The sequence below is a fragment of the Aythya fuligula genome, chromosome 1, assembly GCF_009819795.1.
Source record: "Aythya fuligula isolate bAytFul2 chromosome 1, bAytFul2.pri, whole genome shotgun sequence".
Taxonomy (NCBI): domain Eukaryota; kingdom Metazoa; phylum Chordata; class Aves; order Anseriformes; family Anatidae; genus Aythya; species Aythya fuligula.
The window spans coordinates 97076243-97217971 of NC_045559.1; the positions used below are offsets into that span (position 1 = coordinate 97076243).

Here is a 141729-nt window from a genome sequence, read left to right on the forward strand (position 1 = left end):
CTGTGAGTTAAAAATGAACCTGAAAATCAGACGTTGGGATTTCACTGGCTTTCCCTGTTTTTTAATAAAAAAACTCTCTTCATCTCATCTCCACCCGCCCCACTCCAGGGTGGGAAGAGCCCCCAGAGCACCCTGCTGGGTCATTCTGTGGGCTGTCCTCTACTCCTTGGGGCACAGCGACCGTGCCAGCTAATAGCGTGCCTCTTCCCTGCTTCCAGGCTCTCATTCCTACAGAGTGCACCCAGATTGTCAGAAGGGGTCATGATCATCAACCCCAGCCTAATCTCCTAATTAACTCCCGCTAATGTAAGTGCACTCAGGAAGATTCTTTTAGCCACTCTGCTCAAGAAATTAGAAGTCCTCTCTTGACGAGATAGCGTTTCTTGCTTCGTGGCTCGGTGTAGTGACAACGCTGTCTTGCTGCATGAGAAGGATTTGCCTCATCCTGTGGTGTTCATTTCTCATCCCTGGATTATAGATTATTTAAAATCAACTCAGGATTATAGGTGACAGCTCAGTGTATGTTATCTGCAGCATTTCAGCCTTGCATAGGCGGAGGCCTCCTGGCTTCTTGCTTCTGTAATTTCTGTGCCTCAGAAAAGTAAAGAAGTACAGAGTGGGGTATGCACCTTGTAGTGACATGTGAGGCTCTGGGACCTCCCTGAGAAATGTGCTTTCGCAGCTTCTGATTTAATTTGCCACATTGCATGGATGTCCTGCTCATTGTAGGCAAGGTTAGAAAAGGATTTAAGCCTGTTTCTGATGTGGAAAGAGAGTAGTCCCACAGGTAGTAACACAAAAAAGAGCTAAGCTCAGACTGACCCCAGGAAAAAAAGCAAAGCAAGCTCCCAAAATGGAGCATAACTGGACTGCATCGAGAGAGTGAATCTGGAGCAGGATGAGAATTGTACCTGCTTGCCTTACAAGCAGAGACTCTCCCCACCTTCCCAACTTCAATTTTGCCTCGGAGGATCCATATGAAAACAAACAAACGCCAACTGAAATGCTTCTATTGTTTTCTTTCTCTGTTTGTAATGAAAGCTGTTCCTTTAAAACAGAGCAATATCCTCCCCTATGATTTTTGCAGTCACAACACAGAAATGGAGAAAACCTGAAAGCACAATTGACTCCTTTTGATTTTTCCTAGACATGCCAGTGGGAAAGAGAACAAAAATCATGCCGAGTAAATCTAGATTTTTAACTGTCTCCAATGATCAACAGAAAACAACCAAATGTGTATTCTGGTTTTATAGTTTGTGTTTAAGCTGATCAGCAGATCTTCAATTTGATATTCAGTCATCATTACATAAAAATATCTTTTAGATCATTTCTTTATTAATTAATCACTTCTACTGAGTTTAGACAGCAAGTTTTTGGGTGATAATTTAGTCACATACTGCCTTGGCAGGCAGATTCTGTTCACAAATTCTTTGGTTGGTGATGCTCAGCTTGGTACTGGAGGTCAAATCCCCTTTGTACTGAACTTGACAAGAAAATGTCCAATAGTATGAGCGGTGTGTTGATTTTATCTGTACTGTATGTGCCATGGCAGGAGCTGCCATAACATCTAATGCCAAACCCTTCACACCCATATACTGCTCTGAAAGTACAGCTCCTCGTATCGGGTACCGAGCAGTCACAATTCTGAGCAAAAATCAAGGGAGGGGCTGCAGCCCTGCTACTGGAGATGTAAAAGAGAGGCATCAAGGAGAAAGATGTCTCGTTTATTGCCTAGCAGGTTGGATTACTCTTCTGTGTGTGGTTTGCTTGTGAGGCACCAGTGACATGGGTGTGCAAGCTGCAGCCACTCGCAGATCTCTGCAACCTGCCTGCTTCCTGGTTATTATCTTCCTCCTAGACCATCATAAACATTTCTGCAGGCAAGCATCTAAGGTCATGCTGCTAAATCTGTATGCGTGCACCGAAATATCATGATACATGGTTTTCTCCTCATGTGTTTAATGCTGAAAAATTCCATCAAATTCAACAAGAGCTCAGCATGTAATATAAAGCAGCTGTTTATGAGTGCTCAAGTACAGAATTAAGAACCAAACGTCAGGCAGCCAGATTTGAAAAATGTAGTCAGCCTGTAACTGATGTGCCCTGCTGAAAGGAGTCTAGTCTAAAAATGCTCACGAAGTGTGATAGTTTATGATGTAAAGGAACCTGTAGCTAGCAGTGTGTGCTTCCTACTTGTTCTGGGTTTCATTATGCCTTCCTGCCTCACAGAACAGCTGTAACATTAAACCCATTGAAATTTGTAAAGTGCTTAGAGATCCGCTGAAGGGAGGCAGGAGGGAAGTAAAAGGTACTCAATTTTCATTGCTATTTTATCAGGCAAGATAGTTTCCAGAATGTCTTCATAATAAATAAGAATAAATAGCTGCAAACGTAGAATCTATCCTGCGCTCGCTAATAGGTGAATAAGGAGAAGGCGAGTGCAGATTTGAAGATTTGAATTCATATTTCATACCTTTCTTGGGACCATGGCTTGAAGCACCATGGTGCACTTCACTTCTGCTAACATTTGAATAACAGTGGCAAACAGTTTGTTTGACCATTTTCTCCTGTCAAATTTCAACTAGATTTTCAAATAAATCATTCACCAATATTTTTTCCTCATGACTTGGTTACCTCAATAGCCATCTGAACAATATTCATCAAATAAATTACCCGCTTTTTTTTTCCATCAATCTGCAAATAATTTATTCACAAATACTTTTTACAGAAGGCAGCCAGCTCTAGCCAGGACAAATCAAGGTAATTTCCTGCCCTTTTGATCAAATGCCAGTAGGACTTTATCTTGGACAGCTCAATAGAGACAGGTTTTAATGCATAATACATAATGGGTAAGCTGAGTTTTTCACAGTTCTTTGTGAGCTCTCTGCTGTTGCCCATATTTCTGTTCAGCTACCGAGAGAGGAATGACAGGGGGCATGTATTTTATATCCAGGTACGTTTGGAAGCATTTCACCAAACTGACTGTGCATCTTAGAGGCTGTCGGGCTCATGCCAGCTACAGCTGTGCTGGGGCAGCTCCTTGGCTGGTTAGTAGGGCAAGGCAAGATTGAACAGGAGCTGAGGATGAATATTGTGCCCGCTCCAAAATCCAAAGCGAACCTCAAAGCAGAAGGAAATCGAGACTTTGGCCAGCACACTGGGATAATGTCCCTAGCTCTTGAGAAAAGGATCTTTAATGAGTACCCACGGCACCAGACGGCACATCTAGGTGTAGGTGTCTGCAGGACAGCTTTGCGCTGTGGTTCCCTTTGCCCAGGGCAGTTTGGGAGCTGCTGACGGTCTCCTTCCTGCCCTTAGTGTCTGCCCTGTTGCTGACAGAGCAGATGAGCATGGACTTACCTGTCTGCCTAGCCCTCTCTTTGTTGTGGAGAGCTTATGGCTGCCACACACCAGCAGCAAGGGCCCTCACTTACAGCAGGCAGTGGCACCAAAATATTGTTCCAGTGCTTAGGGTTCGCAGCCAGTGATCTGCGCTGCATGGGAGCTGTGCTTCTGCAGCCCCTGCCCCTGAACAGGGTGCTGCGTCCTTGCCTGGCTGGGCCCTTCCACTGCCAAAGATGCATAGGACTTCTGAACGCTGCACTCTGTGCTCCCAGTGGGCACTCGGCTCACATTTGTTCTCTGCTGCTCAGGCAACAAGGTGGGGAGCGCAGCAGCTTGTTTGTCAAGAGGGAAACTGCAAAGCCTGGCAAGTAAGTGTTGGAGGAGTGGTGCGAGTAGAGAGGGTTTGCATGTGGCTTTCTTGAGGATCAGTGTGTGTTCATGTTTATGCACGTGTGCGTGCATGTTGTTGAATATAACCCTTCAATGGTGATCCTTCTCCGAGAGACTGCTGGCTAATCTAGTTACCCCAGAATGAGAGGTGCCTTCAGCCAATGCATTATGCAGCAATCTAGGTATGAAGAAATGCAGGCAAACATTTCTGCAGTGTCATCAATAAATGAAATAGATGTGGTATCTACGCAACGACAACAATGCCAAATGCTGAAAGTCAAACTGGATGCCTTCCTAAGAAACAAACAACTGACCACATATTTACCCTGCACGTCGTAAATAAACATGGAGAAAGCACAAAAACAGAGGAAGATATTTGTCTTGACTTTATACTCAGAGAAAGCTTTTAACTCAGTCTGGCTCCTGTAGCTGAACTATACAAAATGGAATTGGCAAGGGCTAAAAATGACATAATCACATACATGTAACAATCCATTGAAAGTAGGACACGCAACAAAAAAAAAAAGAAGAAAACAGGCTTTGAAGGAGAAGGTAGACTAACTCAGTGGTCAGCTTCAGCCCTGTTCTTTTTGGCATCTATGCTGGTGACTTATCAGCCTCAGAGAAATGGTTTTAAAATCGAATGAGGGATCTCAAACATCTGCTTAAATTGTCACAGCATTTCAAAACATTGTTTAACACAGCCTGCTGCAAGGCCACGGCGTGAGAAAGGAAGAACATCAGTAATGAATGGCTGTCTTGGAAAACAGATGCAAAAAGAGACTTGAGGATTCAGCATGGGTGATGGACTCCACAAGCTGTTTGTGTAGGGTAGGCAGTTAATGGTGTAATTCTGTTTTCATGTATGTGGGAAGGGGAAAACCAAATAATGATAAAGAAATAGTTTTTCCTCCGTGTGCAGCATGTGTACAGACCACGATGATATTGTATCCAGGGTGGGTGCCTGCATGTCAACAAGCACGTAGAAATGTGGGAGAATCCGAAAGATGCTGCAGGGGCTGGGAAGTGAATCCTTTAATGCGAGGCGTCGGCGAAAACAATCCATTCTGTTTAGCAGTGAGCAGTGATAGGAGCACTGTGTATAGTTACTTATCCATGAAAATGGGTTGTGAGTGCAGGTTTGTAGACAAAAGCATAACAAGTTCTGATGTTTCGAAGTCAAAGTCGGACAAATTCAACCTTGAAAGAAGCAATTTTCTAGCAGCAAGAGTAATGAGACGTTGGAGTAAATTAGCGGATGGAACAAGGCACTCTCCATTCCTTGGAGCCTTTAAGACAAGATGTGTTTTCTTTCAAATAAAACTGCCTTGATCCAGCTGCTGGGAAAAAATTCATGGCTTGTGTACACATGTCAGATTAAGGGGTTATGGTGGCCCCTCCTATCTAGAAGTCTGACCGTGTATATGGGAAGGAAATTGGTTCCTACTAAATGTGAAGTAAAAGGGTGAGGTGCCACTTGTTGGGAATACCACACACCACAACTCTAGGATCATAGGCGTTTATGTTTTCTTTTCACCAGTACAATTCCAGTGCCAAGCCATAGTGAAGTAGACACCTGCACCTGGCAGCTACAGTAAATGCAATGGGGCCTTCCAAATTGGACAGTCAGAAGGCAAAGCTTTCCACGGGTACAAAGAAAATCCTCAAGACCATCTCTTGGAGAAAGCTACTGCTGCAACCATTCAGTAATTCAGGTCCTAGCTCGCTGATCCTAACCCAGCAGCAGAACACAGGAAACATGAAGCACAGAGCAAACAGAGTGGGGCTTCTGCAGAGCCAGTGGATTGTGCATGCAGTGAACTTCGCAACCGTGACTACATCCATATGTACCTGTTAGGATTGCTGCTGCGAGGCTTAAGGGGTACAAGGGGACATGTTTTCAGGACTAGAGTTTGGTGAAGGATCAGTAGTTTAACCAGCATGACAGAAGTAGACTGGTAAAGCAGAGAGAGCTAATCAGTTTTCTGAATTTGACGTTAAGAAACATGTTTTGGTATACAGAAGAGATGCTTTTCAGTTAAGGAAAAGAATTTCAGAAAAAATGTATTTGAGTGCTGGCCAGAGGAGGAGGTAGAACAGAATGATCACAAACAGGTGGCAAGAACAAACGGGCATAGAGGGTATTGTAAACACAAAAAAGTCCTGTTTTGTTTGGGCAGCCGCTGCTCAGTCATGTTTGTGGCTGCAGCCTCACTTGCAATTTGGAAGACAGGATAACTTCAGCATGGCTGGGACCAAGTGTCCCCCAGGCACCTCGCAGCTGCAGCTCTGCAAAGGTATCTCACTTGTACCAGAGCTCAGGTAATTGCAGTTGAAGCATAAACGTTCTCACCAAGCCTCACCAGGTGGCTCCTGTCTCATTCCTATCAGGCAACACCCTCCCTCCTGTGAAGCATTACGGAATTAATGGCAAAGTCCAACCCCAAATCCCATCTGGTAATCATTCCCAGGCGCGAACACAGTGCGCACTTCCTGCTGGTGGGAGCAAACAACCTCACCCAACCCAAGGCGTGCTCCAGGCTGAGGTGTCCTGGGGACACCGGAATAAAGCCTACGCCAGCCATTTGCTGCTGGAGGAGCTGCTCAAAACCATGCACGGGCTCTGGAGGCTCCCTGCACAGCAACTGTAATGCGGGCCTAGCTCTGCCAAAGCACGGCAAACCAGGTGGCCTGAAGGGAGCCTGGGAAGACAACAGCAGGACACACACATGGAGGGTGACGATTTTGCAGCTAATAACCATCCTGGCTTGTATCAGGAGTAGTGTAACCAACAAGACCAGGGAGGTGATTGTCCTCCTGTACTCAGCTCTGGTGAGGCTGCACCTTGAGTGCTGTGTTCAGCTTTGGGCCCCTCACTACAAGAAGGACATTGAGGCCCTGGAGTGTGTCCAGAGAAGGGCTACGAAGCTGGTGAAGGGCCTGGAACACAAGTCCTGTGAGGAGTGGCTGAGGGCACTGGGGTTGTTTGGTCTGGAGGAGGCTCAGGGGAGACCTTATTGCTCTCTACAGCTACCTTCTTGCATATAACTAGTGACAGGACTAGAGGAAATGGCCTCAAGTTGTGCCAGGGGAGGTTCAGGTTGGAAATGAGGAGACATTTCTACTCAGAAAGAGCAGTCAGGCGTTCGGACGGGTTGCCCAGGGAGGTGGTGGAGTCACCGTCCCTAGGGGTGTTCCAGGAGAGGCTGGACGTGGTGCTTAGGGACATGGGTTAGCGGGTGATGCTGGTGGCAGGGGATGGTTGGACCAGGTGACCTTGGAGGGCTTTTCCAGCCTTATTGATCCTATGATTCTACAATATGGCAAGGAGATTGAAACTCCCCAAGTTTCCTGAGCCTTTTGCTTTCACGGGCGATCAGGAACTCAACCCCACCGGACAAACCAACACGGGAAGGCTGCGGTGCTGCGGCAGGGGCGGGCAGGGGGCACCTCCTGCCCTGCCCACACCTCTCGCGGTGCAGGCAGCGGGCACTGCCTGCGGGGACGGGGCGGGCTGGGCGCCATGTCGGCCGGGCCAGGCCCAGCGGCCGGGGGGGCGGCGGGGCTCGGCGGCGGCTCTGCCGGGCCCCGCGTGCTCGGAGGCCGGGCGGCGGCGGCCGGGCCGGGCCGGGCGGGAGGCTCCGGCTCCGCCCCGCTCGGGGCTCCGGGGGCCGTCCCCGCTCCGCCGCCCCCCCGCTACCTGCGGGCAGGGGCGGGCGCTGGGGAAAGTTTGTCTCCGTGGTTGGCTGCGCGGCGCGGCGCGGCCGGTTCGGGGCGGGCGGGCGGCTCCGTGCGCTCGGCGGGGCAGCGGGCGGCGAGCCGGGCGGCGGGGAGCGCTGCCGCCGGTCCCCGGGCCAGGGAGGCGAGCAGGAGGCGTGCGGCATGGGGCAGCGCGGGGACAGGGCGCCCTGCCTCCCCCTCCTCCTCCTGCTGCTGCTGCTGCTGCTCGGTGAGCGCGGGGGGCCGCAGGTAGCGGGGGAGGGCAGGGCCCGCGGACCCCCTGCGCCGGGGCCGTGCCCCAAACTTTGGGGCGGGGGCTCCCCGGGGACCCCCCCGGGGCATGGGGGGGGGGGCCGGGACCCGCTGGCGCAGGTGCTGGGCGCTGGCTCCTTCCCGCGGGGTGGGCGATGGCTGGCTGGCTGGCTGGTTGGTGGCTTTTTTATGATTTTTTTTTAATTCATCGTCTTAACATTTTGGGGTCCCGGTGAGTTGGGGCGGGCAGGGGAGGTGGGAGCCGGGCTCCCCAGGTCCGGGGGCAAGGAGCGGGGTGCCCCCCGCCCCGCCCGGCACCGCCTGCCTTCAGACAAAACGCTGCCCGCCCGCCTGGGCTGCGCTCCTGCTTGGGACACGGCAGCGCCCGTGACGCCTTGTCTCAACTCCGCCAGGGCGCCGTCCTCGCCGGGTCTGCAGAGCGGGCAGCCGCGGCTGGCAGTCGGGCCTCCCAAATCTGGGCTCGCCCCCGGCTGGGTCCCGGGGCGGTCAGGCTGGGCGAGAGGTGCCCGCTCTGCTTTCCCCGACTTGCAGCCGGGGCTGGCTGCCTCGTTTCTCTTCGGGTGTCGGCACCGTGCCGGCTGGGGAAGCGGCGGAGAACCGCCGAGGACACCTTTAGCCTCTTTGGTTAGGAAACAGAGAGGGAATAAACATTTTTTTCGAGAGAGTGGTTTAGTAGGACAAGCAGAAAACCAGGACTCTCGGATAAAGTGCTCGGGATCACCCAGCAAAAAGTAAATTTATTAAGGGTGGTGTGCAACAGGGAAGTTTTTCTTTGTTTTTCCTCCTTAATTCCAGACAAAATAATTCCCATAACTTAAAACGTGCATGCACAGGTATCGATCCACCATTTGCAACGTGTTTTGTCTGTATGGTCTGTCCTTTTTTTTAATTGCAGTCGTGCTGTTAAAATTGAAAGTGCTTTTGTGTGCAGGAAAAAAATACCCTGAACTTTTCGGAATGACTTGTCTGGTGTGTTGCGGTGTGACAGTCTCCTGATACAATTTGTAGCTTCTCTGAGCTATTCCAAATGTTGCGAGAAGGCTGTGTGAGAGGTTGGGGAGGTGCTGCTCCTCTCACTCTGGGTGGGAAAAGTGTGCTTCTGCAAACGTGTGTTTTCCAGGAGCTCTTTAATAGAGGAGACGGGCTGTTGTTTCTTTCTTTTAATTAATGTGCTGCAAGTGTTGATGAATTTCTGTATAACCAAGGTGAAGGGAAGGAGTTGAAGCATGAAAAAGTTCATCCCTTGCGTGTACTTAGGCTTGATTGTTTCGTTCAGATCTTTATGGAATAACCCAGCAAATGGCTGAAGTATCTGGCCATGACAAATAGGAATGTTTTCTCATCCTTTCTCCTGGATCCAGTACCACTGTTGTTATCTGTTAGTGCCAGTGTTGGTAAGGAGATGGTGGATCCTGAATTAAAGGCTTGATCTAGTCTGTCTGCTTCCCTCTGGTGTGGTTAGATTCTGAGGACAGAGGGCAGCACGAGGGAGTTTTGCACTGCCATTCCCTCTTTTATGTGTGATTTCATTCTGCAGTCAGCCTGCCTAATCAACCTGTGAAACACTCTGGAAACCAAAACATCCTTCCTAGGACAACACTTTAAAAAAAACCAAACCCACAGGTATCTAGCAGTTACTAGGCCTCAGACTGTAGCGTCTGAGAGTGAGCCATGCAGCCTCTGGGTTTTATTTTTTTTCCTGTTCTTGTTTGAGATTTAAGGTAAGGTTTTCAGTGTAACTGATCAAAAGCTCATTTTTGTGTACATGCTGTGGGACAGGAGGAGAGCAGGCGCTCACTAGATCCTGAGGGAATACCACTGATGCTGGGTTTCCCAGGGGTGACCTTTTTCTTACTGTCACTTAGACCTGGGTGACACACGCTGTCTGCTGTGATGGTAGCCAGTGCCAGCATGCCAGATCCCCAGAAGCCTTGTGTGCACATAAATATGTTATTTCCTACAACTTGCACCTGGAATTCTGTAGTGTTTGTTTTTCTTTTCCTCAGGAGCTACAGCAGCAAGTCATTTGAATCAAGCTTTAGCTCAGGCTCTGTGTTAGAAAGCTTATGGCAATTAGTGTAAGTTATTGCGATCATGAACTTAAAGGAAAAGCACGCTTTAATCTTTTCCTGGGTTTGCACCTAAAGCATGAGAAAATGGGTGAGCCATAAGGTTTAGGGCGGGGAAGTGGTGCATGGACGAGCGCCCACGCACCTTTCAAGGTGTGTTGCAGGGAATTTGCTTCCTTTCCCTGCTGGTGTCTGCTCACCTGCTGGCAAGCTCAGCGCTGGTGGCCTTTGCTCTCCTTCTGCTGGAAGGAGGTGGACTCGTGCCCACACTACTACTCAGAGGGGGAGCAGGCGGTGAGGCCTGCATACCTCTGCTGTAGCTTTAGCGGTGGTTAAAAAGCATATGCTGAACACTGGAGCTGGGTTGGTGGGGCACTGGAAGGCAGGTGTTGTTTCTGAGGAGGAAGCATTTCCCATGTGTTTTTGCCATGCTGATGTATTTTCTTAGAGTGTAGGCTGTGGGAGTACGTGGAAATCAGAGGAAAAGCAGTACAGCAAGTGTTTTTACCCTTGCACCCTGTGCTCCTTCAGGTCAGCAGATGATAGCTTGGTCACCTCTTTCTGGCTCTTGTGCATCTTTTGAGGTCCAGAACTACTTTTCAGTAGCACAGGTGCTTTTTCTGAAATTTCTTCATCCCTGTTTTCCAGATTTCTCAATTGCTACGTTTCAACACTGCAACAGCTTGCTCTCTTTAGGTAGCCTCTGTTGTATTTGGCTCTAATCCCTGAATCGAAGTGTAAGCCTGCCCGAACAAGATTTGAACTAAGCAGTAGGGGTCACTTAAAAATGCAGCCACATGCTCGATTAGGGGGGATTGTAGGTTTAAAAAAAAAATAAAATACATATATGTAGATAAATCCACCTCTATATACAAACAAACATTTGGGGACATCTGAGATTTCAGCTTTCATGTTTGATAAACTGATGGGTTTTATGTGGTGGTGGTGTGTTTTGTTTTTTTTTTCCTAGTTGCCACAGTCCTTTTCAAACACCTGCAAAACTGATCTGTGTGTCTTCTTAATGGAGAAAAAGTTGCATATCTAAGTGAGATACTTTTCGAAACTAAATGTTACGATTGTCTCTTTTAGATGCCTTTCACTGATACATTTTTGTGTGAAGTCCTGTGTTTTAGGAGGAAGAGTAATGGACACCTTATCTGAAGGTGTGAAGCCTTCCTGATATGTATAGAAATTAATCACGTATAGAATTATATTAATTATTTATAATATAATTAATTAATATAATTACATTAATTATATTAATCATGTATAGAATTTCACTAGGAAAGTTAAATTGTAAAGGACTTGAGGAAAACATTACTAATATCAATTGGGTCAAAGTAAGGGTTATGTCGGTGTCTGTCAAGGTCTCTGAGTTTTGAAGGCAGGACATTAGATGAATTATGAAGTGAGGGTGTCTGTTATAACATGAAAAAGGTATTTTTCTTTGCATTTTGCTTTTGACTTTTCCTGGAGAGGTTACCTACAAGGCCTAGCAGTCCTGCTTTTTTAGAAGATCTGCAGTAGTAAATAATAAAGCCTGATGTGTAAGATACCTGTAATGTTTGTTATGGATACTGATGTTTCACTCTGTGCCCAAGAATAATAACTCAGGCTGAGGGAGTTGGCGTTGTTCGGGGTGGAGAAGAGAAGTCTCTGGGGAGACCTTACAGTGGCCTGCCAGTACCTCAAGGTGGCCCACAGGAAAGCTGGGGAGGGACTCCCTGTCAGGGGGTGTGGTGACAGGACAAGGGGGAATGGCTTTAATGAAAACAAGTAGATTTAGATTAGATACAAGGTAGAAATTCTTTATTCTGAGGATGGAGAGGCACTGTCACAGGTTGCCCCAGAGAAGCTGTGGGTGCCCCATCCCTGGAGGCGCTCAAGGCCAGGCTGGATGGGGCTTTGGGCAGCCTGGGCTGGTGGGAGGTGTCCCTGCCCATGGCAGCGGGACAGGAACTAGATGGTCCTTAAGGTCCCTTCCAACCCAAGCCATTCTGTGATTCTACAAGTAAGCCATTTCCTGCACAACCCTCATTCCTAACCCAAAGAAGGTGTACACCAAAACTGAATTAAAGAAGAAAGGGAGAGACTGTCACTCCCTTTCTTGTTTGGGTGTTGATATTTCTTGCCTTAAAGAAGGAATGAGTTTGTTTCAAGATACCGAGTTCTCCAATTGTCCTTTTTTTTTTTTTTTTTTTTGTAAGTTGATTGTTAAGAAAATCTCAAATTGTAGCTTTCTTCCAAGGCTTGAATACCTGCTGAAAAGTGCTCTAAAATAATTAGATGAATGTTTAAAACATCTTATGCATTAGGTTTTATAGGGGGCAAAGGTATAAAAATAGATAATCAGTTTCAAAAAAATTGTGTTTGAGATAGGATGATCTGAAAAATAGCTTTTCAGATGCCAAAAGCCGTGAATCTTATCTTTCTAGATCATCCGTGTATCTAAAACAGGATTCAAGAACTTAACTTGAACTTACAGAACTTAACTCAAAATACTGAGATACTTCTTTTTTTATCAGAATCTGGCTTATTTGTAGACATGAGAGTTTGCAGATTTGAAAAACAGCTGATTTCATCTAACTAAAGTCCGAGACAAAAAAAGGGATGGTCTGTTTTTTTCCTCTGTAGTTGGAAGAGGTTTCAGAACTGGGTTACCACTGGAAACGGTCACAAACTTTAGCTACGGCATTACAGCTAGGCTTATGAGTGAGCTTAGAAGGTAGGACTAGTCCTGCTAAATATCTTGACCGAGTCTTCTAATGTTATAAAGCTGTATGGGAATGCTAGGAAATGTGAATTGATGTAATTGTCCTGGGGACTGCTCGAAACTTGTGCAAGTGTTGCAGTAGGTGCTTTTCATTATGCTGTTGGGTGAGGCACATTGGAGGGAAAGCCTTATATGACTGGGTCTCAAGGAACAGCCCTGAGAACGATGTGTTGGTGCTTTTTTTTTTTTTTTTTGTATGCAGCGATGGCAAAATTGCGCTGCAGAAATATGAAGAAGAGCTGAAGCAAGCTGAAATAGCGAACTGCTGATAATCTCTACGGCCAGATGGCATTTGCATGGATGCTGTAAAGGAACTGAACTGTTAGCCAAGCTATGGGAAGAATAAGTCAGTAAATAAATAAGAGACCAAGTTGTGAGCAGTGTTTTACTCCTTTAAAAAAGGATTTGAGGATGGTTTTTGGAATTAATTGACTTGTGAACTTCAGGAATGAGAACTAATTAAAGACTGGAGCTCACAGGCAAGCTGTCACAGCTGCTGATAGACAGGGCTGCCAGCAATGCCTGTAGTACGTCTGCTTGCTACTTTTTGTTACAAGGGCCATCTCTTAAATTGTTTATTACTCTGCATGGCTTCATGCATTCAAGCTGAAATTTTTAGGGTTGGGTGTATACCCCACATTGGCTTTCCCCCCCCCGCCCAAAAAACAAACAAACAAACAAAAAAGCTCAAACGTTTCCAAGCATTACACTTTGGGAGTGGGGAAGGCAGGAAGAAGCAGCTTTGTTATTATTATTATTTTTTTTTTCCCACATGTTCTAGCCAATTCCCTCTCCTCAGTCTCGAGCAAATAATAATATTGCAGCTGCTAAGCTGAGAACTTGTAGCACCTCAGTGCTTTAGAGCAAGGGCTGGAAATTTGGCTGGAGTTAAATTTGCACCAAGAATGTGGCTTTTGCTGTTCTTATGAAAAATGTCCAAATTTGGCCACATTATAAGGCTTGGAAAAGTATCCATTTCTAAAGGCTCGTTAGGGAATTAGTCTCAGGTCCCTCGAGGAAGCACTCTGTCATTTTTTTTTTTGAGGTGTCAGAGGATTACAGCTGGAATTGGGGGCAGGGAAGTGGAAGCTGCCTTTTTATTCCGGTTTCAGAGTTCTGTAAATGTGTTGTGAAGGTTTTTTCTTTTTTTTTTTTTTCTTTTTCTTTTTTTTTTCCTCCTTCTGCCAAATTGGCCAGTATTGGAACAACGTGCTGCTGGTCTGTGTGGATCACTGATCATATCTGCTTGTGAGAGCCTGCTGCTTACGGCAGACACAGTATATATCATCTTTCTTATATATGGCCTTAAAAAAAAAAATCAATGTAAACTTTATGTGTGGTTTTCAACTTCTGTTCTCTGGCTTCAGTTCTTCTCTCAGGCTTTTTCCCAGGTGTCCCCCTTTGTCCTTTACTTCATGCTGGCTGTAAACCAGTTCCTGCTGCTGCTATAGTTTCTCTCGAAAAAGTAAAGAACTTATAGTACTCTTCCTGTTTAATAAGCTTGATCCGTCTGGGCTTGCCTCTCTGCCGACTTTCCTATAGATGTGGTTCAGCTATGCTGCTTAATGCTTGCTTCGTGATTGTGATTTGCATGCTTTCATGCTTTTTGGGTCACTCTTTTCTTGCCATATCAGTATCTATTAAAAAGAGGTTGGTGGAACCATTGCTGGGGTCGGGATGGTTAGCAAGAGTCTGCTTCTGACAAAAGCTAGCTCTGCTTAGGTTTGTCAGCCTTAAGAAGAATAATTGCCAATGTAAAGGACTTTGTTTCCGTGCGTGTTCCACTGTTAGCTCCAACTGCAGAGATTTAGCGTCGTGTTTCAGTCTTTGATGCAATGTGGCTGTGGGGAATCTTTGAGCGGGCTGTAACAGCATTGTTCTCCTACACGCATTAAAATGATTGTTGCAAGAGAGGCATCCGCAGGGACCTCTGCCAGCTTCTTATTGATGTGTTCGGTTTCATCTATTGACACACTACCCTTCATTATTACACAGTGAATCCTGTGGTAGTGGAATTTGCTATTAAATCTGCCCTGCAAAAGAGAATTGGCAGTAGCTGCTTTAAAAGCAGCGTGACCCCTGTGTTTGCAAAGAATAGCTTCTAAATATGAAACAGATGCTGAACTAACACAGGATGCTTCCTAAATTTTCAGGGTACCAAACATAATCGTTGAGAGAAAAAGTCAGAATTGACACAATGGGTGAATAAATCATTAGGTTCCAGTACTTTTTTTTTTTATATTTTTTCTCACAGTAATGTATGTTTAATCAGTACATGCATTTTTTTGCTCTTGAACATAGTGAGTAATACTGAGGTAGAAAATAGGCAATTACTTGTTAGTGGAAACTGTTGGAATACACGGTGAGGTGTTGGTCTTCTGTGCTAGATGGTGGGAAAGGTGGTGGTGTCTTCCCTTGTCTTTTACCATAGCCACTACCTATTTTGTGCATTCAGAGCACTGCCCATAAGATGCACCCAGAAGTTACAGCCTCCGCCTTTTCCCAAAAGAAGTGGCATGTTCTTCAGAAGCCCGGTGGCATCCTGTGTTTCGGGAGGTGCTGTCAGTGGATGAAGTTTGTGCCTATGTAAAGAGCCTGTGTGTTGTGTGTAGAGTGTGCTTGTTTATATTCAGTTCGTATGGAGATCTAAATGAATGCAGAGTAATAAGCCTATTGCATCAACCTCGTTTCCCTTTGATCTCATGGCTGGGTTCTAGGCAAGGCCTGCTGTGCCTTTTGGCTTAGAGAGCCTGAATGCCTGGAGCAGGCTTCATCAGTGAGAAAACAAAAAGCGTGACAGCTTATCGCAGGCAAAATCACCCTGCGGTCCTCTGCAGCGGGGAGGTGGCAAGGTAAGCCTGGGTCCTGCATTTCTGTCACAAAGCAGGGTTGAATGGGCATTAAAGCTATTGACTGAGCTCTGTATTGATAGGCACCTGTCAATAGCTGCCAAACTGCTGACAGCCCTGGGTTTGTTAGGTCATTCATTTAAAAAAAAAAAAAAAAAAAGAGAGAGAGAGAGTAAATAACAGCACTCAATTGGCATAGAACACAGAACTGTGTCTGTTGTCAGGAGTTGGAGTAAGGAAGGCTAGGAGAGAGTACTGGAGTAGGACATGCTCCAGAGAGAACGAGCAGTGGGAGAATGGCTTGCTTAACATGGGAGAATGAGTTAAAGGTGTGTCTGCTGCCTGGGGCGGTGCTGCTGGGGCAGTTATCCACAGAAAACAGCCTTGGTAGAAGTCAACAAGTTTCTCAAAGCTCTGCAAATAAATCTTGAAATACCCTAGCTGTCTGAGCAAAGTTTTCTGCTGACCGCTGGCAGGTAAATGGCATAGCTAATTTTCAGCTCCTGCAGAACTTAAAACAAGGAGTGAAGTGGGATGGGTGCAACTGCAGGGTGTGTGGTGGTGTCTGGACTGATTTTTGGTGCCCACCTTTTGAGTCCGAAAGGGAGGCTTGAGGGGGAGGCTGTGGTACTGTGAGCAGAGTCACTGGGTGGGGGTGTCTTTCCAAAGCAGCAGGACAAAGGGGACTTCTGAGGGTCCCCTTGTTCCCACTCATGGCCAGAGGGCACAGGGAATGTGCCTGTCACAGAACTTGTCTTCCTGGTAAACCCATAGGGATCAACTAGATAAGCCAAAGCTACTTGGAAAGAAGCTATTAAGGGTCATTTAAAAGATATTTTTGCAACCTTTTTGGTGTGAGCTGGCAGTTTTTGCTTTGTATGCATTTAGAGAGATTGTTCTCCCTGCCTGAAGCCATAGAGAGACACTTTGTTTTTCATGCTAAGTCTGGTAACCTACAGACCAATGCAGGGCACTCTCCTGGACAAGGTATTTCCATACCCGGGCTTTGTAAGGTGGGTCCTTCCCTTGCATTAATGATTCCTATCTAGAACGAGAAACCAGTCCCTGTACAAGGCTTTCCTGGAACAAGTATATGCCATCAGAGTAATTTGCTGGCTTCTCTTTCTTCTGTATTTTCTTCTTGCATCACACTTCTGGTATTGGTGCATTGGGGTGGGAACTTGCTTTGCATCTGTGTGCTTGGCCAAAGTCCAGCGTGAGTTCTGTTCTCGTACAAGTGACAATCTGGGGGCAGAGTTGCCTTGTTGCTGTAGGATCTCGCTTGCAGTCGAAAGCAGGACTTTGGTCAAGTGCCTGTCATAAGTAAACAGCCAGTCCTTGGGATTAAAGCCCCGCGACCGAGGTTTCCTCCTCAGAGGGAGCCTCTCACGTAAGACCTTCTGTGCCTGGCACTTGGCCTGAAATGCGTTCAGAGAAGCAGTTTGTGAGGGAAATGATCAGTAATCGAGTCACAGGGTGTGCTTTGAAGAAGAGCAGGTTGTGCACGGGGGTGGGAACCTATCTGGAGGTTTTGGTAGGTGTAGGAGGCAGTGGCCCAAGCTGCAGGTTCTGTGAGTGGCATAGTGATGAAAAGCTTTGCTACCACTTCATGATTTTTTAATTTTATTTTATAATCTTGGTCTGATGGCTTAAGGTCTCTTTTGAGCTTGTTTGCATGGGAGGGCAGGTAAAGGGAAAAACAGCAGCTGAGGTACTTGAGTGTGAGAAGGGAACATGGGCTTCTAGAAGGTCTAGCAATGAGACCTGCTGGACCTCCTTTGGACCTTCTCCTTAGGACTTGTGTGTGTTAAAAGCTGCTTGTAGGTTACTATTTCTTCCTACCTCCTTACTCAGGTGTCAGACTCTTATGTTGACGGGGATAATGTGGTGGACATCTTTAGGCTCGAAGCCTCGTGTTGATTGTCAGAGGACAAAGAAAACTACTATAGTACTCTGTGCCATGAATTAATGGTGGGGGACAACGAGTCTCGGGGAGTTTGGTAACATGAGGACAGCTTTCTGCTTTCACGTGTGTTGGTATGAACCTAGCCCAGTGGCTGCCCTGTGGTGGGCCTGTGTAAAATGGGGTTCTGGGTGAATGCATGTCTGCTGCCCTGAGTGAAATGGTGGCAGGTCCTGGGTGACACGCTAGTCAGCAAATTTGCTCCCTCACCAGCTCGGTACCCAGTTTCTGATGCCAAACAGCCAGATGTGTTGGCTGACACTTGCACACGGAGGCTGCTGAGGGGACATTTGCCCTGCTCTTGCCTCTTTTGTCTGAGTGGGCAAGAGAAGACCTTTGGCCTGAAAGTTACTGAGTGCTTCTCATTGCTATTTAACATCGCTGCTTCCCTCTGCACCTCTCCGTAAATGGCTGTTTTTATATGTGTTATAAATATGAAAGGCTCATATATTGACAACTGTTTTGTGTACATATAGCCAAGGAGATTTTTTTAACTCATGGTAATTAATGCCCTATCTTTAAGACCTTCCTGGAGTCCCGGGTTCACGCCACCAGATTATGACAGAAAATGACCTGATAATTGCTCTGGTCTGTTCAACAAGACCCCTAAATCCCTCACAAGCTGTTTCATCTACCATTTTTGTAGTAATTTAATATAAAATTTGGTCCTGAGAGTTAAATTTACCCTTATGCTACTTAAAAACAGAGGTCTGTAGTACTTTTTGAGAGGCAGCAGTGTGTATGGTAAGTTGTGCTGAGCATAGCCCAATTCCACTTTGTCTGTAATGTATTCAGTTGATTTAAACTTGCTTGTTTTGGACACTTTAAAGACGTACAAGATGGAGCAAATATGGCTACCTGTGCTTTTGTTCTGCATCCTTTGTTGCACCTTTTGGAGGTGCTGGTTCATACATTCGGAGTAGTTTGGATGGGTGATGGGAGCTTGAAGCAGGAGCCTGAGAGCATCTCCTAGCTAGCGTGTCTGTGCAGAGGTTATTCTCCTTTCTGTCCGAAAAGATGGCATGCCTGCTTTGTATTGGAATAGATAAAAGGCGGTGAATGCCCACTGAGAAACTCGAACAGAACTCATTTAGTGAGAGCTGTGCTTATCTGGCGGTACGTACTGCTGGCATTTTCAGGAGAATGGAATCTCTCTTGCCCTCTTTCAGAACATCTATTTCTGCACATGAAGTCATCTTTTGCTTGCCTTTTCTTTCCTCCATTCAAATCTATTATTTCTGCCTAAGCAGTCTTCTCAGCAGCATCAGAAGCATGAATGCCAGCAAGGATTTTGTCAGGTCATTTTGGGTACTTTGTTCTGCGGGAGGATCGCTATGGGTAAAAGCACTGGAGTGTATACTTGTGGCAGGGACAGCCACGGGAGGCCGGGGGACTTTGCAGAGCCCGTTGATGGGGGATGATGGCAAATATATAACTGTGCATGTGAAATTATATGGAAGGTCCTCACTGTGTCCGTGTCAGAACGGGGACTGGTGTGCCATCCCTTCCAGCTCTACCAGCTGGCCTAATGAAGGGTTTCTAAAGAACATTGCCTTAGACTGCTGTGGTTACATAAATACTGCTACTAGATTATACAGTTTCTCTGTGACTCGAAGTTATAATTCTGATTATGATTTCTGCCACACGCATGCTGAATTATGCATTGCATGGAAGCTGTCACAAGTTTCAAGTAATAATAAAACTGCAGTTTAAAACCAAGTAAGCTCTAAAAATGAAATAGTTGGATGAACACTCTTTGAATTTATGGTGCTAGTCATTTGGAAGCTCTGGTGTCCATTTCTGGATTTTTTCCCCCATGCTTAGCATATTTTAATTCTCAGTTTGCTCAGGTTTTTAATTTTTTATTTTTAGTATGTTGAGATAGAAGCTAATTGGAATCAATTAGTGTTTTCTTTCCTCTGTCCTTTCAGATTTCTGGCATTTAAGGAGGAAATGGGGACAAATATTTAACTGAGTGACATCCAGCCTTAGCAGCAGCTTGTGAAGTTAGGCTGAGAAAGCCTGTACTGTGCTTCTCCCCCTTTACAGGCAGAAATTAAAGAGCATCAAGTAAAACTTTTCCTGCAAGAAGTTTCCCATAAATACAGCCCTGACCCATGGTATTAGCCTGTCTTTGGTATCTGTAATGCCTGTACTTCGACAATATTCAGCAGTTGCATATTTCCACAAATATACATAAATGATGAAACTGCCCACAATAACGATGCTGTTTTTGTTACTGGCTTCCGGTATTGGTGTTCAGGGTTGGAGCTTTCACCTCCGCTATTGTTTCAGGCTCTCTACAGTTGATTTAGAGCCTTGGCTTACAATAGATCTGTTTTGGGTGGATTTCACTCCCAAGTTCAAGCTAAAACCTGTGTAAATGTGTCTTCCATGTAGAAAATAGGGTTCTGATTATAATCTCAGTTGAGTTCTGCTTACAAGATGATTTTTTTTCAGTGATAATCAGTTGCCTGCCCATGCCTGTGACTTTTCCCTAGCAGTCAACTATGTACAAACCCTTTCTTAAAGAGCTTATCAGCGAGGAATAAGAAGTGTTTTTGATGATTTACAGCACCATGCCCAAGAGCTTTCTTTTTTCCAGAGATTTTGTAATGTGAATAATGTGATGTGAGTACAGCTTTATTAGAATTGTAAACTCCCATAATGATCAGAAGGGAAGAATACATCTGCCAGGCGGATTAATGAAGATGGTTCTTTTCATCAGTACAGAGATTTTTTTTTCAATAGGATCTCAGAGAATTCTGGGAGATCTTAGTGATTGTGCTAAGCAACTATAGATGATATATAGGAAGTGAATTTCCTGCATTGACCTGCTAAAAGATGAAAGTACAGTAGTGTGAACAGGGCAGGCAGAAAATACAAATACCTTAAAGCTACCTAGGGAACATAATTACGAAAGTGTTAAACTGATTTTTTTTTTAAACATCTATTCTCTTCAGCAACGTGGATCTCCTTTTATGATAAAAGCAGAGCGCTGCTTTTCAGCCTAGGGATGAACTGGACGTCTGGTCTGTACTTTCTGTTAAGACTTTGTAGCTGTCCCTTGTCCGAGGCTTGCTTATGCCTTGTGAAAGGGACAAAGATCTTGAAATGATCTGTGTTTTGTCTGAGGAAAGGCGAAAGCTGAACTAGTAGCGTGCTTTGCACCCCACGTTTGGACTCTTGGTAGGGCTTAGGCTATAAAACTGCGAACAGTGGAAGCATTTGTGGGCTGCTCTTGCATTGCATTATGGCTGGCGCTCTTCTGCCTGGATTCTCTGAAACATCTTAATTTGATGTTGTGTGTTTTAACTGGCTGAAGCTCCTGGGAAATGCTCTTCAGATCGTTAATCTCTAAAAACCTGTTCTTATTTCTGAAAAATTTAGTGGGGAGGCAGGGAGTGAGGTGAGGCGGAAGTCGCGCGGTTAACTGGAGCTCTCTAAGTGCTGCTGTGCAGCTCTCCGCTAGCAGCAGGAGTGCCTGCTAGGAGCTTTGCTGGTTTCCTGCAACAGTAATAATTCTGGCTGCTGCCTAATAACAAACAAAATTTGTTATAGGGTAGTGCTGTTAACATGATCTATGGCTGCCATGCCAGCGAGAAAGCTAAAAGCAGTTCGTTTTGGGATGCTTTAAACTCAAGAGAGCAGGGTGTGGAAGTAGTATTTGACACTTTAAAGTACAAATTACGAACAGAGTAGAAATTAAAAGAGAAATACTTTTGGTGTATTTACATGCCAGTCTTTGTTATGGTCTTTTTAAATTGTTGTCTTGTTGATGCTAGACCTGGCAGAGCTGCAGAGCTGGGAGGAGGAGGATCCTTTGTTTCAAACCATAGGTTGAGAAGTCTGGCTGCATTAACACTTGGAAAGAGACACAGGATGTGTGAAGACGTAACTCCTTTTCTTTTGCCCGCTGGGGCTTAGATGCAACACTTTGACTTTCTCAAGTGATGCTATCCTTTTGAACACTATCATGAGGTATGAGAGCAAGGGGAATTTCCTGATATTGCACAGCGTTCAAGTGCTTTTCTTGCTTATTCCTTTTTTTGCTAATGTTTGTGAGAACAGGCAGATTGCTTGCAGCCTAAGTGACAAAAGAACACCTCTTGGGTATAGGTTGGTGTTGTACAGCTGCAGTTCACATTTCTGGTTTTCTTATGTATGGGTCAGTGTTCTGCGTTTGCATCCTGGAAGATATGTCAGTTCATATTGTCCTTGGTGCTAAGGCTGGGTGAACAGTTTGCCTTAACCTCACGTGGCTTCCAGGACATGTTCTGAAAAAGGATCAGGACTTGCTCAGCCCATTGGACAGTGGTGCTTCATGATCCCATTTACTGGGCTTAATCAAAGGTACTTCTGGGGAATGTTAGCCCTCCCTGTGTCTTGAGTACAGCTCTGTTACCAGAATGCCACTGGGGAGCCAGAGGGGCAGGTCAGAGAGATGAACGTTAGCTAAAATCTTGAAGATGCTTAAAAGATGCTACTGAGAATCTTTTCTCGCTGTTTAAAAGTGTGGGCTGCTAATTCTAGTGTTTGTGGACACGTCTGCAGTTTTCCCGATGAATTTTAACACCCTTCAATTTCTAAATGGGTGTTGTACTTTCCACTTTCTGTTTGTATGCTGCTCTATATTGTATGCTGTTAGACAGCTGCTGTGCTTGCACCAGACATCATTTCTTTTCAGTCAATGTTAAAATTACTCCTTTGTGTTAATACAGTGGCTGGTGTAAGACTTCTGAGACTTAGACCGCAATGTGCTGCTGCTGATGCAATGGTAATTTGGAACTTGCAATGTTGTCTTTAGTTCTTATGCCCTATACGTGTACTGGTTCAGGAGCCTGAAAATGTCTGGCATGCTCTCTGTTGGGGTGAAGCATGGCTGTGGAGTCTTTTGTGCTGCTGTAAAAGGCACTCTGGGTCATACCTGTTCTTCCCAGTGCAGCAAATGTGAGGATGCCCAGGGTGAAAGCAATCTGCTGTCTGTTGCCGCGTAAGCTGATTATAAGTGTTAGTTACTGAATAATTTCAGGACATCCAAGTTTCACCCAAATATTAGGAGCTACTTAATTTGTATGTAGGTTGTCTTATTAGGTAGTGTAACCCTGGAACAGCTCTGCAAGGAGACTGGAGCAGAAAAGAAACAAGCGGTTTCCCTCTGGGCTTCTCTCAAAAACTGTATTTTCTTCCTCCTGCTGCTTTAACATTGTGCTGGTTCTCTGCCCTTTCTCTCCCGTGTCATGCCCCAAAGGGTTCCCTCTCTTTTCATTTTCAGACTTACTTGAAAAAGCTGTGTTTGTTCTTTGTTTCTTTTTCTTGCCTTTCTTCTCACTCCTGGGCACAGTGGAACCACCAGTTTGGCTGCCACTGAGAAGCAAGCAGTGGAAAATGGCACTTCCTCCAATCCTCCAGAAGCTGGAGAGAGAGAAGGGTGACCACAAATGTCCATTTAGCCTCATATCTTGCTTCTGACAGTGGCCAAGACTGGATGCCTAGGGAAGAGTGAGCACATCCTCCCCATTACCATCTTCTCATGACCATCTCTAGCTTGGAGACCTTCTAAGTTAGAGGTGGTATCCTCACATTTAGCCTCGTATTTTTCCTCCAAAAGTCTGCTGACTCACAGGCATTGCATTTGACCTCTTGAGGTTTCATTTTCTGAAGTGTGCTGGGTGAGGGTGCATATCAGCTGCTCTTTGTGTGTTAACTTTCCTCTTCTCTTTTATCACCTGTGATGTTGACCTTTCCTGTACGCAGCATGGCAGCGACAGCAGCAAAGTAAATACTTGTGAGATAAATTTCTTAATATGCTTCCTGTTATTCCAACTTTTAAGATGTGTATTTAGGCATGCTTATCTGAAAATTAGTGGCTTGTGGCTGAATGCCAACTGCTAAGACTTGAAGAAACAATATTTTGCAATGCAGTCTTTCATTATGTGGCTGCATGTGGATTTTCTCAAATGTCTCATGGTATAAAATTGTCCCTAAGCTTAAACGTGTGTGACATTCTGTAGTGGTATGTGCTACTGTGTATACAAGGGAGGCTATTCAGCATTGATTGCAGAGGAGAGTAGATACTATGGCAAATGCTGCAAGTTAGTCGAAGAAATAGCAGTGAAAACTCTCTGGCCTATAATCTAAAGGGAGAAGAGACTTTCAGTTTGTGATGGGGAACAGGGGACAACTGCTTGATTTCTTCAGGCAGGTACTGAATTGATGAACCTTGCTATTTTATTCCGCTCCTGGAGATAACAAAATACCTGTGCTGAATGCAGGGCAAGTTTTTCAGAGGTGAGAGGAGGTGGAGAGCTTCAGGCTGTGAGCTTGGAAACATTATGAAGAGACTTGGAAGGTTAATGTTAGGGTTAATGTTCAGGGTTTTTTGAAAACTGAGCCTTTGGATTTTTTGAACTAGCTAACATTGATCATCACAGTGGAGTGTTTTTTTTTTTTTTTCTAGAAGGGGCAAATACGAAGAGGTTGCTTCTCTCCAGGATGGGGTAAATGGGAGCAGAGTTGTACCAGGAGTAAGCCTTGCACAGGGTGGTTCATTTCTCTGCAGGTTTCTGAATCCCTCACACACTGCCCGCATGCCTGTACCTGCCCACCCATTCCAGCAAGCCTCTTCTCTTTGGCCGGCCTGGTTAGGATAAACAGCAGCCTCATACAATGTCATTTCCTTTCACTTGCGAGAACAGCTTTCTAGAGGTAGAGTACAGTTAAAAGACAGCTAATTACACAGCTAATTTGCCTTCAAGCTCTGGGAGGCAGTGAATGCCAGCAAATTTTCAACTCTTGCACACTTTTTTGGAGACTTTGGCCTTGGAATTTGTTGAGCAGGGATAAGGAGCGCTGCAGAGAGTGGGTGGATTCCATATCCCAGACATGTGTTGATGGCTTAACTCACATTTGTGATTTTGGGAAGAGTTCCCATCTCCACATTCAAGTTCTCAAAAGTTTAATATGAACAGTACCCTTTAGAAGGAGCCCTCAGGCTGCATCCTTGTTACCATTTTACATGGGATAAGGACTGAATTGCTGATGTGAATCTCCTCATAGCACATCTGCTGTGCTTCAGTTGCTCTTTTGGCTTATGGCACCAAATGCAGAGTGGTGCAAACCCCAAGCAGATGTGTAGTGTAGTTCTTGGGACCTCACCACTAACCTTCTACAGCCTTTTCTCCTTTGGGACCGGCTGCTGAAGCAGTTGTGCTGGTCTTGTGAGTTTAAAAATGATGCTTGCTTTTTAGATGTTATTGAAGTAAATAGACTGTTGTGTGTTCCATCTACTGATCTAAATACATTATTTTCAGTTTTCAGGAGTCTTAATGCAAGCAACCTGATTGATTGGATGTTGTTTGTGAAGGCTTTTCCCATGTCTTTGGAACTGTATATGCTGGTATTTAAGAGTCTCTTTCAAATAATGAAGAGTGCTGTGGCATGTCTGTTTTAAAGCCAGCTGTTCTGCAGACCCATCTGGGGGTAATTTTATTTAATGTTCTGTGTGGGGTTACACATACCCTCTTAAAGACCTTGACCTGAATCCTTGCATGTCTTCTAGGTGTTGTTTATGCCTCTGGCCTCTTGTATTTTTTTTTTTTATCTTGACCTCTTCCTTTCTCTTACCCCCTTCTAGACCCCTTGCGGTCTTATACTTTGCAAGATGGAGTCAATACCGTAATGAGAAATGTTTCTTCCTGAGGTGGGGTAACTTAATGTGTAATATTTTTAATGCTGGAGACCAGGCTAGCTGCCTTTTTTGGGACAAGGGAGTTTCTCATAGTCCCATAGCAAATAATAAAAGCTCAGCTGCAACAAGTACTGTAAATACCTTGCACTCCTGTTCTCAGTTACAGAATTAGTTATGCAAATCTTATATTAAAGAAGGAAGAGCCCTGGTGTGTCTTAAATCATACTTCGGATGTGTACGCATGCGTACGAGTGCCCCTTGTCTAGAAGGAAAATATCTGTGCTCCTAACGTGCAGGCTCCGTAGAGATTAGCATACTAAACAGTAGTGCTCCTCATGACCTGAAATTGGCTTTTGAGTGCTAATTGGATCTAGGAGTTGAGAGGAGGGGTTGGAAAACATTGCCCTCTGTTTTTTCCAGGTTACAGCCAAAAGTATAGATGCGATGGTGGTGCAGGTGACCACATGAAGGCCTCAGGGCCTCCCGAGCTATGGGGGCACCAATAGTTAGAGCTGTCCCCTATACATTTGCTCTTGTCTTCTTTGTCTAGTTCAACAGATCTCCCTGTCTTCATCTTTACGTGAAGAAACAGTGTGCTACAGTGAAATGGGTGCTGAGCTTGAACCCAGGAGTGCCTGATCTATTTCTAATGGCTCCTGTTGTACCACATGAGCGTGGTCTCGTTGGTTGGTCTGTCCAGGTGTATCTTCTGCAGCAAGACAGCTGGCCCATTCGGTGTGCATCTGCTGTGGGCATTTTTAATGTGGCTCTTGCTCGGAGGTTATTTATGTTGAAGACGGACTGTTAGGTAATTAAATTACAGATGAAGAGGATTACTCAGACACTGAGCTCCGTCTCTCCACTGGCTCCTGTGGCTGCAAATCAGCTACAAGTCAAGCGCGGAGCCAAGGCAGGCTGGTGCCATATGCTGCTGTGGCCAGCAGTTCCTGCTGCCCCGTCACCTCCTTGAATCTCTCACCACAGCAGATGCAAAGAGAGCAAAGCTGCCCTTGGGGATCCCAAAGCAATTGGAGACTTCAGGAGCCTGTCGTGGTGTTGGGATGTTCGGTGTTGTGGCTGCCGCCTCCTGTAGCCAGGCCTGGCTCCGGTTTTGCTGAGGTCTGCGTCTTGGCTTCTCTCATCCCATGGAATGCTTGCTGGGAAATTAGCTCTGTGTGCTGAGATGTGAAATGATCCTCAGCAAGGAGTTTTGGGGAAATAGCAGGTAAAATCAGTGTCTGGATTATGAGAGTGTGTGTGGCTCCTTAATCTCCTCTGTCAATCCACGTTAGACTTTGGTATAGGTGAAGTGCAGGGTTGAATTGAAGTGGACAAAGAGTGCCAACTTTGAGCAGGTAAAAAAGACAAACAGCTATTCTGTGGTAGTTTTTCTGTTTTTTGTTCTTAATAGAAATGAAAGGTAGAAGGCTTCATACTGGATTCAGCATTTCCTAGCATTTTGAGTGCTTTTGTGTATTGCCTAACATTAAAGGTAACTTTGAAAACAAATGATCACTCCATGCCAATAAAAATCTATACCTGCTGCTCTGGGAAGAAAAAGGAGTGATAATCATGGAAATTGTTTTGAGGAGAGAGGGAAGTTGGGAGCGTTCTACGGTCGCCTTTTTAAAATTAATATTTTGTGAAATTATAGATTTATGAAGCACGTGGCTATTGCTGTATGTGCATCTCTTAAAAAGTCTTTTGACAAAATGTCCTGGTTTCAGTTAGCACAGAATTAATTTTCTTCCTAGTAGCTGGTGGAATGCTGTGTTTTGGCTTAGAATGAGAAGAGTGCTGATAACACCCCGATGCTTTAATTGTTGCAGAGCAGTGCTTATACTAAGCCAAGGACATCTCAGCCTTTGCTCTGTCCTGCCAACGGGCAGGCTGGGGGGTGCAGTAAGAGCTGGGAGGGGACAGACCCAGGACAGGTGACCCAAACTAGCCAAAGGGGTATTCCATACCATCTGACGTCATGCTAAACAATATATAGGGGTGGCTAGCCGGGGGGAGGGGGCCGGACTGCTCGGGGTTAGGCTGGGCATCGGTCAGCGGGTGGTGAGCAATTGCATTGTGCATCACTTGTTTGTACATACTATTATTACTTTCGTATTATCACCATTGTATCATCATTATTATTATTATTATTATTATTTTCCTGTCTTATTAAACTGTCTTTATCTCAACTCACGGGCTTCACTTTCCATTTCTCTCCCCCGTCCCAGAGAGGGAGGGGGGAGGGTGAGCGAACGGCTGCGTGGTGTTTAGCTGCCAGCCGGGTTAAACCACGACAGTCTTTTTGGCGCCCAACGTGGGGCACGAAAGGTTGAGATAACGGCAGATCTGACCAGAGTGTGTTAAACTAAAATTGGTATAAGTATTAGACCTGCTTAATAGTCACTTGTCATAATGCTGATTGCTTTAATCTCAACTGTGCTGCGCCTGTTTTCCAAATTGAGTATTATAGCACGTTATTTTCCGTATGTGCTCTCTGTCATGTTGTTTATCCTCTCCGGGCCCTGGTTTCAGACCATTATGGTACTGTGTGTTGTATCAGTGGCTTATGAGATGATGAAATATCTGGCCATGACTCTAACCTGGTATTTGTACTCAGTAACATCTTCGATTCTATACTTTGGAAACTGTATTTTGGAAACTATTAGCAATTGTATCTGTTGCCTTTTTTCATTAGGGAGTCAATCTGTGGAGGGGAAAGGGGAAGATAATTTTTCTTACTTGATCACTCTCCCTTTCTCCTTCACCACCCCTGTACCCTCCTTGATCACTCTCCCTTCCTCCTTCACCACCCTCTTATCCTCCGAGTTTATTACAATAGCTCTCCAAGATATTGAATATCCTTGGGATACTCAGACCAGCATAGTCCTGTTGTTCTGCCTCCTGAATGCACTTCAGGTTCTGCTTAAAGTTAAACAACTACTTAGGAAGCTCATCCGGAGATCTGCCCGGAGGCAGTATAGTTGTGGGTGGCAGGGAGTATGGGAGGATATGGGCAGGCATCTAGACCAGTTGGCACCCCCAGTGTTTTGGAAATTCACCCCTGAACAAGTGCAAAATCCTCAAAAACTGGCAGAATGCTTGAATAAAAGGTGTCGCGATTCGGGAAGTTCCAAAGTAACACAAATCATTGTAACATGCTGGGGCCTGGCTTACGCCTATCGAGCTGCCATGGATACTGCTATCAACTTAGTGACAGACCCTGCGGCCACTCCAAGTCCCGTGACAGATCCAACGGCCACTGTGACCCCTACGGTGGACTCTGCAGCCGCTCCAGTCCCAGCTCCTGCAGCCACTCCAGTCCCAGCTCCTGCAGCCGCCCCAGTCCCAGCTCCTGCAGCCGCCCCAGTCCCAGCTCCTGCAGCCGCCCCAGTCCCAGCTCCTGCAGCCGCCCCAGTCCCAGCTCCTGCAGCCGCCCCAGTCCCAGCTCCTGCAGCCGCCCCAGTCCCAGCTCCTGCAGCCGCCCCAGTCCCAGTTCCTGCAGTCGCTCCAGTTCCAGCTCCGGCCGCTACTCCAGTCCCAGTTCCTGCAACTGCTCCAGTCCCAGCTCCTGAAGTCGCTCCAGCTCCAGCTCCTGAAGCTGCTCCAGCTCCAGCTCCTACTGCTGCTCCAGTCCCAGCTCCTGCAACTGCTCCAGCTCCAACTCCAGCTCCTGTAGCCGCTACAGCTCCGGTTCCTGCAACTGCTCCAGCTCCTGTAGCCGCTCCAGCTCCTGTGGCCGTGTCAGAGAAACGAGCTGTAGCAGTGCAAGTTGACCCTGCAGAGGGCATTCCAACCCCTGTGGCAGACCCTGTAACAAAGTCAGAGAAACGAGCAGTAGCAGTGCAAGCTGCCCCTGTAGAGAAGGTGAAAATATGGTATAGAAATTCAAGTCGTTTAGAACGCAGAGAGTCTTCTGCCAATCCAGGTAAGGCTTCTGCCAAAACTAAGTATAGAGATGACGAAGATGATGACGACGCTGGGCCGTCAAGGATTCAGGAGGAGGAAGATGAGGATGCCGAAAGAGCAACAGTAACTACCCGAAGCCTAAACGAGCGCGAGCTACGAGATGTGCGAAAAGATTTTGGTCGCTGTATAGGTGAGCAGCTTGTCACCTGGCTGCTCCGGTGCTGGGACTCTGGAGCCAATTGTGTGGAATTAGACGGCAGGGAAGCCAAGCGGCTGGGATCCTTTGCTCGAGACGCCGGCATTGACAAAGCAATTGCAGATGGAGCACGACCCACCAGCCTCTGGAGGCGTCTCCTCTCAGCTGTGAGGGAAAGGTATCCCTTCAAGGAAGATATTTTATGTCTACCAGGCAAGTGGACCACTATGGAGAAGGGAATCCAGTACCTGAGGGAATTAGCCGTACGGGAAGTGATTTATGAGGATCCAGACCTCAAACAAACATCCACAGATCCAGATGAAGTCAAGTGTACACGACCCATGTGGCGGAAGTTTGTACGGAGTGCACCATCATCATATGCCAGCTCATTGGCAATAATGGCCTGGAAAGAGGATGAGGAACCCACAGTGGGTGAAGCGGCTAAACAACTCCGGCAGTACGAAGAAAGTCTCTCCTCTTCCTTACAGGCCTGCGTCTCAGCTGTGGAGAAACTTTCTGAAAAGGTTCACCAACTTGAAGAGAATCTATTGTCCTCCCCACCTGAACCAACCAGTGCCCACCGACCAAAGGAGAACACTTGGGAGAAACTTTCTGAAAAGGTTCACCAACTTGAAGAGAGATTATTCTCCTTCGCACCTGTACAAAGCAGTGTCTCAGCTGTCAGGGGTAGGCGTTCACCCACACAAGGAAGACGATATGGTGGGTACTCACCCCGTGCCACCCTGTGGTTTTACTTACGAGACCATGGAGAGGACATGAGAAAGTGGGATGGAAAATCTACCGTGACCCTAGAGGCACGGGTACGTGAGTTGCAAAAGAAAACAATCAGGAAAAAGGGATTCTCCGAAAAGTTTGCTGCTCCAACTTCCAGCAGACAGTCCTTCAAACACAGAAACGAGGAAGATTCTGACCAGGATTAGGGGGGCCCTGCCTCCAGCCAGGGGGAGGAAAGGGACAATCGAGTTTATTGGACTGTGTGGATTCGATGGCCTGGCACATCACGCGCACAGAAGTATAAGGCTTTAGTAGACACCGGTGCACAATGTACTATAATGCCATCGAGCTATAAAGGACCAGAGCCCATCTATATTTGTGGAGTGACAGGGGGATCTCAGCAGTTGACTGTATTGGAGGCTGAAGTGAGTCTGACTGGGAATGAGTGGGAAAAGCACCGCATTGTGACTGGTCCGGATGCTCCATGTATCCTTGGCATAGACTATCTTAGAAGAGGATACTGCAAGGACCCAAAAGGGTTCCGGTGGGCTTTTGGTATTGCTGCCTCAGAGACAGAGGGCATTAAACAATTATCTACCTTGCCTGGTCTCTCAGAGGACCCTTCTGTTGTGGGGTTGCTGAGGGTCGAAGAACAGCAAGTGCCAATTGCTACCACAACTGTGCACCGGCGGCAATATCGCACCAACCGAGACTCCCTGATTCCCATCCATAAGCTAATTCGTCAATTGGAGAGCCAAGGAGTGATCAGCAAGACTCATTCACCTTTCAATAGTCCCATATGGCCAGTGCGAAAGTCTAATGGCGAGTGGAGACTAACAGTGGACTATCGCGGCCTGAACGAAGTCACGCCACCACTGAGTGCTGCAGTGCCGGACATGCTGGAACTTCAGTATGAACTTGAATCGAAGGCAGCCAAGTGGTACGCCACAATTGATATCGCTAATGCATTTTTCTCCATCCCTCTAGCAGCAGAGTGCAGGCCACAATTTGCCTTCACTTGGAGGGGAGTCCAATATACCTGGAATAGGCTGCCCCAGGGGTGGAAACACAGCCCTACCATTTGCCATGGGCTGATCCAGTCTGCACTAGAGCAGGGGGAAGCTCCTGAACACCTGCAGTACATCGATGACATTATTGTGTGGGGTGACACAGCAGAGGAAGTTTTCGAGAAAGGGAAGAAAATAGTCCAAATCCTTCTGAAAGCCGGTTTTGCCATAAAACAAAATAAAGTCAAAGGACCTGCACGGGAGATCCAGTTTTTAGGAATAAAATGGCAAGATGGACGTCGTCAAATCCCAATGGATGTGATCAACAAAATAACAGCTATGTCTCCACCAACTAACAAAAAAGAAACACAGACTTTCCTAGGTGTTGTGGGGTTTTGGAGAATGCACATCCCAAATTACAGTCTGATTGTAAACCCACTCTACCAAGTAACTCGTAAGAAGAATGAGTTTGAATGGGGCCCTGAACAACGACAAGCCTTTGAACAAATCAAGCAGGAAATAGTCCATGCAGTAGCCCTTGGGCCAGTTCGAACAGGACCAGATGTAAAGAATGTGCTCTACACTGCAGCCGGGGAGAACGGCCCCACCTGGAGCCTCTGGCAGAAAGAACCTGGGGAAACTCGAGGTCGGCCTCTGGGGTTTTGGAGTCGGGGATACAGAGGATCTGAGGCCCGCTATACTCCAACTGAAAAGGAGATATTGGCAGCATATGAAGGAGTTCGATCTGCTTCGGAGGTGGTCGGTACTGAAGCGCAGCTCCTCCTAGCACCCCGATTACCGGTACTAGGCTGGATGTTCAAGGGAAGGGTCCCCTCTACGCATCATGCAACTGATGCTACATGGAGAAGACTAAAAGAAAATTAATTCTGTGCTAACTGAAACCAGGACACAAAAATACTTTTTCTTGGCTTTAAAGCTTTCCCATCACTGCTAGGTGCTATGCTCAGTTTAAAATGATGCTGCTTGAAAAATTTATTAGGTTCTACAGTTTAACACGAGCTTGCCTTGGATTTAGATTTTTTCTGTCTTATTTTGGGTTTTCACACTCTGTGTGATTTTACTTAATGCAGACTTAGGAACGATCTATTCTAGTCTAATTGTTTTCTCAAGTTAAATCCAAAGAAGGCTCAGTTCAATGCTAGAGGTGTGCTGCATTCCACACAGAGCAAAGAAAATGGCTGGTCTCTGCCTGGAGGAAATTACAGTGTAGAGCAAATGGATTTAGACTGCTCTGCTCCCTTCCAACTGCTTTGGAAGAGATCTGAGATAACAGATAAGTGCAAGTTAATGATGTTGCAGAACAGCACTGACTTTAATTCTGTATATTCCAGTTTGAGGAGTTTTTTTTACCTTTGATAAATGTATGTTTTTCTCTTGAGTTGGGATTAATATTGCATTTTTTCCTATGACCTTTCTCCCCACACACACAAAAAAAAGTGGAGATATTTTTAAAATGGCATTTGTACAAATTGTCGCAGCCCAGCTTCCAACTGTGCCAACTCCTCAGCTTTGAGTCATGGGCTTTATTGCTTTGTCAACTTTTTTTCTTAAAATGTGACATGTTGAACCTGTCCTCTTGCAATACAAATTGCTTTGAGGTAGAACAAAAGAAAATCGCCTGTCTGGTGAGGCAGTCTAAATGTCAGTTTTTAGAGTCCCTGGATGTTTTGGATGTCACCAGGTAACCTAAATGGGGTGCTCTGTCAGGGTAAGGTAAAAAATAAGTTCTGCGAGAGAATTTGGAGGAAAGTAAATGAAGATCATTAACAGGGGCAGGTCTTTCAGGTAAGAGCCAGGAAGCAGCATGTTGACTCTTGCATTTCATTGCTTTTTCTCTTTCCGTCCCACTTCGCCCCTAGCAGCATTTTGGAGACTTATCAAAAGTAGTTCTTTACATGTAGCCTTTTATCTTCAACTGTCAGTCAGTGGTAGAGAAAGGAAATAGAGATCATATGTGGTAGTTGTTTGACATCCAGAGGAATCTAAAACACAATCTTCAGTATTATCTCTGCCTGTTAGACATTTCTTCTGTTTGGACTGGAGGTGCCGCAGTTTTCTGCCCACCAAAGGGTACGCAGTTTAACAAGCTAGGCTTTTGTTTTGCATAGCTGGGGAAGGTTTATGTGGCTCCTTATTTCCCCTTTTTGTGGTTACCCAAAGTAACATCATGTTGAGCAGAAGGGATCAGGCCTGATTCCCTGTGTGTTCATCTGGCCTACTGTGATGGTGTGTCTTGCATTTCTGGAGTGTATTTAAAAAAAGAAAAAGGGGGAAAAAAACTGTTTTTGTTTTCTGCTGATCTCAGGTGGTTCTCGCTAGGCTCTGGCCGTAAGCAGTGATGGGAGAGAAATTTATTGGAGTGCTTTTCTCCACTGATGACAGGTAGAGCCTAGCTAGCTAGCTAAGGTGACAGGCATCTAACACAGCTGTGCTAAAGGACTTTTGGAAATGGGGAGATGCACCATAGGATAACTGGGAGCTGAGCCCTAGTGAAAGCCTTGTGATTCACTCAGGGGCATTTGAAATCCCTTTTCTTGGGGGAGATGTGTGTGGGATGAATAGAGGAGACAGCAGTTCGTTACTGTGCTGCAAAAGATGTTGTTTAATCCTTTCATGTGAATCCCAGTCCACGTGGTATAGATGGAGTCCAACTGTGAAGGTACTTGCTTTTTCACCCAGGGCTGGAGATGTGGCTTTTCGGAGATATCTCAGATGGCACAGAGATTAGAGCAATCCAGCAGCCTTGCAGTTTGATAGCGTTTCTGAGGCTTCACTTAAGATGCAGTATGCGTTTCTTCATCCTGATAGAGATAATGGGTTTTAAGCAATTACACCCAGGCTAATTCCTTTTGATAAGAGCTCTGCATTATCTAAAAAAAGAATCCCAGCCGCCTGGGAAAGAACAATGTAAATGTCTCTCTCATGGACTCTTTCATTCGCTCTTCTCTGATAACTTCAGATGATGCACTGCACAGCTTTCAAGCCATAAAAACCTACCAGTCATTTTTTAGGTAGAGTATATCAGGCAGGGAGGTAGAGCAGTACCGTTGCTTTGCAAGGGACAGAGCCCAGGCTGCTTCGAGTAATTCCAGGCTAGTATATGGCAATTACCCCTTACATGTAAGGGATCGGCTTTGGTCTCTTTTAAAGGAGCCCCTTGTGATTCAGGCTGCCTGGTTGTAAGGGACAGGTTGCTTCTGCTGATTAGGATGATATAAATTTTGTAATTTTGAAGGAGTAGCAAGAGAGCTTTGCCTAGGGTAGGTCCCAACCCCTGTGTGTCTCTTTTGCACTGGAAAGAAGAGTGTGATTTTGGTGCACGTTATGCAGGGATGGTAAGAGATCTCGCTTATTTCTTTTTAAGACCAGTAAAGAAATTTCAATAATTAGCTGGATTTCTGGTGCTATAAAAAATAAAAATCCTTTTATTCTCCTTAATCTCTTTCTGTCTTTCTCTCTTCTACATAGGCAACGTAGGATAGAAAATTGAATTGATTGCATTTAAAAAAGGGCGCGGGGAAATTCCAAAGCAATGTGCTGTTTGTGTTAAGGTGCAACTTCTAGGAAAACAGTGTTATATATTAAAAAAGAATATGTATGTATGTAAAGGCATTGAAAGGTTTTCAGACATTGTAGACTTGCTTGTTAAAGCTCCTTTCTCTCTCCCCGATAGTCACACATGTCATTCTTGATGTGGAGCTGTCTGATAATTGAAGCTGGGAGGAGAGGCGGGGGGGAAGACTGGAGATAAGGATTGTAATCTCTCCTGCTGATATACTTTGGTTCTCCTTCCCTAGAAAAGAGCCTGTGACTGTGTGGCATGCTGCCTGTCTCTTTACCTGTCTGCTGGCTAGGAAAAGTTGCTCAGTGCCTTGGGGCAGGGGCCTGAACAGCTCTTTTCAGAGCAGAGGAAGAGGATTTGTGTGGACATGTCTCAGCAGTAGGAAAAAAAAAATGATGCCAAAATCAAATCCCTTTTTTCTTCCATGTTGTAAAATGCTTTCATGCGTCACAAACACTGTAGTTGAGCAGGGTGCTACAGAATTGGGAGATCAGGTGTTTTGCTCCAAATTGGAGGCGGAGAGCACAGCTTTTCGTGCTGAGGAATCTACTGCATGTCCTCTGGTGTGTCACAGGAATGGTTGTCCCTGCTCAACCCCCTCATTTGTATAGGGTTGCAGCAGAGTTGTACCTGGATTGAAAATAAATGGAGGAGTTGAGAGAGGGAAAATCGTTACCCCCGTTTGCATAGTTGGGTGCTGTATGTTTCCTGTCATAAACCGTTGTGAATTTGGAAGGGCTGCTCTATCTCCTTCCCAGACATGCTAACGGTTAGTTGGCAAACGAAACAACCTTTTGTTTGGAAAGCTCTTCTGAGATGCTTTGGGGATGAAAGGCATCAGCAAAGTTGTCGTTACATCTCCCCAGCTGCCTTGGGTGAGGAGCTGGACAGCATGTCCTTTCAGATGCAGAGCGCTCAGTCTGAGCCAATTTAGTCAGTCGTCAGTTCTCACTTTTTGGGCTTTAATTGACTTCCTACTGCATGTCACATTGCGTTTTCCTTTGGAGGGTGGATGTAGAGAGTTGACCTCCTTCTCCCGGCTGCTAAGAGAACATGGTTTTGTATTAGGTGGAGCTGTCTCATGTGGGCTGGGGGAAGCACCTCATGTAAGACAGTGCTGAAGCAGAAGTGTGTTCTTTGCAATAATAATACCCTCTCAGCCTTGTGGGTGACTTATCAGATTACTTCTCATCGTGTTCTTTCCCAAATGATATGTAGATACACAACCTGTGTGAAGATGAAGTTCCCAGGAGGCTTTCCTTATCTATGGTAATGTCCTTAATGCAAGAGGAAATCCTCACCAGCTCCTTTCTTGAGGAGTTGCTGCTGGTTAAGAGTTTAAACAGACCACTTGTTATGTAGGTCCTTCTTGATCTTGCTGCCTTGTTTTCTTGGTTATCCTAAAAATGACAGGTTGCTATTTAATGTACTTGGATTGACTTCACAACCGATCTACTCAGTCATCTGCTTCCTGTGCGCTCTCTTTGGAAATATTTCCTGTCATGACAGCAATGAGATGGTGCATCTAAGTGATGGGGCAAATTAAACTAAGTACTTCATGCAGCGTCAGTAGGGAACAAACACTAGCTCAAAACTAACTCGGCTGAGTCTGGGATATCTTGCCTCTATGTTGTTGACATGGCAGTCCCCAGATTATTATTCTACCTTTAGACATACTTTGCCTGCGTTTCTGGTTGAGTATTTCATGTATTTCCGAGGGAGAATTCTCTAAACAAGCACTTGATGAACAGCCATAAAATCCCTGTGGTTGCCCTCCTACTTGGGTGTTTCTGGCCCAAAAGCACTGGTGTTGTCAGGTGGTCCTGTCACCTGCCTAGTGAGCCCAAGCAACAAGTCCCATCCTTTGTGTTTGCCTGCTGGCCTCCTTACAACCACTCCATTACCTTTTGCCTTGAAAAGTAGTTTCTTGCAATTTCATCTAGTGCTTGGGAGCTCTATAAATACAGTTTTGCATTGAAGCAGTTCATCTTGTACTTGGATTTGATGTCCAGCATTGCAGTTTATGATACAGAGCCAATTACAGAGTCCTTACTAAGTACCCATCAATTTTTTTTCAGTATCACAGAGAGCACCAACCTAAACTGCTTATGTTCTGCTGAGTTTTGTCACTAGCATGTACTCTGTTCTGTCCCGATCCATCTGTTTCTACAGTTAAATAGTATTCAAGTGAATTCATTAAGAACATGTCACCTTATATTAACATTAAAACATATTAGGTGCCATGAAAAATCAATGTTCCCAATAAATTCACTGAGTGCGAATTTGAACTTTGATTGCTCTGGGAAGATGGAGGGAGGCGTATGTGAGTCTAACACAGGGCACTGCAAGAACAAAATATTTGCAGAAGCTCCCATTTATCTGCCAGAGCAACATGGATCTTGCTGTTGGCAAGATTGGTGTCTGCAGCTTGGTGCCTTCTGCTGCAGTTACATGAGACGTTAATCCCTAATGCACAGCGAAGAACACAACACCTTTTTGAGCAGCTAGGAATATCCTTGCTGCTGACTGCTACGGGACAAAAAGCAGAACCCTGAATTCATGGGTTGCTAGACACTGAGCCTCCTGGGTCACCTAGAATAGCAACTCACCCTCGAGTATCAGCCCTGTGCTCTCTCTTCCCTACCTGCAGGCAGTTAGGGCGCAGCAGGTGCTCTGCAGTAAGTACACATCCTCTTACCTCGTGATGCTGTCTCTGTGCTCCTGCCTCATGAGAACCCTCCTTTCTTTTAGCAGTAACAAATGTTGTTTGCGAAGCAGGAAATCATAAGAAAATGTTACAGGGTGTCCCTTTTCTCTCCTGCAGCTGTTCCACTGCCTGCCTTCCACCTTCCTGTAAAACCGAAATTGTTGCCTGCTTCTGGGACTGTTGTGAAGAGGGTATAGGCAGTGCTTTGCAGCAGCAGGGTACCGACTGAACAGATTCACAGAGGAATCCCTATTCCCCTTTCTCTTTCCTTTTGTCTGCCTTCTCTTACAAAGATGCTAATCACCACTACCTTCATTAAATGTCAGAGAGTCTTTAGCAACCTCGGAAGGAAGAAAAACTGAGCTGTCAGTGCTAATCCAAAGCACAAACGTGTAGCCCTTGCCACATCAGTGTGCCTTTGTCACCTCTAGATTGGATTAGTGCAGTGCACGGTATGTGGGTCTACAGCTGAAGACACATGCAGAACAGTGTTGTCCGCTTGTTTTAGCATCACGGGAGAGCGTTTTCTAGAGAGAAGACAGCGTTTAAAAAGAATGCCCTCAGTTGGGATCCTGAGCTGACTTCTCACTCTGGTCTGTTCAAAGCTGTTTTGGCAGTCAGGCAGTGCTTTAAAGCTTACCTGCTGCTGTTCCTGCTTTCTGTAAGAGGATCAGCTGAAGGATTGAATGGGGCTGAATCTTAAGGCATGGTGAGAATATATTGGCTGGAGCCCCTCAGCTATCTTTTCTTTTTTTTTTTTTTTTTTGGTTGTTTTTCCATATTCTGGATTTTAATATATGGTGCTTGTGGTTAGAGAGATCCCCTTAAACAAGGGGACAAGACATAGTCAAGGTTTTTCTCTCCTGCTCACAGGTGAAAGACGCAGAGAAGTTTGGCCTTCTTATTAGGACTAGGCAATCACTTGATCAGGTACATTACAGCAGTCTTCTGAGAGGGGTGTAAGAGGGTAAGAGACATATTTTGATTGCAGACTGGGGTTAGTGTGATAAAATACTAATGTCAATTATACAAAGTCATGGCAATCAGGAAACTGGGCTGTTAGGAACGAGCCTGTGCACATGAACAGCCTGCAAGGCAAAGAACATGCTGGGGACTACCTCTTCTTACCAGCTGCAGAGGTAAAGACAGCGTCAGTCCTTGGTTCAACTGGTGAATTAGAGCAGTTGTGAGTTATTGGGCTTCATGCATATGTGGGCTATTTGGTTAAATTTGACATTGCCTGAGTGATATTCTAGATCAACCTTTTGGTCCAGCTGCTCCTGCTATAGTTATGGTGGTCTACTTGATTTTTGCAATATCTACCCTTTAGCATTTTGGCTTCTCTTGTTCTGCTGTTCTCCTGCTCTGCCATTTTGCTGTGGATGTGGAGCTGTGGTACCCATGTCCACAGCCAAATATTGGTAAGCATTTTGTTGCTACTGTTTGGAGACTGAACTTTGGTAGTACATCTCTTTTGCTGAACAAGTTTCTCTGGTTGGAACCAGAGTGAAAGCCGTTTGCTTTTCTTGAAGTGAGAATCTGCCAAGATCCATGTGCAGACACTGTGGTTGTTCTTTGAGCTACAGAGCCAAATCAACCAGAAAAGTCTCTTTCTATATCTGCCAGGTCCTCTGGCTACTTTAAGTGGTTTGTGCTTTTGCCTGAAGCATAACACGTTGCTGTGCCAGCCTTCAGCAGAGAACTGCTGTTGTTTTTCTGTCCTTCGAGTTAGATGGTCCCAGAAAACACAGTCTGAACACTGTTTTCCCGTGCTTTTGGAGGGAGTGTGCTCTGCTCCTGCTCTCATGTTCTGGGACTTCCATTAAAGGTGAATTGTGTGCTGGAAGCAGGTGTGGTTGCAGAAACCCATTCAAGCACTGTCTGTGGAAATCAGTAATTCCTTTAAAGTCACTTAGAAAGGCAGGGAAGCTCATCTGCATTAGAGAAGCCCTGATCCTGTAGGGAAGAGGTGACTTCATGCTTGGAGTATGTCAACTTGCTATTCTTATGGCTGTCAAGCTGAAGGAGAGTTAGAACTTCTTCTTTGAACCCTCTACTGATGTCAGCGGAAGACTTATAAAAATGCCCAATTAGATTATGCCATCACTGTAGTAATGAAAACCACTACTTAATGCTGTTTAAGTGTATTTCTCTCAGCCTCTGGTGGAAACATGGCACTTGGAGGCTTACCACTTTGTCTCTGGTGGAAACTGTTAACCACTGGACCTGTGGCTAAATAGTGTTCTCTTTTTTTTTTTTTCTCTTTAAATTCTTCTCTCCTCGTCTCTGTGTTTCATTACCTAACACATTACTAAATAAGCAGTGAACCAAAGATTGCCCATGCTGTTCCAATGAGATTAAACGTTAATGGGAAAGATTGCTCTTACTAGTTATAGCTTTCTGCAGGGTGGGTGCCCAACCTTACCGTATTTCACATGATTTTGGTCAAAGGCTATCCTGGTGATTTCCTTTATTAACTGCCTGCTTTCTTTCTCCTTATTCCCCAACCTAGCTTTCTGCAGGGGACGCATTGTGAGGGTACCCAAAGGTCCTCTGATTCGAGTCTTGGGCACGGAGGTGGCGATCCCTTGCAGCGTGAGTGACTACGACGGACCCAGCGAGCAGAACTTTGACTGGGAGTTCGCCCGAGAGACTGACTTCGTGCGGATAGTGAGTACCTGGGATTCTACCTTCACCTCTGAGGAGTACCAAAAACGCGTGGGCCACGGGGATATCAAACTGAGACGGAGCAGCAACGATGCTGTGGAACTCGTGATTAAAAACATCCAGCCAACTGACCAAGGGAGATACAAATGCTCCACGCCCAGCACTGATGCCACCGTTCAGGGAAATTATGATGCTGAGGTCCAAGTGAAAGGTATTTCTGAAGAGTGAGGTGTGCTCTAAGTTTGTTTTTGATATTGATTATAGATGTACCCTTAATGATGTTGAATTTCTGTTGCTTATGAGCATTGTGATCTTTTTTTTCCTATTTGATTCTACTGAAGCCAAAATTGGGAGGCATGATAGGAGCAAGGGCAAGCCAGGCAAAGAAGCAAAGGGGACCTGTTACTCTGAACACCACTTTTGCTTTTCTATCTAGGAAATATGTAAATAAATATGGGAAAACTAAGCAGTGTGTTTTCCTAAGATGTCTGCAAATGCTTAATGTCACTAAGCCTCTGGGGAGAGGGGCTAACTTCAGGTAAAAACATCGCCTGCGTTCCTTCTTATTTAGTGTCATTTAGAGATCTTTCTGTGAGGGAAGTAGTCTTCCCTTTCATCTTTAGCATGTTGTTCCTGCAGTTATGTCCTAGCCTTGCTCTCTCATTTAGGGTTCTTCAGTAATAATTTGGGAGACTGTTTTTTCTCTTTGTGTTGTCTCTTTTTCTCGTGAAAATCAAGATGGTTCTGGATCGGAATAGTCTGAATGATATTACTTGGATAAGAAATTGAAGTGAGGGTAGGGTAAATGAAGTTGAATGCTTGTTATGGCATGTTTAAAGGGGGTGACGAATGAATTTTCAGCCAAGTTTCCTTGTTCCTGGAATGTATTTGTGTGGAAGAAGGAACAATTGGAGAGGTGGTAGTTTTAGTGCTTTATATCCAAACAGGTCATTGTGGGTGTTTTCTCCTTTCTTCGCTTTTATGATATTTGTGTATTTTGGTCTTTTTTAAATAGTAATTTCTGATGGCTTATGGGTGAGCGGTTCAAAAGCACGTTCTTCAACATCTCTCAAGCTCTCTGAGGGTGACTCCTTCAAACTGCGCTGCTCAGCAATCACCACCTCACCGGAGCACACTCACCTGCACGTGACTTGGCAGATCAAAAGTGGATTGTCTTGGCAGGACATCCTATCTTTGACTCACGAAGGCAAATTCCAGCCTGGCCCTGGCTATGAGGAGCGCTACCGTGATGGAGATATCCGCTTGGACACAGGAGCGAATGATACGTATCGACTATCTGTGTCCCAGGCCTCATCGGTGGATGCAGGCACCTACAGGTGTCTTGTGAGCGAGTGGGTGAGAGGGGCAGATAGCTCATGGCAGAAGATTCAGGAGAAGAGCGTGGAGATAGCAAGCGTGTCGATCCAGCGGACTGGTGAGTGTTACAGCTGGGCTGGGGCCATGGCTTGTAGCTACTGCAGTGCTGTGCCCAGGAGGCGATGCTTCTTGAGAGCAGAAATTGGATAAGCTGAACTAAATAAGGACACCTTTCCAGGAGAGCTTAGAGTGCTGTTTGGATAGCTGGCCTGTTTACATCTGGGTTAACAGCATATGCTTGGCATGAGTTTGCTAGCTTTTATTCTGGGGGCAATGGGGATGATGGCATGGAAGGACTGACTGGAATCTCTGATGTGCCTAGACTGAGATTTTTATCTCATCCTTAGTTCACTTCCTCGGGTTACACTATTTCTTAAATCGTGTTGTGTTTAACCCCGAGCATCCTAAACCTGCCCTCTGTGCTATCATTAACATAGGTTATCTGAGAGTACTAAACTGCTGTGCTTCCCCTGTGAAAGTGGACTGTGATTCATGACAGATGTGAATGTTGTGTATTAAAATGGCATAGAAAGATTGGCAGAAAAGAGAAAGGCAGGGATAATTTCAAAGGACAAATTATCCTCTGATTTCTATCGCTACCACTGGATCACTGGGCTGATGGCTCCGCTGTGTTGGCGGGCACTGCTAAATGCATCATTGCATGCTTGACTAAGGAGACAGAAATACACATAGTGCTGTGCTGAGGATATCCAGATATCCCTGTCTGTGTAGGTTTCAGGAGCAGATGCACTAAGCGCTTAATTGCATTAGCATTGCCACTGCTAGTTGGAGGGGGGAAGCAGGGGGTGATGCTACTTGTCACTCAATAGGTGGTAAAACAAGCAATGATGGTCTCAGAAATGTGAGATTATGGCAGTATTTTTTCAAAGTATTCAGACAATAAGGGTATCTTTTCATTTTTGTCATCTTCTGATTGATATAGGGAAAAGTCAGAACTGCTGGGTTTTGGCTAGCTCCCTTGGACGTAGTTTTAGTATCCTGATGGTGTTTAGCCTGTGAGATTTGACAGGATCAATCTGCCCCTTTTTCAGGGTATCTGTTACACAGTAAAGCTTGCAGGTACTCTCTGTTGAGACAGGGGCAGCTGATTAAGAGCTGTAGCTGTAGTCCTCTATTTTGTTGCACATATGGAGAATTTGGCTGAAGTTGGTGGGCAGAAAACAGGATGAGGATGGCCAGGACCAGTAGCAGTGCCTAATGGGGCAATTTTTTAATGTTCCCTCTGTCTGTCTGTGTCTCTTTTCTCCTGTTTGGTTTGTAAAGTTTTTTTTGGCCTTCATTTTCAGCTCAGTCATTGGCAGCAGTGGCACTTTGTCAGGAGCAAGAAAGCTTTCTAGCCTCCCCCTCCCTTCTTACCTGCTGTAAACTGTAGGGTTGAATTTGTAGAAATAAAATAAAAATAATAACAGAAATTATTATCTAACATAAAAAAAAAAATAGTCATGTGCAAAGCTACTTGTGTAACTACTTGCATAAGTAGCACAGATTACTTGCAAAAAGGAATTACTCTTCCATCTACTTTGGTGTCCTTAAATCATGAACTCTTTCGGCCTGACTTTGTTCCTGTATGTCTTTTTTAATAGCGCCTTGCACTAGAGGAATATAATCCTAAGTGAGGCCTTCAGGCACTTCTGCAACCAAAAAAGGAGCCTTGAGAAGGCACATACAAGTAAACTCTCTTAGAGTCCCTCTCCGTGATTATCCTGCCAGGTTCTGAATGCCGGTCACTAGTGCATGATCAGAGGTGCTCCTTGGAGAAACACTGCTCTTAACTTTTCAGAGGGCTCTTGATTTGTATTCTGGCATTTAAATTAACTAGTCTCTTAAATTAACTAGGCTTTCCTACTGTTTCCAGTCCCGGTGAGGCATTCATCAGATAGGGGACTTGGCTTTACCTCTCAGGAGAGGCTCGATTCAGTCTGTTCTGTGCTATTGAGTGGTGAGCAGTGAGATGAGTACTGCTTGGTTTTATTGGCAATAGTTGTGGCCACTCAGAAAAACAGTTTGGCATTTCTATACTGTCTCTAGTTTCTGGTGATAGTCCTAGAAAGCTTTTACAGATGGGTATGTATTAAGTACTAGAACATGGCTTTACATAGAAATCACTGATCTGCTCTTAGCTGCCTGTTTAAGGCAGGACTAGTGGAACTACTGAGAAGAGCTGCTACAGTTCTGGTGTAGGGCCTTGTGGTTTCAGTGGACATTTTCCATTCTGGGAGAGTCCCCAAATACCTTGACTCTCCTGTGAGAATAAATATCCTTCATTTTTTCCTGTGTGAGGGTGGTGTACAGTCTGTGGTTAGGACAAAGCCTTCGCAGACCAGTTGTTGTTGAGGTATAGAAACACTGTTCTCTTCTCCTTCTTTCTCCCACCCTTATCAAAGATCCCTTGCTTGCTTGATAATGTGTGCTTGTCTTATAATAAATGATGCAGCACAACAGTCGAGGGGTGCTTGAAAGTGGGGCTACTGAGCTACTTGAGAAAATTCTGTAATAGAAAGTGAAGGTCTGCATAATTTACAGTGAGTGGGCTCTTTAAAATATTAATAAAAGCAATGTTTTATTTTTTGTTTGAATTTTTCTCTCTTCATTTCCAAGTTCTAGATGTGCTCATCTCAACAAGCAATCTGTCCGTGACTGAAAGAGACTCCCTGGATCTTACCTGCAACATCACAACAGACAGGAGTGGTATTTTCCAGGCCGAGGTGACGTGGTATTTCTCTGGGTCACCCGACGACACCTTGTCAGATGCTCAGGTTTTGCTGAGCATGGACCATGACTCTGTTGTCAGTGATTCAACTCTAATCAGCCTGAGCCATGTCGATAGGAATTCCTATCGCCTCTTGGTGCGTGATGTGGGTGTGGAGGACTCTGGGTATTACTTCTGCCAAGCAGCTGTCTGGGTACCACTGCACAACGGGAGCTGGCATAAAGTGGTGGAGAGGACATCTGCGCCAGTCAGTGTGGTGGTGACTGCATTAGGTGAGTGATTCTGCTCGCAAACTTCATGGATATTGTACCATGCATTCCTTCTTCCTATCAGAAAAGGGAAAGGACCTTGCAGGATCTCATCTCTTCCACATTTGCATGTATCATCTCTCTCTCTGGGCTTGTATGTTTTGGGACTTTAGAGTATCACTGAACTGTCTGTAACTGGGAAACAGAACTTAAAAGTCCACCTTATTTTCCAGGGGCTGAAGCTACCTCGGTATCATATTGTCCCCTTTCATTTCCCGTGTACTGTCAGCAGGGCTTTGATACTGCAGCAGGTGTTCTTTCTGAGCTCCAAACGCAGTGATACCACATGGTTCCCATCATTTTTGAGTCATTTGCCATATAGTTATTTATGATGCAAACTTCATAATGAACTGCAATATCTTTCAAATTGTTTCTTTGTTTTAATCGCTAAAGACACACCACATCCTACCGATAGATTTAGGATGGGATGGGATTTTATACTGCTTTATTCTCTTCCCTCGACAGGCAAGTCTATTTTAGGAGACCACACTATTGAATAGTATGACTGAACAAGAGAGACCTGGCTAAGAGCTTAATTCTGGAAGTGTTGTTTAGCACAGTAACCACTAAAGTAGGTCTTCCCGCAGTACTTAATATCCCACTCTGGTGCATTTTTGATCATTCAGTTCTAGACATGAGTGGGTTTTTGTCCTTTTGAGGACACAAAGGATTATTTGTGCACCTGAATGTATGGGTTTCTTAAGTTACTGCAACATTTTTGCAGCAAGTTCTTTTAAGTCACTAGTGGGAAAAAAAGATCTACTTAAACAGCGATTTGATGATCTCTTTATCCTCTCCTTCTTTCATTCCCCAGCTGTTCATAGTTATTTTCCCTTCTTATTTCCCTTCTTGTACCTCTAATACCATCATTTTTTTATATATATTTTTTTTTCTTCACAAGGGGGCTGTGCTTAGGAAGAGTTGTGTTTAGCAGTTGTTCATTCTAAACAGAACAGAAGCTGAAGTGGAGGTCAGAGGTTCAACAGGCTTGTCTAATCTACCTGGCCTACAAGAGCAGGCTGACAATATCTTTCCCTACACCCCCGCCCTGAAAAAAAATGTGTTTTGGAGATCTACTGGATCATACACATGCTGAAGACTGTAGATATTTTACTTTGCATTATCCTTTCTGAACATTAAGCTTTGGCTGTCTCTCTTTATGCAAATATGCTTAGAAACAAAGTTGCTTCGGAGAAATGCTAAAAATGAAACTCCAGCAAAACTTCTAAAAAGTCTGGCTTTTTAAGGGTATGTTAGCCTTCCTATGTTATCTTCTAGTTTAATCATGAGAGAAGAGTAACTTCAATTCATAAGCAATGTAACTCAGGATGGTGTTGCAGGATGCTGTAGGTAAGGCGTTTCCACCTTTTTCCTGCTGAAATTCACAAAGGATTGTTTGTGTTGGAAGCATGGATGAACCTAGATGTGAACTGGAGAACTGGCAGAGCTGTCGTACTTGATGTTTGTTCCCAGCTTTTATTGGATGCAAGCATCTGTGCCTAAACGTTCTCCATGTACTCATTTGGAGCCTCTTGTAATCAGTCTGATGGTACTGCCCAGTTACAAAGGCAGAGTTCCTCCAACACAAAAGGACAGAATGGGTTCAGCATATAGAGAGTCTGTTTATCAGAAATAAATAGCTGTAGCCACAAGGTTAAATTCCAGTGATAAACATTGTAATTTTGCAATTTGGCATTGTACAGAGCAGTTGAGCTGTGGCTCTTTCTTGCATACTTGCAATGTGTGCTAGAGGTAAGTGCACAAGTGATAAGTCTTTGTTTTCATTCTTCAGCCATTTGATTACACATTCAGCTTCTGCGAGCTCGCCCCTTTCCCCATGTACGTGCATGTGCACACACGTGTTCATGCACATACAGGTGCACCATGTGCTCACATATTCTTTTACATTGCCAGTGCCTGTAGAACTATTCCTTGCTTTTTCCATTCCAATTGGGTATTATCTGGGGAAAGGAGAGAATAAAATCTACTCCTCGGCAGACGCTTGGTTGCTAAGGACAAAGGAAAGTAGAATAATTTTTCAGCATTTGAGGTTTTCAGCTGCATCCAGAATTCACCAACTCCTCCTTCTTAATGGAAGTTAAGAGCTGCTGGGGTATTAAGTCATTGAACTGTCAGTGAGGCTGTTCTTTGACAGCTGACAGAGTGGAGGAATGAGGTTTATCCAGCCAGCCTTTTATTCTTTCTAAATCCTCTGTCTGAATGTCTGTCAGGGTGAAGCGCCTATCTGGAGTGGTGCTGTCAAAGCCAAGACTCTCTTCTTAGCGGTCCTTTCCCTCCCCGCAAATAAAACAACCTGAAGTGATTATTGAAGAACTTGACTTTCTTGCAGCTTTTTCCTTTCTGTGTTCCTATCCTGAGAAGAGTTTCGGCTCTTTTAGTCTTTGTTGCTGTGAAAATATTAATTGGTCTTGACTGCCGCCTGTTTTGGTGGTGAAGATGAGTCAAGGGGGAATAAGAAAACTGCAGAGTGTGTGCAATATATCATGAGGCCCTGGAGAAGACTGGTCTTTTGTGAATGAGACAGGAAGGGTAGAGTAGCTGTAGGATCTGTGGGGATTTGCTTGCACCAAAAATGGGTTTTGGCCACCATTAATAATCTATGAGTTGGTTGCAGCAGAGGAATTGAGTGAATTCTTATTTTGTATTACTCATACCGAGAGTCTGCAAAAATCTATGCTTATGTTCACTATGTAGTGCATAGTGAGCTAGTGTACAGTAAATTTCAGCAGGCATCATAATAAACACAAAGTAGGTTAACAGTCAGAGATGCATATATCAGGAGAGCTTTGCAGAATAAAGAAGCACAGTGCTATACAGCTGTGCGGTACTGCTGCCAACAGTAGGTACTTTGGACTTAGGTGAGCAATACCTTTACGTTTGTTACCTAGCACTGCAGAAACTCAGTGATTTAGATCTTCCGGCGTCTGGTCTGTTTGTATGCCCTTGTTCTGGCTAGATGCAAGGACACTGCATGCCTGCATGCAGAACGCTTAGTGGCGAGAGATCCTTTCTCCAAGCTGGCGTGGCAGCAGCCAGGTTGCTTGAATAGAATTGTTTCCTTCATTTGCATCCCAAGTCCAAAAGTGCATGTGCACACACATTAGCGCAGCAGCTCTATTAAGATGTTTTATTATCTTGGCTCACTGGTGAGCTAAGTCTAAGTTTTAGCCTTGGATTGCCTTCTCTGTCCCAATTATAGCTTCAGTTAATTGTTTCTGGGAGGGCAAAATGCCAAATACAACATAAAGCAAGAAATAAATATAGAGCACTGAATACGCTTATAATACAAAATCCATGTGATGAGTATTGGCTGAACAGTTGGAAGGCTAGTATTTTTTCTGAATAATAGTAGGCAGCAAGAGAGAAAAATATTCTAATGCTAGTAAATAAACATGTATCTCCTTTGTGGTGAGAGGTCCTTGCTGTAATCTTTTTCCTTTACTATCTCCATAGTCCAAGAGAAAATAGTCATGTGGCTGCCTTATCTCTTTTAGGCTTTGGACAGCCAGCTATTTTAGATTTAAATACAGCAGCCCCAATCTTAACCCGTGCATTTCAGGCGATCCTTTTCAAGCCTCAGGGTTTCTAGCCTCACAGCTGTACAGCATCTACTTCTTTGTTCTGTGGAGCTCTTCTGATATCTTTTGATATACACATTGTTGGCTTAACCTACTTGTTATTTATTATGATGCCTGCTGAAATTTACTGCACGCTGCTGTTTGTGCTGCCCGTGGCCAGTGGCACTGATGCCCCCTGATTTGGGTGGACGGGTGGGTGAGATGTTTAACATTCATTGCATGCTGTAGAGAGATGATGGGATGTTAAGTGCAGAGAAGGTGGCATTTCAGGATGGGAAATGGACTCTTATCCTGGAGACAAACTGGGGAGATGGCATGGCTCTGGACAGTGCAAAGACAGAGTGTAACAGGTCTTCTGGCTGCTGGAGGCCTTCAGACAGGTGCAAAAGTGGCGGGATATCTGAAACAACTGTGGGTTCTTGGGGCCAGGCCTAAGGAAGGGAATGATTTTGCTCAATAAAATCACTTTGTCCTGATTTTTCTGAAATGGTCTGACAAGACACACAAGTCCTGTTTGGAAATTCAGGCCTAGGGTGGCTCACTTCACACCAGTACAAGTCTGAGAGCTAGAGTCCAAGTTCCCAATCACCAGCTCTTGTAAGAAAAATAGATGTTCTGGCACTTGGCTTTGGGACCATGTGCTTTCACAAACTGGATGTTAGCAGTTAGCAGTATCTTATTTAACATTAAGCTTTGCCACTTGCTCCTTTCTGCTTGTATCTTCTCACTTCTTTATTGTGGGTTTTCTCTCCCACAGAGCCAGATTATGAGGTGTTCCTGAATGCATCTAAAACACCCAAGTTTTCAGATGACCCCACCGAGCTGGAGTGCAGGATCACAAACGCCCAGGACACCGAAGCAAACATCCGTTTCACAGTTTCATGGTACTACAAGGAGCACCTGCCCGGTGACGATGTTGCGACAGAAGAACTGCTGGCCACCATGGATGCAGACTGGACTCTACTTCTCGGGGACAGGAGCAGAGAGCGGACTCAGAACGGGGAAATAATCTTCTCTAAAAAGGCTGTTGACACCTTCAGTTTACGGATCCAGTGGACTTCAGAAAGTGACAGAGGGGATTATTTCTGTGTCATCTCTGCATGGAGCAGGCACCGCAACAACAGCTGGGTAAAAAGCAAAGACGTGACTTCTGCACCTGTCAGCATTTTATGGGCTACACAAGGTAGGAACCTTGCACCTATTCACTGGAAGTCCTGGAAAGCTAAGATAGTTTTCTCTTGAGTAGATCCATCATGCAGAAGGCCTACAAAAGGCTTTTGGAAATGTGTCTCTGTGTTATGAAGAAGAAAAATTACTTTGTGTAAAGACCTATATTTTTGCAGTTAAATAATTAGTAAACAGCACTGACCAGTTTTGTGCAACAGCTTGGAGTGGAAGTGCGAAACAGATCCTTTGCTCAAACTGCGCTGAGACTTAGAGGAACCAGGCTGTCATTGTGACAGGGTGTATCCAGCAGTAATGCTGGGGTCACTGCTCGCTTTCATGACCCAGAGTATTTCAGTATCTCTAGGATGCATCTTGTTGCTTGCAACGAGGCTGTCTTGGGTTAAAAAAGGAATGTCACTCACTTTGTCATCTCTTACTGTCAGTTTGATAGCATTTTTTTTTGATTGTTTGTTTTTTTCTATACCAACTTGTAATTATAAGCATGTGTTTAAAGGGCACTTTTGAGTATGTTCATGAGCATAGTAGTACCAGAGCATCAAAAAAAAAAAAAAAAAAAAAGCATGTGACAGCAAAGTCATTCAGTGCTTTGCTTGGACCTAGGCCTCTTTTTGACAGAAGTGAACTGCCCTTTGGTCAGTATTTCAACAGTCCTTGGGAGCATTTCTTAGGAGCTAAATAAAGGTACCTGAATCACTTGGTATAAAGCGGGTGCCTGTAGCCTGATTGTCCTGTAGAGTGATATCCTTTTGGCTTACGTGTGAAGCCATGTAAGAGGGGACTGCTGAATGGGGGAAGAAGGAATGGGGTAGCCTAGGATGTAACATCTTTGTCAAAAACAAAAAAAACCAAACAAACAAGCAAAACAACAACAACAACAAAAACAGCAATTAGCTAAGCTGTCCTTGCACCTCACAGATTTGTTGAGCGGTGTAGCTCAAGTAGCTATAGACAGATGACCGTTTCAAAGACATGTAGTCTTAAATGAATTTAAATCTGTTCAGGCATTATCTTTATATGAACTGGAGAACTTCTGTGATTTTGTTCCAGTGGAGACAGAAAATGGCAGGCTGCTTGTTCAGACTTTCTTCAACCCCAGACCAAGTCTGGTCCACAGAAAGGGTATTTCCTTTTTTGTTAGGAGCTGGCTTCTCTAGCAGGAATGAGATCCCTCAATAATGGCGAATGCCGGTCACAATCAGTTCAGTTATGCCATAGCTGTGTGTGTGTGCATGCACGCGTAATGGATCACCGCCTTCAGAGCAGCTAGAGAAACCAGCTGGAGTTGAAAAGTCTCAGCCTGTGTTGACATTTCTGAGGGAAAACAAACCGTGACAGGTGTGAACGTTCCCTTGTTTCTGGTTTTGTTCCAAAAACTCTGCTAATTTTGCCACACAAATGTAAATGTTACAGTCCCCATGCTGAAAAGTACGTTTGTTGGCAAAACTCAGAGCTGGGGTATTTACGACGTGAAAGCAAACTCTCCTACAAACATTCTTCTCCTGAAAAAAAAAACACACACATATGTATGTATGGAGGGGGAAATATTTAGGCTTGATTTCCCCCTTCTTCCCTTCCACTCCCTGCCATGCTCTTCCAGCAATCTGGCCCCAGATGCCGTTCCCTGCACGCCCTGACCCCAGTCACAGCTGGTTCCTGCAGGCTCCAAACGGGGCTGTGAGCCTGGTGGTGCAGCACCAACTATGAAGGAGTTAATGTGCTGCTGCCTCTGCTCTCTGACTGTTGTTTTGACAAGTATCTCTGGTGATTTGAGTCCCGAATTGCTCCCAATGCTTATAAAAGCAAGCAGCCAGGCTCCCACGTGTTTGCCTAAGGAGAGAACCGAAATTTGCCTGTTCCTTGGGTAGCTTATGCCTACATAGAGGCTTTTCTTCCAACTATTTCACTATTTGCATTGTCTGTGTTAACTTTAGAGCAGTGCTGGGGGTGGAGAGGACTTCAGAGAGATCTGACTTTGAAAAATCTCACTCTGAGTATCAGAGAAAGGCGAAATGATTTTGTTGCATCCGTGGGGCAGTCAGTAGAGGGGTGTTGAGGATAACAGGCCTTGGCTTGAAATGTAAACATCACACGAGGATGTCAAAGCCCTTTTTCCTTGTGTTTTATAATAAATTGTATGCTTGCCCATTTTCACTTGAGGCTTTTTATCCTTTTTTTTTTTCTTCTGTTCTGTCCGTTGGGAGTAATAAAGCTCATGTGTCATTCTGCTTATTCAGCTCTGCAAGTGCTGATTGCACATCACCATTGCTTTTGACATGGTCTGCCTGATTTCTGTTTCTTTGCTTTTTTATTTTGTTACCCAATGCCCCCATCAATGGCAACAAAGCATCTTTGTCCCAAATATGAAAGCATCAAATGTGTTGTTGTATTCAGATTATTTACTTCCTGGGATTTGTACTTTATAAAGGGGTAAGGGAAGGCAGGGAAACTTTTTTTTTTGACTGGTTCTGTAGATTATTTTGAACACAGAAGTTTGATAGTTTGAAAAGATTATTTTATATATCAGTTGGAGTGTGAGTGCTACCTACATTTAAAACAAAGGTGCTGTTAGCAGTGGAATGCAGAATCAGTGCTCGTTTCCTAAACCAGTGTTGTCAGCTTTAGATCTGCATGAAAGCCTTAGCAAAAGAGAGCATTATCTTTTAATTGAAACTCCATATCCCAAAGATACTATTATTTGGGGTTTTGTTAATACTTCTGTCTTTAATTTGCAAAGTAATTGTATTTAACAGAATGTTACTGGTCCTAAACGTTTGCTCAGGACCTTCCATTAAGTTTAATGGGGAGCAAGGGCATCTTCATCTTGCAGAAAGTCCTGCGAGCAGGGAGCAGGTGATATTTCTTCTACCCACTTGTCTTTGCAATTGCTGGTGTGTAACACACTGCTCAGTACAGACATGCAGAGAAATCCCCATCCCTGTGGCACCACTCCGTCACGCTACGTGCCAATTTGGGCCTGAGAACAAGCTAGTGCATTACAGTAGGTACACGAGCCAGGAGCCCCTGGGCTCCTCTTCCCCTGGCTGCACGAGGACCAAGTGGTTGTACTCATTGCTTAGGAGCTGAGCAGGGCAGTGAAGGCGACATAGGGGGGGGTGTGTGCAGCAGTGAGAGCAGTTGCCTCGTGTATACATGTGTCAGGCCGTGGTGTAGGCCGCAGCGTGCCGGCTGTGCTTTCAGTGCTCGTGGTATCCAAGCTTCTGGGCCTACGATTGTACCGTGGGGTGCCATATAGCCGCCGCCTCCTGCGAAGGCAAAACTGTCATTACCTTAATGTCTGCTGCATTCCCTCCACTTCCAATCTTGTTCAGTGCACTGGGGGATGAAGCAGCTTTTACGAATATTGGGATGGTGTTACTTGGCGCTGCTGACAAGGCATTAGGCTCTGAGATTAGTTACTTGTGGCTGCTGCTTCTTTTCAGACTGGAATTGGTGGAGCACAGGGAACATGTTTGTTGTTTCCTTGCCCTTTAGCTGCTAGGCTTCTCTAGCAATTGGACTGACAGATTAGGTGAAAACTGTTTTCAGTCATTTCCCAGGAAGCATCCTTGAAGCTGAGCACACGCTTAGTCGAAGGGAGCAGCAAGAGAATTAGTGTGGGTTAGCCACTTGGAGTGGCCCGGGATGGAAGGCAGCAGCACATGCTGCCAAGCTCCAAAGTACAGTTTGGTCAATTTTTATCTAAATAATTTGGCCAGGATTTCTTATTCTGCTAGCCCTCTGTCTTGTAATAGGACCCAAACTGGTTATGAGCTTTGGGTATGGTTTATATAGGTTCTCTTCCCCTAGTGTTTTCCAACAAACTCTGCAGATTGCAGCCTCCTGTGTGCGATGGACAGGGGTATGTTTTGTCCTGCTTTTCTTACACAGAGCTTTTTGAGAAGGAGGTGAGACTCTGCACAGGACAGAGAGGCTCTTGCCTGTGTGTGTGTGCCTGCATGGAGGGGCAAGTGTACACAGTAGTGGTCAAGACACAGACATTGCTTTCTTGTCAATTCTCAGAAGATTAGAAAAGAGGTATCAAGCTGTAGTTCTTGGAAAGAAAATGTTCTTTGACCTCTCTGGCCTATATTTTGCTTTCTAGCAAACAACAAACACTTCAGCACCTCTGGGTGTTGTTTATCATGCCCCCTTCTCCATTCTGGTTTGCATTTCTTATGTTCTCACATAAGAGAATGTGCCTCTGCCTTCTGTGGTATTCATCCAACGTAAAGGATGAAGGGGCTTTGGGTTTTTTCTAAAGGTAGAAAAATCCTATGCAAGGACTTCTAGAAGGATGTTTCCCAGTCCTTTGTTCAGCATCCTAATTTCTAACCCTTTTGTATTCAACCACTGTTATCCAGCTGCACTGCAGGTCTTCAGATGTTCTCTTCCACAAACTCTACAGACAACATTGCTGCGTTTTCATGCTACCATTACTACTTTTATTTAACAAAAATAATTGGTCAAAGCAGCATTTTCTGTTGCCCTCAAATAGGAAGCCAAGAAAACAACAACTGGGAACAAAGCTGGGTTGGTCCTTGCTGGGGACAAGACACAGTTCCCTATGTGCTGCTTCCTGACCTGTGTCTCAGAGAATAGTTAAAGTATTCCATTTGCAGCCCAGATGGTAGGGAGGGTTGCAGCTTCTCAGCTACATCTGTACTGTTCTTGTCACATTAAGGTATTTTCCTTATGTACATGTATGAGAGACCAAGTGCAAGATTTCTTTTTCAGTGTCCAGGACTCAGCTCTCTGACATGGAGATCAGAAGCACAATGGACATTTGCATCAGGAAACTTTTTGCCCATAGCCTTCTCACAAGGTCTAGTGAGCAGCAGTAAGGCAGAGAAGTATGGTTAGCTGTTTGTGCTTCTGCTTTTGGGGCAAAAGTATGATTGTAGGCTATATTCCTAAGATATGAGGCAAGTTGATTTGTGCTGGGATCCCAAAAGCTACCATCTTATAAAGAGGGTGTTATCAGAGTCTCAGGGCACAGAATGAGAAAAACAGATCTGAAGTCTGGAATCAGATGTGAGATGAGCTCTCACCCAGGAGAAGCAGGGGATGCATGCACACAAAACTTCAATTGTGATTGTACCCTCAGTGCTTAAATGTGCAACCCTTACATTCCCACTTGCTTAGTGGGTGGAAGTACAAGGGGGGCTGGTGTGGAGTATCAAATAATTCTGTGCTCAGCGAGACCACTTGATGCTGCCCCTGCTGTTTCTTTATATAGCTTTGTACTGTGATCTGCTTTATACAGTACCGATTTAAAGTTGTCATACCAGGTTTCTCATCTTGCGGGCCGTGTTTACTCATTGTGAAAACTGCTGCTTGAAGGCAAAACACTGCAAAATGTAATCTTGACAAGTATCTCATTGCTCTTATGGGGAGGGCATAAATATTACTTCATTTAGTTCACTCTGGGGAAAGCGTTGCAATCTTACCATCGCTTATTTTCCTTATCCTGAGAAGTTTCACCTTGCGTAAGGGTGATGTGTGGAGATTTTGTTTGATGCGTCTGGACCCATTTTTCATAAGGAGGGGAAAGGAGAATATGCTGTAGTGAAGTCCAGAAAGCTGCATTGGCCAAGTTCTTGCAATACTGCTGCTATGGGATGTTGCTGTAAGCTGTGTGCTCTGCCCCAGCCCTTCTTTCCTAAGGAAGAACCTGGATGTGCAGGATGTCTCTTTATCACAATGCCAGGAAAATAACAACTCCCTTTCCTTTTATCTAGATATAATTCCAGGCACTCTTAATTTTCTCATTTTCTCACTGTGTCTTTTTTTTTTTTTTTTTTTTTTTTTTTTTTTGTCTTGAGGCTTTGCTCCTAGATGTATAATTTTCCCAAACCCTATAATTAAGGGATTCTTGGGATTGAGAGCCCGCATACTTGGAGGATGCTGAAGGGAATGAAATCAAGTAGTAAGCATTGCTGGTGCCAAACTGCTGGGGACACATCAAGGTCTGTGTTAGGCTTGTAATCAGGTGAATGCACTAGAAACGAGTGAAAAGAGCATTTGTGGAGGCAGATGTGTGCTGACCTCTTCGAGAGCAGTGTGTGTATGAGTGTACTGGAGGCAATGGGTTCTCATGTTAACGCCAACTTTCCTGTCATGCAATCTTGTCATGATTTGAGGGGTTCAGCTCAATGTGTCTGGATTGCTGTTAGGGTGAATTTTTCAAGAGAAATAAAAAGCAGCTCTACTAAGTGCTGCAGATTCAGTCAGTGGCAGCTGTTGTCACTAGTCACAAGTACTTCATCAGCGTCCCTGTACTCTGTCGCTGATGGGGCTTTTCCAGATCCAACATCAAACTGGGGCTCCAAGTCTCATCTGACTAGTATCCATACTCTTAAATAAAAATGTCCTGGAGGTTATGCTGTGTCCTGTGTGTTGCATCATCTGTTCAGAGTATGGTGTTTGTTTGAATCCTTGCATTTCGACCCAAGCTGTTGTGTGCTGTTAAGTAGCATTCTGGGATGTCCATGTGTGTTTAGATAAATGTGCTGGGATTTGTCTCTGCAAAAAAAGCATTTTGCTTATTAGTAACCTTCCAGATGAACAAGTGCAGCAATAACTGCACTACTTATTAACCCCTTCCTTGTTGCTTATTTCCTTCCCCCTTCAGATTACACGCTGACTGTGGAGGCGGTGAAACTGAAGCCATTCTTCGTGGCAGGCCACACCTTTGAGATGACATGCAAAGTGTCCTCGAAAAACATCAAGACGCCGCGCTATTCTGTCCTCATCACGGCAGAGAAGCCGCTGACAGATCAGTCGAATCCCAATGGAACCACTCGCATAATTTCCCTGAACCAGGATTCAGTGGTGCGGTTGGAAGACTGGACGGACCAGACCCGTGTGGATGGCGTGGTTCTGGAGAAGGTGCAGGAGAACGAGTTCCGCTACAGGATGTATCAAACCCAAATTTCTGACGCTGGGCTCTACCGCTGTGTGGTGACTGCCTGGTCTCCAGGTGGTGGTGGCATGTGGCGTGAAGCAGTGAATGGCTTATCCAACCCCATCCAGATAGACTTCCAGACATCAGGTTGGTGTAGCATTTGTGTGTGTGTGTGTGTGTCTGAGCCAGAAGGGGAGGGAGTTCTGTGACACCCTTCCAGTGGTTTCCCTGTCTCTGGGCAATACCTGCTATTTTAGAAATTGAAAGGCTCTCCAGATGGTGTGATGGCTGGGAGCTTTCCTTGTCTCCTTTGGTGGTACTTGCATCCTTTGTGTTACAAATTGTTTACAGAAAGACATTCAATAACCCAAAGGTTACGATTATAACTAATTCTTCCTTTACTAATTCAGCTTTTATGATCTTGCAGGCTCAGAGCTGGTTCTCAGTATGGAATAATTGCTGCCACATTTGCCAGATTCATTGCTAGGTTGCTGTTAGGTAACAACCACTTTGGAAGAGTATTAATATAAAGTGGATTTCTGTTCCAAAACAAACTTCATTAGCATAGCATTAAATTGCCTGAGCACACCTTCTCGTTGATATAATTGCAGAAAATGGTGAGGTCAAGGCAATGGCAATTTTTCAACAATCTCAGCAAGTATATCCTGCTGCTGAAGACCTTTAAGGCCTCTTGTGGATGGTTTGCAAAGCTCCACAAGTTGGAATGAATTTCAGTGCCCAGATGTGCATCCTGTTCCCCACATCCTTGCTGAAACCCTCACCTTTGTAACAAACCCCGCCTGGTGGGGTTTTCCCAGGGAAGTGTGCCTGTCCTGGTATATTATGGGGGTGAGAGAAAGTGGGGCAGTATTGGTTTGAATCGTCAAGGTGCGTGTTAACGCTGACTTCCTATCATGCCGCGTGATTGGGAACTGTTGCAGAGTTGTTTTTGTAATGGCAGTGAGAGTTTCATCTTGTGATTTGATAAACCAAGCTCGTGATGACTTGAACACTTCTAAAGAGCTCTTGGTGTAGCCCAAGGGTGCATCCTGTGTTGGAGCTCTCTGCTCAGCTGCTTATCTCAAACCTCCTGCACGCCCCTGTTGCTATTCACAAACACAGCTTGGGTGGAAGTCTCTCTTCACATCCCTTATTCTTCGTGAACTGAATTACTCTGCATATAATATGGGACTGAAGGGTTTTAGGAAGAAGCAGCTGTGACTAGGCTAGAGCAGCTTGACTTCTGGTTGCCTCCATAACTAAGGTAATCATTCTCCACCAGGTTATTTCTAAAACCTCAGTTTCTCTGTAGCTGGTGTGCAAGGAAAAGGACAAGAGCTGAACGTAGGGGGCATCTGTGCAGTGAGAACTTCACTTTGTAAGAAGTTCTGAAGTGTATCATCCCCATACAAACCCTATTGAAGACACAGCCTGACCTAAGCTGGGCGAAGAGAGGACAGGGACTCAGCTCAGTGCCTGTTCAGTTCTAGATCATCCCAGTTGGCTTTTCAGTGTTATGGTAAGTTACTGTTCTGAAAATATCCTATTAGTTTGCATATGTTCCAAAAGGCTCTTGGAGTAACAGTGTCACAGCTGAGTATTGCTGTAGATTTGTCTTCTAGAGATATGGTTTTAGTGGGCTGTAGCTTCAGCCTTGCTGCTCTTATTGTTTAAATCAGACACCGTGGGAGAGCAAGACTTACAAAGGGCTGATGCAAGACACCAGGAGGGATGAAATCTGGCCCAAACCTCCCCCCTGCAAGCTCTGACATGGGGGCTTTCCTGCACAAAAGTGGTGCTTGGTAGCTCTGCCAACACTGCTTGCGTTATGTCACTTTGAACTCCCCCCAGAAAGGTTTGGCAAGAGGCTATTAATATTTGTGGTTCGGAGGGAAACCTGTGAGCTATGCAAGGGAGGGAAGTGTGCATGTCACAGTCTTGACTTCTTTCTGCTATCAGCTTCTCTTCACTCCCTCCTCGCCCAGCTAGGATTTCCGGCACGTGGAGCGAAGGAGGGGAGGCAGCCCGCAGCTCTGCCCAGGGAATGTGTGAATTCCTGGACCCGGGGGAGGGATGGTCCTGAAGCCCTGTCAGCCTTCCATGCTTTACTAGAGAATGAAGGCAGAAATGAGATCCCAGGCACAATTTACTGGAGAGCTGTTTCCCAAAATAGCCTCGCCATGTAGCCAAATCTGGCTTAAAATACCTTTATTCAACTGATGGATGAACTTTGTGTCCTTCAGTAGTTGCTCAGATATCCACACTGGACATTCATCTGTGGGCATGATTATGACACACGACAAGCACAGTCAGAATGGATGCTGGCAGGCTTGCTTCCCTACTTACATACCCTCCTTTCCCCAAAATTTTCTTCTTCCTTTGGTGCAAACTCTGACCGGGTCAGGCAGCCAGAGGTAAGTGGCAAAGCTGCGGGGCAGCTGTAAAAGCACAGCTCAGATATCGCGCCCTTGTCTCGCTTCCTGTGGTACAGGCAACTGTCAAGCTTGTTCTCCAAAAAAAGGAGCTGATGCCAGATTCTCCCCAATGGGAATGGTGTAAGGCAGAACTGCTGAGGTTGATGGATTTTCTGGGGAAAACGGGAGGTTGCCCAGAACTGGAGGGAAGAAGCTAACCAACAGAGGGTCAGAGACAGCAAAGAGGGGCATGTTGCTCTCCAGGTAACTGCAAAAGCTGGAAGGCACCTCTCTGCTAAATCTCGAGTTCGATGGGGATATGTGGTGAGTGGTTTATGTGTGTGTTTGTCCCCGATAGTGCAATTACCTTGCTAACAGTTCTCCTGACTTCAAGGGTCTCGAAGTGTAGCAGAGAAGCACTTTAAGTGTGGCAGTGGTGGGGCCTTGCTAATGCAGTGTAACTTAAAATCCAGAAGGCATTCCTCTCTTCTCCCGACTACGAGGGCTTGGGCTGCCACAGCATTTCCAGCTGGCACCATGTGGGGGATGGAGCGGGGAGGAGATCGATATGGAAGCAGCGTTTTCAGCAGAAGGAAGCCCTTAAAGGGTTTTACATGAAGGTTTGAGTGCTAGGAGGAATTTCTTGCTCGGTTGTTTTTATTGATTCCTCTTCGGTAGGGGGCAGGGAGGTTTGCTTGGGTTGGAAATCCTTCCTGCCAGCTTGACTCCCTCCCAGATCCCTGAGTCGAGCGATGCTTCAAGGAAGGATTTTGGTGTGCGTACGCGCCGTGCAGCGTGATCTATCTGAGCAGCAGGAGGCCTGTAAGCATTTTATATGAGCTGGGGACTGCGCGCATGAAACTTCAGTGTTTCCTGCCACAATGGGCTTGAAATGTGGCAGTGCTCCGAAATGTTTTTCCATGAACATCTGTGGAAAATGTCTCGCTCGGATTCTTTCCATTCAAGGCAGAACTTGCTGGCTGCAAGCAGAGACCTCCTCTCCTCTTTCTCCACTTGCTGTTGCAGAGGGACGTATTTATTCCACGTCGTTTATGATCTGAAATGTTAATGTAAAGGCATTTGTTTGAAACTTCCTGAACTTAAAAAAAAAAAAAAAAAAAAAAAAATGTGGATTTTGTTCACAGAATTATATAAACTGGAGGGGGAGGGGGAGAGGAGGGGAAGGAGGAGCCTCGTAAGTCTTTAGTTTGCATATTTTCAATCAATGGCAGATTGTTCTCTGCTGGATGTATTTTAAGACCAGAGGGGGATCTTGAGAATCCTTCGGGTCAGGCCTTGTGAATACTGTGGAGCACTAGACTAGTTTTGGGAAATGAATGCCTGCTGTATGTCCAGTAGCTATAAGCAAGCTAAGCTTATTTGGGAAGGAGGCAGGAGGAAGCCACCCCATATGAAGTAATATTCTTCAGTGCTGCTTTTTGGTCAGCTCAGTTTAAAACAGAAGTTCTGCCATCCCTTTTCAAAGCTTGCCCAGCACTGGGAGGGATAGGAGCAGCTGCTAGTACTTGTCTTGTGATTTTCTCTTAATTTCATGTCATTCTTCTTGCTGAAGCCCAAATGCTGCTTCTCCCCCATCGAGCCATCAGATGATGTGTGTGTATATATACACAGCATTTCGTTCAGCCTGGAACGCATCTGTTTTCTGTAGTTTTTTCCTGTTTTCCTTTTCAAGCCAGCTGATCAGGACAGCTTCGTGTAAGGCTTATGATCTTGCCCACCTGGCCCCAAATCTCTCCCTTTTAAAATCAGCTCTCCTGGTCACCTGGAGGTGCTGCTCCAGTGCCTTTGCACTGCTAGGGCTGAGCAGCAGATGTGAGAGGTTGACTTTTTTTTTGTGTGTGTGTGTGTGCACACTGTCACCGTCAGACTTAGCTGAGCCAGCCAGCAAAAGTGGCTTCTAATAGCTGGGAACTTGCTTGAGATCAGAGTGCTTATCTGATACAGGTCTGTGTACAGGTATTGGGTATGAGTGGTTCCAGCTGGCCTGGAGCTGGATTGTTTATCCCGGGGCCATATATTCTTCTTTGGCATTCATCCTTTAATCTTCTATCCCTTTCAGCCTGTACCCAGCAACCCAGGTTAGTGTTTAGGTTGTGTTTGCCCTCTCTGTGCTCACTGGGATTTCCACAGAAGTGACTTATTTTCTTTTGCCTGAAGGAAAGCAGAAAGAAGGAAGCTTTTAATTGTGTATTCAGAAGTACGTTATGAGAGGGGACCGTTTGGAGCTGGGCTGTGCTCTGAGCTGGCTTTCCTCTGTGCCATTCAGCAAAGGGCAAGTAGCTTTGGAGAGGCAAAAATAAAAGAGAACTTGAAGGGAAGTGTCTCAATTAAATCTTCAACTCTGGATTACATCTGCATGTGAGCTCATTGCACAGCAATGTATTATCATTCTCTTTGGAAGAAGTTGAGATAAACTAAGAGCTTCGGAAATATGAGCTGAGTATTGATGCTGAACTGGCAATTAAAATGAAATGATGCCCTGCAATGACCCAGAGATACTCAGCTGCAAGAAAGTAAAGCAGAAGGGTTCTTAAAGGAAAGAAACCTTAATCATGGAAATGAATAAATGGCCATACAGCAGAAATTCTTTGGCGAGAGAGGCTGGTATTTTCCAGCCACCGTTAATGGGCAGGAACATGCTTTGTCATTGTATGCCTTTGTGCCTGTGTGCACTAATTTGTATCTGGAAGTGGAAACCTCAGACTAAACTACTAGAGGCTTCTTCCAGTAATGGCTAGTATGAGGCTTGGGGTGAAACTCGCTGGGGAACAGCTCTGTGAAGAAGCTGGGAGAGGACGGGGGCTGCAATAGTGTGGGTGAAGGAGCTCGTTATCTGGAGAGTCAGATCATGGGATCCTCACTTTGAGCAGAGATCTGCTGCCAGGGCAGATATGAGTAATGCTTTGGATGATGGAGAACTTGTGGATTGCATCAGTTTTTTCCCCCTTGTGGTCCGTGGTGCTGGCTGATTGCAAGAAGTGGAGCTGGATGCAGTGATTGCTCCTGCTGCGCTGGGCTGTGCTGGGTAACGAACTGGGTACAGGGTTATTGCTGGAGCAGCCTGGTCTGGATCTCTCTTGCCAGATAGATTACTTGACCTTTCTCTGCCCTACTTCGTCTGGAAAATGAAAGTAACTCCTTTCTGTGGGGAGATTGGAACTTGTTTTTGCAGAGAAAATAGTGCCTGAGATGAAGTAGAAAAGGCCAAAACATCACCTAGGACCTGGTTAATTAGCTCTTCTATTGTAAATCCAGATGTTAACTGGCTTTTGGTTATTCTTCTTTCTCCCCCCCTTCTTTTTCTTGCTGATTTAAAGTGTTTGGATTACTGAGCAGTGATGGAAAGCAGGGAGAGTAGGGTGACATCAGGTAAACAGGGCTCAAGGTTTATTTTTTTCCAGTACATAAATCCTTAAGCTGAGTAAATTAATTGAATAATTAAACCAAACAGGTCCTGATCCTGGAACAGAGTTTCTTTTTAAGCACTTCTAGATTTGTACTAGTAAATTTCAATTGATCAATTTCAATTTACCAATTTTTCAATTTCAATTTACCTCAATTACTTCCATTTTTATTTTTAAAGTAGAGTTTTTCAGACATGCAGAAATCAAGACATGACTCCAAAAACTATTTATTTTCCTATCTTGACAGTAGCTGCTTTTTAATATTGTTATTACTTTATTTAAGAAGAATTTTTAAGAGACTTTTCTAAGCTTACATACGGCCTCGTTTTAGTGAGAAATGGAGTGTTCGGCTTAGTTTAAATCAAAGGTCTTAGTAGAGGATGGCAATATAGGGGAAAATGGATGCTTGGCTCTTAGAATTGGGAATGCTGGTTTATTTTGTAAGTCTGCTTTTTTAGTTTCTGAGCTAGCTGAGATTATGATGCTTGTGTTCAAACCAGAAGTTACTCAAATCCACTTATTTTTCAGCTTTCAACCTCCTGAATAGCCTCCCTACACTTTGCTTTGTTCCTGATGAGCTTTGCAAGTCATGCTTCATCTGCCAACCTTGCACTTGAAACTAAATTACAACTTGTTTGTTCTTGAGTGACCTGTAGTTGCCAACAACAGGATTTCAAACTGTTAAATACAGGTGGCAAGGTGAGAAAAGCCACATCATCTGTCTGCAGAGTTCTATTTTTTCTCAGTGTTCATGTGGCATGAACTCAGGTCTTGTTGAAGGAGAGCTTGTTACCTCCCCATCCCTTCCTGTGACAGTGCAAACACTTGGACATGGCAATGGAGAGACACTGATAGATGTTGCTGTTGTCCCTGTCTTCTGAGGGTTTCCTGTTAACCAAGTGCTTGCAGCTGTAAGCTTGGGGTTGAGTGTGTGTGGTTGGGTTTTTGCTGTTTTGTTTTTTTACTTGGGGGGTAAAAACTTCAGGATACCACTTGGGTTTTGTGTGATGAGCTCTTGGTGGAGTCTAGATCTGGGGCTGCTTGAATACTGTGTTGTGATGGTAATGGGGGAAAAAAATAAGGTGATCCACACCTTGTGGAAGATTTTGTGGCATGTTTGCCTTGGGAGGTCCTCAAGAGCATTAGAAAGGTGTCTGGAAACATCCTGTGTTTGCTCTGGTGTCTTTTTTTTTTTTTTTTTTTTTTTTAAAAAAAAATTAAGTCCTTTTTTTGAGCCTATAGTAAAGAAGATACCCAGTTAGCTAAGGTGATGGCTTTGCTTGTAACTCACTAACAAACACTGGTTTGCTGCTGCCTTTGCTTGAGATTCACATGCAGTTCATTCCTGCTTCTCTTATCCTGTTGCCAGGCAGGTTCAGCTGAAGCCAGAGTAAATTATTTAAGCCGGGGGACATAAATCAGACAAGCTATTAAGTTAAAAACTCTTGTCATTTTTTTCTTTAGAATAAAACCAAACAGAAAACCTTGAACCCTTCTACAGAGAAGGGTGACAGACTTTTCATGAGGGATAAAGCCATGTTGTCAGCTTTTGTGAACCTTTCCCAGGCTGTGCAGTGACTGCAGCTCTGGCAAGTGTACCTTGTGTTGGGTGGTAAGAGGTTACACGGTTGTCTTGATCCAGATCAGGGCTAAATAGGTGTCTGTTGCAAGCAGCCTCCTGTCTTTTCAAGTTCTGGGGTGAGGGAAAAACCATCAGTGAAGATGCTTTATTCTGCCCTTTCATGCCTGAGGGCAGCCTGAGGTCCAGGGCATGGGGCACGTGGGCAGAAAGGTCGGCAGTATTGCTAAGGTAGAAAGGTGCTCTTCCTAAAAAGCTGCAGTTTTCAAGGCTAAGCTAAGGGGACTTCACTGTAATGAAGTTTATTTACATTTTAAAAAGCTTTTAATTAATAATATTTATTTTCCTCTTCAGCTAGAGAGAGGGAAGAGCACTGTCAAAATCCAGTCCTAATACAGGGCAGTGATTTTTCCTCTGGAGTTACAGAAGGTGATTTTTAGATGTACCCCCTTGTAGGGAAATAAGCAAAGGGAAATTATTGCTTGTGGCTTACCAAGGGGAAGTATGATCACAAAATGACCGAGCAGGAGCTGCCAGGCAGCCTTCTTACTGCCTAGGAAGCTTTGACTCTTCACACGCAGGTAGGCTAGAGATGTACTTGGTGACCCAGAACAGGAGGGTCTGTATGGGGTGCTGTGTTGCTGTGATATGGCCTCTCCTGGCCGAGAGACCAACCAAGCAAATTGGCATTTACCCTAAAGACATTCAATGGCCGGGGGTGCTCAGACTCCGGAGGCTCTGCATTAGTGTGTTTTGGCCTGCCAGGTTTGAAGCCAGCATCTGTTGAATGCCTGGACTTTCACTCTAGAAATAAGACCGGAAAAGACGTCCTATCTACATGTACCCTTCTGTCTTTCCTTCTTCACCCTGCCAGGGCAGGAGTCAGCCTTAGCCTGACAAAGTTGGGATCATGCAATTCATCTCCTTCGCCTGATTTCTGCTAGCATCCAGCAGGCCAGGGCCTGTTCGCAGGACCAGGGCATGTCTCAAGCTCCTGACGTGTCACCTCAGTCACTGCCAGGCTGTTGTGTAGACACTGAGCTACAGACAGTGGCCAGGATTAGTATGGAGCTGTTCTGTGTTCGATCAGTGCAGCAGAGGGTGTGTGCTGGGATGTTCCTGGCAGACGTGACACTTGCTTCATTTGTGTTGCTGTGAGAGTTCACACGCGCCATGAGACATTGCTGGTTACAGCTGGCTGTGGTGCCCTGGTCCATCCTCCCTTCACAACTAGTCCCTTGGGACCTTGAATCTGCACAATTACCCCACCCCACCCCCCAAAAAAGTGAAATACCTTGTTTTATCTGAAAAAGAATAATCAAGTCAGCTGCAAGAGGAATATGGTTAGAGGTGTGAGGAGCTGGGGATCAGCCTCTTATTGCAGGTAACCAGTGATAGGACTGTAGGGAATGGCCTCAAGTTGTGCCAGGGGAGGTTTAGGTTGGAAACGAGGAGACATTCTCAGAAAAAGCAGTCAGACGTTGGACCAGGTTGCCCAGGGAGGTGGTGGCATCACTGCTTCTGGGGCAGAGGGCTATAAGAGGTTTGCAGTGTAACAAACCACAGCAGATTGTGTGCTGTGGAAATTGTGGGGGGAGGATTTTGGAAGCCACAGAATAATTATTGCAATGTAAATGGAATTTACTTTGTGTGCTGTGTAATCTCTGCTGAAGAAAACAAGCCAGATCCCTGTAGTCTATCATAGTTTCACCAAAAATAACAGCTCTAGCTTCGTGGCATCTCCAAGTTTCTGTACAGAACCTCAATTTGGAAGTGATGCGATAAGTGTGTGCAGCGTGGTGAGCTACCGGCATAGCTTTTCACAAAAACCTATTGGGAGGGCAGGGGGAAAGTGGGCTGCTTGGCTGATTTCCTTAAATGTTCTCTGTCAGAAGTGTTGTTTGCCACAGATCTTGAATGGATTTGGAATTTACAAGTCCTGTACTTAAACTGCTAGCATGTAAGAGCAGAGCATGGCAGATCTTCCAACAGTTTACAAACTAATTTTCTGTTCTTGTTGCTGCTGATGCTATCCCAGAAGTAGCTGAGCCAGGTAATGATGGCAGCTAAGAGATTTCAGAGAAGGTAAAAATCTAAAATCTTCTAAAATCTGAATCCCAAGTGCCTTCTTCCGTTCCTTGGCCCCTTTCCCCAAAGCCATTCTGGAGGCCACAGTTAGCATCTGCTTTCCTCCTCCATATCTCCTCTGTTTTCTTTAGTAGAAAAATCACTAAGGGTATTTTGATGCATTCTTCGTTTTCTGTCCTGTGAAATGGAGAGTACCTAGCAATGTAGGCATGTCTGAGGAATTGTGGTTTTGTTAACTTTGCACCAGAGATGTAGTTGTTGTCAAAAATGTGGGCAAGTTGTGTTGTTTTTTTTAATCTTCTGCATCTCAGAAGTCAAACACACATGTTGTTATGGTGTCTGAGCATTTCATAACAGCCTAATGGTTTTCATCAATATCATCATCACTTCACAGCTGAAGGAGTTACTATACCCTTGGGCATTGAGACATCTTGTACAAAAGAAGCTATCTGTAGCAGAGCCTGAAGGAAAATCCGCAGAAAAATGTTATCAGATGCATTCTTGTATTGTCTGTGTTTCAGTTCCGCAGCAGAACCTCCTGTATGGTTAAATTACTGGTTTGCTCTAACTTGAATTCCTATTGACAGCTTCAGCTGAAATGATCTCTGCTGGATTAGCCAGAGGACCTGAACTCTATTCTTCTTAGAGAAGTCACCAGTGGAAGAAAGGCTCGTTTTGTGCAGGACAGTGGAAGGCAGATACGGGCAGCGACTTCTGTGTTGTGTGACAGGTCTGGCAGTCTGGGTATTAGTGCAGCAATTAGTGTCTAAAAATGGGTAACTATTTTGCCCAAACTTGCATGACTGCTTATCTCTACTTCAAAACTCCGTTTCTGCAAACACATAGAGGACGATTCAAAAATACACAAGAATACTTTTGGACGTTGAAGAAAAGCCTGTCATGAATAATTGTGGTTACTCTTTTCTAGGTCCTGTGTTTAATGTCTCCGTGCATTCTGACAACCTGACAATTTACCAGGGTGAACTGGCAGACTTGCTCTGTATCATCACAACGGATGGAATGGCACTGGAGCCAGGTATTTTGAAGAAAATATTTTACTTGTAACTCATTCGCCTCCAGATTGTATACCAGCAGTTATAACCCCGTGTCATGTGAGTGAAGCTGGAGAATTGAGAACATTTAATGTTGTACAGAACTAGCTAAATACAGGAGAGAATGTTTGCTTTACACGGCCAAGTCTAAAACAAGATTTGTGTTTCACATTCTGAGGTGAGAGGGGGAAAAAAGCGTTCTTATTCCTAACCCCTGTGCTGTCTGTACCAACTGACCCCACTGCTGGCGGTCAGCCTGCAACCACTAGATGGGCGTGAAAACTATTGCTGTCTCCTTCAATTAGAAAGAAGGTCCATTGGCAAAGCCTGTCAGGAGAAAGCAGTTACCTGTAAACCAATCTTAAAATCACCTGGCCGGTCAGCTTAGAACTTCACAGTGAATTTAAGGCTTAATGTAAATCTAAGAATCACAAAAATTGACTTCTGCAGCCTAAATACTGAAAATGAACATTACTTCCTGATGCCTTCAAAGGTGAGCTTCCTTTTTTTTTTTTTTTTTTGTGTAGAAGAAAAAAGAAGCATGGTACCTATGAAAAGGACAGCAGACACTTTAAAGAGAGATTTTTGTGAAGGGCTGAAAAGTTCAGAGAATTGCTCAAAACTTAGCTGCTTGCCAAAGGTTGCCTGAGCTGCTTTTCATCAAAAGGCTGTGAGAGTAGCTCTGGTTATTGTATCCAAAATGTGGCTTTGGAGTGAGTTTAGTGTGTCTTTTAAAGTTATTTTTATGTGCAAATATAAAAATATATTTTAAATCTATAAATGTGTTTAAATATAAATATATATACACCTAAATGTAAAGGTACCATGATTCATGTGGGACAGAAATCTATGCAAAAGCCACTACAAAAAAGGGGCTGTGTGGCAAATATTAGTTAGTGTAATAGTTGATGAGATGAAGTACCAAGTTTATTGAAGGTGCATCACTTTGAAATTGCAGAATGGCTGTTTGATGTTAAATCTGAGTGTAGCAGGGAGGCAATTTGCTAGATTACAGTTCTGTGCTGCCTGTGAAAAAATGATAGAAGTCTGTAGATTGTATTATTGAAATGCTTGGTAGGGGGGAAATGCTGAGTAAACTTTATTGTTGTCAAAAGAGTCATAGCCTGGGATATTGGACAGTCTGCAGCAATGTACGTCTGTACATATGCCTCCATCTGTCCTGCAGTTTCTGCTCAGCAGAAAGCATCTTCTGAAGTTGAGGTGTTTCTAAGCTGTTAAAGGTATTGTTGCAAGGCAGTACCCAAAGCATCTGGCTTCCTTTGCAGAGCAGTAATTGCTGGCAGGGAGCAGCTGCTGCTTCTCCTGGTGTTCGACAGCTAAAATAAGCTTGGGGTTGCCTTGTGAAAGAGGCCTCAGCATCCCTGACCCACTTAAAACTTGAAAAGATGCCACTTACTGAGAGTGGGGCTCTCCTATCAGTGCTCTGCTGCAGTTGGGTTTGTGATGTTTTTGTGTGCTTGGTAGCTCGAGACAGAAGCACTGACAAGATAAGGGTAATCAAATGGATTTAAATAAAAAGGTGGCCTCTTCAAGGAGCTGTTGATCAGCACAGTTAAGTTTAAACTGGGAAAATTCTTGAGAGAGTAGGGATGTCTGTTGAGTTGATAGATGATGCCTGTATTTGGAAACATTACCCTTTCCAGAGATCATGAGCAGCCAGCACACAGTTTTAAATGTCAGCACTGTAACGCGTTCCGTAACTGGGTAATATCATATTGAAATGGCACATCCCTGCCTCTCTGGTTGCTGGCGTTGTTTTTGTTGTGGATTTTTGTCTGTAACGGGGCAGATACATGCATGACGGATACCCACAGAAAGGAGGGAAGAAGCGTGGTACTGTGGCAAGTAGGGAGAACATTTTGGTCTGTGCTCTGAGCCTGCAGTTGCTGAAAGAGCAAGGTTTGGGGTCTAACCAGCCATGCTCTGTGTGTCTCTGTGGGGAAGTCCCATGTGAGCACTTCAGCTGGGCCTAAGAAGCTGGCCCCTCTCCAGTCCTTGCTGGTCCTCTCGGTGAGACAGGCAGCAGAGCTTCAGTTATGTGGAGGAGGACTTTAAGGCCTCATCCGGTAACAACCAGATGTAATCATTCAACAGGAACGCTTTTCACTCTGCATCCCATCTCTGATGGGTCTCTACACTCAGTCAGTATCACAATTTAATTCACAACCAAAATGGAGAATTTACACTTTAAATGATTGCCAAAACATTAGACAGACTGTGAAAATAACAGTGCTGTCTCATCCCAGTGGGGAAATAAGGCATGTTGTTGGGGAAAGCCTACACCAGATAATGAGATAGGAAAAGCAAGAGCTGCCAGCATCTCCTAGAAGAAAACAGATGACAACAGTGCCGGCATGGCCTTTCCATTTGGGAACTTGTTGAGAAGGGAGAGCAGAGTAGTTGCATATCGATGTTGCTATCCTGCTGTTCTGTGGGTCATTATGGCTTTCAAGAGGTCTGCTCTTCTGGGGTCAGGCCTTCTGCAGTGGGGTATTACAGGCCCTCTTGTGTGCAAAGAGGGATCAGGGAATTTCATAAGATCTTTTGTTAAATGCACTTCCTGCACAGTCTGAATGTGCTCGGTGTGCCAGCTGGCTCTGCTCTTGTACATGTAGTGTGATGTTAAAGTATGCAAGCAGATCAGCATGTATACCTTCAGTAGTGAGGTGAGGTGTCAGGTGCCAGCTCTTCTCCCTCTTTGTGTCCACAGTCAGAGAAATAAAGTACTTTCAAGGAGCTGAGGAGAAGTTAAGTGACCAGTGATCTTTGGAAGTCCCCTTCTTATGTCCATTCCTTGCTAGAAGAATAACTTATGGGCTGGCCCATCCTCTAGCAGAGGCAATTCACAGCTGTGTGTGAGTACACACACCCACCCTGTGGGAAACTTTCAAAAGGGTTGAAAAGGTTTTGGCATGACTGCTACGTGGTTTAATTTCCTCTGCTTCTTTGAGACCCCGCTGAAGTGGAGTGTGTATTACTGAGCTCAGTACATGGCAGCAACCATTCTGTCTAAAGAAGTGCTTCTTTGGCTTGGCATCCGTAGCTGGTGTTTTGAATTGATATGAGGGAAGTATGTGTGTGTCAGGGGGGAATAGTAGTAGTACTTCTGTGCCCTGAAGATACAAAAGCTGCTTCTGATGTTTCTGTTGAATACACATTTTCACAAACGATCTCTCTAGACTTCCCAGATCACCCCTTCTTGGGCTATGTGCTTAGGGATTTAAAAGTATTACTTACTCTGCCTGAAAGAGATTTATTTTTTTTTTTTAAATCTGCTCCAGACGGACCCAGTGGGCACTCTGGAGAATTTAACAAAACCAGCTTGTTTACCTCTTGTATGGCTTGAAGTGGTTTGCTCAGCTCTCTAGGAAGCCCTATTCAACCTCATTTAAATGTAGTAAACAAAAAGGGTCTCAAAATTGTGATTCAGCGCTGGAACAAGATGCTGAGAGAGCTCCATTCTAAGCAGTGGAAGTGCATGGTTCCTAGGAGCTGGTCTAGAAATAGGATTCCCAGTTCTGTGGGGTGATTGGCCAGAGAAGCAGCTGAGACCCAGACAGCTTAGTCCTGTGTGTTAAATCGAAATGTGTGTAAAGATGTGCTTTACATGTTGATGATGCTCACTAGCTGAGGAGGGGAAGGATGGCACCACTCTTACTCTGCTTACAGAGCCTGTGAAGCATCCAGTGCCCCGTGTTCCTGGATGAAAGGAGCTGGGTTGCACGAGCAGTGGGTGCTGAGGTCCTTGGTGGCCTTCTGCAGCACAACATCCCAGTGACGAGCTTTCTGTAATGCATGGTCCCTTCCTGACCTTACTGGTAAAAGAAACCTTTGTAGTCATAAGTGTGTCTGTGGGTCAAGTGGTTCTGTTTTGTTTTTTGAAGACTGGGGACAAAAACTGAGTGTCTGATTTGTCTGCATGGACACAAAGGGTGTGTGGAGTTAAACAGATGCTTTTGGGAAGCCTAGCGTCTGGCCTTCTTTATGTCAGTAAAATTGCAGATTTGTTAGCTTGTGGGAGCTGTTCGGCATGGCCATCACTGATCTTTGGAGAGTGCTTGATCTGTGTCCTTGTTTTGCTAAATTTTACTGTGTTTTTACAGCATGAAAAATGAGAGAGATAGAAACGAATCAGATGACTTTGCTGTATGAAGCTAGTTCAAGGAGGATAGCGACAAAGAGCACTCTGAGCCAAATCCTCCCTCTGACTGTCTGCAGTGAGTCACTAATTGCACACTGTGTATACTGACTAATAAAATATGTTGGCATAATACTGTTGTCCCATGTTGTAATTACAGAAGACAGATTCAGCTATTTCAAAATGACAGCAAGTGCCTGCATTCATCTTTGTACATTGAGGGAAGAGAACCTCAAATTAAGTGAGACTTAAACAGAGGAGTTCTTCAACAGTAGTAAATCCCCTGGGAATCTGAAGGCTAGGTTATTTCCCCCCCCCTCCTAAACTTACTGCTGAAATCTATTTTAGTAAATGCAACCGTGTATTCAGTGTAGTTGGACGTAGCCTGGAAGGTGTCCATATGCTCCTACTGTACCTGGAAGCATGGAGCAAATGTCAGCCTTCATGATATTTGGAAGGAATTGGTCATGCCCAACCTGACTGCCTGTGGCTGGTGTTAATGCTGTGTTTGGAATAAACAGGCAACAGAGATGAACAATAGTTTATAGAAACGGAGCTCTCTCAAGCAGAGGCCCTGTTTCCCACAGCTACTTGGGAGAGTACACAAGGCAGCGGTCAAAGTTTAGTCCTGTCAACTGAAAATGTGTGTGGTGATCTTGATTAGCTTTGCTTTCCAGGGAGGGGATCGGAGTGGTATGCTGAGTAATTAACGGTAGTATTTGTGGTATGATGTGGCAAAGTGTGGTTGTTATGAGTGCTGCTGGTCCATATGGCCAATGCTCACCACCACATAGGACCAGGAAACCTCTTCCCGCGATAGGACTACAAAACACACGAGGTGTTCTCTTGAGGCTCTGTGTTGTCACCCGGAGCAGCTGGCCATGGCAGGCAGGGCAATAAACTGGCTGGTGTCCCAAATGGTTTGGTCAGCCAGTGTCTCTGGGAGTGACTGAGTGCTGCCATCTGCTTCCTCAAGTTTCTATTTTGTTTTTGAAGATGTGTGTAGAACAGTGTACCTTACTGGGGAATTAATTGTACCGCAAACAGTGAGTGTTTTTTGTCTGCAATAAGAGGGACTGTAGCAGCTGATGCGTAACCACAAGTAGCAGAACTGAGGATGTCCCTACCCTTTTTTAAAAGATTATTCTAAGGTTCCCTGTCTTCCTAAGATGTCAGCTTGCCTGATAACAGCTTAAAAGTTGTCTTCAATTATATCTGCAAATAATTTAAGTACAGCAGGAGGTTCAGGGCTTAGATGAAAGATCAGTTTTAAATTTCAGATTGCTAATGCTGTATTTTTCACAGATCTCAATACCAGCAAGTGAAGGTTTGATATATGCCCAAAATCATAGGACTGTCTTAGGTGTGCAGAGGTTAATCCCCTTGCAGAATGTCTGCACAAAACTCAAGACAGAATTACTACCCTCTGTTTCCAGTTTGGGCCTATCAGTTTAAGTGCCAGGAAGGAGGAACTACTGTTGAACCAAGCGAGCAGGCATCTGAGGCCCTTTTCTGTCTACGCTGTGGGTCACGCCATGTTTCAGACCCTTTGACAGGTATTGCTGAGCTCACATTAGAAAAGCAGCGTGCTGATTTTTAAAGCAGATACTCAACAACAGCCTAATAGGGCTAAGATTGAGATCTGCTAATGGGATCAATAGCATTTTGCACGAACGTAAAAAAGGGCTTAATGTGCTGATGAGCTCTGTCTACCTGTCAGCGAGGTTAATGTGGAAGGTGCTGCAAATGTTTTTTGTAGGCTATCTCCTGGGATAGTAAAATTCATACAAAGCACAGTGCACGATGGCCCATGACACTTACTAACAATTGCAGAAATAGTGCATAAAAGCATTGTGGTCAAACTTTGCTTCCAAATGCTTTATATTTTTGCACGTAATTTTTTTTCTACTCCTTGTAGAATCTCTTTAAGTTAGGCAGACTAAATGTGTGGAAGGGGCCTTTAGGAAAGAGCATTCTGATTTTGTAGCTGTGCAGCTGCTGCATGAAGGTAGTGATTGCAAATCACTCTGCTAGCAAATGCCTAGCATTGCCACTCCCTTTTCAGTGTAGGCTCAGCCCAGTTTTAGCACTTCTCATGACACCAGGCCTGCTTGGTGAAAAGTTAGATCGGAGACGAAATACGCATTTTAGGATGATAGGTAGGAAAGCAAGAAACCCCCTCTGTGTTGTTGCCATAGCAAGTCACCCTCCCTGTGCAGCTATATTCTTCCTGTCAGTGCATTTCATTGCAGTTCACTGCTTGAATCCTCCTTGAAAGGACACGTTCAGGACATTCTTCCCTGCCTCCCCTACCCCCACTGTCAGTCCAGTGTTGGTTACGCCATTGGCAGATTAACCTTTCTGCTGAGAAGTGGCACTATGAATAGTCTTTGCAGCTCACCAACGTGTCCAAATTCTCCTTTTTCCCTGAATGCAGATGACATGTCTTTTGATGTCTCCTGGTTTGCTGTGCGCTCCTTCGCGCTGGACAGAGAGCCCGTCTTGCTGGCCTCGGTGGACCGAAGAGGGATCGTGACGCAGAGCAGGAGAAACGGGAGCAGTGACCTCAGCCTGGAGAGAATCAGCCCACTGGAATTCCGTCTCCGTGTGCATGGCTGCGAGGACCATGATTTTGGGAACCATTACTGCGTGGTGACCCCGTGGGTACGGTCTGCCACCGGTGTGTGGCAGCAGGAACCTGCCGTCAAAGCCAAACCTGTCTTCCTATCTGTGAAAATGGATGGTAAGAGATGACTGTGTGTGTTGCGGGATTTTTAGCACCTTGTTATGTTAATCTGTGACAAATGTTCTCTATATATGTTTTTAATGATGCCTGTGATAATTTCATTAGATTTTGTTATCCTCTTGCTGTTGTTTTCAATTTGTAATTCGAAGTTCTACAGACTAGGTAGGCCTGAATAGGTCATACTCATAAGCGTGAAGTGTTCTTTTTCCTGATGCCTTGCTGACGTTTTGCATAGCTAGGGCATCTTTTAATCAAGGTGTAGCATTCTCTCCAAGTGTTAATCTTCCTGTTCCCTGCTGGAAGAAACACTGGTTTGCAGCTGGGGTGTGCTGAAGTAGTCATGTTATGGTTAATATCAAAGCAGGGAACAAAACGTCAGGGCTCTGACTCCTTCCTCCCTCTCCTAACCACAAGACATGCTGCTCCCTGCACTTAATACCTTGCCTGCTCTACAATCAGAGTTGCAAGTGTTGCTAGACTTTGTGAGAAGCTAGATGTGTGCTAGATGCTTCATTCAGCACGTAGCTAAGGAGAAGAATGAATTTGGGAGAGGCTTTGAACTGGTTGCTTTCTTCTAAGCGTTTCCAGGAGAGGTCACAATGAGAAGTTCTGTGAACTTGAATCAGAAACTTTTGTTCTCCCTACTATGCAGATAACTGTCATAACTGTACTTTCTAAGCTCCTTCCATTTCTTGACCCTGTCTTTTAAGTGTGCATCAGGTGCCTACAAATCAACTTTCTTGTTCATGCACCAACTTAGGAGGTTGATTAGGCGAGGTTGCTGAGTGGCAGTGAATGTACTGTACAAGTAGTTCTAATCAAGCACAGTGTAAAGTCCTTGCCATTTGGAAACAGTTTTATAAAGAGATGGCAGCCACAGTCTGCCTGTGATAGAGAACTGTTGCCAGGCCATTGTTTGGAAAAACAGGTAATGGGGTACTTCTTAGAACTATTGTCACTTTGCTATATCATTGCAAGGTTTCTCTGGTGCCTCTAGCCTCCCCAGAGCTTTGAAATGGTGGAGGAAGAAATATGGTGAAGAAGGAAGCAATGGAGTCCAGTAAGGTCCTGGTATCCCAAACCTCAAAAGACAGAAATCAAGAAGGAGAATTAGCTTTTCCTTCCAAAATAATTAACCTGCCCATGACTGAAAAATGTGGGATTTACTCCCTCTTTAGGCAAGAACAAATAATGTTGATCTTTAAATTTCTCTGTGATATCTAACGACTTTTGTTTTCCTTGCTGTTTTTCAGTTTTGAATGCTTTCAAGTATCCCCTGTTGATTGGCATTGGTCTGGCCACTGTCATCGGACTCTTATCCTGCCTCATCGGCTACTGCAGCTCCCGTTGGTGCTGCAAGAAGGAAGTGCAGGAAACACGGCGAGAGCGTCGCCGGCTGATGTCAATGGAGATGGACTGAGTGCTGGAGCCAGGCACGCCTGCGTTTTGGCAGAGACTCACAGGGCTCTTGGACTGTGCTGAGACACTCGCTCACAGGCCCAGACAAGACAGCACGCTTCCTCTCTGATTTCAGCCTGGACCTCAAGCTTCTCCTTGTTACACATCATGTCCCGAGAGCTTTCAGGCCATGTTTAGTGACTCAAAGTTCTCCTTCTTCCAGCAGCACTTTCTGCATAGGGATCGTGTCCTTCTAACGTACAAACTGTTGAGTCTGCTTTCAGCAGGGCCCTGTGACAAAATTCACTAAATTGTTATTTTATAAATATTTTGATTTAGCCCCTCTTGGTTTTTGAAAAGGTCTTCCTCTACGAAAACATGACAAGGAGGGCAATGTGTGGGAAGGGACTGGTAGAATCGTCAGGCTTTCATTGTGTTAACTAATCTACTTTTCCCCTCTGCCCTCATTGCAGCATCCTGTCCACTTCCTCTGTCACCACGGTATCTCACAGACTTCTCTGTGTTGGCTTGAAGCCTGGAGAAGGGTATTCCACTGGTGCCTCATGAGGCTATTCCAGCAGGGAATTGATTTTTGGCTGTTAGCATGCCTTCTCTTCCCTGGCTTTCAAAGGGTTTACGATTAACCTGAAAGCATAACTTGCCTGGAGGTCTTTGAGACTTTTTTCTTATTATTTTTTTTCTAGTTTTCTGTGCTCAAAGCTCTTGACTGTGGTGAACAGGGGCTAACTTGTCAGCCCTGAAGAGTCACTCTTCAGACAAGCATTTGTTGGATGTCTGCGTATGGCCACCAGCTCCCCAACCTTTCTTTTCTCCTCACTACAGCTGCTCACATTGTGCCTCAGACCCTGCTCTGCTTGTGGCATGGGGGGCAGCATGGTATTTAGAGACAAGATCCAGCCTTCTGCTGGCCTTGGCAGAGGAAGGAGACCTTGCCCAACTGGCAGTGGCGTGACTCATGAAAAAAATGTGAGATGGGTCTTCATGTGCACTTGGCCGACTGATCGTGTTTTTAGAGGAGACTGGTAAACTGTCCCCAGATGCACAGACCAGATACCAATGCTGCTTCTGACAGTCGCTCAGTGGTAACCCTTGAACCTGTGAGCAGAGTCTGACTGCAGTAGCTCAGAGTAGGAGTATGAGCAAGCTGAAGAGGGCAGCAAAAAAGTTCCTGTGATCCTGGTCTTGTGCATGGGCCTGCAGTAAGGTTTTCGCCATGGGTTCAAGGTATTTTCCTAGGTGCTATATTATAAGAAGTCCTGCTTTGGTCTTCCACATACACTGACCTGGCTGCTGCCAAGGGAGCAGCTGCTTTTCCGGGCAGTTCTGTCTTTCCAGCACAGCTGGTATTTTAAGCAATAAAAGTCAGAGTATAGGTACTGTGTACAAACAAAAGAGTAGGACTGTACCACAACCTGATGTCACAGCCAGGGTCTAGTTTGCATCAGGAAGGGTTAAAAATGCAGAGATGAGGTCAGGGCTCAATCCTTTAAAGGTTTTGTAGGATAAAAGAAAAGACTCTGGAGGATGGCACCTGCAGAAGGTAGCGTTTGTGGTGTGCTGTTGCCAATCTTAGATGTTAGTTATGTTCTAGGCCATCTCCTTCACTAACAGCTTGTTCCAGGGGAGCTGCAGGTCTGTGCTGCAATGGCCTCATTTCACATTAGCTAGTGGACCCTTTTACTCACCACTACAGCTATTCCATTTTTTTTTCAGTAAGGTTTTTTGTTTTGTTTTCTTAGCTTGTGTTGTGACCATTTTTCTGAGGTTGGCATGAAGATTTTCTCTAGAAGGCTACGTTCTGCTCCCAGCACGCAAACATGCACACAGTCACACTGCTGGTGGGTTAACTTGGCTGTACATATGGACACACACAATGTCTAATGATTTCTTGGAAGCTGAATGTGAGGCATCTTCAAAATGGACTTGATTTGCAGAGATGTAGCTTGCAACTCACTGTTGGACTCTCTTTGGCACTTCGTGTAGGGTTCTAGAGCTGAGAGACCCACAGCCTGTAAACCTCTGGAGGACTTTGGCCTAAACATTCTTAGCAGCTTCTCTTTCTGTCCTGATGTGTGTGGTGTTTTTTTCCCTCCTCTCTTGAAGAGCTCTGAAAAGTCCTATGTTGCAGACAGACGTAGCTGCCTCTGCTGAGGAACAGGGCAGAAGCAAACTCTAGTTTCCACTGCGAAAGCTCGGAAATCTTTATTGATGCTTTACAAAGAAAGGGCGTCAAGGAGAAAATTCACTCAAATATCATTTTGACAGCAAGAATTTTTCTTCCTCTCCTGTTTGGCTGCTGTAGTGAAATCTTGCTTTTTCTTTAAAGTTAAGGAACACCATTCTGATGTCTGGGGTGCTGGCTGTCCTTCCCACACTGATCTACACAGCTTCTTTCCTGCTTTATTGTCTGCTTTCTTCACAGAAATGACCTGTGGAATTGGGGTGTCTTGGGTGGGGAGATTGGTAGTGGTGTTGAGGTTCAAAGCACAGCATCAGTTGCTTGCTGTCCGAGTAGACTGACTCCATATTTATGTGCCCTTGGTTAAGTTTTAGGGAAAGAGGGTCACGATGCAATAATTAGGGAATGAATGAGCAGGGACCCGCCAGCTCTTCCCAAGCACGCAACATAGCACACTTTATCCCTGCCGGAAAAAAACTCAGGGTTATTTTGGTCAGGGCTCCCTGCTTCTCTAATGAAAGGTCCCCATGTCTTTAGCTAATGCTGGCCTTCCTTCAAGGCCAGTAACAAACCATCTTTGTCATTCCAAGTGAAGCAAGTTTGCTGCTAGCTCACACTGCTGCCCGCCCCTTGGAAGGCAATGCTGCATCACCTTAGGCCCTGGATTTGCTGTAGTTGGAAGGCTAGAAGCTGAGGGGCTAGGCTTACCCTACAGGTTTCCTTCTATTTGTGCCAATTTTGTATTATCCCCTTTTTTAAAAATAGAGTGGAAATCTTGTCTCCAATGGTGGGGAAAAAAAAAAAAAAAGACTCTTGGTCACTTTCATGTTTTTTTATTATTAGTTCCTGTGTGACCAGGGTTTGTGTGAGTGGAGATGTGTGTGCACCTGGTCGTGTATTAAACCTGCAGAATATCAGGAGAGTGAGCTGCCTGCGATGCTGTGCAAGGATCCGTATCCTCTCTGCTGCAACCTGTGGTATTGTCTAAGTATCCTAAGGGCTCATGTTGATCTTCCTCTGTTCGCATTGCCACATCTCCTGGGTAAGCTGGTAAATTCCTCCAGGCACTTGGGAATTTGATCCAGGACAAGCTCGAACATCCAAACATCCGTATAGCAGAAGGGCAAGATGTTTTCTTTCTTTTGTTTTAATTTCAAAGTTACAAAATGAAGTGTTTGGCACAGTTCTGGAATGCAGGTACCCAATAGTTCTAACAATACTGTGTAAAATGTTTCTTTTTATGTTTAAAATAAAGAACCTTTTTGATTAAGTTTGTGCTGTGGGTCTGGATGTTTGCGCTATGGGAGTTCCCTCCTTGTGCCTTGCACATATGCAGACGCTATTGTTACTGCCAGGTTGTCAAATGTAAACCTTCCAGTCCTGTTCCCAGCACTGCTTGCCCTGCAAAATAAGCATCGGTCCTTTTACAGTAAGTTTAAAATATTTGCCTACATTTGTATGACGAATTGGGGAACTTAATTGTTTTCTGAATCGACCCTGTTCCTACCCCATTGTAAGTCAATATTTTCGTTGCCAGAGCGGAAGGGACAGATTTTCTAAATAAGATGGTTTTGGCCTCGTTTCTTCCAAGCGGCTGCTTGTGATGATAACACAAATGCTGCTTGTCATCTATGAGTTCCAGGCAAGCAACTCTGCGCTGAACGTTGTACCTAATATGAAGCAAAGTCTTTTTCCACAGGTTATTGCAGTGGGCTTCATCTTTAACACCTCGGCCAGCCCCCTTGAACTTGGAAAAATAGGTATCTCAAGAACGAAGTTTATCTGACCTACTGGAGACATGTGTTTTAGAAGAATGGGAACCTGCAAGTACATGTTTCTTACCATGAGCTGTAAAGGAAAGGCCAGCTTATCTCAGATGTGAGAATTAGGTGTGGCAAGAGTGTACAGTATTGGCCAGGCTGGTAAGAGAAATGAGGCAATAGCAGCTCCCTCTAGTGATAGGACAGGAAGGGAGGGAGGAAACCACAGCAGGTAGCTGTAGTCATTAATTCAACCAAGACATGGATGACGTTTCGAGGTTTTTGTAACATTCACTCTCACAGAGACTTTTTGTGAAAACAGTTCCAGGATGGATTTTTTTTTTTTTTTTTTCTCGTTGAGTGTATAACACCTGTCTTTGCATAAGAATAGCCAATGGGTTATGGAAAGGATCCGATCCACTTTTTACATATGTTTTATGTTATCCAATCCACTCTTTATATCTATATATGTTTTATATCCCTGCTCAGGCTTCTAGTCTTCAGCCATGCTGCTTTTCTGCCACGTGAATCCTGCAGTCTCATACCAAGGTTCCTGGCATGTTATCTGCAAAGTATCTCCCTGAAGCCATCTCTCCTATTAGCTGCACTAATAGTGAGTGACCAGTCTTCTTGAAGTATTTACTTGGAGCAAAACCATTGCAATAAGGTGAGTCTTTCAGCAATGAAAGGATAACGTATGTGTCTTTCTACTTTTGGTGTTTGTCCTTCTCACCGCTCCCCTCAGCCACCACAGCCCAGAAATGTCTGTCTCTGATGTTTCAGGGAGAGCCCCTTCAGAAGCTGAGCTCTTAGTTCTCAGCCTGGAAGTTTGTTTTCTTTAGAAGAAAGATGTTTAAGGTTCTTTTGAAGTTGAAGGCTTTGCCTGTAGCCTTTCAGCAGGTGCATGCTGAGGTGTCCTTGCCTGGTGCCATTATCTTTTCTTCCTGTCTTCAGCTCCCTGCATTCATCCAGGAATGTCTTTTGTTAGTCACTATTCATCCAGGAATGTCTTTTGTTAGTCACTATTCATCTCCTTCCTTGACCTGATTGTATGCACTATTAACAAGATGGCTCTCGGGACCTGTGGGCATGGCATTGCTGTGTTTAAACCCTCCCTTACCTTCTGTGGATGGCAGCACCATGTCCTCCAAGTGTTGCGACTTCCCACCCAACTGAGCCCATGTTGAGAGATGTTCTCTGAGTCTGTGGGGGTAACTGGGGAGGCACTGCAGGGTCTCTTGTGTGGAAGGTGTCAGTTAAAAGTGAGGTGATAGCTGCTGTGTTGCAGTACTGGGAGCACTGTTTATTAAGCCCTGGGCAGCAATGGCAGCATTGAAGGAGGAGTTGTTTTCAGGGTGAGACTTGCAATCCACGCACAAAGAGGTGACGTCTAGTACACACACTTATAACCCTTCCTAATGCCTCTATTTAACCAAAGCTGTATGCCTTGGAGGTTTTCCTTGGAGCTGGATGTAGCTCCTCCCTTCTGCTTGAAGGAAAAAATGTTTGGCTAAGCATAAATATAATCCAGTCTTTCTGTGACATCCTCCTTTAGCGCGAATGGAGGATACCAGCAGCAGCAGCATCGATGTTGCCACGTTGTGTTCTCTTAGGGTGTTTGTGCAGCAATGAGAGCAAGATGGGGTAGACAGCATGTTGCTGTCCAGAATGCTTTACACAAACTGATGCCTAGGAAGGTGAGAAGGTGACATATAGGAGCAGAGCATCTATTATTTTGCTGGGAGCTTCTGTCTGGTAGCTAAAACATCTAGACTACTAGCATGCTTATGCTACATTTTAAGTCTGGCAACCCATCAGGCCTCAAAATGAATTCCTTTGGACACTTGTCCATGTACTTAGAGAGAAGCTTCATATTCATGGATGGAGGTTGCTTGAAGTGCTTCAGGAGGAACAGAAGTCAGCAGTTCTGCACTTTCAAAAAGAGCAGCTCTGGCTCTGCTATTGGACCTTGTGAACTTGCTGCTTTTCCCATGGTCTTAGAGGAATAAGTGAGAGGGTAGCTGAGTTCTACCAATATAGCAGAGACTTGATGCTAGGTGAGCTGTACATGTTCTGCCATTGCTACCTTGCTTCCTCACTTGAGGTAGGATTTTCCCAAGCAGCCCTTGTGCTGCTCTGTGGGACCCGCAGTCTCTCTCCATTCAAGCCAGAGCTGCCTGCCTGTGGCTCCCAGGTGCCGTGCTCAGTGTTGCAGGGTCAGGGCAGGGGAAAATCCATCCACTCTTAGATTTGCAGGCTGCCATCAGTGAGAGGCATGTGCTTCTTTAGGAGCTGTGGAGCCCCTGTGCCCCCCTCTAAGACAGGGGAACGCACCTTTTGTACACCCTCCAGCCAGGCCTGCTAGCAGAACAGCTCCCTGCTGCAGCAAGTTTTGGCAACTGGAATTTATAATTTTTCCCAGCTTATATGTATTTAACAATTGGCTGCAGCAATGGCTGTTTAATTCCCTTGCTAACATTTCCAGGGCAGCCATTTAATTTTTTTTAAACCCTCTTGCTTCTGCAAATCCTGTAATCAAATCCAAGCTCTGTCAATCTAATTAGTTTTGAAGCACAGCATCTCCATAACTTAGAGACCTAAATAAGCAGCTTAATATTAAAACCTAGCTTCTCTCCCCACTCGTTATACCGCTCTGTATTCCCCAGGAGAAGTTCCCACTTAACAACAGCCTGCTGCGAATGCTCTCCCTGCTCCCCTCTTAACCCCCCTCTTCTCTTCCCTGTCCTCTGCCCTCCCCGTGTCCACTGGGAACAAAAAGAACCAGGCACGAGCCTCTGCTGCTCTGCTTCAAACAGTCTTTCATGCTGCTGCTTGCATAGAAAATGCTGATGCTGCTTCGAGTGCCATCACGGAGAGGTTTGGAGTAGTGCTGAGCCAGAGAGGGGGCTGCTCCTGTCAACTGTACGATGACAGGACTGTGTCCTGAACGTGATGCAGAAGGGGGATGCTGGGGTTTGCAGAGAGCAGGCTGTGCTGCCTCAGAGCAAAATCGCACGGCCAGAGGAGCACAGCCTCTCCATGCAGGAAGGGGCAGCTACCGAGTGGTACCTCTTTGCCACAGCTCCTTCCCTTAGTGCTTCAGGAAGCTGCTGGGGGAGAGCTGAATTAGCATCCTTGCTGCAAGCGTCCCTCGGGTGCCTGGTTCCCAGCAGCACATCGTCCCCCTAAGGTTGCTTAAGGTTGCCCAGATGTCAGGGCACCTGGAGAGCTGCAGAGGTGCTACTGTGGAGGCAGAAAACTGCAGTGCTTTGGTGCCAAGGAGGAAAGGCCGCCTGTGGGAGGCAACAGGCACTGGACGAAGGGCTGGGTGAGGTGCTGCAGCAGCACCTTGTCACCTCCTCCTTTGGTCAGGTATTTTTGATGATTGTCACTTAGAGGGACAGCTGGCTCTGTCTTAGCAGATGGTGTGGCCCCACAGAGCAAACCAGCTGGTGCTGAGGCCCTGGTGACCACTTTGCTGTGCCTCAGGGGTTTTCCTTCAGATGAGTGTGTCAGTGGCTGGAACTGTATTTCTGCAGGTTTTTGGTGTCTCTGTGGTGCCCTGGCCAATTTTGTTCTTGCTTAACTTTTTACAGTAGAAATGGCATGAGTGAGAGCAACCCTTAGCTCAACAAAAAACAAGTTGTGAGTGCTCTCCTCCTAGGCCAACCCTTGTTGAGAAAAGCCAGAGCCCTAGAAAGCTGCAGTTGCAGAGGATTGATGTTAGTCTGCTTTTCAGCCTGTTCTGCTCTTAGATTTCAATAGGTTGTTGTGTTGTGTCGTTCATTCCCCACCCCAAAAAGGAGGTTTGTTTCAGTTCCTATACCAAAGAAAATGTCTCTTTTTAGGTGCAAAACCATCCAAGCAGCCTTTCTGTGCTAAAACTGCTGTGGGTTTTGCTCATGAAAACCTTGCCTTTGCTGTACATTAGAGCCACATCCAGCTGGAGTGTGAGATGTGAGTGGCAGCAGCAGTCCTGCTGTCCTTCTGGACATCAGCCACTCCTGATGTCCCACTGCCATCAGGAGTGGCTGTGACTTCTGCACTTTTGCTGGACTTCCCTTGCTTTTGTGGCTGTCTGGGAGCTGGTGGTGTGGTTCGGTGGTGTGGCAGGGTGGAGATCTTTATCCGCCACCATCACGCTCGTCTCTGCAAGCTGTCTGTGTAGCTCCCAGCAAAGCGAGCCTGGCTGCATCAAGAACCGGTGGATTTGGGCGTTTGTGCTCCGTCAGGAGGGCTCTGCCCACGGGAGGGATGGCGGATGAGCTGGCGGCCTTGGGGAAGCCAGCTGGCTCCTGCTCCCTAACTGGGGGATGCAACCAGCTGCCTTTGATGTCTGAGCTGGACTGAGAAAAACTGATGGCAGACTTCAAAGTCTGTTGTGCCAGCTCCCCTGATTATCTGAAGGCTTGTAGCGCGTCCCCCAGGACTGCCGGATTATCCTGGCTAATGTTGCGCTGTGCCCTGAGTCCCCCAGCTCTGCCTGGCTCCAGCCTCGCTTTCAAGGCTGTCCCCTCCTTGGTCACCCTGGGGATGTGGCAATGGCATTTCTGGGCTGGGGAAGCAGGGCACATCCCCTGAGAGCTGCAAAGCAAAGGCAAGAGGTGTCAGCTCCTTCACTATCAATGGCTTCCCCCGTAGCATCTCTGCCCTGCTGCAGGAGCGATCCTGCCATTCCCCCAGGACCCCAACAGCGTGTGAGGGGGGTGTCTGGTCAGAAGTAAGCTGTCTGTGAGGCTTCACAGTCCCCAAGGACACTGCTGACAGGCCCTTTCAGGTCGAATCTGACTTCATCCTGGCTGTTCTGGGCTCTGTACAACTTTCCACGCTGCATTTTTGGTGTTTTTCCAGAAGGCTTTGTCCCGAAGTGGTAGAGCGGCATCCCAAAAGGACGGGTGCGCTGAGAGGTGGCCCTGCCACACAAGGCGAGGACTCTCTGTGCTCCCCAGTAAGTGGTATTTCCCCATCAGTTTCCCTCCTGTGTCCTCTCTGAGAAAATAGGGCTATGGGATCTCTCTTCCCATGCCTGACTGATGAGGTTTCTGCTGTCAGTGCATCCCTGTAAAGGATTCTCTGCTGCTCCTCCTTCACCATGCTAAACGGCCCTGCTGGGTGCTTGGTTGTGCAGGAGGGAGCAAGGAAGTTTTATACTGTGCAGTCCTGGGCAGAGGGAGCTGTCGTTTTCCTCCGCAGAGCATCATCATTGCCAGTGATGGGGCTGGGCAAGGCAATCCTATTCTCCCCGGTTTCTCCACTGTGAATGCAAGGAGCGGTTCATGCGTCATTTAGCATTTTGCAGGCTTGGCATCAAACTGTCCCCGTGTGTGTGTTTATCTGCACGCTGACGGCAGGCAGCTCACTGAGGTTGAACTCCAACACTTTCCCTTTTCTCTGCCACTGTGGCAGAGGTGCTTTTCCCTCCACCGAAGGGATCCCTCCATCAGGATCATCCCCGGGGCACCTCTGGGTTGCTCTTGGAGAGCAAACCTCACCCCAGCCCCTGAGGCAGGAGGCAGCAATGGTTTCAGCCCTGTGTTGCACCCCAAAAGAGCTGCTGCTCCTCCACTCCCTTCCATTGGTAGTGAGTGGCAGGGGACAGGTGAGATCCTGATCCAGAACCTCTCTGTCTCCCCGGGCTGGATGTGGCTTTCTGGGGAGCTGTGCGGTGCTAACGGAGCTGCGTGCGCAGGCTAACAGGCAGTCAGAGCTGATAAAGGCACCAGCCTTGCAACGAGGAGTCTGTGCATCTGTCTTCTGGCCCTGCAGGCTGTCATGTGAATCCATTTATTAAATGGGGCAAGGGGGGGACCTTGTGTTTGTTTTGGTTCATTACATGAATCTTGTTCCCTCCGGGAGTCCAGCGGGATCAAGCAAAAGGGCTTGTTTTATGGCTACTTCTTGCTTGCGAATCCCTGAGCCAATTTAGCCATTCAGCCGATGCCCCAGCAGGCTGGCGGGAGCAGCACAGCTCGGGAGTCAGCGCTTCACGCCGCCCTCCTCCCTGCCAAAACCAAACCAACCCTTTCAGAGAGTGCCTCCACTGCAAGTCAGAGATGCACATGTGGTGGGATGCAGCCACAGCGCCTGCCTCCAGTGCTGAGGCCAGCATCCTCCTGGCATTGCTGCTGTCATCAGAGTGCTGCTGGTCCGGGGGTCCCCGTGGCCTGTGTGGGCCATCCTGGCCCCCAACTCAAGGGAGAGGGCAAGCACTTTGCCTCGCTGCATGCTGCATGCTGTGTGTGAGCTGCTGCAGAACAGAGAAGTCACAGCTGGTGGCCTGGGCAGCATCCTGCCCCATATGGCATGGGGCCAGCTGTCACCTTGGAGAGGTGCACCACATTGATGTCACGTTCTGCTCCCTGACTTCTCCCCGCCTTTTTTCTAAGCAGAGGAAACCGCCGCCGGAGGCTGGCAGCTTCCTCCCAGCTGCTTTCAAAATTGTGGGGTGGCTGTCACCATTACCCATGAGGGCTTTTCACCGCCTCTGTACGAGAGGACTCCAGCAGAGCTCATTCCCATGGGGCTGGCGTGGCGCAGGGTGGCTGCTCTCCTCCTCGTCCTCTTTCTCCTCCTGGGTGAGTGCCCTGCAGGGGCTTTCAGCGGCAGGCGAGTGGGAAGTAAGGCTGGTGGGAACCCCGCAGAAGCTAGATGTACGGGCTGCCTCCCCGGGGCTGCTTTGCCTCCCTAAATGGGGGGACAGGATGCTCCAGGTGGGTGGCTGCGCAAAGCGACTTGCTCAGGCTGTAGGGTAAGGACGGCCCCCGTGATGCTCCGGCTCTGTGGCTGTGGCAAGGGTCCAGTGGAGCGTGCTCCTTTTGGTGCTGTGGGCTGATGCCAGATGCTGGCAAGATTTCAGTGAGAAGATGTGCAAGCCCGTGTTGCATGGCTGTTGGGGGTGGGGGGGGAGGGTGTGTTACTTTGCCCCCCCAAGTCTTGGGATGGAGTTTCTGAAGCATTCTTAGGCTGTGCCACCACCAGCTTTCTTCCTTGGTCTGGTCTCCTCACTGGTTTCTGTCTTGGTGCTCGTGTCCCTTGTGCGTTTTGCTCAGCACCAGTCCAGAGTGAGCATCACACCTGGGAACTGCATGGGATGGGAAGGTGTGCAAGTGGCTGTTGACTCCCCTGAAGCAAATTTACAAGTCTGTTGATAAAGGGCTTGTTCTTACAAATTCAAGGGCACCAGAATTCCTGGGGCTTTGTGCTTCACAGAATAAGACCGTGCTATAACTCACTTCAGTACTACACTACAAACCCCTGCACACCCACATCCATCGCCCTTTTGGGTGCCTCCAGTAGCATCCATGCAAACTCCTGCATGATGACTCTGCCAACAGGTGTGGGTGCTGGCCAGCGGGTGGTGACTGTCCAAAAGGGACCCCTTTACCGAGTGAGGGGGTCCCACGTCACGCTGTGGTGCAAGGTGAGCGGCTACCAGGGCCCGGCCGAGCAGAACTTCCAGTGGTCCATCTACATGCCCTCGGCCCCCGAGCGTGAGGTGCAGATCGTCAGCATGGCCGACCCCTCCTTCCCCTACGCCATCTACACGCAGCGGGTGCACAGTCAGGAGATCTACGTGGAGCGGGTGCAGGGGGACGCCGTCCTGCTGCACATCAAGGAGCTGCAGGACCAGGATGCTGGGGAGTACGAGTGCCACACGCCCAACACTGACGAGAGGTACTTCGGGAGCTACAGCGCCAAGACGAACCTCTCAGGTGGGTCCCCAAGGGCAGCCTCGCTCCATGCTAGATGGTGCTGATTTGGGCTTTTCCACTTCCATTTTCCATTCTCCTACTGATACCGTCAAGATGATGTTAGAGCTCCCAAGGAGGATGTGCTGTTCTGTGTGCAGAGTGACACCAGGGCACACGTGGGTCTACAGCCTGTAGGGATGCAGGTGGGTTTCCCACTGCAGATGGTGAGATGTGCTTATCTTCAGGTCTATGGCACATTCCTGCTGTGGGAATGCTATCCTAACCCTGAGTGGTCAAGGTTGGGATGCCCAGAGGGTACCTCAGCAGGTTGCTCTGGCCATTGCCCCCCAGACAGGGCAAGGGATGGGAGAAGGTCCCATAGCTGTCAGACCCCTCAGGGCTTGGCTGTGGTTATTGTAGTGACCAACAGGATGCCCATAGAGGCCAAGAAATGCTTTTCCCCCTGACCGGCTTCTCTCTGTGCTTCTCCCTTTGTGCCCAGTGATCCCGGACACCCTCTCGGTTTCCATGGGGTCCCAGGTCCTCACCCAGGCAGAGGGGGACACAGTGGAGCTCACCTGTGAGGTGTCCAAGACCACGGCCCAGCACACACACCTCTCTGTCGGCTGGTACCGCCTTCAGGGAGCAGGGGAGCACCAAGCCGAGGAGATCCTCACCCTCTCCAAGGACTTCGTCTTGAGGCCGGGGCCATCTTACACACAGAGGTTTCTGTCGGGGAACGTGCGGCTGGACAAGGTTGGGGACACCACCTACAAGCTCTCCATCGTGGCAGTGGAGCCCTCTGACCAGGGGCAGCTGTACTGCGAGGCAGCCGAGTGGATTGAGGACCCTGATGAGACGTGGAAGGACATCTCCCGTGGGCAGACAGAGAAGACGGTGCTGGCGGTCACGAGCCAGGGTAAGGCCCTTGGGTCCTGCTCCTTGGTGCACCACGGGCCCTATAGCAGTGGCCATGGCAGCGCTGTGTCGCAAAGCTTCTCTGCTCACACGCCTGCCTCTGCCACTACATACATGGTGTGAAGGGGCTGTGGGTCAGGCTTTGAGCCCCACTGCTAGGTGGGGACCAGAGGATGTCTCGTTCCCCTGGTGGGTTGTGGCATGGCTCAAATAACATGGCTGCAGGTGCCAGTGCCATGCCACCATGTTAGAAGTAGGGAAACCTTGTGGAAGTGCAGTATCTGTGCTGTGGTGGCTGCTGAGGGTAGAGGGGAGGTGCCGCAAGGCCGCCATGGTGCTCACGTCAGAGCAGGCGGTGCTGCTGAGGAGAGGTGGCCATGGCACAGCCCCTCAGCAGGAGCAGCCCAGCAGTGCGGCACTGCCGCCCCCACCGCGGCCGAGCAGGCCAACGGTTTCTATAAACGTTCCAGCAAATATTTGGGAATGCCGAACATATCTGCAGCCACTGGGATTCCTGCTCGCGTGCTGTTTATGAAGTGGTGTTTAAATTCGGAGGGCAATGTGCTTTCCATAAAGTGCTTCAGCCCCACCAGCAGCAGCTGCTGAGGTGCTCTGTTTTGCCTCCAAACCTCAGCACGAAGCCATGCCCTTCGTGTGGGACGGGGGAGCACCGCTAAGCTGCAGAGCCCCACTGTGCCTCTTTCTGGTTTAAGGGGGCTGCAGACCATCTCTCTGTGGTGAACGTTTTCCATTCCCATCACTCTTCTAACAAAAAAGGAAACATTTTGATAGTGAACCCCCTCTTGTTTCTCTCTGTGCAGCCACTGCTGTACTCTCTTGACTTGTGTTTGCCCGCAGACCGTGACCTCCATGTGGGCATCACCGCCTCCAAGAGCACCCTTTCTGAAGGGGACATCTTGCAGCTCAACTGCACACTGGGAGCCCAGAGGAGCGGCAGCAGGTACTTCCAAGTGGCTTGGTTCCTCGACGGCGTGGAAGTGGCCAGGCTTGGCCCCTGCGGGTTGTTGGCTTGGAAGAAGGAATACGAGGAGAGAGCCGGGCTGGGGCAGCTCCGAGCGTTCAAGCAAAGCAGCTCAGTTTACGTCCTCGTTGTCTATGGTGTGGGGCCGAAGGACAGCGGTGCCTACCACTGCTCTGCTTCAGAGGTGAAGGCACCTGGAGATGTTCAGAGCATCCAGACCAACCTGTCATCAGCCGTCACAGTTGATGTGAAGCCCATAGGTCAGTCAGTCCTCGTGGCTCTTCTGGGTAAAACCTACAGTGATCCCTGGGTTGGGGAACACGGTGAGTCTGGCCTCACCTTGGCAGGGACAACGTAGCTGCTGCTTACAGCAAGAGTGTGAATGTGCCAGTTTTCAGTAGGAGATAATGGGAAGAGCATTTGCCCTGGCAAATGTCAGTGTGACAGATGCAGCAGCTGCCAACAAAAGGTGTATGTCTTTAGCCTGGTCTCTTTGAGATCAGATTTGGGGTGAATAGGTGGAGTTGTTGGGTCCTTGGAGGTTGGATCCTTGGCACAAAAAGCTGTGGGTAGCCCCTGTTGCTTCTCCTGGGGACCAGGGGGTGACCTAGCGGAGCAGCTAATGACAGGGAAGGGGCAGCAGGGTTTGCTGTCATTTACAACAGGGTGCCGATTTGGGGGAGGACTTATGAGAAACTGCTCCAAGAAGAACATGTAGGGGATTCTTGGTCTCCATGTCATGCTAGACAAGGACTGTTCTGGCATAGCAGGACCTGCCTTTGAGGCTCTTTTTCTTAGATGTCCTTTACGATGCGCCCCTGGTGCTGGCACCTGACTGCTTTTCCTGGGTACTCAGGGCTGCCCAAGCTTCACGGAGGCTTGGGAGTGGTGGACGAGGGGACAGGACAGGACCTGTGGCTGGGGCTAGAAGAACAAATTGCAGCTCAGGAGAGGGGAGATGGGAAGGAGGTTTCATCGTGATGATGAGGTTTGCAAAGTGAAAATGGGGCTAGGGGCTGGCATGGGGCAGGGGTGGTGGGTGGTAGCAGGGAGGACTTCTGCCCCAACACTGATGGCTCCCATCCTCTTGAGCAGGTCTTGGTCTGCAAGCCACGCTGATAAGCCGGACGGCCACCGTCAGATACACCCAGAGCTTTGAGCTCATTTGCAAAGTGAGCGCCAGCAGCCTCATCGAGGAGGTGCTGCTCTCCGTGGGGTGGTTCTTCCAGCCCAACCCACCCGATGGCAGCTACCAGGAGCTGGTGCGGGTCCTTCCCAATGGCACTGTGTCCTGGGGGCCAGCGCAGGTCAACTTCCAGGGCAAAGCCCAGCTGGAGAAGGTGGACGCCTCCTCCCGGCTGCGCATCCATGGTGCGGTGTCCGGCCACGCGGGGACGTACCAGTGTGAGGTGGGGCTCTGGAGGACCCCACGGGGGCAGCCCACTGCCTCTGCCACCTCCAACGCCGTGGGGATACAGGTCATCCCTCCAGGTGAGTGGTGCTGCGGGTGCTCCTTCTGCAGCTCCTTCAAACCCATCGGTAGTAACCAGAGCAGCTGGGACCGCTGATGCTGGGCTGTCCTCAGCTGAGTCACTTCTTAGGGTGCACAAGGCAGTGTGGCCCCTCCTGTTTCCTCCTTTGGATTTTAGGGATCTTTGGAGGCTGTGGGGACAGTAAATTGCTGGTGTGGATGTGCAGTAGTAGTGTAAGTGGCATGAAGATGAGCAAGTGTGATCATAGATCATCCACACAGAGTGGACAGCAAGACAAGATGACATTTGGCTCCAAATGTATTGCAGCCATTACTGGATACTGTGATGCTGGGAGGCGGAGACCCATGTTGCAGGAGGTGGCTGCTGGCTCTAGCACTGCCTCTCAATGAAAGGCAGCACAAGCCATGAAGGATATTTAGGAGGTGCAGAGTAATTCTGGAGAGGAAGCCTGCTTGAGCAGCAATGGGATGAGGCTAGGCTGTGGAAAGTAGAGCTGCAAATCACGAAAATTGCCAGCCTGTTCCTTTGTGCATAAAATCTCTTGCTTGGAGCCTGCAGAGATACTCGAGTTCATGACTTCTGCTTCAGTGTTTTATTTACCACTGGGTGTTGGTGGGTGCTGCAGGGGGTTAAATGCTGCTCGTGTCCAGCCTGGTGGCTCCAGGTGGGACAGAGCTGCGTGAAAGGTCACAGCAGGAGGGGGGAACAAGGACAGATCCTCTCCACTTCTGACTTCTTGGACAGTTCAGCATCAGACCCTTGGCAGGGCTCACACTGGGTCCCTGCATGAAGCTCCTGGATGTCAGCAGGTTGAACTGTGTTCTGAGCAGCTGAAGTTAAGAGCCTGCTTTCTTCCAGTGGCCGCAGGATCACAGCATGGCTGGGGTTGGCAGGGACCTCTGGAGGTCATCTGGTCCAGTCCCCTGCTCAAGCAGGGACACCAAGAGCAGGTTGCCCAGGCCTGTGTCCTAGTGACTTTTGAAAATCTCTGAGGAGGGAGATTGTGCCCTCCTCTGAAGATGTGCATGTCCTTAGAGCAAGGCTGGGTGCCCTTTTAAGTTCTGAAAAAGGCAAGTGCATTGGAAGACAACTTCTTGCATCTGCTTCTGAAGTGTGCTCAAGTCTGCCTGCTCCATGTGTGTATGTGACAAGCTTGAACAGCTTCCCAATTAGGGTCATTGCCTTCCCCTCTTCTGCTTCTTGCCCTCCCCATTTCCTCCAGAGCAGCGGGAGTGTCAAAGGCCAGCAGATGGGATGTTTTGCCTTGGCTGGCCTCAAGAGAGGCAGTGATGGTGTCTGAAGTGATCTGCTTGCTTGTTTTGGATGGGTGCCTGAGGAACAGGGAGAAGGAGGTTTTACAGGAGGTAGTCACCTGTGACCTGCAGGAGCTGGGAGCTTCAGAAGGACCTGTTTGTGGCCTTTCCATTGCTCAGGGAGTAGGAAAGGTGCTGTGGTGGGAAGGGGCTGCTTGTCGTGGAGCTGAATGACCACCAGGTATAATCACGGAGGACACTCAGGATCATGGTGTGTGGTTTCAGGTTAACCACCACCACAAACGGATGATGGCTGTTGGCAAAACCCACAGAGGCTCCACAGTCTCTCTGAGATGAGGCTGCTGTTGTCCACCAGCTCCACAGCCATGGGCTGGGCTTGTCACTTACCTGCGGGCCTGGTGATGGGAGCGGGAGGCTGGCACATTCACTGCAGAGACGGGCTTTGCCTTGGAGCCCCAGCACCACAGCAGCCTCAGTTTCCCTGTTCCTGCCTCTTTCACACTTCAAAAATGTGTGGATTTGCTCATTCTCCCTTTAGCCTCCTACCCTTAGCCCACCTGCTCCAGCATCCACGCTGAGCATCCTCAGCCTCCCACCTCTCATGGCAGTCCAGGCCAGCCTGACCGGCAGCTGCAGCCTCCGGGGATTACTTTGTTCCTCCGTTTCAGAAAGCAAGCTTCAAGTCGCTACGAAGGAGAGCTCCGTGGAGGTTGCTGGAGGTGCCGACGCGAGCATCGAGTGCAGGATTTTGTTCTCCCAGAACAACACTCAGCTGGCCGTCACCTGGTACTTCCTACCTCCTCCTCCAGCAGCTGCCACCCCCCTGCAGATCCTGCGGGCCGGCTACAGCGGCCTGCTGGAGTACGGGGCCGAGTTCAGCTCCCCTGCGCAGAGGTCTCGGTTCCTGAGCCAGCGGGTGTCCAGCGAGGCTTTCCAGCTGCGGATCCTCTCGGCCAGCCCCAGGGACCAGGGCGGGTACCGCTGCCTGGTGCAGGAGTGGCACTGGCTGGGGGACGGCTGGCACAGCCTCGGAGAGGGGCAGTCGGGGAGGACCTCGCTGCAGCTCCGGCTGCCCGGTGAGCTGGGGTGCCCCTGGGGGAGGCTGGGGTGTCCGCAGCAGGGCTTCGGAGAAGCAGTGGTTCCTGTGCGGGGCTGTTTTGGGGTTGTTTGCTCTGTTGAGTGGGCCTCTCAGGGGGAAGTAGGGAATTAGGAGGATTTACTGCATTCTCCTGAACCAATCAAGCTGGTATTTTTGCCTCCAGCAGCAGAGGTCTAACGCTTCACAACAAAGTGAGCCATGGCTCTTGCTTTCCCTTCTGACGCATGGTGTGCTCAGTCAGTGGTGCAGTGCTGGGAACACAGAAGCAGCGTCTTCCTGGTGCTCCTCAGCATCCTGAAGCAAGACACAAAGCTTTCTCTGTCCTAAACAGGGCTCAAGGGCTTAGCTCTGCTCTCACCCTGGGGTGCAGGGCAGTGGGTTCCTTCCTTTTTTGGCCCCACCTGGCTGATGGGTTTCAGCCCTAAATAAACTGGATCAGAGGATTCCGGCTTCCTGAACAGCTTTTGGTGCAAAGGATGCCTTATCTCTTACTGGGAGGGAAGGGTTACAGCAGAGGGTGGGGGATAAAGGGGAAAAAACACCTGAGAGAAAGTAAATCACCTGGTGTCCTGTGGAGGCTTTCCCACCCGGCCATCCAAATCCCCTGTGTGTTTCTCCAGAAGATTCCTGGAGGCGGGGGAGCGTCTCTGTAGCAGCGTGCAATGCCCTGAGAGCCCTTTCTGCTTGCCTCCCTCCCCAGAGAGCGAGCTGCACCTGGAGCAAGCCAACCACAGCATCTCGGCGAGGGAGGGCGAGGAGGTGACGCTGGGCTGCCTGCTGCGGGACACCCACGTGCCCACCACCCACCTCTCTGCCACCTGGTTTCGCGGGGAGGAGGGCGGCCGCCCCAGGGCCCTGCTCACGCTGCACCATGATGGCTCCATCGAGTACCCCCAGGAGGGGCTGGCGGGGAGGCTGCAGCTCCGCCGCCCCACCGCCGGCGACTTCAGCCTGACGCTGGGCGGCGTGGAGATGGGCGACACCGGGCTGTATCACTGCCAGCTGCAGGAGTGGCAGCAGCGGGGCAAGGGGGAGTGGGCGCTGCAGGCCTGGGCAAGCTCAGGGTACACCCAGCTCACCGCCATCCCCAGAGGTAAGTGCCCTGTGGGCAGGGGCTGCTTGCCCTTAGCTTTTTGGGGTGGGAGGACTTGCAAAGGAGCTCATCTGGCTGGATGCTGGGGAGGCTGAGCTGCACTGGGATGCAGGGCAGGAGGAGAGCAATTTGAGGGGTTTGTGTAGGGGGCCTGCTGAGGTTCTGGCCCTGACCATCTGCCAGGGCTGAGCCCCGGGTTCCTTGTTTTGTAAATGGTAGAGGTGGAGGTCAAGTGAGGTGCAAAGAGTAAGATGTGGTCCACAGCATGGTACTATTGACTTCCAAGGGAGCTCTCCCGTCTGCTCCCTTGCATTGCTGGATTGTAGGCCCTCTGCAGGATCGTGTGCCCAAAACCCTGCTCTTAATCCAACCACTTGGGGCAGAATTCTCCCCCCCCCCTTCTTTTTTTTAGGGGAAAAAGAAATCTTGTAGTAATTTTTCTGGCATCTCCAGTGAGGCCTTTAAAAACCACCACTGTCCTCTTGGGGTGTATGCCTGGTGCAGAAATGAGCTGGATTCTGCAGACAGAAGTTTAAATAAATAAAAAGAAAGGTTTCAGTCAGGCATGCAAAGTGTTTTTAGGGAGGTAACTGGAAGGGAAAAAGTACTTGTGTTGGGGAAGAAGGAGGCTCGGATGACCTGCGTGGAGGAAAAAATACGAACTGTGAAATCAGACATGTACGCAGCTGAGCTGGGGTGTATCAAGGCCAGTCCTGGTGCCTACAGGGAGTTATTGTTTCTGCAGCAAGTACCAGCACCCACCGAGGTGGAAGGGCTTGAGGTGGGCCCCGTGGTGCTCCCTTGTGCTTGCTCCTAGCACAGGCATGTACAGAGCCTGCTCACAAGACTGCGCACCTACAGCAGAGCTAATCTGGATTTAACTGCACCGCAAGGGACTGACAGAGCTCCCTCCCTCTGCTGTTAAGTTCCTGCCATTGTCCTTCACGGCTCCCTATAACACACCAATTTCTCCTTCATCATCCCCCCACCCACCCCGATCTCTTGCTGTACTTGTTACTGGTGAAGAAACAATTGCTAGAATTGCTCAGTAACTGCTGGAAAATTCTCCTCCAATTTTGTTATTGGTGTTTTTGCCAAGTGGTTTTCATGGCTTTCACAAAATATGAGAGATTAGCTGGATACTTTTTCCTTTTTCTCTCTCTCTCTCTCTCTTTTTTTTTTTTTTTTTTTTGTTTGTTTTGCTTCTCCAGTGATGCAGGCATCTTGAAAATGTCCCTCTGGCTCACAGGTTTCAGAGAGGAGGTTGTCTGAGGGTTTCCAAAGGGAAATACAAGTACACCCATAACCAGGGGCAGCTCCAGCTCTAACTGACCGTGCTCAGCATGGTTCTGCAGGGCAAGCACAAAGCATTCATGTACTGGTATTGGGTAAAGAGGAACTGAGGAACAACACTGAGATGAATGAAGGAGATCTAAGCAAGCTGGCACAGCCCTTCATGGTAGGCCACATGCATCTGAGGTCGGTCTGTGGAGCTGGAAGCTGTGTGTCAAGAGTGGATTGTAATGGTCGGGATTAATGTGTGAATATGAGGAGCTCAGGACAAAACCAGACAGGCTAGCATGGGGTTGATCTTCAGAGGACCCAAAGGGTCTACCAGCAGTACAGGTGGCCTTCACCTTGACCAGGGAGTTCTTCTGTTAGAGGTGCCGAGGACAGGACTGGGTCAGTAGCTGCCTGAAGCTCAGCACAGCTGAAACAGGACAGCAGAGTGGCAGGAGCAAGAAGGGGTAGGTGTCTGGGGAGTGTGGGGTGGGGAGGGACAGGGAACTTCTAGGTCTCATTCCTTTGGTTTCCTCTTGTCCCTCCTTGTTCTGGTGCACCCTCTGGCAGACCTCTGCCTCTCACTGGTGTCAGGCAGGAGCAAGAGGGTGGTGGATACATGACTTTTCCTTACTGAGACCAGTCTGGAACAGGTTAACTGGAGAGCCTTGTGCTCCTGGTGGGATGCTTCAGCTGAGAGTGAGACAGGGCCCTATCTGACCTCGCAAAGCAAGAAATTCAGACAAATTACCTAGATTGTCTCCAGTTCTTCTCAGGTAGCCTTGAAAATATTGTAAAAATTGGTAGATGTTGAAGATTGAGGGAAGAGTGATAAAAAAGTAACTTATAGAAACAGTAGGAGAGGAAATTCAAACTAGCTTGAGGGACTCACTTTTTTGTTTCTTTTTCCTCCAGAGGCAACTGTTTTGTCTACGATCTGTTCGTCTCCACCATTGCTGAACTTCATCCTATTCTTACCTCTGATTCTGATCCTTCTCCTGGCCATTGCTGGCTTCTGCTGGTGCTTCATCTCCAGGAAAAGCAAAAAGGGCTACATCAAAGGAGAAGAGCTGATGGAACTGAAAGGGACTGGAGGAGTCAAGCAAACTTAGCTGGCCTGAAATGGCAGATGCAACTGGAAGGAGAAGAACTGGACACCTGAGGAGGGAGAACTGAGTACATGAAGAGGGCCTTTTTTTGTTTTTGCTTTACCATAGCTCATGCAATGAATACCTGAAATTGTGTTTACTTTCAGTGGAGTGAGGCAGCTTTGAGTTACTAAGCAAATAAGGTTTTTGTAACAGGCATTCCTCTGTTGGGTTTGGAACCCACCCATTTGACAATCAGTTCATTGTTGGTTATTTGAAGTCCTTGCAGTATGCATGTCCGAACAGTCCCAGTGGGGTTGTTATCACCCCTCAGGTATAAAGGGAAAAAAACAGTTCCTTTTGTACTGGGACACAAAGGTAACAAGTTGCTGCTCATTTTAAGGTGACTTGACAAAATCTGTGCAGTGTGCAAGCTGAAAAACATAGGCAGAGCTGGAAATGGAGTGCTCATGTCCCATTTAAAACATTGCTCTTGCCTTTGCCCATCCCTTGCTGGGGAAGCACTCAGACACTGCTGTCCGCTCGTTTTGAGAGATCCTGCACCCAAAGAACATCTTCTCTGAAAGGAAATGGGTTTTCATCACAGGAGTTGAGCAAGGCTGGTCCGGGCTGATGAAAGTCCACAGCAGGAGTACCATAGCCTGCCACAAAAAAAAAGAAATCCTGTTGACTTGGTAAGGGACTCACATGGAGTCTTGGTTCCCAGAAGGAAGGAGGAGACAGCAAGTCATCTTTGAGCTGCGTGTACAAAGTCTTTCCAGTTTTCCTTTGCTGGGACTGCTGTAGGCAGTGGGTCTTCAGTGGGCTGTGTGTGGGTCAGAAAGCTGCGCAGCTCGGACTCGGCCTTAGATCCCTCTGGGTTGTACCATACAATATATTGGACGCTAGTGGGATCTGGGTTCAAGTCCCTCACTTTCCTTACAATTGGGAAACCTGCCTGCCCTGCATTCCAAATACTGATCACTTTTTTTTCCTTGAAAAAAGCACTTTTTTTTTTTTTTCATAAGTTTGAAGGCTATTGCTCTCATTTTCCCTGTTCAGCCACCTCAGTCGTTTCCTGCAGGTCAAGTTCTCTGGACCTCTTACATCTTCTTCCCCAGCTGTCCCGACCCCAGCCATCTTGAAAGCACTTGGTGTTGTGCGTGGGGCTCTGCAGAGGTTTCCCCCTGCCCTGTGAGCTACACACCGTTTACATATCCCAGCGGGATGTTTGATTTTCCATGTGTGTGTGACAGTGTGACATTGTTTGTGCTTGGCTGCTCTCCTGCAGCTTTGCTGTCCAGCAAGTTGCTTCTCCACTGTGTGTGTAGGCAGGCTGTTGACTTTTCCTATCTAACCAAAGCACCTTTTACACAGGGTTGTTGAACAGCTTTCTGCGCCCATTTGCTAAGGATCGTGCTGGCTGGCTGAGTCTTGTCTTGATAACGTTTTACCTCATGGGCCGGTTTCATTCTGTTTTGGCAGAGAAGCAGATGCTCCCAGGTTGTTTAACTGCTACACGTTTCAGGAACAGTGATAGCTGGGTGAAGGAGAAAAGGTAGGCATGTTGTCCCACCAAGTATGAGTTATCTGCCAGCCAGCCCTGAGCCAGCCTTACACGCACTGCCTGGTGTCCAACTCATAGTCAGGGGACGCAGGAAGATATAGGTATGCTATGGGGTGGGAAAAGAAAGAAGGCACTGTCTCTGACCATCAACTATTAGTAATGACTCTGTGCACATAGTTTATCTACCAGTATCGTGCTCTCCCTCGGTATTTTTATTCAAATTGTTTTCACAGCTTGCTCGTAAGTAAGTACCTTGGAGCACGCTTCAGAAGCCTTGCTAAAGTCAAGAACCTATGATCCCTACTTCTTACCCATTAGATAGGGCTGACACAATCTGATCTTGTTTAAACAGCAAGAGAACATTTCGCTTCTTTTACTTGACTTCTAGGTGCTTGCAACTACTTTTTGTCCCTCTGTACCTCTGAGGACCGCAGATAGGAAGATGTGGGTGTTCAGTTTCCCCTCTCTTTCTCAAGAACCTTGCTCTTTTATTGCTGCTCAGTGTCTCACACCTCCTCAGGCATCACCCTGGTAAATCACACACATGTGGCTTGACATGCCACTCTTAACAGGTCGTCTTAGGATGAACCTCACCAAGACCAGCCTTCTGCCTGAATCCAGCTTATCTGGGTCATGACTCTGTGGCAAGCCCTAGGAGTGACCTTGCTGGGCTTGGTGTCCCCAAAACCCCTGCTGGCCCTTTGCTCATCCACTTTGCTGCTCCATCGCAGGTCCATGGAAACATCTTTGCTGGCATCTGAAGTTCTTGTAAAAGGCCGCAGACTACAGTAACATGAGATTTTGTGTCTGGTGGACTGGGGGAAGAAGGTGGTTAGAGAGGGGGAGCTTTTCCCAGCCGCAGGACACCTTCTTTTTTTTTCTGGCCCTTTTTCTCTTGGTTAGCCAGAGGCCCAAGTAGCAGCTTTCCATTCATGCAGGTTGAGAGGTTTTAATTTAGGTTTGAGAACCATGCCTGGGGCCTTGATGAAAGGGTCTGTGAGAAAAATGTGTGTGTTTTTGCAGGGGTGGTTTTTCCTTTTATTTTTTTTTTTCTTTTTTTTTCATCTGGTTCTGCTGGGTCACAGCCAAACCTTTTGGCTATATTTTTTTAAGATGTATTTTTTTCCATGAGTGGACTTAGAGTTGTAACTCATCACAGTAAAAGCTGCAAAAAAACAGTCCTATTTTTAAAGAGAACATTTCACTCGGCTGAGGTAGATGTATGAGTGGTGGGTCAGGAGGAGGGTGCTAATTTTGCTGCTGGGGCTCTTGGCCATCTTTAGCCACCCCATCACCACTTTTTTTTCAAGCCTGGCCTCTGATGTAAACTAAAACAGCTGATAAAATATATATTTAACTGTAATAACCCTATGGAGAAAAACAGTGTGGTGGTGCAGACTGCAGCACAGCAGTGCTCCTGTTGCACCCCAGATGTACTCTTGCCAAGGGACAGTCCTGTGTGAGGGACAGTATGCAGTGGGAAGGTTCGTGGCCCTTCAGGTCCTCTTTTTTTAAAGCACTTCAAAGTATTTTAAAGCAGCTTGAACAGGCTACAAGGCAATGCAGGGTTGGGTCCAAGAAGAATGAATCAGCTACAAGGGGCTAAAGAAACACAAGGGCTGCGTTGTGCTGGAAGCTTTGGGGTGGTTGGGGCTGCTTGCAGCCCTGCAGTCAGAAATCAGTATCAGGCTTTCTTCAGTCCTGTTTTCCAAAAGGGCCAGGAAGGGAGGCATGGAAACCTTTGTGCAAGAGGAGGGAAGCACTTTCACTCAAAGTGAAGACCTGCAATTTGGCAGACCCTTGCTCTTCAGAAGATGGATGGTGTGAGAGGGTCAGGTAGTAATATAACCACTGCTTTGCCTTCCTGGAAGGCTTTTATGGCACTTGGCTTTGGAGAGGAGCAAGGATGGTGCTTAATGGCCACATGGGCAGCTTGTGCAGTGTGATGGGGTACAAAGGGTTACCTGAATGTCTCTCCCCTGAAGATGGTTGCACTGAGGGCCTTTTGCTGGTAGCCTGTGAGGAGGGAGGCTGGGTAGTAAATTGGTTCCCATGCAGGAATGGTGGCAAATGGCTTGCAGGCGAGGAAGTACTTTGCATCCTCTCAAAATTTGTGTCTCAGGGTTTTCTGCCCTGCTCCCTGGAAAAAGAGGACACAGCAGCAATGTGCTGCCCTGGTATTGCCAGGGCAAGGCTGTTGAGGAAGGCTTCCAAACTTTCAAGAAATGCTTCCAAGCAAATGATGTGCAGTTCTCCTGGGATGCCCCTCTGAAGCAGTATCTCTTCATTCCTTCCTATTAACTTTGAGTTGGTTTTGAAATCTGACGTTCAGTTTTCTTCCTGTGATAAAACATTTAAAAACTGGAAATAAAAGATACTGTTCTGATATGTGCTTTAGTCTCACTTTATGCTATTTTGCATTCAAGCTGTTGCCTGCAGCCTCTGCTTGTTTCACGTGTCCTTTGGCCTTGGTCTTTGGCATCTAAGGCAGAGCAGAATCACCCCTGGGGCTCTAAACCTCCCTTAACCACTAAGAAAATGCTGCTTTGTGTCTGCCTGCTGCTGGCTTTTGGTCCCTCTCCTCCAACTCTCCGCCTCCTCCCTCTCTTCTTCCAGCAGGTAATATAGGATTACAGCCCTGTTGCACAGGGCAGGAGAAGGCATTCTTTGCTCCACAGCAATGCTTTCCAAGGCAGGAGCCTTGGAAAGAGTGGGGCTGGAGGAGAGAAGGGTGTGGGAGAGGTAACACAGCTCGCTTTGCTACTGCAGCATGTAGGAGGGACTGGGTCTCCATCCTTGAAGCCAGCTAGACGTGCCAGCAAGGAAGCTGGTTGAGGTGCTGTGGGGCTGACAACATTAATGGTCCCTTATCTCCTTTTTTTAGAGGATTTTTTTTTGTGTGTGCGTGCGCACGCTGTTTACAACATATACAAGGCTGTTTTCCCTAGCAGCTTGTATTTAGAAATGCAAACAGGAAAGCAGGGTCCAGAAGCTACTTGCTTTTGCAATCCAAACAGGAAACAGAATACCACAAGCAGCAACTTTGAGCATACGCTCATTAGGGGTTTCTTGCTTTCATTCATTCGTTATGCCTTTTTCTGTACATTTCTAAGGAGAGCTATATGTTTATAAATGATGCTGGCAGTGAGCTGAGTCTTCCTCGACAGCCAGTCCCAGCAGGGCTCTCTGGGGATGTGTGGGTGTGCAGTTTGCTACTGCCATTGTATCCATTCACCTGCACAAGCAGCTTCATTAAAAAAAAATAAAATAATAATAATAATAAAATAAATAGAAATCCCATCAGAGGGTGTTTTGTATTTTAATTGCTTGTTCCTTGTACAGGTGCCAGAAGCAGGTCCTGTGTCTGGGTTTTTGGTAAGGGCAGTGGGAGGGAGCTGCTCCCCTGGCATCCCTGTAACCTGCCCTTGCATGAGATGCTGTCCCCAGACCCTTCTTTGTGGAACATCACAAAGCCAAAGCAATATGGGGATGACTGCAAAGCAGGAGGTTAACTTGTCTCTAGCCTCATGCCCGCTGCCCCTGCTCATTGTAGGGGTGAGGGGAGCATTTATTTCTGGGACTTCCAACCAAGTGTGAAAATTCACAGGTCGGGGGGTAGAGGAAAGCTGGTGGTTAGTATTATTTTAAGCGTGAGGGAATGAATTGGTGAATGCTGGGAGCAATATGGAAAAGCAGGAGCGGCAGTGACTCCTTGCAGCCCCCTCGCAGGGTGTGAAGGCCGAGGAGAGGCACGCTGCCCAATTTGAAAGAGAAGGGCCATGACCAATCGCTGTGAAATGCGGCAATAATGCCTCACGCGGTGGCCATGGGATAAAAGGCAGGGACAGCTTGAACTGTAAAGACGTTTCATTTCCCTGGTAATGAGGGAGACACACTGTGGCAATGAAGCCGGGGGGAGAGAGCCCATGAGATGCTAATTTCTGCTCCTGCTGCCCCTGCCGCTTTGATCTGAAGCAAATGCCCATTTTAAATTGCAAACGGATGCAAGTCAGATATCATCCAGCCACTGGCTTACAGGCTTAATGAAGTGGGACTCACGCCTCGGCCTGATAATGTTCGGAGAGGCAGGCAATTCTGGGAGGAATTAGTGAAGGGCTGAAGAGATGGGTAGGGAGGCTGGGGATGTCACAGGGTGACTCCCACCACCATCAGCTGGCACGAAGTCTCTTGCTTGATGTCCTTGGGAACCTGTGTCCATGGCTGAGCCCCTAATTCCGCTGTGCCTAGAGAAGAGCTATGAATGTGGTGTGCTGCTGTTACACATCCTATGTTCCAAGGCAGGCATCACGTACAGGCCATTAAGGTCATCATGCTCCTTGGTCTCAGACTGTGGACATCAACATGGTGCATCTAAAAGGTAAAACAAAGGTACAGAGGAGTAAGTAGGTCATTTTGTGCTATCATTTGGACATTTAATTGGACTTTGGCAAAACAATATGTGTTGGGACTCTACTGATGAGGCCATTCTGGGGCAGACCCAGAGGCTCTGGAGAACAGGTTCCTCAGGCCAGAAGCCATGATCTGGGAGCATGGTAACTCACACTGGGCAACCCCATCTTGAGTCTCTTACAGGCAAAGACGTGACCTGTTCTGAAGAATGAGTGTGTCAGGTGATACTTACTAAGATGAGTCCCTCAGGCCCCACTGTCAAGCCAGAGTTGTGTATCTTGAGTGGGTATACAGAGGCTTGAATGGCTCTGCAGGCAGCTGTGCTAGATAGACCAACCAGGCACGGTAAGGCTGAGGGACATGCAGTCAGCTGCGAAGCTTGATGTCTGCACCAAGCAAGGAAGAAATGATTAGGCTATCAAAAAGTGCTCTCAGGTCTGTTAGGTTCTTTGAAAGAGTAAAGGAGCACATAGATAAGAAACATCTCTTGGATGTGGTCTGTGTGGAGCCAAAAGAGACTCAATAGTTCCATCATCAAAGGATCTCATGGAAACAAAGTAATAGTTAGGTAAGACCGGGCCAGCTCTTTACATGGATAAACTATTAGCTAAAAATACAAGGCAGAAGGTAAATAGTTCTGACATGGAGGGGAGGTCACCACCGATGAGACCCTGTGCTGCTCAATGAAGACATAAATGTCTTGGAAAGGGGGATGACTACTTAGAGAAAAAGCTGTGCTGATGATATTAATTTATTCAAGGTATTAGGAACAAGGGCTGGCTCTGAGGAAATGTTCAGGGGCTTATGAAACTGGTTGGGCAATGAAACAATAGACAAAATTCTGTCTAGGTGAACAAGATTGGGGTTTCACACAACATAAAGTCACATTGGAAAGCTCCTTGAGATGGGATGCTGTGCTATAATTTTTTGTTTTACAGAAGAAAATGAACAAGAAGAGAATCTACTGATCGTTGTTGAAATAGCTTTCTCTGGCCTGTTAAGTCCTTGATCTGCGGATTGTGAGAGGTTTGCAGAAGTACCACATACGACTGCTTTACTTTTGTCTTCTGCTCTTTGTCATCTGCTTTTGTCTTCTGCCCTTGCTTTTGGCCGTTGTTCAGACAAGGTGAGGAGGTAGATAGTCTGATCATCTAGAAATTGTTTTTATGTTCTTATTCTACGTTTACTTTGTAGCTGTACGTACAATTGCATAAGATTAAAAAAAAAAAAAAAAAAAAGCATAAAAGCATATACCACATCACGTTTTCTCTTTCTTTTATACCACCCAACAAGGCCTTTTCTCTAAAAAAAATGCTTCCAGGTGAGTTTCTTTCAGTAGAGTAAATCGAGTTGATCTAAAGAACACTAAGCAAGAAAAAAAATTTAGATTATACTCTATTTTTCTACAGCATTTTCCATTCGAGCACTTCACACCATCACAATGCATCGTTGAGAATCTTCTCTGCTTAACAAATGAGGGAACTTAGACACAGTAGTTTGCTGTGAAACAGGCAAAGAAATCAGAAATCTACTTCTTTAGAACGTCTTCTCTAGAGCAGGAGACAGGAGGAAAGCTTGACTCTAATAGTGAGAATTAAAGGGAAAAATCTCTGCTGGACACAAAATAAGTCTCCATAGAAACAGCTTTTTTTTCTGAAAATGAATTATTGCAGTATGAAATTAAGATTGTGGATCTAATTCTGCAAAATATTTAAGCATGCTTTTTGCTTATCCCTATTCAGCTCAGGATGCAAGCATGTGATTTCCATGGAGGCTTATGTGCTTTATTTGATGGAGGCAGGAATAAGAACAAGCTTTGTTGAATTGGGATCCAGCCTTTTTTGTGCTTCCGCATAGCTGACCAACTTGCAACTTCTTTATGCCAACTCATGTTGCTCTGCTGCTAAAATTACAGATACCAGCACATAAGACACAGGTGTTTCATTTTTGGAGTTCAGCACAAAGTAGAGTCTTCCCATTAATGGGGAATGGAGTCAGCAGAGTGTTTACATTGCTGGGTACTTTACTGTTCTGTTAATTAACTCTTATTCTATTTACATGCAGATTTAAATTTATATGGGGTATTTATTCTGTAAACGAACACCATGGTGATTATCTGATAATTAACTAGAGAATCGATGGCATAAGAGGTTGAGATTTATTCCTAATCTATCTTTTGTGCACCTCTATTTATGGCCCATAGACATTTTTAAGATGGGATAGGTTCTTAATATCTTGCATGCTAATTGCTTTTATTGTGAATGTGTGTTGGTAAGTGATTGTTTTTAGTTTAAGCTATTTAAGAGTGTTTTGTGCATCTTCTTTCCCTCTGTTGTGACTATGCTCAGCCAAATTAATAGGACAAATAAGGCCTGACTCAGAGCTTTATTCCCATTTACTATACTTGGAAGAGATGAAGTTTTTGTGTAGCCAAGCTGTGGATAGTCTTGTTCACAGAACTTTCCATCTTCTTATTGCCTCATATTTCACGCTGGCTTTCAACTTATTATTTGGGGAGGTGTCCATTAGTAGAAATCCCCTCCAAGCATTTCCCGGCACACTATAGAGCCCCACATCATGAATTTAAGCTCACTGATGACAGGGCTTTGGGACTCTCTTCAGTAGCTGAAGAACAAGTAATTCTTGTGGAAATTGTATCCAGTTCCCGTGTGTCCTTCAATCCCCTCTGCCAGTCCCAGCCAAAAAAAATGTAGGGCATTTAAACACACAACATTTTAACGTAATGTTCAGCACAGAAACTGTTGACTTGCTCTTGAGCTGGTATCAGCAGTCTCCCTCATTTGTCACTCTTCAGCCCACCAGAGCTGGCATTGCACTTAGCTCCTGCATGCCCCCAGGTGGAGATGGCCACTGGTGGTGGACCCAGGTCTTCTTCAGCAGGGGGACAACTTCAGCTGAAACAGTCCCTTAGCCCTGCTGGGCTTTGGTTTTCTCTTCCAGCTGGAAACTATTCTCTCTCAGAATTTTCCCTGATGTGGAGATGGAAGATGCACTTCATCTCCCAAAGGTTCAGCTGTTTCTTAGTGCTTGCTGAGATTCATGCTCCTTTTGCAGTCTTCCCTCATCCTCCTCCCTGCTTTGGGACAGATATATATATATTAATTTTGCCAGTATCTGCTATGTTGTTATCATCTAAAGTACACGCTAGAGATGGCAGCAGTTATGTCTCATTTTGCAGTGGTTTTCAACTCCATGATTTTCAAGGGCTGTGAAAAGGATGCCATCAAAGGAAATTACGTCCCTCCAGCAAGACCAGCCAGGGGAGATGCAGGTGCCTGATGGACATGCTTTCTCCTCAGATTCGTTCAAATCCCTGAGGAGGCCCATGACCTGTATCAGCATAGAAAGTGCTGAACAGACTTGCACAGGAAGAGCAACTCTTTTCAGCCTTTTGCTGCCTCCTCAGATCTCAAGGATCTTCATTTCTGTACCGCAATGACAAATGACCCAGGAAGCCTGCAGTGCTGTTGGCTGAGCACAGGGTATTCAGAAAGGATTTCATTCTCATAGGTTTGGGCCTGAGAGGGCAGGGCCATCTCTCCAGACCCCTCCAGGATCAAAGTGACTCTCCTGGGGCCAGAGCAGAGAGGGGAGATGTGTTCCTTCATGCCACCAGTGCTAGCTAACCAGGGCAGAAGCCAACTCTGCCCACTCCCTGCTGGTGTGATGGGCTTGCCTACATGTTCTCTGGAGGCATCCCATGCCCTCAAATCCAGATGTGGTACTGGGCACACCTTTGTCCCTGCTGCAGGCATGCGTGTAACTCCATCAGCCCATCCACGTGGGCTGCTGGCCCCCCAGCTGGGTACGTTTCCCTTCTGAGCCTGCAAAGCCTGCTGTTGGCGTGCCAAACTGAAGTCATGAGAACGAGTAGGAATCTATTTTTAAACCAGTGAGAGATCTCTCATTCTTAGCTTTTTTTTTTTCGTAATTGGTTCTGTTTTTGCTAACGATTTGGAATTTAACATCTATTCCTGCCCAAGAGTGTTACTTCGATAGCCGGTATTAAGGAAGGGGATTAAGACTGTTGTTAGCAGTGGAGGCTGCAGGACATATGGATAATGCAGACCTGTTAGCGACAGACAGAAAGTTGTTTTGAGGCAGTGGGACAGATTGCCTGGGAATCCTGGCTTAGCAGCAATGAAATGATGACGAGGTAAGTAGTGCTGGGAAAATCCTATTAGGGAAGGAAAACAGTGGACTGCAACCACGTGATCACAGGACACCTGGTGTTGAATGTGACAGTTCTCTAAGAAATCAAATGCATGTTTGGTGCGGAATGGGGACACTTATTTCTCTCTATGTTGCACTTGCTTTTTTAGCAGGCTAATAAGGCACTCTGAACCTTCCAGTATTTAGTACTGGAATAGGACCAAATACCCCTTCTGCACCTTCCAAGCAGTTGGTTCAGATGTAGGCCAGATGTTTCCACCTGTGTCTCCTTGGCACATGCTATGGAGTGGGATGAAGGACAGCGTGATCCAGAGCAGCATCCTAGATCTGGACACTGCTGCTGTGATGGAGGTTAGATACCCCAGAGCAGATATGCTCTCTGTGCTGATAAGATGAGGAGGTATTTCCTAATGCAGGCAGGGCAGCGTGGGCTGTAGAGATGTGTACACACAGAGCTAAACCTTTGGGTAACTCCCAGCACCAGCTCTCAAAGGCTGAAATCTATTTTTCCGCATTGGGAATCTTTTACAGCACTCTTTCTAAAGCACTTCCCTGGCTGTGTTTGGTCTGCAGGTGATTTTTTTTCCTGTTCCTCTACAGTAAGTAGATTAGCTGTGATTTATTTCAGACTGGACTGGGACTGGTGATTTGTGCGCTGTTGTGGGTGTAGGAGCTGTGTGATCTCATGATGAAAGGTGATTGCTGTGCAGCACGAGGGGACAGATTAGGATAAATGACACAGAGGAGTCTAGATCCACCAGCAGGCTGTGAGCCTGCCAGCTGAAGGGGGATGCAGGTGAGATGTCCAAAATGTTTTGGGTTTCTGTTTACAGCCTCTCCAACTCCCTGCACCCTTCTGATTAAGGGCAACCATGTGGCAGACATCTCTGTTTTTATTCTCTGTTTTTCAGGAGGAGATGGGGGACAAGGGAACAAATCTTCCCGCAGAAGAAAAGAAGCAGAGAGGAGCCTGCCAGCAGAGACAGCACTTCTCCCACCAAAGGCAAGTGCTGTTTGGGGATGGTGCCATCATGGCCCTCCTGGTGAGAGGCAGGGGACCCTGGGAGGGATGGCAGGAGCCAGTGTCCCTGCGTGATGGGGGGATTTCACTATATCACCTACTGCTGCAGGGGAAATGCAGCAGAAGCTGAGCTGGGACCTGGATGGAGGCTGGGGTCTGGAGTCAGGGCTGGTCTCCTTGAATCTGTCCATGCAGATGAAGTCAGGAGAGCCCCAGGGATGGACAGATGGTGTGTCTGCAGGACTGGTGTTTAGTCAAGGGGTGGTACTTGGCTCAGCTGGCAGAGCCATCTACCCCAGGAGACCGGGAACAGGTGGTAGAGGTTGTTCACATGCTGAGGGTGGACAAAGGCATTGCAACATTGCTCAGGAAGCCTTTGAGGAAAGAGGAGAACCCCAAGGCACCAAGAAACACAGCCCCTCTCCCTCCCATCTGAGCAGCTTCTCCTTTCTCATGGGAAGTGCTGGGACCAGGGGAGGCCGCCTGCGCTGAACCTCCTGCTTGTGGATTTACTGCAGCTGCGGGTTCCACACAAACTGGCATGGGAATTTGGAACGTATTTTCTTGGTGCTTGTGTGGAAATTGGTTATGCCCATTTTTGTAAAATGCCACTTTTATTTTCAAAACCCCCATCCTCCACATGTTTGGGTTGCAGAGCTGAACCTCAGCATCCTGAGCCCATTGGACACCTGCCTTCTGGAGGAAGCAACACGTGGCTTCTGCAGCAAGATTTTGGGGAGTTCAACCTGTTCCTCCTGTCCACAAAGAGGTATGATGGAATGCCAGGCTTCCACTTGAAGTTTGGCCTCTTTTGCTGTTTCAGCTCTGTTGGCTGCTGGACTCCCATCATTTCCTTTGAAATCAGCCTCTGTGTTGGGATGAGTCTGTTTTTGAGTCCTGTTCAGGAGGAGGTGAAGAAGAGTGGCTTGCAGAGCTGTGGCACTGGCACCGGTCCTGGCCCACGCAGCAGTTAGGAGTGATCCGAGGAAGCAAGGGCCTTGTGGTGTTGCTGTCCCAGAGCTGGACAGGAAGGTTGCAGGTTTCTACAAGAAATCCAAAGCACACCCATGATTTGCTGCTCCAGAATGTTAAAAATTACCAGGCCATGGCAAACCTGGAAGAAATCGCCATGGCATTTTGGCTTGGCAGTCAAACCTAACATAGCTACCAGCAGGATCCTGCCACGTCCTGGTGGGCTAAAGGGGCCTCTGGAGAAGCACCTGCTTAGTGAAGCTGGGCTGGGATGGGCATGCTGTTACACACAGCCTGGTGTCTCCTTGCTCGTTTCGCAAAGCACAAAGGTTATGTCTGTGGTTGTGGCCTCCAGACAGGCCTCCTGCACTCTCCCAGATAACATTTAACACCTCCCGCCCCAGACGTGTGCCGCTGAGGGCTGCTGCTCCCCAGGGCTGGACCCGTAGCCTTTGCAGCCTCGCGTGCTGCAGCTAACCACTTCCACACGGGCAGGCCACAGGCGCCTGTCTGGGCCTGCAGCTGACGTGACTTCCTGACACCGCTCAGCGCCGCTGCTTCCCCTGCCCACTATCAGCTACAGCGGCAGCACGTCACTGCAGCTTTAGTCACGTCTTGGAAGCATTTTGGGGAGGGCTGGTGGTCTGTGCTTCGCTGCTGCACATGCACCCCTGCTTGCATAAATGGCCCGGAGGGAGACTTGGGGCTATGAAGACTGCCAGGGCATCTTGGTTGACCTCAGTCAGGCCAGAGCTTTTCACCCCAAAATCTTGTGTCAGGTCGGAGTAACGCTGCCATGATGAAGATATCAAGATGGAGAGCCTCCAGCTCTCCACTTGCTGTGAGCTACAATGGCTACCTGTCCCCATGGTTAAAGCACGTCTTATCTCCCAGTGGACTCATCTGGCTCTAGCTTTCAGCCACTAACTCTTCTTTTACCTTTCTCCACTGATTTGTTAAAGACTCTTGAAACCCCTCACGTGTGTTTGGACAACTCAGGCTCAGCAATTCTTGCCCTTTACTGGACAGCATTTTTCCCAGGCCTAGAAAATCAAAATGGGTTTAAATGGGCAAAAACCTAAAGTATAAATCATTGATTTCCCAAGTAACCCACAATGAGAAGTCTGCTTAAATATTTGAGGATGGTTTGAATCACCTGCATTTAAAAAGGAGTGATTAAGGAAACTAAAGACGTTCTCAAAGGGCTGAATAATACTTTCACATCCATTTTCACTACACAAGTCTCTCTGGAAGCGCCTGCTCAGCCCTTCCTCCTTTCTGGACAAAGATGAGATAGCATCAGAGACTGAAGAGCTGGAACAAGCAGATCGTGTAAGTATCAGTAAGCTGCCAGGTCCAGATGGCATGCAGCCAAGAGGTCACTGGGATGGAAGCGCTGTCTCTCCAAAATAAATATTCTTCCTCTCCTTTAAAAAAAAAAAAAAAAAAAAAGAGAGAGAGAGAGAGAGAGAGAGACAGGGAGAGAGAAGAAAGAGCAGTGTTTGATAAAGACAGTGAACATTATACTCACATCTTTGAAGGCTCTTGGGATGATCTGGAGAATTACAGGTCTGTTCAACGTGCATGCAAATGAATGCAATACCTAGCAAATTAGGAGAATCAGCCGTGAAGCTTACACTGCTAAGACTGCTCGGAGGTGCAACCTGCAGAGATTCTGTGAAAGGAAACCGCATTTACTGAGCTCTTGCAAGTCTTTGAACAAACCAGTGAATTAGCTGAAAGAGAAGAACCATCTGACAACACTTATTTAGCTTTTCAGAAGGCTTTTTGTGAGGGCATGTTCAAGAGTGGGCTGCAGCAATTCAGCTGACAGCACAGGAAGCAGCTTATTGCTCTGGCTCCAATGTCTGCTAGGACATGGGGTGAGCTGATGGCCAGTGGGCACACGAGGGCATGAGGTGTCTGTGCAGAGCCTTGGTCAGCTATGGACCTCAGAGGATGGGCAGGAAAGTGCAGAGGCTGCAATGCTGCTTAGGAAACTCAAGGAGGAGAGGCAGGTGGAATATCTGAAGAGGGAAGCAATGGATTCACTTGGGAGTAGAAGGAAAACAGGTTGGTGGGAATGACATGGAAGAGAATGACATGGTCCCAGGAAGAGCTACCCAGGGGTGAAAGCGGTTGTCTCCTCATCATCACGGGTTTCTGTCCTTGCTATTGAAGGACCAGGGTGTGTAGGAGACTGATGGGCTGGTGTAAGGGAAAAAGCTGCTTTGTTGGTCTGTTTCAGGGGTCTATTTTAGACCAGCCCCAGAGGAAAGGTTGAAAGAAACACAGAATCAGTGATTATCCAAAAGGGAATAGGACCCCACAGTGATAACAGTCCAGCTGATAACTTCCAGGCATGAAGGACTGGGCTCTTGCTGGACCACCAAAGCACATCTGATCAATAACTCAGTGTCCCGACTTGCACATTAACAGAGTCAATTATCAGCTCTGCTCTCTGCTTCCTTGATTATTATTTCAGCATGTAGCAGCTGCTTTGCAAGCGTTATGGCCCATCACACTCTGAAGGGACTGAGTTAAATGCAGATTATTGACCGATGAGGCCATAAGAATGTGCTGTAAAATATATGGCCGTGTTCTCCCATAAATCCCCAGCGAAAGTGCTTTCTAAAGGGATTCCTCTTGCGGTGGGAGTGCTCTGTGTCACTGTCAAGGCTCTGAAAAATGCTTTTTCCTCCCAATTCCTGCCACCTCCTCCACAGTATCATCGCTTTTGGCATCACATCTTCACTTGAATGCGTGGTCCTCCCTTCCTGTTTCTTAGGACTCCTGGGCTTCAGTGAGGATGCTCGGGTTATGGCTTATGCTGTACGTGGCCAAGGTGAAATATGTGTAGTGTGTCTGCTTTGGCCCCAGGTTTTCTGCTGAGTTTCTCAAGTTCCTCAATTTGGGCTGAGGCTGTAGGTCTCCTTGTAGGAGACCACAAGCAGATGCTATTGTGAGTGGTTTAACACCAAGTGAAGTCACCTTTTCTTTCTCTTCCAGCCCAATTTATGGCTGGCTGCCCTCCATTGCTTCAGGGAGAAGTGCCCAGATCATTTGCTTCCCAGATCTCAGTGGCTGCAGGATCCAAACCTATTCCAAGGGAAGGGAGTACATGTCCTTAGGGGTATAAATTGGGAATGCTGTGCTGAAAAATTTCTTGCTCATCTCTTCCTGAGCAGATTACTGGAGTTGATCTTTGCAAGCATGGCCTGCATGCTAACAGCTTGTGCACACATGAGAGTGTCCCTCTTCCTCTCTGGTGTGTGAGCATCAGAAGAGGTCATTGGTTTTGTTAGTGCCGCCAAGCTGAGACCTGGTGTTTTAGCCTGAGCTGTGAAGTTTCGCACCCTTGGAGCTAGGTTTCTCCTTCCAGCATCCTGCCATGGAGGTTCTACCTCTGAGGCAATCATAATGCTTTTGAGGGTTTCTTGAGCTGCTTCTTGATCTCTTACAAGAATGGGGAGAGGATTTCACATGCTTGAGCTGCAGCCCTTAAAGATGGCTAAAATTTTGGGGAGTTTTGTTCATATATATGTATGTATCTGTATGCCTTCCCTGTCTTCCACCCCCAATATATATCTGAAACACCTTTGTTAAAATTTCAGCCTGGAAAGAAGTTTGCTGTTGCTGCTGTTTACCTCCATCTCAAGGACATCTTTGCGAGAGGGGCTGTATTCATCAAGCAGGAACAGAAACTTTTGAAGAGCACTCAGGAAAGGATCATCTTGAAGTGACCTTTGTCCCTTCAAAATACTGAGGTATGTGGAAAAAAACAATGAGCTATTGAAATTTTTTATTGCTTGTCACTGTTGTAGAAGTCTAGCCACCTCGGAGCCTCATAACTGGCTCATGCAACTCGTCTGGAGATCCAGGTAGTGTCTCCAGCATTTGTTATGTGTGTACTGGTGCTCAGTGCTGCCTTCGCCTGCTCTAGGAACATCAGACTACACACAGTGTCAGCCCCATGGTGTGATATGGAACCTCCAAGCAAGCTGCAAGCAACTGAAACCACACCATACTAACACAGGTTGTTCATGTGACACTTCCCATTCTTCAGCAGCTTTCACTTCTCTTAAAGCCTTGTCCAAAGACTTCTCGTGGGCCAGGCCTTAGGCTTGTGTTACCCAGTTAAAGCTGAAGGGTACATGCCAGACCTACACCAGTTTATGCACTCACCTTTGGGTTTGTTTCCCCTGGATATGTCTCACCACTCTCCTTGAATGTGCCCTTGGGGCTTCCACCTGGGGCAATTACCTGACTGTGAAGGCAGGTGTGCAATTAGATGTGGTTATGTTGGCTCTTTGAGGAATATGGGTTAGGCTCCCAAAGCCCAAACTGCATCCTTTGATGTCTGAGGGATGTGAGAAGCCTTGGAGAGGAGGAGCCTGGTAGGGAACACAAACAAAGTTTGCTCAACCAGAGAGGCCATGAACACAGAGTTGTTCACCCAGCCCTGCAGTGCAGCCGCTGTGCCTTGACTCCTGCATCTGGCTGAAAAAAGCTGTTGGAGGAAGCACTTCAGACAGCAGGTCCTGGGCACCTGGCCCTTGCTGCGCATGGGGGTGAGAGAAGTTGGTGGGACCCTAGAAGGGATGGGATGTGCCCTCTGGCACCCTTGGTTCCGTAACAATGGGCAGTGTGGAGGATAAGGGGAAAGGACCGTGGGAGGTGTCAGCCCCATGACTCCCTGCCATGGCCATGGCTGCAGACTGGTCCCTGGTCCCATCGCATGCTCTGCTGGTGAGTCCCAGCCCTGCTTTCCAGAGGGGCTCTGCTCACCCCGGCACTGGGTTGCAGTGGCATGCCTCGAAGAGTGGAGTCATGGTTTAAAATAACCTGTGAGTAATCTCAGCTGCTGGGCTGTATGCAAGAAATGGGCGGGCTCTCCGGGCTTGTAGTCTAAAAGCTGACTTTTGTTTAGCCGTGACTGCATCATTACCAGAGCCCTTATGTCTCTTTTGGGGTCAGCAATTTCCAGCCCTGGCGGCATGGCTCCCTGGGGATGCCCATCCTGCTCTTTGGGGTTAGGGGTGTGGGAGCCTGCTGTCTGCTCACCATTCCCACCTGCACAAGGGCATGTGTCCTCCACTGGGAAGCCCTCCAGGCTCCCCAGACTACAAATGGTTCAAATCCTTTGGCATTGTGGGGAAGTGCCTCGTGCCTGTATCACCATGGGTCATGCATTGGTTCTCTTTAATCAGTGTACTGCTTGAAAATCCCATGAGCAGCCAGCATCTGCCTCCTGCTTGGGGAGGTTTGGCAGAGCCCCCCTGCTGTGGGGGACCCGTGTGTGTGTGACGAGCATGGGGACCCCATAGTTGGTATGTGGGGATTGTTGGCCTTGCCAGCAGGCTCAGGGGAAGGTCTCCTCGTTGGCTGAGCTGCCGTCAGCATCAAAACTTCCCCTCCTGCGGTGCTCCTCTGCTGGCATTCGACATGGAAATGGTCCTGATTTATTCTGGAATAATAGGATGAAATGGTGCAAAGGAAAATGTTACACTAAGGAGCGAGATAAATCGCCCAGAGCAAAGTCAGCCAGGAGAAAAAGGATGGGGGGAACCTCCCAGCGCTGGGCTCGCTGGGGGCCCAAACTTCAGGCCGGAAAGTTGAGCGCTGGCAGCAAGGCGGTGTCGGCCAGGCTGAACGCAAAGCGCTGGGGGCCGAGCTCCCGCTGGGAAAGGCGGGGAGGGGACCCCCAAAATCTCCCGTGTGTGTTCCCCCCCCCGGCCGGGCGGGCAGAGAGGAGATGCTCGAGCCGGCTGCGGGCTCCCGGAGGGTTCCTGGCCGTCTGGCACCATCTGCTGGGGCTTCCCGGGAATAAAGCCGGGCTGGTCCCGCACTCATTCTCCAAATTCTCCTTCCCCAAAGGTGCTGGTCACTCCTGCCCCGCTGCCTGCCTCACTGCCCCACGCCCTTTGGGGCTGTGCCCTGCGGCGGTGGGAGGGCACCCAGGGAGTACTGGGGTGCAAGGAGGTGACCCCAAGCCCCCCAGGCCAGCGTTGAGCCCCTTCCTGGGTGCGGGGGACTCTGCAGAGGGCTGCTGAGCCCCTGATTGTGCACTCCCCAGCCTGGCCTTGCGCAGGGGCTCCGGCTTAGGATGGAGATGGAGATAGAGCAAGGCAGAGCTGTGCCTCCAGCGAGACGGGCTGCGCAAATGGACTGGCTTATAAATGAATTTATAAGTGGAAATTGGCCTGTAATGAGAGAGTTACTGAGCAAAAAGGACTGTGCTCTGCAACCCACTTAGGAACCTGAGAGCTTGGCATGTTATGCAAAGCCAGAGGGGCAATGGCGGGGCCTGTAAGCAAAAGCATCTGCACCTTGCTCCAAGCCGTGCACGGCAAGAGAAGCTCCATTAGGCTGCCAGTCCCACCGTCCTTCGTGGGCCCTGGGCTCCTTCCCCCAAAATCACTCCCCTCCCCTGCTAAAATTGCAAGAGTGCTGGGCTCTTGGGGCCACCGCTAAACGCCGTCATTAAAAACGGTGCCTGTTTCAGGACAGCTCTTACTAGCAACAGTTCTGGAGCTGGTTCTCCAGAGAAATATGGTAGTTTTGAGGTTTTTCTTTCTAAAAATAAAGCGGTCTCCCAAGCCCACTGCTGTGTTTGGGCTCTGCACTACAGGCTTCTGTCGACAGCTTGCTTAATGAATGAAGATGTGAGGAAAGAGCAGCTCTTCGAGGAGGAGGCCGCTTGCTTCCCAGGGCTGGATCTGTAAACAAGACATAATCCGCGTCTGGAAACACGGCTCATTCCTCTTGGTGCTACACACACAACCAATTTCACCCTCTGAATTCCTTGAAACTGGGGAGGAATTTGTCCTGCCTCCACACACATAACCTCCATGTGTGGGTTATCTGCTGGGAAGTGCATGCATGCCTCTGACTTCATCCCAGTCCCTAGGGATTTCCCCTGCGTCCCTTCACTGTTGCCTATCTTCTTAGGGGGTAAAAACAGGCTCCCCTTGACACACTTAGCACGCCTGTCCCCTCACCAGCCTGCTCTTGAACAATTGGCCTGAGAGCTTCCAGAGACCACTAATTGAGAGAGAAAAACAGCATCTATATAAAGAAAATCAGCCTCAACATGCAGCTGGCATTGCTCAAAGCTGGAAGGCTTGCAAAAACCCTTCCGTAACAAGGAGGGAGAGGCGCAGGCGATGGGAAGAGATATCGGGAGAGGAGCAGGAGCCAAGAGGTACAGCTGCAGCATCCGCACAGCCGGCAAGGCACCAGTGCAGCCCCAAAGCACGGGAGGTCCCGAGCGCTTCCAGCCCCCTTGGCACCAGAGCACAGCCCCACTGCTTCTGGCCTTCTGCTCATAGGGCAGCAGCAAGCCACCTGGGACATCTGTCAGGGCCTGTTTGCCCGGGAGGGTACAGGGGTGAAGATCACTTTTCCATGAGAACCATCAGAAATGGTTCTCGAGCTTGTGCAGGATAAAAGGGGACCTGGAGCACATCGGTGTGCATTGACCCAAAAATGAACGTCAAAGAAGGTGCGTTTGGTATCAGCCAGCAATCCAATAGACACATCTTCACAGACAGAAACCTCCTGTGGCTAGATGTGAACAACCAAATTTCTCTGGCTATTAACTCGCTTGGGAATATCCGAGATAACCCTGAGGCGTGATTTTTCTTTTCCCTGGAAGTGCAGCACATCTGTGTTTTCTGTTGAGGTCAATTAGAGCTGTGGGACATTGGAGGCTGATGAAATAAGAGTGCCTGGCTATTGTCTTGCCTCCCAAAGTAGCAGTTCCTTGATTTCTGGGTCACTGCAATGGTATTTTCTACTGTTATTGCATTTATTTTTGTGTGTGTGTGTGTGAGAGTCTCACCACGACTGCGTGCCTCTGCAGGGTTGTCACCGCCACAGCCAGGCATGGCTCCAGTCCTCCTCCTGTGCTGGGGTGCTGCAGCCCCTGGGAGAGCACCATGCTCATCCTCCAGCCCAGGTGAGGCACCACCACCCCCAGCATGGCCATATCCAGCTGGGCAGCCCCTCGGCTGGCCTACACCTCCCTAACAGTGGAGCTGTCCTAGCAGGTCACGTACAGCACCAGCAGGGGCTGTGCTCCCCTGCACAGCCCCATGAAGCATGCCTGCACCCCTCTCCTGGGAGAAAGGGGCCTTGGGATTCAAGAGAGAGCTGCCTGCCTCTGCCAGCAGTCTGTGGTGCACAGCGGGGGCTCATTGGAAATGTAACGATGGCTCTGCCCATGAGCTGGCTCGTCTTGCACCAACATCCCTGCACAGAGGTCTGCCAGAGGATTGGCATCTTGCACCTGCCTGTCCTTGCACCAGCTGGAGAGTGACACCAGCCTGTGACGAGCTGATCTGACCGGCCACAGGTGGGACAGGTCTCAGCACACGGTTTCAGTGCCTCTCACATGCTGCCTTTGGCTTGCTGGCTTCAAGGCTCCTGTAGCATACTCCCCAGGGAAGTGGAAGGCCACTGTGCTTTGCCCTCATCCTCTGCTAAGCCCCACTCCATCAGCAGGGGTCGGCTTCCCTGCAAGGATTCTTACCCACAGGGAACAGGATTAAGATGCAGCACTCAGGGACCTGTTACCACACTCCACCAAACAGCCTTTGGTTGGTAGCAATTTTCACTCGCTGCAGTTTTGTGTTTGGAGAATTAATTGCTTTAATAAGGAGCTTAATTGGAAGAGCAAAAGTAGGATAAACAGCAGAAATGTTGGGTAAGTGGTAAAGACCACAGCCATAGAGAGAGCTGTCACCCTCTGGGAAGGGAGGGATATCAGGGCACAGGGACTGCAGCCAGGCTGCACGCCTCTCCTCACAAAAAACAAAAACAAAAACAAAACAAAACAAAACAAAAAACAAACATATATTTGGAATATGTAAGAGGTGTCCAGCAATCCCAAATTTTTTAACATCCTGGGATGTGATGGGACAGGTTTGAGGGTACCTGAGCAGAAGCAGGGGCTGCACCTGCCCGTGGCAAACAGCAGCAGTGGGGTGATGCCCCTCCATTGCCCACCACCCTCACCTCCCCGTGGTTTCACAGCTTGGTCATTCCCACAGCTGGCTGCAGTGAAGATGAACGCTGCCGGTTCCAGGTGAGTTAAAAAGCTTCAAGGACAAATGCACTCCAATTCAGGAATAGGCTATTTCTGCCCTTGCTATCAGCTGGAGGGGAAGGCACCTCAATTTTCAGGGCACCTGAATCCATTTGCAAATGCACGTTCAGTTCAGTGAATGGTTCTGGCTTAAGGAATGGAGGGGAGCCTTTTTTTCAATCTAAATGTTTTATTTCCACAGTTTCTAAACAAAACGTTTCACTTTTTCATTTTGAGATAACGTTCCATTGTGAAATACATTTTTTTAAAGCATAAAGCAAAATACAAGCCCTGAACATGAAGTAAATGGCATTGAATTTTTGTGCCAAAGCAATGTTTTTGACAGTGCTCAATATTTATTCTTTCCATGGTAGGTGTCAGCAAGAAAACTGGAAAATCTGTATTTCTGGACAACCTGAAATTATTCTTTGTTCTTTCCCTAGCAGCAAGCCCAGAAATCAATTTTCACTGGCCCATTTTCCGAGCAACCACATCGCTGCTGTCAAAACAGTATCTCTGGTCCTATTTGTGCCTAGAACGGGCAGATAACGACAGATCCCGAAGTCGAGGTGCCCAGCGCAATTCCTGCTCCTGTGTTAGTCGTGCCCATTGGTATCATTTCCATCTAAACAGGAGCACCCGTCCTCCCTGCCGCAGCACTGCAGCTTGTGCTGCAGGTGCTAGTGGTCAAAGTATCAGCCCCACGGCCTTAAAGCCATCACCTTATGTTCCTAGAGCTCTTATTAATTAATTAAGCCTTATGCTAACACATCACAGCTGGGCAGAGTGTGCTGCCTGGCCTGCTGGAGCATCCTCCCTGTGCACCACTGAGCCTCTGCCTGCTGCAAAAGGTGGGTGAGCACACACACACGGAGCAGGCTGCTGCCCAGGGGGCTGCCCAGGGGGAAGGATGGGGTGTTACTGTCCTGGGTTTGCTGCTACCCATGCTCGAGACAGGGTGGGAGCTGGGTCTGGGCACAGCAGGACTAACCTGACCTCTGGTCATGGTCAGGAGCCCTGGGAGCAAATACCCAAACCCACAGAGGTGCCCCTAGAACTACAGGGCCTGTAGCCAGCTGAAGCACCTCTCCACTTCCCTGGCTTGCTTCTTAACAGAGCCGAACCAGCCCCTTCAAGCAGCTCTGTGCACCACTGGGATGAATAGCAGCATTTATGGAAATGTATATGTTGTTTAAGGTGAAGCTGGGGTCAGTACGTACCTTGGAGGAGAATCTCAGCCGAAGCATGAAATGCGCTTCGTGTTGATTTCTGAAATCTTTAACCGTCTTTTCGTTAAGGGAAATGCTGTGCTGTAAAGTGAGCATTCAACAGTAGCAAGTCAGGCTTGGCGTTTGGGGGAGGTGAGGGCTGGGTTTCCAGCACTGCCCCATCCTGTGTCCTCTGGAAAGTCACTGAGATGCCTGGGACCATGCTCCCTTCTTCAGTAAGGAGGTGTTCGTGCTGACCCGGGTGCTGGGCCAGAAGGGCAGAGCAGGCAGTCTTACAGAAGTGTCGTCGTAAATGCCAGAGCGAGGAAATTGTGTTGGAAAAATTGTTCTGGGCTTGTTCTTTGGCTATAAGCAATTACTGACTCATAAATGGGTTTTGACCAGTGGCATATACGCATGGTGGTGTGGTGTCCCCTGTGTTGAGTGACAGCACACAGATGCATGTTTGCCTGCCGAAAATTTACTGCTTTTTGTTTTTTGGCCTGGGCTTCACGCTTTGGAAGCTGTGGGTGCCTGTGGGACGGGGGAGAGAAATGTGAGCTAGAGCAGTGCAACGAGGAAGGAGTCAAAATCCAAGGCAGCTGTATTTCTTGCAGGGAAAATGGATGGAGGCCGCAGAAAGCAATCGCTGTTAGGAGCAAGAGAGTTATGGCATCCAATCAGGCAACAAGGGAATAGCACATTGCAGAGCCGTGGCTGGTGTTGGCTTCCTGTTAACCATAATAATAACTATATCCTGGAGCCATTCTGCAGTTCGTTTGGGCTGAGACACAATTACTGTGCTGCGTGCAACAAGCACCCTCCGTCTGCTGAGCACCATGGGGCCTGGGGCCAGCCCCTCTGGGTGCTGCTTTCCAACGGGCAGCCTGCTGACGGTGTGCTCTGCATCGCTCCCTGCACGCCTGCACACACCTGTATTCACCGATAAAATCAGGGGCTTTGCAGCTAAGCACCAGGCAATGCTTCTTTCAGAAAATTCTCTTTTCTACTTTCAACAGGGAGTCCCCATTGTGGACCGAGATAGCTCCAGGCTCTGAAAATGAGTCTGGAGTGAGGGAGGCAGCTCCCCAGTCCCCAGTTTGAGACTAGGACCACTGGGCTCTCTTGCGTGTTGGCCTGGCAATGCACGCCACTCACCAGCTGCTGGAAACGCTCCTGTTAACTTCAGCAGCCTTGGTGCTGGCCTCTGCATGGCACAGCAGGAGCCCTCGGGAGTAATAAGGCTGACACACCCCTAGCTTAAATTTGGACAAGCCATTTAATACCCAGCTGAAGAGATTACTGGAATGACCTACTTGTTTACATGTGGCGAATCCATGAAATGTGCAGAAGGCTTTGCTCATTAAGGGAAGAGGTCTGCAGGGTGGAGCTGCCCCAGCAGCACCCGAGCTGCAGCCAAGCGCATGGATCACAGGCAGTGCCTCCGAGGGGCTGGGTTCTTGCACGAGGCTGGAAATCCCCCACGCTGCCCTTAATTCTCACCGATGGGATGCTTTGTGCTGTGGGTAGTTAACCAAGGCCTCTGAAGCCACTGGTGGTTTTGTAAGCAGCTGGGGCTCCTCCGCAAAGCCCATGCTATGCCGCAGAATGGGCCTGGGACCCACAGGCAGGGCTGGGGCATGCTCTGCCTTTGGAGCCGTGGTGTAACCTGCACCCCACCCGCAGCCCCAGGATGCTGGAGTTCAGGATGGCTGAATTTCTGCCTGTTGCATGGCTCCTTGGGAGAGGGAAAAACATAACCCGGTGCAAAGGGAGCTTGCCCCATCTTCTGCTAGACTGGGATCTGATGAAGGGGTTGGAGCGTTATAACAAGACAAATATCACAACTCTGGTTTCCTATGCAGTGATCAGTGTCTCCCACCATAAAGCATGCCAGGTCCTGGAAAGGGCATTTGGGGCTCAGATGGTCAGAGCAGGTTGCCCTGGCATGTGGCAGGAGACTCTGTCGTTCGTATCTACAGCACATCCTCTGAGAGCAGAGCCAGGGGAGTGGTTTCCCTCTCTGTTCACCATTTGCTGGGTGCTCCAATGCACACCATCTGTGTCTATCACACAATTCTCCATCCTGTCATGGTCTTGTGACTAAGAAGGACAGAGACACGCAGCTTGGATCCAGCTATAAAGGTGGAGGAACCTCCATCCTCAGCTCTCTGCGTGTGTCTCAGAGCCAGCCAGCCAGCACGGGGCAGCAGGAGGTGCGGGCGAGCCCCAGAGCTGGTCCCGGGGTCATGGCAGTGCAGGTGCAGCCACCAAATCCTTGGGCCTGCGACAAGGAGGGGAAGTGTGTTGTTATAAATCGACAGCCCGGCCTTAATAGCTTTAGGCTACAGGCGTGTAGATTAAATTTCAGCCCTATATTTCACAGGAGGCACGCAGTGGCATGTCAAGGCGCTGTAACTGCACAGCCCCCTGACGGCATGCCGGAGGTCTGGCGAGTGGACTAACTAGGGCAATGAAATAAAGCGTAATAAAACGCAGGCTGAAGACTGGGAGAGTTTTCTCATGGTGAGACCTGGGCTGTAAAACAGCATGTTGGGGAACTGATGGAAGCTTCTCCACGATTGGGTTATTTAAAAAAAAGATTGAATGAATGCTAGATGGTGTATATTAGCCTAGTGTTGTGAAAATAGCAGCAATTTTGTCAGAAAAATGATGGAAGAGGGGAACATGCTGGTCCATTTTCATCAACTTCACCCCGAATGCTATTTCATTTCCTTTGGAGATTTAGGAGGAAGCTTGGTCATCCATTTGTTGTTGGGGAGGGGGAGAGCAAATGCAGCTGATGGGCTCCCACCAGTGACTGCTCAGTGTGAGGGTGAGCACCCTGCTGGATGCTGCTCGGCAGCACCTTCCTTTTTGGCTGCCCAGTCTTCTCCATGCATTACTGCACCAAAGAGCGGGGCTGTTTTTGGCAGTCACGTGCAGCGGACAACAGGGGCAACAGCCCAGTGGTTAGTGTTTCCAAGCTTTCTTCCCTTGGGAAGACTTCCCTGGTCCCGTCAGCCTCCTCTTTCCTTCTCAGATCGTCCCAGCTTGGATTTGCCAGCCCGTGCACGGTGCTGCCAGGTGGTATCAGCTCAGCCAGCAGGATGGGTTTGGCTGGCAAGCAAAGGCAGAGCTCCTAGCACAGCCTGCTGGAAACAAAGCGCCTTTCTCTCCAGCAATAGCCTCCGTCAGCCCCCTGGGTAATGCTGTCTCTTTTGGAGCAATGCCTTTTCCCCACTGCACATCCAGTGGGAGCATCACTGGCCCCTGTGGTCCCCAAGGGTGCCTGTGGGACTGAGGCAGGGGGGAGGAGGGTGCCCCTTTACCCCAGAAGCATGTCTGGATGTGCGTGCTGGGCAGGGCTCAGTCCTTGGTGTAAAATGAGGAGCTGGTAATAAATATTCAGCTTGTTTAGAATTGCAAATACCAGGGAAAGGAAAGCAGTAAACCAAAGAGGCTGCAATCAGCGTCCTGGCGAACAGTCAGGAACGGAGCTGCAGCGGTGGATGCAGGAGGGGGTGAGCAGCTGGCCAGCCCAGCACTCGGACCAAATTCAGGTCTGAGAGAGCAAAAACTCGAAAGGAAGCCGCTTAAGATAGACCCTTCTTAATGAGAGACAAACGTGCAAGAAAATATTGCCTGCTAACAGTATTCATAAGCTGCTCCCAAGATGTTTTGATTAAACTGCTGTTGTCTTTCTAGTGTACTAATGGTTTTTAATCTCTCTTGATGCCTTGGGGCAAAGGGGTCTACTGATTCACAGCAGCGTGGTGAGCTGAAACTGGTCCCTGGTGAATACATCTCTCTTGCCACAATCACAGCTTTTAATTTTTAAAAATGTGAGTTTTTTAGCAGAGGAGGAACCCTTCAAACATGAGTAGGGTGTAAGCAGTGTGCCGCTGCATGCCTGAATACCAAGGGAGCTCCTCTGTGCTGCGGGGCTGCCCTGTGGCTGTTTCACTGCTGGATGAGGTCAAGTCCTGTCCCCCTGCCCCACTGCAGGTGCTGTTCCTCCTGCTGTTCTCTGCCAGGCTGCAGGTCATGGACACAGACCTGCAGGGCTTGCACCAGCCAGCCAGCAAAGGAGAGCCACGCCTGGTCTCAGCAGAACATTGTACCCCAAAACCTGGTGGTGTTCCCTCCTCTGTGCATTTCCTTTCCTTGCCAGCAGCTGTGGGATGGACCCAACACCCTGTGTCTAGGAAGCTTGGCTTTATCTTCCCCATGAGCATTACCCTGTTGGGCCTTCCAGCTGGTTCACAGGTAACTGCACAGCTTGGCTGGGAGATGGGATAGGGGAGGGCTGGTTTCTGCTGTGCCGTGGCCCTAGCTTCACACAGGACTGCTGGGGGATGAGGGCTGTGAGCAGGTTTTGATTCCTGAGGTTTGAGTCACTCTCCTTGAGCTGAGAAAGCAATCCCTTAAAGCCATGCTCTGGGCTGACCCCAAATTTGAAGCACACCAACCTGTCCCCAGGTGGGCACTGTCTTTCCAGCCACTGGTGCTCAGGGTCTTACAGGGGTGTCCGTACCTCCCTCCCTTTCACAGCCCCCTTTTCCCCCACATTTTACTTTTCTGCCTGTGAGTACAAGGGGAAGGCTCCTCCTATGAGCCCCCATGCACAGCACATGCAGTAGGCTCTCCTCCGGCGTCCTGGCTGAGCTGGGCACCAGGGAGCATCCCTGATGAGAGCAGACAGCTCCTCAGTCCTCTGGGTACAGTAGCTGCTTGTTGCTCGCGGAGAATGAAAACATATTAAAGTAAGAAACCGCTGCACCAGTCATTTTCCAATTCCCCACTCAGAGAACTGGCTTCCCTGGAAAATAGGTCACTTACATAAAAAGCACCTTATTATCACACCAGAGTGGTGAAGGAAAGGGATGGCTCAAGAGACACTTTCATTTCAAGCCCCGGTTCCTGGGTACTTAGATATTTCTGGAAAATTGACCCTTTGGGCTGAAATTTCTCATGCTCATATTCAGCCCATAAGGTGAATTTTGGGACCTCATTTCCTCCACTGAGACAGATGAAGCTAGGAAGGAAATTGTGTTGTATCTTAACCCTTGGGAAGATGGTGTGTGCACACTCATGCTTTCCATGGGGGTTGGGGTAAGCCATATACCTGGGTGAAGACTCTCATAGACAAGTGACCTTCTGTCTCCCACCTGCCATCCCTCCCCAGAAATACATTTGGTTTTCTCCCCTAATCCATAGCTGTGTTTGTTCCTCCCCAGAATGGGAAACAGTGAGGGGGAACAAGGGGAGAAGGGGTCAGGAGAAGGGTTCATGCTGAGTGTGGTGGCACTTGAGATGTAGGGGTCAAGGGACTGCAGGCACATGTCATGTTCTGAGGCTGGGAGAAAGTATCCAGCTTTCAGTAAAGGAAATGGAGCTGAGAGAGGGAAAGTGGGTTGCTGGGAGGAAAGGAAGGATTCGTTGAGGGGGTTCCTGGCTGGCTCTGGAATTGTCTTCTCACAAGGGAAAGGGGAGGTCTCTGGGGAACGGTGCTGGCTTGATTCACCCAAAGCAGTGACATTAGCAAAATGCCCAGCTCTCCTCTGAAAGAAAGAAGCTCTGCTTTTGGGGAACAGGCAGGTTGGAAGACTCCAAAATGCAGTAGCTACCTCCTTGGTCCTGGGCTGGGTGCTGTGTTCTTCCTCTTTTAGCAGGGTCCCAGGGGCTCAAGATCCAAGTGCTGTAAACCTGGTGAGAAAGCAAGGAAGATTTTCTCAGCCTCTCCATTTCAACCTCTGGTCTTGGCCAGCATTTGTTTCCCCCACCAGGGGAAAAGTGGCTGTGTGGGAAAATGACTTCATTGCAGACTTGTGCTCAGCCAGGTAGGTGGAAAGGTGTGTGAGGGAGCCCCGATAAGAGGAGGATGAGAAGGAAAGGGAAGGGGAGGAGCTGCATGGAGGAGGCTGGGAAGGAGAGGGTGGAATAAGGCAGGCAGATGGGCTGGGAGGATCGAAGATAACAGCGTGGTGAGAAGCCTGTGGAGAAACTTGGAGGATGGGGAGGGCAGATGGAGCAGGGGACAACCAAAGAGGCTGAGCTGTGCAGGAGGAGGTTGCCAGCCCCTCGCCCTTATCAGTGCAGTTGCCCCATCCCGAGGAGGAGCAGTACAGCGCTCGTGTGGCAGGGGACATCTCTGCCACTGACGCTGCTGTGGGAGGTGGGCAGAAGATCTGGTGCCTTGGCCTGGAGGAGATGCTTCCCAAAAATATTAGCAATTACCTCTGCATTGGCAGCAGCCAGCAAGCAGCGGTAATTTACATAGCAGGAGCTGGGAGATAGATGGCTCTTTAAACCAGATCTGTCATTCGCAGCTCGCTCCCCGTCTCCGACGCTTTGATGTTCCTCTTTGAAGAGCTCTCCTCGCCTGCTATTCCTCGCTCCCTTGGTGCCGCTCCAGCTCTCCAAATGCCTCTCTCTGCCTTTCTGCCTGCGTGCCTTCGTGGCCGTGTCCCAGCAGGAAGGACATGCAGCAAGTGTCCGCTGGCACCCTGACAGCCAGCGCAGGATGTGAAGCACCCTCATGGGGGGCGATGTGAAACGGTAGGGGCAGTAACAGCAGGAGCTTTCTGTCATGGTGCCAGTGCCTGATAGGGAACACATGCGGGACCCAAAGGTAGAAACAGGTGGAGGTGGGGTGGAGCACTGTGGCTTTCCCAGTACCTGTGGCATCCACTGTGTCTCTGATAGGATCAAGTCCCTAGAAAGGGAATCACAGAATTTCTAGGTTGGAAGAGACCTCAAGATCATCGAGTCCAACCTCTGACCTAACGCTAGCAGTCCCCACTAAACTATATCCCTAAGCTCTACATCTAAACGTCTTTTGAAGACTTCCAGGGATGGTGACTCCACCACTTCCCTGGGCAGCCTGTTCCAATGCCTCACAACCCTTTCAGTAAAGAAGTTCTTCCTAACATCCAACCTAAAACTCCCCTGGCGCAACTTAAGCCCATTCCCCCTCGTCCTGTCACCAGGCACGTGGGAGAACAAACCAACCCCCACCTCGCTACAGCCTCCCTTGAGGTACCTCAAGGAGAGACCCACGTGAGAATAATGTTCTTGGATGGTTAAGTTTCAGGATGCTCGGAGGAACAGGCTCTTCTGAGCAGCGGTGGCCATCAGGAGGTCTGTCAGAGCAACAAAGGCTCGCACATGCAGCAGTACAGAGGACCCTAGCAGTGAACAAGGTGTAGGAGAACAGAGGGAAGCGGGTGGGCTACGAGAGGTAAGTTACTGAGGAGCAGCAGCTCAGATAGGGCTGCTTTTGCTGTAACACACCTTCCTCCTTGAGCTCTTGTATCCCAGGGTGCCAGTGACTGAGTTTGGGTTCTTTCATTTTCATGAAAACCAAGTCACAAGCTGCCTGAGCTAAACCACAAATGGTGCTCTGATACCAGAACTAGTGTCCGTTCAGGTTTTCCTTAAGGGATAAAAGCTGAAAGAGGTAGTGTCAGTGCTTCAGTTTCACCGCTTACATTGACGAAGGGGTAAGGGGCTCCAGTACAAATCTTCTCAGAGAAAGGAACTGCATTGAATATGAATGGCATAGCAGCACTGTGTGGCCCAATGGTGTGTTATATCTCCAGATCACCTACCGGAGAGCTGGAGAGCCAACAACCATCACAAAAGTGTGGACACAAAGCAGTGTCCTACTGCTGGATATCTCACCTGTAAGGTATTTTGAGGCAGTGCCACGTGTTTGAAATTAAAATTATGTCAGTGTGAATTATACCATATACCATATAATCATTATATATTTTATATATATATATATATATATATGTATACAGATTCGTGTAGTTTTCTGGCAGATGCAGCAGAAGGGCAGTTTCCCCTTCCAAATGTGTCTTCTGGCACAAATATTTCTTGACCACAGACAGTAAGACAGCGTGCAGCCAGTCCCCATGGAGGTCAGGTCCCCTGGTGGTTTGGGAGGAGCAGAGGCACTAACTGTCAGCAGGCTGTGGGCTCTTTGGGTTTCATTTTTGTGTCCTCAGTAGGGACTGCTGTGAGAAGAGGGGTGGCAGTTGTTCAAGTGTGTGGCTGTCATCTATTAGCGCAAAAACCTGCCATGCTCAGGTTTGAATCAAAAAGCATGTCAGGTTTCACCTGTGGGTTAGGGACCCCCCATCTGTTGCCAGCACTGTAAATTGCCTCCAGCCTGGCACCCAGGGGGGCACCTGCTCTCCAGCAGTACAGGTATCCGCATGGCAAAGCAGCCAGTGTCAGGGGCAGCAGCCCTTGGTTTGTTTATCTCACACAAGACAGCAGCCACAGGGGCTTGAGTTTTCTCTGCTGTAGGACTGGGGCATGACGAGGGCAGAATCTGGCCTCGCGATTTCACCCTGGAGAACAAAGGCAAGCTGCAGCATCGCTAATGCAGCATCTGGTATTCCTACCGTCATGCTTCTGGTCCCAATCGCCTCACCTAGGTGCAGGTTTGCATTAGCAGCAGTGCTTCAGGAGAGGCTCATGGAGAGACCTTTTCTTATAAACACCCCCCTGAGCTGCTCTGGGTGAGGGTCTCCGTGATGAGGGGCTTGTGGCTGCACATCCAGCATGCTTAGGGCATGGGGAGGGAGCTGCAACACTGCCTCCTCCTTGCTTTGTGCCTCTGTAGTGGCTCATTCTTGTTTTGCTTTGGTTGCAGAAAGAATGGGGCATCATGCCTCTGGTGGGAAGTGATCCTCCGTGTCCCAGACTTGCTGGTGCCACCTCTGAAGTGGAAGGACAGTCCTGTCCTGTTGTGTGCCCAATGCTTCATGTGCCCAGAGTCACCCAGGCTGACACAAGGGATGTGAGATGGCTTGCTATAAGCTGGTTGGTGACAGAAAATGATTATCCTTCCTCTTGTGAGTACTAGTGAATAAACAGGCTATGAGCACTGACAAGTAAATCTACAACTTTTAGGAAAATGAGCACCCAGACACTGTCACCTCACTTTAATCTCCACTTGCCTGGAGTGATTATTTTCTCCTTGGCCACTGCAGACGATATGACTAGCAGTAAGTACGGCTTACTCCACTCTTCTGGCTCTACATTAACTGTTAATGATGTAAAGCTGTATTAAGCCTGAGCTGCCCTGATCACCTCATTCAAAACACCCCTTGAATGCCACAGAACAAATTTCTTTGCTACACACTGCTGGTCAGTGGATTCGTGCCTGCTTTGTCTTGTGTTTTTTTTTGTGTGTGTGTTTTTTTTTTTTTTTTTTTTTTTTTGAGCTGAAATCTGCAGTAGTGTATGTGTTGCAGGAATAGAAAATGCCTGAGACACACGATGACCTTCGCTACACAAAGTGTTTTCACAAAGCTCACCTAGCCTTTGGAGGTCATCTGGTGTTTTTAGTAAGGATAGCAGGCTGGGACCCCAGCTGGCAGAAATCAATGCAGCCTGCCTGAGGAGCGCTGAGTTCTTCAGCTGGGGATTTGCTGAATAGTTTTTGATATTTTTTAATATTCTGTGGTGGAGGCCTGTGCAATTGGAAGTGGTACAGAGAGCACAAGCAGGGAGCATCCCTTCTCTGGCCTAGAGGAACAAAGGGGCATCAGCTGAAGCTAGCCTGATCAACTTTCAAAACAACACAGAGCAATTCCTCATATGAGGTGTTGTTAATGTGGGGAACTCCTTGCCACAGTACCCGCTGGGTTTTGGTTTGCATGGCTTGAAAAGCATTTGGACAAACCCAAGGAAGACAACTCCTGGGGCTATTAAATACAAGAAAAATGTGTTTTCTTGTTTAGGAAGCCCCTGAGCTGCAGGTTATAAGAGCCCACTGAGGAATGCAACAGACCTGGGAGAACATCCCTCGCCAGAGCAAAGGTTTCTTGGAGGTTTGCTGAGAAGATGAGATTTGGGCCACCCAGGCTCCCCAACCTTCTCTTGGGAGAGGAGAGCAGGAGAGATTGCTGCTATGACAGTGGAGGGCAAAGGAAGAGGAAGGCAGAAAGCACAAAGATAAGGCAAACTCCTCCTCAGCGAGGACTGTAAGGAGGAATGAGCTGCTGTTCTCCCTGTGATCTCACTCTCCTCCTGAGCAGGGTCTTGAGAAATTTTAGCACCCAGCAGGCCAGCAAGCAGCAGCCTGGTGTTGAATGTAAGGACAGGCTCTGCACTTATTGTCACCCTGCCATGAACTGTCCAGAAATGAAGCTCCTTCTGGGGCGAAAGACAGGTGAGAAAGCAGAGGTGTTGTCCCTTCCAGAGCAAGTCTGACCACCATATGGTGGTGACAATTACTGTCGCCATAATTAATTCCTTCCTGACACTGCTCTGCAGATGTCCCCAGGCCTGCAGGAGCAGGGCTGTCTTCTTAGCAGCTGCAAGGAAGCAGGGTAAGAAAATAAGTGGCAGGGGAGTTTCCTTCTGTTTTGCAGGCTAGCTGAGCTGCACAAGAAAGCAGCAGCTCCCAGAGCAAAAGAGGCTCTTTGGTCCCTGGCCCTGCTAGTTTTCTGAGAGAAAAGGGCTCCCATTTCCCCCCCAGTGACTCCGCCAATGGATTATGCCAAGATTGCTAAAGCTGATGCTTTCATGTGAAGCAATTTGTGCATTGCAACAAGGAAAGTAAGTCAAAGCAGAGCACCTACCATATGCAAACCTGGTCTCCGCAACCAGCAACCATTTGACACTTTCCATTAAACAGCTCTACCTGCGATTAAAATCATCTGAAGTGAGACTTTGAGCTGCTGGGTCTTAGGATTACAGCCAGTAAACAAGTATGTTTTCCCCCTCTTGTTTTCTTTTGCGTCCCTTCCTAAAGAAGGGTTCTGCATGAGGCTGAAGGAGGGAACAAGAGGTACTTTTTGGATAATTTAGCCCTTTTCTTTCAATTGTGTCATAGCCATCAACCTTCATCTCTGGATTTTGGGCAACTGCTGTGGTCCTTGCTTCCTGTGTCCTGTAGGATAGCAGAACCGGAGAGGCACGCAGGCTAAGACTACAGACACTTCTGCTGGGATTTCCTTGCCGTGGCTCAGGTATGTCCTGGGAGCATGTTCTGTAACTGTATGTTGGATTGAGGCAGCCTGATCCCAGCCACAACACGGACTTCTGATAGAGATGCTGTATGCCTAGAAATCCTGAGTGTGCATAGCAAATGCATTTTCAGGGCAAATAAAGGGTACCAGGAGTAGTTTGCTGCTGAGAGAGCCTGGATCTGAATATAGAACCATAGATTCTCTGTATATCCCAAATGATCACTCTCCAGCAGCAGTGGTTTCTCCCTACGTGTGGGCACAGCTGGCTCTTGCTCTCTCTGCCTTTGCCAGCTGGTGTGCCTATGTGACACAGCTCCGATGTTTTCTGGCACATGGGGATGTCAAGGGATGCTATGGGGCTCTGAGTCTATCCAAAGTGATACTGCTCCTGTTCCTGTACGTTGCTGATAGCAAAAATCTTGCCTTGGCTGAGCTACTGGTATAAAGGACTTTTTAAGGGATGATAGATGGGATGGATTACTGATGCTCCTTAAAAACAGCCAGTTCTGTCTACAGGTCCAGCTTTCTACCTTTTATAGACAGGATTTCACTTTTATGAATTGAATTAAGCATTTTGTTTTCCCTTCCCTTCATGTAACTCCTGTTTATTATACGACGTCTCCTTATTGACGTAGCATCTCTAACAATAAATGATGCATGAGCTATCTGAACAGTTACTGGAAAGTGTCCCTGGGCAAGCTCTCAGGAGGAATGCTTGCCTCACTAATGGAGGAAAAGTCTAACTACTTCCTAAATCAATTAACCTGAAAGGCCAGGAGACATGTCCCGGCTGCTCCAAGCACGTGTACATGTGCAGCATTCTTGGCCATGGGTAACAGCACCATGCCCACAGACGTGCTTGCTACTCCCAGCATGGTCCCAGCCTTGCCGATGGCTGCTGGATGACATTTCCTGCTCAGCACATACATGCTCGCTCCGTGCATTCCTGCTGCTGCTCGTACACACGTAACTCATGGCTCAGCAGAGGCCAGCTCCCTGTCTGCAGCTGGCCCACGGGGACTTGTGTCTGTTTTCTAGCAGACAGCCCAGCTTCCAGGCTCCAGCCATAAAAATGCATGCTGCTTGTCTCTGGAAGTCCTCACGGTAATGGTGACCCCATGTACACACACATCCATACAGTGCCTCTTTGTTCCTGCTCACTGCATGGAGGGAAAGCTAACAACTGCCTGCTGACAGGCATCCCTGTTGCTGAAAGGAAAGGGAGTTAGGCAGAAGTCATTGCTGCTGATCATTGACATCCCTCCCAGGGGGAAAACAGAGGTGCTGGGCTGCAGGGCAACACACCTGAGCATGGTGATGCCACCAGTCAGTGTGCCACGGGCATCCAGCCCGAGTACAGGCAGGGGCCAGCAGGAGGTCACCAGAAAGTGACAACATGAAGCCAAGGCCATGGTATGCTCATCCAGAAAGGATGAAGACAAGGAGAAATTCCTGACAGGCTGGGCTGTACATTCTTCCTTCCAGAGGAGTGTCAGTGCTGTGTCTCCAGCGCTGCAAAACCTGGAGGCTGGTGAATGAGAAGAAGCAAGGAGCTGGTGGCACAAGAAATTTTCTGTTAAGGAGGAGGAACATTTCTTGGAAGGAAAGAAAAGAGTGAGTTTAGGCTGATGGCAGAGAGGGCGTTTGGCAGATGTTTCTTCCACGGAGTGTGCTGTGTCCCTGGGGAGGGATAGTGGTGCACTGGGGATTAAGGCAAGATGGGGATAACAGCGTACATGGAGCAGAGGAAGGGGCATGGTAGGTCTGTACAGCAGGGAGGAGCAGTGAGAAGTGGAAACATGGGGCTGTATGTCTAGTGCCATGAAAGCCAAAAGAATGAGGACCAACCAGGGCAGAGAGTGAGAGGTGTCAGCGGGCAGCCACAGGCATCGGGAGGACCAGAAGGACACTTTCTCATGACCTGCCAGCTCCACTGCTGTGCCACAAGGAATGAAATGTGGGCTGTAGCCTGCGTGTAACCTCCAGTCATTATACCTTCAGAAGGCACATCTCTGAGAGTGTCCCTGATGGGGTCCAGAGAGCTTTATGGGAGGCAGGTCTGGGCATCAGCTTTGGCTGAGTCACAGCCCCAGCACAGCAGTGCATGAAGCTTTGGGAAGGCAAAAAGGCTTTTCCTCGTGGTGTTCAGCCCAAGCCCAGCAGCACCTGGGGTAGCTCCTCGCTTTGTGACCTGTGGCAGGAGGAAGGTCCCCAGTCTTGCTGCCTGAGCGAGCAAAGGCAGCGCTGGGAAAACCAACAAGCCCTATTTCCAGGGCAGCGCTGCTGACTCTTGGCAGACATGAAAGGAAGCTGAATCACTGTATTATAATTTCAAGCTCCATTAAAGAAACATGGGGATGGGGACAGCAGAGGGAAGGAGAGGGCAGGGAGGGATGAAGAGAAAATTGAACAGAGCAGAGTAGCACTTGAAGGGGAAAGAAATGTTGCTCATAGGCTCAGAAGGGGGAATTGCAAACAGAGATGAGATTAAAAGGGAACCCTTGAGACTGTCTTTTTAAATACAGCAAGATTCACTTACTCCTTGCTGAGCCAGGCTTGCTGAAGGCTGGAGGCATGGTCCCCGCTGAGATTTGCCAGCTGATCAAGCGGTGGAAACCTGTCTCCCCACACGTACCGGCAAGTTGCCCTCTCCCACCTATGTTATCAAGGAAGTCCCACTGCTAATAAACTTACTGCGGAGTGAGTCTTAGCAGGGAAGCTTTTTTCCTTGACTAGACTTCAGCACCGAGCATTTTAAATGCTCCTTTATCCAAGAGCACACAGTCACATCAGACCAGGTGCCATGTGTTGGAGGGCACAAATTTTTAGTAGCTCACAAGGATTGGCAAGGCCCAGTGATGGGGTGGGAGGCAGATGTTGACCTGCATGTTTGCTGTGGCGGTCCCACGGGGGCCACAGGCTTCTTCTGCTCTGCACCCAGCTGAGGTCTAGTCCACCATGAAGAGTGGTGGTGCTGACTTAACAGAGGCTGTACTGGTGTACAGGTGAAGAAATGACAACGCAAATGAGAACTGGTCAGCAGAGATGATCTCGTAGATGTTCGAAGCACAGTAGTGTTTGGCCTGATGTTCTAGTCAAATTTAATGTGTGTCATGACATTAATGCTGCACCAGATCCCCTCACCCCCCTCAGCTGCAATTTCAGCTCATCCCTACATCCCACACTTTGAATTTTTATGGCAGTGCCTGCTTGAAAGAGTCTGAATTCCTTGGGACAGTGACCAGTTTCCATTTGCTCTGACAAATGGTAATGGGGCTGAATAAATAGCAAAAAGTGGCCCTAATGTAACAGGGCAATCATTGCTGCATTTCTTAAGTTGTTGCCTGGCACTACTATGTGCCATTAGATATCTGCCACATTATGCCTCAGGAACTCCTGGGTCTGTGGGGTGTTTGCTTTGTGGGAATGAGAGAAATTGCAGAGCTCCTCTGGCATGGGTTTTGTCCACACAACCCACAGGGAGGCCTGAGAGACGGGCAGCAGCCAAGGCAGATCATGCTTTGTCCAGGCTGTTCTCCTTCCCAGCGGCCACGCTGAGAGCCAGGCTGTTTGGCCAGGAGCCCATGGGCTGACCTGCAGGAGAAGAGCTACTCCCCACCAGCTATGACCACCACCCCTCTGCTGCAGTGGTGCCAGGTGAGAGAGATGCTGTGAACCCATTGAGTGCAACCCTTCTTCAGATTTGGGGATCCTGGTGGGTTTTACACCGTGTCTCCTCAGTTTCTGGACTGCTTTTTGATCCAGGGGGTGCTGAGGGATGGCCAGGATCCTCTGCTAATCAGAAATAAAAGCATTCCTGCTCAGCCTCAAAGCCTTTCCTAGGGCTGGTGAATCCAAGGAGAATGCCACGTTCAGAAGAGGGAATGTTAAGGCAGCAGGAGAGACTAAGGCACATGGGGCTAGAGGCTCCTCAGTGTGCACAGCAGTGCCCTTTCACGGGAGGCTAAGCACACGCCTTGTACCCAGCTGCAAATTTTGAATGTTTTCTGGACCTGACCATCTGCATCCTAACCCTAACAGAGGCTCCAGGGCACAACTGCAATGCAAATAATGATAAATAACAGTAATAATAAAGCACCACCAGCACTTGCTGGCTCCCTAGCAATTCCTAGCCAGCACTGCAAGTTTGTTATCACCCATGCTGAGAGAGCCCCAGGGGCTCTGTGGTGGTGCTGTGAAGGCTGGAGCTGGCATGCAGCCTGGCACAGGAAACGTGGGTGCTGTGACCCACGCTGCTCAACCAGGCGGCCAGGGGCTAAAGCCCAAGGACAAGCGCTGCTGCTGCACCGTGGGCTTGCTCCTCAGGCTGATGGCTCCTTTTTTTTGCATGGCAGCTGGTTGAGGCTGGCCCCTCGGCCACCAAAACCTGCTGTTGTAGCTTTAGGCAAGCTCAGCCTTCTTCCGTCTATTCAGCATCGAGCAGCAGAACACCACAGAAGGGAGCAGATGGGTGTAGGGAATTATTAATAACCAGGCTTCTCAGCGTTGCTTGCCATTTATTACAGTCCCACTTAACAGAACATGCAAATGGGCATACTGGGACCCACTAACCCAGTATTCTGTGCTAGCTGCACTGTACGGCCCGTGAATAATAGTCAGTGCTTAGAGAAGGTGTATACGGAGAGGGCAAAAGCAGACTGATGCATCCTTACTGGTCAGCATGATGGGTGATATCCTCTGCACAGCAGCTGCCGATGGTTTATGGAGTTCTTTGCAGTCCTCAGGTGTGCTGTGGTAGGGATTTAGAGGAGGAGGAGGAGAAAGCAATTTTTCAGATGTTTATGGGAAGCCTTCTTCAGCGTGAGGGACAACAAGGCAGAAAGCACCAGTTAGTGTGTGTGAAAATACAACACACATGAGCTGGTGGAGGTAGGAGTTGACACCTCTCTGGTGAAAGAGATGAGAAGTGGGAGTAGAGGAGGTGTAGATTCCCCCTTATCTCAGATTCCTGGGGGAGAGGTTTTTGGAAAGTGTGTGGATGTAAGCATCTTTCTACTCTGGAAAAGAATTGAGCATTTTGGGGAGTGGGTAGGAGAGCATTAGAAAATCAAGCTGCATCTCCCTCCACTGCCAGCTGAAAAATCACACCAAGGCCTCCCAGGAAGGAGAAGTAGGCTTCTGCTGTACTTCATTGTGCATAATTAAACAGGGCTCCTTAAATCTTGATCTGAAATCACAACGGTGTGTGAAACTTATTTCAATAACTGACAAAGGAGGCATCACACATGTGGGCTTGAGCGCTGTGGTGGAACTGGGGCAGGTTAAGCCCGGGTGGCTGGGAAGCCAGGGAAAGCACATGGGCTGCGATGGCCTTGCTGAGGGCCAGATGACATCCGTCACCTGGTGCCACCACTGCAAGAGATGAGCACGCATCTGGCAGGATGTTCTGGCTCATGCCAGAGGACCTTGTCATCCTCTCTTGTTTGTGGGCTGCAGATTTCAGCCCTGGGACCTGCCCCTAAGTATCATCAGGAACTATAATGTAGTGGGATCTGTAAAACCTATCTCAGCCACCTTCCTGTGTAAATGAAGGGAAGACACAAAGAAAAAACAAGCTATATATAGAGTTCTCCTGTTACCGAGATGTCTGGAAGTAAAATCCCCCCTGTGCATACCCGGGAACCAAGTGGAGACAGGGAGGGCTGGGTGTTTTAGGACCAACAAGCTTTTAAGTCTCCTCTTTGACTGCTTTTCTTCCCTAAGGGCAGTCCCACCTAGGCATAGCTGGGTGCCTTTTGGTTAAAGGTAAGAGATGAATATCAGCCATTGGGATGGTTAAGTGTGGTTGCCCAGGGCTGCCTGGGTGTGTAAAGCAGAGACCTTGGGCTGCTTCAGTGCCTGATTCCTAGCAGTACTATCCAATTTTTCCCAAGGGCTCAAGTTCCTATGCATATAAATAGGTCAGCTTTGCAAGGAATATAAATACACCTTTCACAACATCATCATCAGCATTCGTATTCTCTTGTTTGCCCTGACCAGGCAATTCATATCCCACAGAAGTGTCCCTCAGCTCCCAGGTCTCTGTATCTTCCCCAGTCCTGTCCAAGCATTATTGGTTCCCACCAGCCCAGTGGGACTTGGGAACACTTCCTGGGCTCAGGCACAGGTTGGTGGCAGCAGCCTGGGAAACTTTTGAGAAGAGAAGAGAGGAGGGGAGGGAAGAGGAGAGCTTTGCAGTTGGGCTTTTGTCACTTGCTGAAGCTAAAATGCCTGGAAGAACAACTTAGCTGGAGCTTTTTTTTTTTTTTCTTTTCTTTTTTTTCTTCTTTCTTTTCCTTTGCCACACTTCAAATAATTTGACGCTGAATATTTAAGACTGTTGCCTTGTCCTCAGTTCACCTCATCAGACCTCTTGGTCTTCAGGATCACAGCGGAGGAGGAGGCAAACATTCTGCTGTCTTGCAATGCCCTTGTCTGAGACTCCATGAGCCCGCTGGCGACAGCTGCTCGTTAAGGCCTGCAGGCCACCCAAAGTAGGTTAATTTATTGCTCCTGCCTCGTGCCTGGCAAGAAGCTGTGCCTGGTGAGAAGCTCAAGCGAGCTGGAAGGCAAGGCAGGCCTGGTGGGCTCGAGCTGCTAGGCCGGGGGCAGCGCAGGGCAGAAGCTGTGGGCAGAGCGCTGGCAATTCCCATTTCCTCCCTGATGCAGGAGGAAAGAGATGCTACGGAGGGGGTGAGAAAGCAGCAGCAAAGCTGTTTCTGTGCCCACGGGTGGAGCAAGATGCTTCTGCCCCGGTGCCTGCACCATGGCTGCAATGTCTGCTGCCCACCAGCCTGCTGCGGGGGGACCTGCCAGACGGGGGTCCCGCCGGGGCCGTATACTTGTTTTTCTTCTTGGTTGCATTACATAATGTGAGGTAGGAAATGTTTGTACAGTAGCTGTATTGCTCCTTGGGGCGAGGGGGGAGAGGAAGGAGGCGGTGGGTAATTTGAGGCTCTTTATTAGACCAATAAATCATTTGTAATGCATCGGCTTTCAGGCCAGTCTCTTATTGCCCGCGTCAGCCACAGCACATTACGTGGCCAGTGAAGCTGGCGGGGCACACAGGGGCTCACGAGGGCGGAGGTCAGGACCTGTTCTCCTTACAGGAGGACAAATCCAGCACAGCTGGTGACGGGTATGAAGCATGCTGCAGCAGCCCAGCCCTGCAGCACCCAGTTCCCCGGGGGTGAAGCACCAGGACTGGTGATAACAGAAGGGCCAAACAGTGGCTGTGGACACCTGGCCTCAGGTGCTTCAGGTGTCCCTGGGCATTTCACCTGGCCTCCCCTTATCACCTGCAAGCAGAGAAAGCTGCACATTGTAAGGATGATACCCTAATGCCTCTGGGCCATGACAGAAGGCTAAGCACATTTTCCTGGTGGCACTCCATTACAAAAGCAAGGGAGTGTCCCACACCGGTCATTTTTGTATCACAGAATCACGAAACATTAGGGATTGGAAGGAAATTTGGTATTTGGGAGTTTGGACAGAGCTTGGTCCTTGAGGATTGTCAGGTAAAAAATCTCATAGGTTTCCTGGCTGCTCTAGTGCCAGTGAGGTTGCTGAGAAGGGCTGTGCAGTCATGGGTGATGTTTTGTTTTATTGAGTACAAGTTCTTTGTTTTTCACACTTCACAGTCGTGTCTGGTTCGATTTGAAATCATCAGGTTCTCCAAAATGATGCCTTTTAATAGCCTGCCTGTATTTCCAGGTACTTCAGAGCATGTCAGCTGGCCTAATGTTTTGACAAATGATACCTATATCTAGCTCCCTCCTTCTTCTTTCCTCCTCTCCCTCCCCCCCAACAAAGAAACCACTTTTGATAGCTTATCTCTGGAGCTATGCAAACACAGCAGAGGAGATAAACTCCCCTTCCAGGTGAGTTCACCCGAGGGTGGGCTTCCAGGGCATCTGAACCAACACGCTCCCATGTTGGAGCAAGTAAATGTTTTTGGAAGGGGGGTGAGGAGGCACTGAATCAGCCTAGCATATATTGATGCTGTTGTGCTTGGACTTGAAATAAAACAAAACAAAACAAAAAAAGCTGAGCAACTTCAAAGGAATCTAATGGGGAGAGGTAAATGTAAAAATGGTAACAAATACCGTTCCCTGTTATGAAATACACATTTGGGGTGGGAGGAAATTGCATGGCACGCCTGTTTTTGTGCAATCTAATTTAACCGTGAGCCCTTTAGTATTTTGTATCCTTGTGGACTGTTTGATGGAAACAGCAGCTAAAAGCAAATCGCAGGGTGAGAGGGTGAGGCTTGCTGGCAAGAATTAGCGGTGTCAGGAGAGAAATATCACACACCTAACCAACTGAATTATGCATTATGCTGCAAAATCCCTGATGTCAATACACAAATGCTATTCCTGTTGTTTTGCCTATGATTGATAGCAAAAGAATTCAAATCACATCCACACAACAATTGTCCTAGTGTAACTAAGTCTCTTCTATCCATGTGGGTGTGCTTGTGCTGGCAAAATCTATGCAGTAAGCTAGGTGCTCTAGGAATGGGTTACAAAAGGACACTGGAAAGATTTTCATATGTTCAACAATACAAAGCATTGTCAGTTTGGTGCATATTAATTGTGGTAACTTCTCCTTTTTCTCATGGGCACTGAGAATAATAGGCTAGATGTTACTCCAGACTTTGAGAGGAGTAGGAAAAGAAGTTCATACCAAGGCAATGAAAGTGATTTGAGACACAAACTTCCATGTAAAGACTTTTCTCTCCCCAAACAAGATAGGAGAATGGGAAGTAGAGCCAAATAAAAATGCCATCCCCAGTATAAAAGAGCATTGGGGTCAGCTGCATATCCTAACCATGTGACGGGACCAAGAGGATTGTGAAAATATAAGTAATAAATGGTAAGAAAGTTATTATTTTAATGAACACAAGATTATTAAAATTCCCTGCTATTAGATCTTGCTGATGTGTTTGCAGAAAAGCAGATAACAAAGCTAGCAAATATAATCTGCTTTGGTTTGCTTCTGAAGTTGCCTTTGCCCTGTTACCAGAAGACATCAATCAGTTACTAACCACATTCCCAGTCGGAGCTGCTGTGAGTGTTCACATGTTTAATCAGCCCTGCGTGCTTGCAGGAGGAATTGCACTCAGGTGAGCGCATGAGTCACACACAATTGTCTTGCTCACATTAATGCCTTACCTTTCACAGAACCAGAATGTGTGAAAAACTGTTGGTGGTGGGTTTTCTTGTTTGTTTGGTTGTTGCTGTTTTTTTTGTTTTGTTTTGTTGTTTTTTGTGTTTTTTTTTTTTTTTTTTTTTGTGAGCAAATAAAAAATTTGGACTGAAGAAAAGTGGACTTGATCTGAGGCTTAAGAGAACATTTTGTTCTTTAGATATCTCTTTCTCTTCCTCAGAATAGATCTTCATCTAGAAACAACATCACTTCAAGATGTTTGGGAAACAGCAAAACAAATCAGAAGATGTTTTACCAGTGGCTAGCTGAATTAGAATAGTTACTGCAAAAATACTTTTTTTTTTTTTTTCCCTCTCCCACAAGTGGAGTAGACTGTCTGCCTAAGAAATGTAGCCCATCCTGGGTTATGGGCTCCGTAAGGGATCGTGTTACTGAAAAAACAATTCATGGATTTGATTAGGTAGAGACTGAGAAGTCAGAGCCAGCTGAAAGCATCTCTGAAGGATGGCAAAATTGTGTTATGCTGCCCTAGAGATGGAAGTGGCCCTGGGGCATCTCTGGGATGGACAACAGGGGAGATAGGAGTGTAAGAGCATCACTGCCCTCACAGAGACTCCTGGTGGTGGCTCTGGTCCTGCCTGTAGGTTTGAAGATGAATCTAAATGGGAAGGAGCAGAAGAGTGGAAAAGAGACCGTCTTGCACCCAACATGGTCTGCCGATCCCGAGGGGCTGGGAGAGCCAGACTAAGAGGACAGGAGCAAGGTGCATGCCATCCAAACTGGCATGCCAGCCAGTTTGGGTACCATTGCCACTGTCACATAGAAGACTTAAAATGAGCTTCTGCTGGGACGGAAAGGGTAAAATAACGCTGAGCCCTGCAAGGATCCCCAGCTCAAACTGACCGCTGAAGAACAGCAGCCAAGGATAAGAGCAAGAGGAACACGGGAAGGAGCTGGCGGAGGATCAGACCACAGAGTGTTGACTCTTCCCAGGACAACAGAGGAGGAGATGGCCCCTCAGCCAAGGCGCACAGCATGTAATGTCCTGGTGCCTTTGCCTGGACAGCCAGCAGAGAGCATGGCACTGGGGAAAAAATAAAACTCCCCTTTCCACCCCAGAGAGCTCAATATCTCCAGCCTGGACAAACGCCAGCAGTTTCTTTCCCATGCTGAGGAGCTACGCACCATATTTGCAGGGACAAGGCTGGAGCGACGAGGAGCCTGCTTGCTGCCTGGCCTCACAGGACTCTGCACAGAGGCCGTGGTGGAGGTGCTGGGTCTGCCAGCATTGTGCCACCTCTTGCTGCGGGCTCTGCAGGGCGGTCGCTGCCAGCCTGTGCATGGGCAGCTGCGGCCTGGCAGCCTGACACAGGCACACGTGCTTCTCCGCTGCTCCCGGCCAGAGCTGTCTCCTCTCATTTGGCTGCTTCACTGAGTGTCAGGCGTGCTGAAGGGCCAGAAAATACTGGGGTAATCCAGGTTCACCTGCTGGCTTCCCACCTCAGATGGTGTCGCTCTTGGTCAGACATCGCTGCAGTGGCTTCCAGCAGTGTTCATTCTCTGTGGTCACTGCACATCGCTGCCACTTGGCCACCTGGAGATACCCCAAGGGGTCATGCCACCTGGCAGGGCCTCCAAATGGACAGCGAAGAGCTGAGGGCACTCTTCAGGCAGGTGCTTATAAGCAGGAGGTAACTACAAAAAATGAAGCCCTGAATGCGGTTGTTCCAGGACAAAGCAACCTCAGCGTTGGTGCTGGCTTCTTCCAAAAGCACCAGGTGTGTCACTGCAGCCTTTCCAACTTGTCTGTCAGTCCTTGAGCTGGACTCTCTTCACCTTCCACAAGGCAGCTTTTGACTCTGTAGACAGCCTGATCTTATTGTAAGGATTTGTGTGAGGAGTCCTGTGGCTTAAATAAGGCTGCAAAATGACTGGCTGCATTTATCCACTCTATTTCAGGATCTGATTTATGCTGTTAAAAGGCATTACACGGACATCTACCTGTCCCAGTGAGAGAAACTTGTTAGAGCCCGGGTTTCTCTCGGGATCTGGGCTGACCTTTCCACACCCTGCAGATGCAGCTTTAAAGGCTCCGTCGGGAAAAACTCAGAAAATTGTTCCAAGCAGAGGCAAACCTGCAGGTCTAACCTAGCAGTCTGGCCATCTCCCACAGATGCAGCAAAGTGGAATTGCTTCCTATTTCCCCAGGGTCTGACAAACTTGTGACTTTGATGGCACTTGGAAAGTAAAGAAAAACAGAACCAGGCATGCAATCTTGCAAGGGAAGAAACAGCCAGAGCTGAGTTTTAGGTGTTCAAGGGTGGAGAATAATAAGGGCTGAGCAGAACCAGCTGCATCCTGCTGTAGGCTAGCGTGCTCATGCATGCTATTCCCTCTCCAAACTGCAGGGTGCTCGGCCCTCTGGGTTTCTCACCAGCACTCATCAGGAGAGAGATGCCCAAAGGAAGCTTGCTTGGATGCAAAACATGGGTTGTGCTGGCCACAGGTGGCCATGGGCTGCAAAGCAGTGAGCTGGTGTGTGACCTACTCCAGCAGCTCCTGAGCCAGATATGGCTCATGTGGTCTGTGGTGTAAGAGTCACAAACAGCTTTGAGGAGACAGAAGACTCCATCCCATCCCTTTGTTAGGAGCATTTTTCTTTTTTGTTCTAGTGACAGTCGCACTACATCCAGAAACGTGTGTAATGTAGTTGTGAGGGGGGCATGGTAAATGCTGAAAGGGGAGATGTGGATGTGCTTGGAAATTGCCGGATGGACCAGACCCGTGGACAAAGTTGTGATGCTTTGATCCAGGTGCTCAGTGGAACAACCCTCAGGGACCATCATATAAAACAGTGCAGAGCATGGATGTACACACAGAGAGCATTTTCCAGCAACCCCCTTGTAGGAAGGCTAAACCCATAAAACGCTTCCCTGTGACTGTGATCTTGCAGCAAGGATTTGCTCTACACCACTTCCCTTTTGCAATGCGCTTTTTTTGTCTTCACAAAAGGATTCCTTGGCAAAAGGCAGCTGCCAGCTGGCCAGATCTGGCCAAGGGGCTAACGGAAGCATTCAGCTCTACGCCGTTGCACCAGCAGAATTGTCTATTCAAGGAAAAGTCATAGTTTTGACTTTGGTTTTTCATCTGGGATTATTGCTCTAGGACCACTGCCAATATGATTTTTTTTTTCTAGCTACAAGGGAAAAAAATCCTAACGTGCTCAAAGCATCCCTCATCCTGGCTTGTACCACTGTTCCTCCTCCTCCCTTCAGTCCTTTTGGTCCAAGCGGTCGCTGCCTTTTCAGTGTTGCTTTCCTGCTTTCGTCGCAGGAGTGTAGTGAAACGGTGACCGACCGTTTCATTGTACTCTTGTTTTTACATGGT

General features: G+C 47.6%; 2 protein-coding genes across 2 annotated transcripts; both read left to right on the forward strand.

Annotated features, from left to right (window-relative positions):
• Positions 1–38285: 38285 nt before the first annotated feature.
• PTGFRN (prostaglandin F2 receptor inhibitor) lies at positions 38286–77841 on the forward strand. Its single transcript, XM_032194692.1, has 10 exons — positions 38286–38345; positions 38537–38627; positions 39719–40084; positions 40889–41308; positions 43870–44253; positions 48646–49071; positions 55708–56127; positions 66415–66522; positions 73135–73440; positions 74697–77841. Exons 1-10 carry the CDS (start codon positions 38286–38288, stop codon positions 74861–74863), a joined length of 2748 nt encoding a protein of 915 aa, XP_032050583.1. The 3' UTR covers positions 74864–77841.
• A 7477-nt stretch (positions 77842–85318) lies between these two features.
• On the forward strand, positions 85319–96018 carry LOC116501273 (immunoglobulin superfamily member 2-like). The gene is made up of 8 exons (XM_032206795.1): positions 85319–85376; positions 86136–86513; positions 86995–87411; positions 88269–88652; positions 89488–89883; positions 91828–92235; positions 92959–93351; positions 95548–96018. The coding sequence occupies exons 1-8, from the start codon at positions 85319–85321 to the stop codon at positions 95742–95744; spliced, it is 2631 nt and encodes an 876-aa protein (XP_032062686.1). The 3' UTR covers positions 95745–96018.
• The last annotated feature ends 45711 nt before the right edge of the window (positions 96019–141729 follow it).

Coding starts and splice junctions, on each gene's coding strand:
- PTGFRN (XM_032194692.1), top strand. CDS start 38,286: ATGAACAGCCTGCAAGGCAAAGAACATGCTGGGGACTACCTCTTCTTA. Junction 66,523..73,134: donor TGGAATGGCACTGGAGCCAG/GTATTTTGAAGA, acceptor CCCTGAATGCAG/ATGACATGTCTTTTGATGTC. Junction 73,441..74,696: donor CCTATCTGTGAAAATGGATG/GTAAGAGATGAC, acceptor GCTGTTTTTCAG/TTTTGAATGCTTTCAAGTAT.
- LOC116501273 (XM_032206795.1), top strand. CDS start 85,319: ATGGGGCTGGCGTGGCGCAGGGTGGCTGCTCTCCTCCTCGTCCTCTTT. Junction 87,412..88,268: donor GCTGGCGGTCACGAGCCAGG/GTAAGGCCCTTG, acceptor GTTTGCCCGCAG/ACCGTGACCTCCATGTGGGC. Junction 92,236..92,958: donor GCTGCAGCTCCGGCTGCCCG/GTGAGCTGGGGT, acceptor CTCCCTCCCCAG/AGAGCGAGCTGCACCTGGAG.